At 40.4% G+C, this 143,821-nt stretch overlaps 2 protein-coding genes across 5 annotated transcripts; one reads left to right on the top strand and one right to left on the bottom strand.

The window, feature by feature from the left end:
• Window positions 1-1,207: 1,207 nt before the first annotated feature.
• Window positions 1,208-78,977, top strand: FAM193A (family with sequence similarity 193 member A). Of its 2 annotated transcripts, XM_038134206.1 has the most exons (22): window positions 1,209-1,751; window positions 32,886-32,951; window positions 35,628-35,873; window positions 38,513-38,679; window positions 38,941-39,108; window positions 41,168-41,402; window positions 44,618-44,742; window positions 49,050-49,194; window positions 53,887-53,964; window positions 55,537-55,649; window positions 55,803-56,045; window positions 57,950-58,103; window positions 58,202-58,381; window positions 61,196-61,447; window positions 63,432-63,630; window positions 64,857-65,129; window positions 65,472-65,754; window positions 67,633-67,819; window positions 69,364-69,594; window positions 71,512-72,355; window positions 75,288-75,369; window positions 78,113-78,977. In XM_038134206.1, the coding sequence occupies exons 1-22, from the start codon at window positions 1,518-1,520 to the stop codon at window positions 78,204-78,206; spliced, it is 4,599 nt and encodes a 1,532-aa protein (XP_037990134.1). In that variant the 5' UTR covers window positions 1,209-1,517; the 3' UTR covers window positions 78,207-78,977. The 2 variants fall into 2 exon arrangements, with proteins under 2 accessions (XP_037990135.1, XP_037990134.1); XM_038134207.1 differs by lacking the exon at window positions 53,887-53,964 and having other exon boundaries at window positions 1,208-1,751.
• Window positions 78,978-119,805: 40,828 nt separating this feature from the next.
• TNIP2 (TNFAIP3 interacting protein 2) lies at window positions 119,806-127,324 on the bottom strand. 3 transcript variants are annotated; one of them, XM_038134210.1, is made up of 7 exons: window positions 126,802-127,323; window positions 124,389-124,694; window positions 122,623-122,706; window positions 121,816-122,097; window positions 121,332-121,451; window positions 120,557-120,856; window positions 119,806-120,172 (listed from the first exon to the last, which is right to left on the bottom strand). In XM_038134210.1, the coding sequence occupies exons 1-6, from the start codon at window positions 127,237-127,239 to the stop codon at window positions 120,575-120,577; spliced, it is 1,512 nt and encodes a 503-aa protein (XP_037990138.1). In that variant the 5' UTR covers window positions 127,240-127,323; the 3' UTR covers window positions 119,806-120,172; window positions 120,557-120,574. The 3 variants fall into 3 exon arrangements, with proteins under 3 accessions (XP_037990138.1, XP_037990137.1, XP_037990139.1); XM_038134209.1 differs by having other exon boundaries at window positions 119,806-120,856; XM_038134211.1 differs by lacking the exon at window positions 121,816-122,097 and having other exon boundaries at window positions 119,806-120,856; window positions 126,802-127,324.
• Window positions 127,325-143,821: the final 16,497 nt, after the last annotated feature.

Raw genomic sequence — 143,821 nt, forward strand, 5'->3', positions numbered from 1 at the left:
TCCAGAGAAGGGCGATGGAGCTGTGGAGGGTCTGGAGCACCGCTTGGATGAGGAGCAGCTGAGGGAGCTGGGGATGTTCAGCCTGGAGAAAAGGAGGCTTAGGGGTGACCTTATTGATCCCTGCTACAGGGAAGGAGGCTGTAGTCAGGTGAGGGTTGGTCTCTTCTTCAGAAAATGACAGGATAAGAGGACACAGTCTTAAGCTGTGCCAGGGGAGCTTTAGGTTGGACATTGGGATGAGCTTCTCCACGGAAAGGGTGATTAGACATTGGAATGGGCTGCAAAAGGAGATGGTGGAGTCACATCCCTGGAGATGCTTAAGGAAAGACTGGACATGGCACTCAGTGCCATGGTTTAATTGACATGGTGGTGTTTGGTCATAGGCTGGACTCGATTGCAGAGGTCTTTTCCAACCTAATGGATTCCACGGTCCCATGAAGTTATCACCAGTTTTAATGAGCTCACATCTATGATTTTTGCATCACGCCACTCAGACACGTCAAAGCACAGAGCCACAGCATTTCACCTTTCCTGGGCCTGCGTGTGACTGCGCACTGTGAGGAACAACAGGAATCATGGACTCTTCCAGGTTCTAAAGACCTCTGAGACCAATGAGTCCAACCATTAACCCAGCACTGCCAAGTCCACCACCAGACCATGTGCCAAACTACTAAACTATCACGAAGCACCACAGCTACACGTTTATTGAGCTCTCCCAGGTATGGTGACTCAGGCAGTGGCCTCTCGGCTCTTCAGGGCACATCAGTGCTCTCAGCCCCAGTGCGCGTGGTGTAACCTCCATTTTCAGCCTGCCTTGTGTGGGCTTTGGGAATGGTGGTGCCTGTGTTGTTCTGAGGGATGGTTGCACAGAGACAGTATGACAAGAGCCCTACACTCAAGGGCTGTGTTATGTTGGAGCAGCAGGCGGGCTGCGGCCCCTTACACGGGGCTCTGCCTAAAACATCCCCTCACGCCCCATCCCCGAGCGCTGCGGCCCCTTTAAGGCGTCACATGGCTTTTGGGCGGCGCTGTAGTCCCTTGACCGGGGTGGCAACGCTGGCCGGCGCGGCTAACGGCAACCCGAAGGACTACAACTCCCAGCAGCCATCGCGGGGACGGATGAGCTCATCCGCCGCGCCCAGGCGGGCGTCGCGATGCACGCTGGGAATTGTAGTCCAATGACAGTCCCAACGTTAGGTTACAGCGAGGCGCAGAACTACGCCTCCCAGCGTGCCGAGCGCGGCCGGTTCCCGTCAGCGCCGAGGGGGAGCCCCCCAACGTAAAGGGGGATCACTTTCCCCTTGTGTCCGCCATATTGGACGGTAACTCTGCCCAGCGGCGCCGGGGCCGAGCGAGTCCCCGTGGCCGTGACAGCCCCGCTTCGCCCGCGCCGCCCGGGGAGCTCCGGCCCCGCCCGGCCTCGCCAGCCCCGGGCGCTTGGCGCGACCCCGCGCCCCTTCCCCCCACCTCCTCCTCTTCCCCGGCGCTCCCTCCTCCCGTGCCCGGGTGTCAGCACCATGAGTCCGGCCGACGCCAAGCGCGGAGCGAAGCGCCGGAAGAACAAGCGGGGCGGCGGCCTCGGCAGCACCGGCGGGCCGGGACCCAGCGGCGGCACCGGCGGGCTGGGCAAGGCCGGGGGTGCGGCGGCAGCGGCCCCCGCCCCGCCGGGCGCGGTGGGCGCCCTGCTGACAGCTCCGGGCGGCGGCAGCGGAGCCCCGGGCGGCGCCGGGGCCGCGGCGGGACACGGCGAGGTGAGCGGGGCCGGGGCGGGCGCGGTGACATCGCACACCCGCGCTGGAGCCAGGGGGCCGCGCCGCGCCATCCCCCCCCGTGCCCCCGGCCCGCTCGGGCCCCGGCGGGGGTCTCGGGGCTGGGCCCCGGGGCTGCGGGGAGGGGGCGGCGGGGCTGGGCAGCTCCTCAGCTCCCCACCCTTTGTGGGGGAAGGGCCGCGCCGGCTGCGCGGGGCCGCGTCGTCCTGGGGTTTGTCCTGGAATCAGCTTCGGCGTCCCCATCCGCGGGGTCTCACCTTAATGGAGGAGATGTAAGAAATAGGCGGGCAGGCCTTGAGAATGCAAAAAGACACCTCCATTACGCCCTTTTTGCAGTAGCCAACTTCGTTATTAAGCATAGGAGGTTCATTGTAGCTTGGACTGTGGTTGGCACTCTGGTGCCTTAGAATAATTCAGATCTGTTACATTATTTCATATTATAGTGAAATTTATCGGGAGCAGATTGTGTAGTTTAACTGATTTTTTTTTTTCCAAGAAAAAATACTCAAGGATTAAGCCCTTAAAAAGGTGTCCTATTGGTTCAAGTAGCAAAAGAGCAAATAAGTTCATTTTCCTTTCTTCTGTAAAGGTTACCTCAAGTTTTTTGTTATCAACACAGAGCTTGTGTTCAGCTATCATATTTACAGCAGCATTTCCTGCTGACAGCATCTTCAGACTTCCATGTGTATGTCATACCACCTGCTCCGTTTCCTCTTGCTCTCATAAACTTGTTGAGCACGTGAAGGGGAAATGAAAGAATTGGCTTTTGTGATGTAGCATGTCTGAAATGCCACGCTAGAACAAATGGGTTTATTTTGTTCTCCATGTAGTTTTGTGCCCATCTCTTTTGCTGGGTCAACAATCAATCTGGTGATTGTCGGTTGACTTTTTTCCCCCCTCTCTTTAAAGCTTGGATTCATACGCTTTCATACTTGGCTACTGTACTTTAGATTAACTGTTTCTGTATGTCTGTCCTAATCTGACACTTAACTTCATGCATAATTTCCTTTTGGGACAGTAGCCTATATGTGACTTAGATATCCAGAAGAATGATGTGCCTTATGATAAGAGGTGTGCAGGTTTTTATTTGCAACTTTGCAAGTCATCACTCAACACTGTTCTAACTAAACCTGCACCAAGAAGATGTGTCTTGTTTTATGTCTTAGATCACAAGCCTTTACAGGCACAGGTTCCTAGATACTGTTAGACATCATACCAAGGGAAATAAAAGCAGCAGCGAAATGATGCTCAGAATGGGACATTGATGTGGCTGCGCTACCCCCAATATTTTGATGTTTGTGCCGTGTGGTTATGTATAGTCTAGAACTTTGGTTCTCATCCGACTACGTGGGATCTTTCTGAAACTGATCTTAAAAGCTAAAACCATTGCTAGTCTACCTACTTCGTGTTCCTTATTTCTTTCAGACTAGGTAGCTACAAATAAAATTTCTCAGTCTCTCTGGAAGTATGTCATGTCTTGAAGATTAAGTACTGTGTTTCAGCACTAAATTTTTGGGAGAATACATCTGTCTATTAGACTTGCTTACATGTTATTCATACTTTTGTAAGTGTGCACAACATGTGACTTAATGCATTTGTGACTTTGTCTTAATTGGTCTTTTTTGCCTCTACTCTTAAATGCGTATGCAATTTGTCAAATGTTTCCATTTCCATTTGTAGTGTGATACAAGGGGTTCTGAAGACTGATGGGCGAGTGGGGAGTTAAGTCAGTTAAACAAACAGATGAGTTTGTTAAACTAGAATACACCTGCAGCAGAGATGTTGATCAATCAAACAGTAAGCATGTTAGAATGAGGTTTTGAGGATAGGTAAATCCCTGTGCTCAGTTTCTTGGAAGGTAAATGCTTATACCCCATAATGCTCCTTTAAAGTTTGTGCTGCTTACTCCATAGTGGTTTCAGTGACCTCTTTCATGACACTTTCAATAGCTTTCCAATGGTTGTGCCATGAAAAGTGCCAGTACTTAAAAATTTGCTGATAATCTTGTTGCAAAGGTGAAATCTTAAAGCGTCATTGTATGACTCTTGCTGATGTGAAAATAGGATCACCTTAATAGTGTGTAAAAATTTGATAGTTTAAGGTACGTGGTCAAAACAAGACTTGGTGTTTTGAGTGAAAGACCAGCAGATATTTTTTCTGGGTGAAGTTGAGAAGGAAAACTGTATTTTACAGGACAGATCACTTCAAAATTAGATGCAATGTTGGTTTTGGCTGGATGGAGAGTAAGCAACACACTAATAGCTGTAAAGTAGTAACCAGACTTGCTTTAGTTTCATCTTACCCAGAATAATGTAAAGTTCCCTTTGGTGGGTAAAAGAAATCATCAACCAGTTCTCTGCTGAACAAACTAAAATATTTAATCTTTGAAAACATGTAAAATATAACCACCAGTCCCCCACAAAATTTAGTGTTTGTTGTACAGTGTAGTGTGTTCCTACTTGTTCTCATGCTCTCATTGCTCTCCTGCTTTTGTCACTTACCTGGTTTTATGGCAACCATTCTGGGTGGGATGGACACATCCTTCTATTCGTGTTCTGTTAGTTGATTCTTTCAAAACTTGCCTAAAAGACAGAATGAAGCAGGATGTTAAATGAATAATCCTATGTGTGGTCCACGTTCTTGTGTGTCAATAATTGTTCAGGATAATGTATACTTTGAACCTGCTTTTGAAATAGGTTGACTGTAGTTTAAAAATGAATGTATTTATGGTTCAGACTGAAAGCTCATGTGCCAGTATTGAAATTCTAGCTAACCCTGTTAGAGCTAACAAATAAATTTGAATTGAGGTTTTTATACATCTTATCTGGAGGGTTTTTTTAAGACTGTAGGCTAAATTCTGCATTAGAGTACATGCTAAGTCTTGTTCTGGGATGCAAGTGGGCAACTCCTAACGGAATCTTCCTGGAAGGTATGTTATTCCATGCACATGCTTAATACATCTGAATTCATCCTCTGAAGCACTCTCAGATGGTTTGCAGTGCCAGTGAAGTTAAGGGTGCATTGGCAGTGTATCAGTACAAGGGAGTCTCAGTTTTGAAAACCTGTAACTGTGTCAAATTTAACTGGAACTGGAAACCAAGACATTTAGTTGTCCAGTGCTGCTGCAGGACTTCTCTAGGGCTTTTCTTTTTAATATGTGTATTTATAGAAATAGGTGTTGCTTTCTGTTCTGTTTTGGTTTGGTTTTGTTTTATTTCAGTAATGTGTTGCATCAGGCTTTCTTAATTTGTTCCTATAAATTTTTGACGGACAGTTGGATTATTGATGTTGTGAGAGGCATTTGATTATCTCTAGCAACCCCTGCATAATTCATACATATACTATAACAAAATTGGTTATTCATTAGTATGTTCAGGTACTTTGGAGGGAAGAGTGGCGTGTCAGTAGCTTATCAACACAAGAACAAGAAGAAATACTTTTTGTTACAGGCCTGACCAGTCTTGTGTTATTGTAGGGAATAATTTAGTAGCCATTTTACGATTGTTTTGCTTGCATTTTTCAAAGTATTGTATGTCAAACATAGTAATGTATTGATTGAATCTTCTCACATTGGAGAGCTGTTTTAGAATTTCATAAAATACTTCAGCAGACTATTTTTTTTATTATGGGGTACTGCTTTTTAAATAGAGATTCTATACATAGCAGAATGTACATTGCCAATTGCTTCAGCAGCTTTGTAGCTCATTGTGTTTTAGTGATATCTGTGTTTGATTTGTGATTTCAGATTTTCCCTGTTCTCTCTTCCTCTTCCGTGATTCAAACACTCAATAGAGGAGCTTTGTCAGGAGCTCAGAAATTCAGCAGATAGCTAGCTTTTAAGTAGAGTCTCCTCCTCTCCAAAAGCAAACTTCTTTTGGCCAATTTTTGTCAAGGCTTAGGTGAACTAGATAAACTCCAATTAATAAAACAGTATTATAACCTCTGCTCCTCAGGCTGAGGCAGTCGGTACTTATAAACACTGACTTGAAGAAAAACAAGCCTTTGTGACAGTCAGGTAGTAAATGTCTTCCTCTCATTAAAGGTAGTTCACTTTTTTTTTTTTTTTTTTTTTTGGTTATAGACTTGCAGTGCCTGCCCTGAAGAGCTTATGCTCTGCTTTTTGTAATAAAAGGAGACAGAATGGGATAAAACTATTAGGATTTGCTTTAGATGGTATGGTTGAGTTAACTTGCTAATTTAGAAGCAGTATCTAAACAGAACATTTCAAACTTTAAAACAAGCTTAGTGATTGCATAACATTCACATTATTAGCTCTTTCATAGCTTCTTCCCATGCTCAGTTAAGGCATTTTTCAGCTAATAGACCTGAGACCAGAGGCACACATTCCAGTGATTGGGTCAGATCTCGTAATGCTGCTCCTGGGAAGAGTGTGCCTGTGTGTACTCATGACCTTGATGTATATCCAATCCCTGAGCATTCCACTTCTCCCCCACCTCCTGCACCTGCAAAATCATGGTCACCTGATAATGACAATAGTGGGTTTTGAATTGTTAAATGAAAAAACATGCCTAAAGTTTGTCTGAAAAAAATGGCACCTGGTTCGGCAGTGTCTAATCCGTATCAGCTGAGGATCCTCCTCTGGCTTTGTTAGGAGACGTTTGATTCCAGGTGTGAAGGCAGAGCATTTTTTTTCTCCTTGCTGTATTGGTTGCAAAATGGGAGAGATTGAGAGAGAGAATTTTTTTACTCTAAAAAACATAGTGACTCCCTTCCTCTCCTCCCTTTTGTTTCCTGACTGTGGAAGCAAAACCTTGTTGATTTAATTTGGAACTAGATTAGTTTGAAAAGTTAGTTCTGAAATAAGTGTATATTGATGAGAATATTCAAGGTTCTTGTCCTGCAAGTTTTTTGACCCCAAACAGTATGTGAAGCTTTATGTAAGCATTTAATATTACATTATTTTCTTGGTTATGGCATTTACCCTGTTGCAGTGGTATCTCTTCCTGGGGGGAGTCTTTGGATCCTTTCTCCTTTACAGTGAGAGATCCAGTCAGCCTCTCTTCTGCCTGGCAAGGAGAGCTGAGTGGAAGTGGAAATTCAGTTTGGTGGTGCTTGATGCCTATGAGAGTAATGTTCAGACCTTGATGTGTGTATTTAGCAAGGGTGGTCCTGAGCAAATACAGATCTACTGAAGACATGTTGTGGAGAAGTGATTGGGAGAAATAACTGGGAAATAAACTTGCTTTGCTTAGACGTACAGGACTTCATGGATGTGCTAGGCAGTGTTCTGGGTTTGTATGGATCTGAGTAATCAGAGAAGGTTTAATATTTATTGGGGCTCCTTCACTGATGGGAAAGGAGGTCATATATCCCTTTTATTAAGATAATGGAAACAGTCCCTACATTTTCCTTTCTTGAGGTATTTTTTTTTAATTTAATGGTGACTAAGGTAGCTGTGGACTGCTCTGTTTTGAGAAAGAGTATTCCATATGTGGAATTTTCCTAGGATAATTAAACATGAAATATTTTAGTTAAAAGTCTCAAAGAATACTGCAGTTCAGTTCCTTCTTTGCTGCAAATGAAGAGTTCAACAGGGAAATCACATGTATGATGTTACTCTTAATGGTATTACAGGAACTGCCTGAATTGAGGCTTTTCTGAGAATGCAGTACAATAAGTACGTCTTTTTTTTTGACATAACAATTACTTAATTTTGTGTTGTAAAAATTCAAGGCAGCCTGTGACATTACTGACCTTCACCTCCTCCCCTGTGAGGAAACACACCAGAAATACTATTGAAGATAAATCTAAGCAACATAGCGTTTACCTGAAGTAAATATTTTTTCCTAAATATTCTCTTGTTATTTACTTTTTTTAATAGAGGATGTACAGCTGCTTTAGTGATGCAGAAGTTAGTCCAGGCACTGTTTTGCAAAGTGAATTTTAGGGGGAATATTAATGGGGTTGCCTGTGAGCCTCTTCTAAGCTGTTGAACTGAAGTTGTTCATGTTGGACTGGTGAAAAACTTCCTTGGAGTGGGAACTTTAACCATGTTCTTAAATAATCAACTCCCCTTCTTTTGCAAAAGCCACAAAGGTAGTTCTCTCCATCTCAAAATTCCTAGTAGTGATAGAACCCACTCAGGCATCTGAGAGGCAGGTTCCTGTTGCATCGCTCTCTAGAGGGGCTGTCTCTCCACTCTTTATTGAAGGGAGCCTGGAGACATTTTGGTACAAGCTGAAGTCTGACAAGGTGAAAAGCCTGTGTAGGAGGCCATGCTTAGCTCTACCTGCCTACTCAGTTATGATTTCTTATCTTAAAAAAACGAAAAAAGTGGAAGCTCAAATAGGTTATGATACAAGCCCCGTTGGGTCATATCTGAAAGAGTAACTTGGCTCATTTATAAGGAGGAAATAAAAGATTTACTTCATTGTACATTTTTCAGAAAATCTGTGTGCTTCCATGAAACATTCCTATACATAGTCTCTCCTCAGGCCTAGAGGAACAAGCTACAATAGGTTGTAGGTGCCCCTGTATTGTTACTTACTGTGGAAGGTCACAAAGTCCTCGTGCACAGTAGTCCTTTGCATTAGTCCTCCTTTCACACGCTCATCTGTTGAACTGGCTTGTAGTAGCTTTGACAGGTATTTACTTGCAAAGGATGTTCAAAAACATGAGACAACAATCATCCAGGTAAATAATTAAGTTTCTACAAGGTCACAAGTGTAATTATTTTGAAGTCCAGAACTGTGGACTGCCTGGATCTTGAGCAAACTTGTCACTTATGGCATCTATCTGGACTTCAGGGTTTCTCTTATGGACGCATCTCCTAGCCCTCTTAGAACGTGCCTGTGGGAGGTAAATTGCTTGTGGTCCAGGAGGAGCCACAATAGCTATTGAGGACTAATTTCTGGGAGGGTTCGTGGATGACAGTTGCTTGTAGGAAAAAGCTGCTGGCTTTTTTTTTTTTTTTTCTTCTTTAACTGCTTTGGCAGCAGTTCAGTGGTCTGTGTTGAGCTGCAGACAGATGGAGGATGTGATCAGCTGTTGGGGCAGTGTTTGCTGCTCTAAATAGCTGTTTCTGCTCTTCTCCAGGGAGAGGTAGCAGGCTGGATAGAAGTGTCTGGCTGGCAGCACAGGGGACTTCACTGTTCTAGATGTAAATTTTCAGATGCCCATCTTTATTCTTCTAGATACTAATTATGCCTACAGTATCAGAAGTGGTTGTTTAGTCATGGCTTGCATGGCAATATTAGCTTTGCTCACTTGGATTCCTAAGCCAGTTGCTCTTTTTGGAAATAGTAGCTGCTCTACTTAAAGCAAGACTAAACTGTGTAGAGAACTTGGTGGTGTTTAATTTATGTCACAAACCTGTACATGTGCTGTAGACACGAGCTTTCTAAATATGGGGTATTAACATATGCATGCATCACTAGAATATACAACTCTAATGATTGATATCTTGTATTAAATAGTAAAAGATTGATAAGTTAGCTGTAGTAATTAAATCCAGTAGTTGTCATTTAAAAATGTAAAGGGCTCCATGTACCCATAACTATTTGTCATTTTTTGAATTAAGAATAAAAACACTGGCAACTGAAACCCACTCAAAGGGTTTTCCTACTTAGACTTGTGTGGACAACAGTGAATCAATTGAGGTATGTTTTTGTATCATTATCTTTTTACTTCCTCCTTTAGGTTTCACCTCCTTTAGGAAGTCTGCAGGCATAGCAGAAGTAACCTCTAAAGTTAGTCCTCAGAAAGGGTACTGGAAAGTGAGGAGTGGAGTAGTAGGCATGTTTCTCTGCAGCATTAGAAGCTGAAGGAGGTTTTGGAGTACTGGGAATTTCAGTTATAACACTCATAAAGCTATTGAGAAGGGGGGAAATGCATATGTTTTGTTAGGACCATCTATCTCCTGAGCCAGCTTTTATAAAAAATGGTTATCTAAGCTAATATATGATCTGGATTTAGGGTAGTAAGCTGCCTCTCAGGTGGTTTTGGCACAGCTGTGTGCTGGCAGGGCTGGCTGCTGCCAGAGCTAGTGCAGGATAACTCAGTGTTAATGCTGAGCTCTAACCACCAGCAATGATTCAGGAGCTCTAAACATGGATATTTGCCAACTAGACTGACATCTGAACAAGACCCTGACGCGGCACCTTTTTTGTAGACAAACACTTCTTTCTCCAGGACTGGTCTTTTTTGCTGTGCTTTTGTTCTCCTCATATGTCAGAAGAAACAGGTGGCAGTTACAGGGTTGGTAAGTTAGCAGAAATCTGTGGGTAGTGAATGAGGGTGGGGTCTTTGGAGGGATAGAATAAGACTAAAATGTCAAAATTTTTTCCTCTTGGATGAAGTAGGAGATGAGTTAATGTGAATGAGGGGAGAAAACTGTAAAAGAGCAAGCATTGTTGATGGTTCGTGAAATATGCCTGGCCTTTTGAAATGGACAATTGAGTTCAAGAAAGACAGACAGACTGTTGAATGCACTAGCTAAGCATGGCAGGATGTTGACTTGTGTTTTGAATTTGACTGAGAAGTTTTGGTCATGTGCCTCAGGTTTTGAATGTCTGTCATGATACCAGGATTGTAAAGTGGGGGAAGGAAAAGAAGGCTGTCAATTGAATAATTTTCCTGAAAACAGGCTGTTAATTAATGCAAGCCATGACTCTAAAGTCTGTGTATTAGGGGATATCTCATCATGTGTAGCGTTGAAATATGTTGGAAACAGTATTAAATGTAGTGCACATGTAGTGTTGTAAAGTGCTGTAAGGCTCTACCTTGACTCCTGTTCTGCTTTCAGCTTTGTGCTGTCAAACTGCATCAATGATGGCTCCTTAGAAGCAAAAGATGTGGCTTTAGGCAGGGGTGCCAGACTTGAATACACTCTGCCACCCACTTTTTTGTTTCTTTCTTTCTTTCCCTGTGTGCAGAAATAGAAACTTTAGCTCTCAGAGCAGAAGTCTTCCTAAGCTAGGGAGGTGATGATGCCATTGAATTTTACAGAGAATTGCTGCACTTGGATGGGACCAGTGGTGGGGTCATTTGGTCCAACCTGCCTGCTGGAGTAGGGTCTTCCTAGAGCACCTTGCCCCAGGTGGTTTCCAGACAGTTCTTGACTATCTCTAGTGAGGAAGAACCCACAGTGTCTCTGGGCAGCCTGTTCCAGGGCTCAGTCACCTGCATAGTGAGGCAGTTCTTTTCCTAGGTGGAACTTCCTGTGCATCAGTTTCCAGCTCTTTTCAGGTGGAACTTCCTGTGCATCAGTTTCCAGCTCTTGCCTCTTGTGCTATTTCCTGGCACCACTGAGTAGAACCTGGTTCCATGTGCTTGACACCCTCCTCTCAGATGCTTATAGACATTGATAAGATGTACTCTTTTTCTTCTTTTCTTCTCGAGGCTGAGCAGGTATTTCAGATATTTCTACTATTAGGTGTTTTTTTCCACTAAGAGTGGTAGTTTAATTTTAAATTGCCTTGAGAAAAACATGTTGTAATAGGCAGACTTTTGTTAATTTATAAATATTAAAGGAAGTTAAGGAATCTCTTTCAAGTTCTATAACTATATTAAACTCAACCGTTGACAATTTCAAATGTGTTATAGGGAATATTTCACTGAGATAGATATGACACTCTGAATTTGGGTAATACTGATGATGCAAGCCCAGAGACACTTCAGTGGGGGATGCATGAGTGAGAATGTGTGTGTGCATGAGGCTTTTTGAAACATGGTTTTCAATGTGGTTTTGAATATGGGTTAAAGATGTTGCTGTGTAAGTATGAAGTCAATACTTTGTATGTGTGCATGGAAATTATTTTTGAGTAGGAGAACACACATATATGTGGGCTGCCAATGGACAAAGTACCTGATTAAATATTTAAACATTCTTTGCCACACGGTGTCTCATAGTGAAACCAGTCACTGGGAACAGAAGAGTTCACCTTAAAAAGCAGTTCTGGGCTGCAGTATGGTTCTGTCAGCCTTTAGTGTTTAATTGGTGTGGAGTTAATGACCAAAAGATTTCTTAATTGCCATAATGCTTCCAGGCTGCTTATCTTCAATAAGCTGCTGCCACAACAGATGGTAGTTTAGCTGAGGTTCACTAAGGTTTTCACAATTTTGTTTTAGTGGCCTTAACTTATCTATGTGGCTGTAGCTAATGTGTAATTGAAACCCAGATCTTCACTGGAATAGGCTTCAGATGAATTAACGTTTTAGTTTGTCATCCAGCAAGAGATAGAACTCTCCTTTACTGTCAAAGAAACTTTGCAGTTTTATCTGTGTGATCATCTTTATTTTATCTTCACATTTTTTCCTGGCTACTCCCAAGATTTGTCTCCACTATACTGTCATTCTCCACTTCTTTTCAGGGAGTCTGCAGGGAATTGTACTGGTGTCTGCTGTGATTTGAGACAGCTTGCAGCAGCAGCCTGAAGCTGCCTAGACTGGGGTTTTTTAGCATCATAATAGTCTGAACCACAAGAATGAAAGTGGATAAAGTTAAAGTTCCATAATTTTTAGGTATAAGAAAAGCTTTCAAAAAGATTCTTATGCTTTGAAAGGGAAAAAAAATACAATTACTTTTCTGTCTGGAAAACAGGCTGCCATACTTCTACAGTATACACTAGTTAGAGATTTGAAGCCTTATGTAGGAGGGTATGGAACTTTGTACTGAGAAACATTGCATAGTAACTAAGTTAAAGATTAATTATTATTTAATGTTTTCAGAAGTGCTGTCATTGGTGACCTAGCTTACTGCTTTTCAAAATTATGTGGAAATTATGGCAGTCACACATTGAATATCATTTAGACTGCTTGTTGTACGTTTTTTGTAAACTTGATGGCTGCATCTTAAAAAATGAAGAGGAACATTCCTCTGTTTATAATTTAAAGTAATTCTGAGCCTGTGTTTTCATTTTTATTCAGGTGAAAAAATCTAGTGATTGTGTAAGGTTTAGGGGATTGTTCTGATCCCTAGAAATTTGTTAAAACCTTGCTAGGAATGGCCTGTGGTAATTTATTCTTTAAGTACAAGATTCAAACAGAAGTCTGAATGTGTGGTTGCCTTTGTGGCTTTTAACTAAGGTCACAGAAATGAGGATTTGTCTAAATGTGAAGCTAGTTTTGAAACAAGCTCTGAAGTCAACGGGTTGCACTTGATGGTGTTACATGTTGGTGAGATTGGCTCATCCTCTCAGTCAGTAAGGTGTTACTGATGATTTGACAGCTAAGCTGCAAAAGTCCATGGTGGTCTGTGTCTCCTCTGCTAGAGCCTAGAGGATCCTAACTGGTGTTAGACCTCCTTTGCACTGAAAACACTAAAAAAAAAAATCAAATTTACTCCTAACCCTGTTTATATTTGTGATAATCCTGGGAAAATCAACGTCCTGATCATGAGCTTTTTCCATGAAGGCTTAACTTAGTGAAATAGTATATAAATAGTGTACAATGTTACAAAACGGCGGATACAGAATCACAGTGTCAATTAAATTGGAAAAGACCTGAGATCATGGAGTCCAGCCTTGACTGATCACCACCTTGTCAACTAAACCATAGCAGTAAGTGCCATGTCCAGTCATTTCTTGAGTGCCTTCAGGGATAGTGACTCTACCACTTCCATGGGCAGTCCATTCCAATGTTTAACAACTGTTTTCACAAAGAAATTCCTTCTTATGTCCAACCTAAACCTCCCCTGGCACAGCTTGAGGCCATTTCCTGTTGCTGGTTGCCTGGGAGAAGAGACTGAGCCCCAGCTGGCTACAGCTTCCTGTCAGGGAGTTGTAGAAAGCAGTAATGTCACCCCTGAGCCTGCTTTTCTCCAGGCTAAACACCCCCAGCACCCTCAGCCACTCTTCATGAGAGTTATCCTCCAGACCCCTCACCAGCTTCCTGTCCCTCCTCTGGACCTCAGTGACCTTGTAGTGAACTGCTGAGAACTGAACACCTGGACTGAGTGCTAGGGGTGACAGTCACTGCCCTGGTCCTGCTGGCCACACCACTGCTGATCCAGGCCAGGTGCCATTGGCCTTCTTGGCCACCTGGGCACACCTGGCTCATGTTCAGCCACTCTCAACCAGCACCCCCAGGTTCTTTTCCACGGGGCCCTTTCCAGCCACTCTGCCCCAGCCTGTGGCACTGCAGGGGTTGCTGTGACCCAGGGGCAGGACCCAGCCTTATTGAACCTCAGACCCTTGGGCCCACTGATCCAGCCTGTCCAGATCCCTCTGCTGAGTCTTCCTACCTTCTAGCAGATCAACACTCCCACTCCAACCCTCATTATGTGAGGTATTGTCCTAATAATAAAAATTAATTCCCAAAAAATTGCAGTTTTACATTTTAATTGTTTTCCCAAGTTAGGGATGAATTTGTCTGATGGAAAAAAAAAATTCTGTGGTGTTTTTGTTACTCGTGTATTTTCTTCTTTTTTATAACAGGAAATTAGTCTTCACTGTTTTATTTTGCTTACATTGTCTTGTCTCTGACACTTCTGCCAGAAATATATTCTTTGTATAGTGTGCTTGAGTAGTTTAACTTTTTGAAGTTACAGGCAAAGTTTTTTTAGTGTTGGTATTAACTCATGATCAGCAAAAAATAGTTGATGCAATGGACTGCCTTTATTGAGGCTTTTAAGACTTTATTTATGACTAGAAATTGTCCTTTGTCTTAATTTTTTCACCAAAATGGCTATTGTGTAGGGTGGTGTTTGTGACGTGAGTTTGCATAGCTATAGCAGTAATCTATTAACGACTGTTGCTACGTGATCAGAAAGGTGTTAGGTCCAATGATTATTTCTATGTAGGTGTCTCTGCTTAGTGGACTTTACTGGAGTTTAGTGGAGCACAAATCCCTGTTTAAGCATGAGAAGATACTGGAAGGAAGATATCTTTCTGGCACCTGTTGTGCCTGCCCTTCCAATATGCTATTGGGATTCTTTTCCTCTTAAGCAAAATTTGACTGACACTATTGAACAGGAAGGATCTTGGTAGCTCCTCTTTATGGAAAACCAGTCCTCATGGTCAGACCTCCTGAGCTGGTTGGCCTGGATAGTTGGAAATTATACTGGACAGGCTTACAGCTCCACTATACTGCCATAGATAGAGGTGGGAGAGGCAGAAAGGATGTCTGTGTCCCACTGCTACTTTGGGGATTTATCCTTCTAATTAGACTGTCATTTCTTTTCCCATTTTCCTCATCACTCTTTCATTTGAGCATTTGTGAGAGAGAGCACGTGTGTGGGTAACTGTGAGCAGGCAGGTAGTCTGACCACCGCAGTGTATCAGGAGCTGTGTAGCTTCCAGGCGAGTTGAGCTTTTTGGCCCTGTTTTTCCCTCTGTGAATCGTATCAGGTAGACTCCACTACTTCTTGAGTTTTTAATCTTCTTTTAAAATATTAAAGAACATAAGTATTTGTAATTATATACCTGGATACATATTAAAAGGTAGATGATTTGTCTGAGGAATACAATTGATTTTCTTTAAGATTGTTTTATGGTGTGGGTTTGGGGTTTTTGTTTGTTTGGCTTTTTGTTGGGTTTTTTGTTGTTGGTTTTATTTTGTTGTTGTTTGTTTGGAGTTTTTTTAGTCATTGTTGTTTTGGGGTTTTTGATTGCACTCTAGGAAGTAGACAAAAATCCAAGCAGCCATCTTTGTAAACCAGCTCCTTAAATCTGACACCAGAGTTGATTGTAATATTCGAGAATCTCTTATCAGTGCTCTAAAGTCTTAACTTCAAGGTTTTTCCCATGCTTATTTTTATCTCATTCATTTGTCTTCTGGCCAGTGGAGACAGTACTGATTCTGCTTTTGTTACTTGTTTGTTTAACCTGCTTTTAAAATGACCTATTTGATCGAGACTCCACAACCTCACCAAGCAGCCTATTTTCCCTCTTAACTACTTTGCTTGCTGTCAGTTTTCTATTGCATAGAATTCTGCCTTGCTGCAATTCAAACATTTTGTTGCTTATTCTGTTTGCTGTGGATAGAGTGAACTGACTCTTCTCTCTCCTCAGTATTCTGATGTGTCAGGTTGGTGTCCCCAGTTCTCTCAGCCTTTCCTGGCAGGTAATATTGGCTGTGTCTGGTGGTAGTCTGTTGTTTCTCCAGTTGTTCCTGTCTGGCTCCAAGACCTGTGTTCAGAGTGAGTTGCAGTCGTCCCTCGGAGACTTACTGGAACAGTATTAGGTGAAAGGATTATGTCCTGTGGCACATAAGCTATGCATCCCAAGGTAGCATTCATTCTTTCCGTCAGTCTGACCTTGTTGGCTCCTCTTTTGCATATAGTCACTTAGAACTATTTGGAAATTCATGGTAATTGTCAAGATCCTGCTACTTAATTTAGTCATGAGAAAGTTTCAGTACTTAAGGCTGTCAGAAACATTAATCAAGTAAGTAATGACATTTATTCTTCCTCCCCTGTGTAAATCTTTCATTGAAGAAAATGTTACTGGTTTGACATAACCAAGGTGGCTGTTCTTTCTCTCCATGTCATCTAAGTGCTTAAAAAGATTGTTTGGGTATATTTAACTTTCTGGCAACTGAAGAAAATCTATTCCTCAGGTGTTTCTACCTTCACTATCCTTTTTTTCTCCTTCAGTTTTTGGGGGTTTTTTGTTTGTTTGTTTTGGTGAAGGGTTGGATTTTCTTTGAGGAATGAGGTTGTTTCTTTGTTTAAAAGAAAGGGTATAAATAGTTCACCTTTTTCTAAGCTTCTGATTATCTAAGACATCCTCCATGAGTTTTCAAATATAGGATTATTGATTTTAAGGTGACTCAAAGGATTTCCTGAGAAAGTTTCTTGAATGTTATCAGATCTAACCTACTTGGAAAAAATAGAAATACGGCTCTTTCCAATACTGGGTGGATATTTTTACTCATTTACTTGGGCTAATTGTGCTTGTCACCTGCTTGTAGTTGATCTCTTCAAGGATTGTTCTTCATAATCAGTTTTCACTCTCCATTCAGTAATGGAGAAATTCTAGCAGTAGTAGTATACTGATAGAATGATTTCTTAGTAGCCTCAAGTTGTTTAGTAAGAGTTCTTTTGTTTTGTGTCTTTAGCCTTTCATATTTGTCCCTCTTATTCTCTTGGCATTGTTATGCTTGTTACTCCCTTCATGTGTGCTTTTTCTGAGTCATTATTCTCTTGCTATGTTTTCTATTCTCTTGCTGTGCTTGGTTTTCTTGAATTTGTTTGTTTCTATTGTGTCATTTGAGAATTAACTCTTCCTTCCCATAGACTTGTCATCTGTGAGCTCTTAGTGGTGTGAAATCTGTCTCTTGCTATTCTTCCTTCCTTTCCCTCTTCAGTAACCATTGAATTGATGGTTCACTTCCAGTGAAACTCTTATTGTTTACTGTCAAGTACTTTTTTCTTGCTGCTACAGCTAAAGGAAGTGCTTCCAGTTGCTTTCTGTGTTTTGAAAATGTACATTCCTTGAGTCATTCCCAGTAGATGCCTAGGTTCTTGTTATCTCCTTGTAACAAAAAGTCTTATTGAGTTTTTTTCCCCTTTCATAAAGGATATCTGTCTGTTAGCCTTTTTTGATGGTCTGCAGTAAGCTTGGAGTTTGATCGCACTCATGTGCTTTCCTCTTTTTATTATTTGCAGACTTGCAGGATACCTCTCTCTGCATTTTTGATGCTTGTATCCTTTGGGTGTAGGGCATAACGCTCCTCAGCATTTGTTTGGTTTGGGTTTTTGTTTGCATGTTTAGGTGTTTGTTGTGTTTTTTGGTGAACTGACTGGATCCTTTTTCTGTTAGTATTCCAGTGGGAAAGGGACTCTTATAGAGTAGATCATTGTGTTAGTCCCATTCAGAGAATTCTAGCTCTTTTTCTTATGCTTTATCTATTACTATGCATTTGTCTAAGACTGATGGATTGGTTACTTGGATTTATGAACTTTTGTGAATAATTACTTGTACTTAATTCTAGGCTCTTGCCTTGGTATATCATCTTTGAAGTCTTGATGTTTTGCTCATCATCCTAGTGAAAAATAGTCTTCCCTCAAGCTGACAACCAGGAAAGGCTTTTTTTGTATGTGAATTCCTTGCAATGTACATTATCACCTGCTGGCACGCAGACCCTCATCACATGGTCAGAGAAGCCAAAGCTGTCCTTTGATAGCATTTCCAAATTCATGGGGTTGTCTGCAAGGAGAGTTTGTTCCAGACAGTGTTGGGGTGTGGAGAGCACATTGGGAGCTTCTTATTTGTTCTCAACTGTTGTTAGTAGTATCCATGAAGGGTAGTCAGTGTAGTGAATGACCATTGAACAGGTTTTATTTTCTTGGGTCTGAAAGAGGCAAAGAACATCTGGAGCAGTATGCACCCGAGCAGGGCCAGTATACAGCTTGTTCTTTATGGTGTTTTTCTGATCCAGCTGTTTACTTGGCTTTGTCTTTTGCAGTCTCCCAATGAATTGCCTTAAAGACTTAGCAGTCACAGATGTCTTGGCTCAGCTGCCTTCTGCTTCTCCTTAATGCCTCACCCAAAACAAGCCCCACAATCCAAATCTCAAAACCTCTTTCTAAGAATCTGTAATGTAGAACTATGGGTGCTGTATGTTTTCCTTGTAATCTTCCTGGGTATATGAAATACAGGCAAATCCAGTCCAAGACATAAATTTGGCTCACTGTGTCATTATAACCTTTTCATCCTTGGGTCAGGGAACATTCGGGATGAAAGTTTTGGAGATGCCACTTTCTTTTTTTGTTCCTTGTATGTGTGTTGGAATCATTGTTATCTTCCTGCCATTTACACCCCTGCATTCTAGTGGAGGGTAGCTGAACAGACTCCTTGGACTCTCTGATTCTTGAGTTGCAGCAGTAAATTTGGGTTAAAAGACTTGAAGTTTTACACATTTCCTCATTTGATTCAGTAAATGTCTGCTCCCTCCCATGGTGGTGCTTGAAGCAAACCATGTGTTTCAGCACTGTATTTCACGTGGCCATGAGAAACTACTAAGTGATGTGACATGTTATGTGTGTGTATGGTGAGCATTGAGAGCTTGGCAGTTTGAGGATAATGAAGAACAAGGACTAATCTTGTGTGGATACTAGCTTAACTTGGGGTTTTATTAACTTTTTAATGATTTATTAGAAACACAGCCTTTGAATGCAGTTCTGATGTGAAGGCTAACTTGCTGCATCTTCTGTAATTTTGCTGATTGCTCTTAACTATTTAAACTAGGACTCTGCTTCTTACTGATGCTGTCTTTTGCAGAATTGAAATGGCTTAGAAATAGAGAATTATTTCTCTGGCTTGTACTGTCAGTGTCATATCCTAGTAGAGCATATGTAATTTGCCTGACATTTCTTTTTTTCTGTTGAGGGAAAAACATGGCTAGTTTTAGAAATTGCATTTGGTGGATCATTAGGAAAACGGCCTCTCCCATGTCCAGAATGTGACTTTTCTTAATGCTTTATGAGATTTTTCTGTCAGGAGGATGTGTGTTTAACCCTTTAACAGTTAACAAGTGAGGTCATTTTCTTGTAACATAATTCCTGAAGTAGGGCATCTGCAGTTGTAGCATGGAAATTACATAGTGAGGTAGTTCATTCCTAGATGTTGTCTTACACATCTTAAACTTGCCTTTGGATGAGTGCTTTCTACTGTTCATAAGGCACATCTTGGGGGTGGGTTGGTTTTGTGTAATCCTATTAATTTTATGTGTTTCTGTTCAGTATTGAAGTTGAAACAACCGATTAAAGCTCTAACAACTCTGACTAGGAAAAGAATTTATATGCATGGCTGTTGCCTGTCAGGGCTAGCTGAGAGAATTTTGGGGTGTTTCAGCTACCTGCTCAGAACACTTTGCTCATTGTACTTAGGAAAATGAATGCTTGAATCGTGTTCATTGTTAGCTTTTGGTACCTTTTTTTAGCATGTGGCTGCAAAATCACTGGGAAAATGTTGAACATATTCCTAGAACAGAAAGGCAGAATCCTGGTAGGAGGTGGATTGGCTGTGTTCTGCTGTGTCATGTTTAGCTACAAAGAAGGGAAGTATTGCATGTGGGAAAGGGTATGTGCTTCTAAAGAATTTGTAATGGGTGTAATTAAAACAAAATTTCCTTCCCTCCCTTTTTTTCACTGGAAAGCCTGGATTCTTGGTAGCTGCACATGCAAGTATTACAGATAGGAGTGTGTTTTCACTCAAGTCCAAGCTTGTCTGCACTTAAGTTAATTCTGTTATTTTGTATACTTGGTGCCATTTCACTTTCAGCTAGGGGATAGCATTTAATGCTGTCCTGAAACTCATGAAATACAATGTATTCTGGTGCATCCACCAGTGAAAGACCTCATTTCCTTCCCCTATGATTTTATTTTGGTTTCAGGTTTTCAAGTTTGCTTTACCTTGCAAGTTGTCCATACCTTTACACAAAATACTATTTTTTTATTATTTTATTTTAAATGCAGTTTTAAAAGATATGTGAGAGCTTTGTAAAAACTCTTGTTGACAAATTTTCCTTCCTCTCCCCTGCTGCTGAAAAAACCATTCAGAAGACAAAGGCAGCTCTTATATTACAATTGAGTTGCAGATGTATTTGGGAGGCTGCAAAGCTTTTTCATGTGAATGGTGATAAAAATGTGAAGGGATTGGGGCAGCTGTTTTGATTCTGTCTATCTGTAGAAATATGTAAAATGCCTTTCACTAGCTGATTCAACTTCATTTGAAATAGATCCTCACTGTCCATATCTTCAGTTCTGCTTCATATCCTTCATGCTGTGACTGATGGTCTTGTCCTTCACTCTGAGTGTATTCCAGGACACTTGACTCTGCCTCCCTGTCCTTGGTTTAATTGTTGTTTTCTGCCCATCCCCAGTACCCTTGCAGAGACCTGAATTGCTTTGCTAAGCTAAACAAGGCAGGGCTCTTGCTGACGACCCAGTTTGGCTGTCACCATGTCTGTTCCACTTATGCATTTCTTGAGGGTGGTTCATCAAATGAGGTCTCCTCCAGAGGGCTGTGAAGCAGCACTAATACCTCCTTCCTCTTGAAAACAGTGTGATGCATCCTGGAATCATGTTTCCTTTTCCCAGTTGTAGTGATGAGCATCAGCCGTTGGTATAACAAAATCCCCTTTTACTTCCCAATCCTGAGAGTTAATCTGAGAAAGCCTCTTTGGTTGCAAATACAGAACAAGACACTTGTCAGTGTCAATGCACCTTTAAGACATGCCATTTTTTGATTTGGAGATGGCAATTGAAAAGTTCTGACAGTTGGAAATGTAAACTATGAATAATGAGTTGACTATAATGAAAGACAAGAAATTACAGAATCATCAATACAAACAATTAAATATGCATGTGCACGATTATACTTCTTAAAAAATAACCAATTTCTAGTAATGTATTCTCAATTTACATGCAGTACCTCAGATCAGTGCAAAGCAAAATATAAAGAAGATAAGGATATTAATTCTAGTGGCTTTAATCTGAATAAATGGTCTTATTTAGCCAAGTAATTGGTTGCACAAGTACAGGCATTGTCTTGGTTTCACACAGTTTAAGAGCTGATAGCCTCATGTGTATTGTAGCTGGTTGAATTTTGTTCTGTTTAAAAACATTTTCTTTGAGAAAAATGAAGACATAAGATGAACACAAGCTTATCTTATGGTTTGCAGCTTTCTGACTGGTATTTAAATTTTACTTCAAAATGTGGGGCTTTGTGATTCTTACCATCTTCACCACTTCTTTGCTGAAGTGTCATTATTTATTACCCTAAGTAAGCTATAATATTTCTGTGCTAAGTTATGTTTTAACTTACTCCCTGAAACTTAAATGTAGATTTAAAAAAATTATTTTTAATTACCAAAGTAATTTTAATTATTGTGGAACTGAATTTTTTGTCTATGATGCTGTGAGGAAATGGCTCATCAGTTGCAGCTGCCATTTGTACAAACAGTGGTGCTGCAGACTGCAAAGTAAAGCTTGACAGTTGGGCAAAAGTGTAAGTTCAGGTTTTTCTTACCCCTCCTGCTCCCCAAGGACAAAATCTTTCATTTCATGCAGTACAATATGTATTTCTGTATGGTAGATGTTACATATTTTTCTAGTATATATTTATAAATGTAAGCATGGTAGAAATTGTGATTCTAATACTTCTCAAATTTTTCCAAGATAAGACAGATGGTTTTAGATTCAAAGGAAGACCAAATGACAAGTTGGGATTTGCAAGCATAGGTACTTTTCATGGCATTGGGGATCTGTTGCTTTCTGCTGTAGTGATCTTCTCTGCTGGAAGCAATTAACCATTAAGCACCAGTCTGCAGTCAGATTCCCTCTGGTGTTATTAACCCTTGCTTGGACATGTGCATCTTCCTTGAGAAGGGTCATGGGCAGGGCCATGGAGAGAGCTGGGCACGTCTGTCCTCAGGGTGGGACAGCTCTGCACCAACTCTTCACTGCTTTTGAAAAAGTAAGGGAGATTTCAGCTTTGTAAAAACTCTTGTAGACAAATTTCCCTTCCTCTCCCCTGCAGCTGATCTCAAATGCAATAGGAGTATTTTTGTTCCCAGGTGACATGGATCTTCCAACTTTTTGTCGTGGGATACCTTCAGTAATGGGTTTGCTAGTGGGTTATATGGAATTGTGGTAATTTTGTTTTTCTTTTTATGTTGCGTTGGAAGAAAACATGAAATTATATTGATAAGGTTTGTAGAGGGATAATCAGAACTCTGAGCCTGACAAAACCCAGTATTTTTTATATGCTGCAAACAGTATTCATGGGAACCTTGCCAAATTTCATGTGACTTAGGTAGAGTGACCTCTAGGGTGGCTGTGCTGATGGCTTCTGTCTGGGTGCACAATATTCTGTGAATTAAAAGAAAAAAAATAAGAAAGAATATCCTGGGCCTTTAATCTCTTCACAGTGGTGTCAAGTGGGAGGTTATTGGGTATCTGGCAGGGATTTCTTCCAGAATCACCAGTTCTTGTATTTTGTAGGGAGGATGATGTAATTGTCTGTGTCCCTTGTCTTCCAAGGACCTGTTCTCTAACCCTTTCCAATTTCTTGGAACATAAGGAGAAAATGGCTCATCAGATAAAAGCATCTGAATACATAACAGAAGAAGAGTGATGATGAAGAGTGCTACTTGATGTTTGATTCTGAGCCTAGATGAATTCTGTTAGAGATGACTTGCTACTTGCAGTTTTTAAATAGGGGTTATGCCAGATCAAATCTTATGGAAAAAACACCCAACAGTAATTAGTTCAGGAAGGTCTTTGGCCTTTGTCAAGACAAATTTCATGAGATCGTGTGCCAGGTAACACTTAGATACATTTCTTAATTACAGTTTATGTAGGTTTGGTATTAACAGTGGAATTCTACTCAAGAGTATCTATGGAACACAGCAAGGACTTGTGTTAGGGTCTGTACACTCCATTCTACAAAACAACTGTTTATTTCCTAATTTTGTTTCCTTAGGGTATTATTTGATAGTGATCAGTTGTCACATGAGACTTTTTAAAGTACAGAAGTAGGGGAGGTGAATTCTATGGCAGTGGTTGAGGCAGGGATAAATATACACATCTGTAGGTTTCATGGAATAAGTAGTTAAAGTTGGCATCATTCACATTAATGGCCAAGGAAGTAATTTGACTTTGTTCAATAAAGTGGAATAGATAAGAAAAACTTATTGAGTACAACATTGCTTTAACTTCCCTTTAAAAAATTACATGAATGTAGATTGTTCTGTCTCATAACAGGATACACATCAGAGTTTCATCTTTTTAATTTTGGATTGTGAATTCTTCCCACTTGCTGTAGAGGTCATGGCTTTTTGTGTGTGCTAACATTTTCACGTTGTGGCACTATAACCTGTGAACTCCTTATTTCCTAAGAGGTGCTCATTTTCTGGAGGATGTAGTTTAGGTTGATTCAGCTAAAAGAAAACTAAGTATACTATTGAAGAATGCATGGGAGGAATGGCACAGAATACAGATGTTGCTTCCTTAAACCTCATTACAGAGTAACAGTATCTGTGTTCTTTTCAAAGTACTACTTCAAAGTTGTCTTAAGGTACTACTGAGGAAAAAAACTTTAACTGAGGAGTTTTGTGTAGCTTTCTTTGCAGTGTAGATCATGTAATTTCAGATGGCTATGTTTCTGAGTGTAGATTTTTGTCAGTCCAAGTTTGATGGGTTTGTGAATTTTAAATAGCAGTTTAGACTTCAGTCTGCTCCGATTACTGTGCTACAGTAGAATTGTTTTATTTTGGCACTGAGGATCCAAAGGAAAAATTAATGAAGCAGGTAGATAATCAGTTCTGCGTAAATCTACCTGAGGTGGTGATTTTACTTAATTTTCAGAGGACTTGAGTCTTACAGAATTGAAGTAGAGGGAAAACTGATTTTCTTTCAATTCTCCATTGTCCAGTGCTGTCTGATTTCCTTCCTCCCTGTTCCGTTTTTTGAAAGTTTTGTGTATGTCTGAGAAACAAAAACAAAACAAAAACTTAATTATGTACCTTTTTTGCACAGACTTTTACAAGTCATCCATGTACTTGATCCGCCAGAAGCTGACAGTGCATGATGAACACTTTTGCAAACTGTGGAGGAAAAGATGCCTTTCAGTTTCTTAGACTACTGATATGCCTTATTTTGAAATACAGCTCTGCATACAAGTGATTGATTATCCTTCCTCCCCCACCCCTGTGATAAGCCTGTAAATACTTATATCTTACAAAAATCCTTTGGAAAAAGTTTTGTTCGCCAAGTATCCTAGACTTGAGTTTTAGCAGGAGGTAGTAGGCACTTGTCATTTAGGATATCTCCCCAAATGGGTGAGATGGAGACAGCCTCCCCATGCACCCTGACCTCATTCTTAGCTCATAACTGTTGCTAAACCAGAAAGTATTGGTCCTTTTGAACAAGTCCTGTATATGCCTGCTACTTATACTTCTGTAATTCCCCTCCATAGATTGAACTTCGATGAAAACAAAGACTTCAACAGGAAAAAGTTTAATTTGAAATAATTTCAGTTCCTGTTGAAAACTCTATTAACATTTTGACTTAGTATCAAAGGTCTTAAAGGATATCACTGTTGGAAAAGAAGCAATTCAGATTTGGGGGGTATGGGTAGAGGAATAATTTTGAGGATTTGAGAGGAATAATTTTGGGGATTTGAACTTTAATGGTTCACTTGCTTCATAACCTACTTGCAAGGTAATGGAGCTTTCTAGATTAAGCCTCCCCGCCCTCAGATTGTTGGCTTGCTTGACATCAACAATTTACTTTAGGACTGGTTTTTACTGAACTATGAAAATAGTGTTATGTTTACTTAAAGCCCAGTGATAAATTTTAATAATATGACTTGCTGAGGAAGAAAAGCCTTCAGAGAACCTGTCTTGCAGGTTAGTCAGATTCTGTAACGGTGTGATTTCACTTAATAAGGAAAACACTGGAAGTCAGTGTTATTACATAAAACAGATTAAAATTACAGTAGGAGTGTTACTAAAATTATTGAAATCTCATAATGTTGATTTTGTTTGTATTTTTCCTCATTATTCGTATAAGAAGACTGTTAGTTATATTGGCTAACGAGGATTTAACCTGGGGTCTTACAAAGTTTATTTTGGCAGTAGTGCAGTTCAAAAGAGAGAAAACCAGTTTTTCTCATAAGCACTTTCTGTGAAAATGCTTGGACAGGGAGTACCTAATTTTGGTCTAATATGATGAGTGCCTATTGCCAAATATATCTTTATCCTAATATAATGTCCCTAATATGAAGTAATGTCACACTTCACCTTTTTGAGGGCTAAACTGAGTGACTTCCGCAACAGCCTTGTTAGCTCCTTGCAAGTATTTGGGCTTGCAGTTCAGTGTAACTGCTCTGCATGTGTCTGTCTCTTGCTTGTCTTTACACACAAAGCAAGTGTGAATTCTCAAGTTAGATGAGCAGTCTTTTCTTAGACCCAGCATTGTCTCTCCTCCTCCTTCCATCTCCATAGGTGTTTAGCCCTTGACTGTGTAATTCCCTCTGGCTAAGCATGGTGGAGGTGTGTTCTGCAGTCACAGGATTTCCAAGCTGCCCCATCCAAGTGAGTGTACACAAGATGGTACATGAACCACTCACGTGCTGGTTTGCACAGCTAATTGATGTATCTAATGTGGTGTTCTGCAGCAAATCTGCTTTTTAATGATTTCTGTTAAGTAATGTAGCTATTGAACATAGGTGTGCTGTGCACTAGATACCAATATAAATAAGGGTTGTGTCAGCATGTTGGCTGTATTCATGTGCAGAGCTTTTGCCCTCTGGAGCTCTGACAGTCTTCTCATGAACGCTTTACTCTTGACTGTCGTTCAGCTTCTGCAACTTCTGCTTCTCCAGCTTCTAAATTATTTCATATCTAAAAGCTGGTTTATCTGTATTTGAGAGTAATATCACAATTTAAAAAAAAATCTAAATATCAGGAGAGTCACAATAGTCTTGTAACTCTTCTTGGAATGCTCGTTCTTTCTCAGCTTTCACTTTTTTATATCCTGATAATTGAAATGAAAATTTAAAGATTCTCTGAAATGATGTCTAGTTCAGTAGCTTCTCAGAGGAGTACCAAGGGCTGACTTGTGATATCACTGACTTGTTTATGTGTATTTTTTCCTTCATTAAAACATTTCCAATCTCAAGAGTGTGGAGTGCACTAGAATAATGCAGATGAGACTGGGAAAGGATAATTTAAGTGTTTGTGAATATTAATGCCAAGGACAGAATGCTTGGTAAAATTAATTGATAGTCTGCGAAGTTATTCAATTGGCCAGATCAAGTGTTGGCTGCCTTAATAGGGATATTTGAACTTAAATTATTATCACCTTGTCTTTGCTTGTGCTGGTTTTTATTTGGTACTTTGGCACCCTTAGTAAAATTTGCATAGGAAATCTTCAGAATTTCCCTGTTGGTGACTGTTGCAGATAATCAGTAACCCCTTTATCTGTGTCTCTCGTATAATCCGGAGACTGCCTGGCAGGCAGGTCTGTGTTAGGATGTACAGCTGCATTCTGTTCAGTGTCACTAGAGATGTGTGATTATGGCATGAAAAATTTAGATATTTGTCTATTTCTTAAGCAAAACACTCCCATCTTCTAGATCAGGAAGGGATACTATTCAGTTTGTTTATCCTTTACCTTTATAATTAATAAAACTAACTGGTGGTCTTTATTCATTCCTCCCCCCACTAAGACATGTTTCACTGCTGCTTCATGCTCAACCATAGCTATGTTTGGAGTAGGAACCTCCAAACTTTTCCCTTTCACCCATCAACATTTACCTATTTTCAAGCTATGGATTCAAAAGTCTTTGAAATTAAATTTTATATAACTGATGGCAAAAGACTTTTTTTTCCCCTCAAAACCAATAATAATAGACTGTGATATCTGCTTGAATGTTGCTATGCTAATGAACCTGGAAATGTGTTGTATATTACTGATTATTTTCTGGCCTACTGTTGGGCATGCTAATTTTGCATTTTCCTTGCTCCAGTGCTAGGAAGAAAACTCTTGCCTTTAATCTATTAAAAATACCATTTCAGTATGCTTTTCTTAGAGGTCATACTCTCCTACTACTGTTGTAAGAAAAGCTCTTGTATTTTTGTGGGTTATTTAAAAATGAAAATAAGAACTTCCCTTCTATTAGAAGTTTCTTGTTCACCTCCACTTGGGTGTCAGACTTTGATGACCCGGGACAGGGACCATCAGTGACTTTGGGCCAGCCCAGCTGAGTGCAGCAGGCCCAGGCATGCTGTGATAGAGGACATTTCTGCATTTCTTGGCTGTGTTGTTATTGACTGTAAGTATTTAGATGTGCTCATCCTCTCCAAGAGGATTCTTGAGTGTAGTTCTGGGTAATCATTCATCTGATTCAAGACCTCCCTGGACTATTTCTTTCAATATTAGACCACCCTTAACAACAAGTGCTTTGAAAAAATGATGAATACACTATTTATTTCTAGAGTACGTTCTGCTTTATTGGACATATGCTTTGGTTTGCTTCAGTTTTGCAGTAGTTGATATCTTGCAGGGCTTATGGCATTTTGGTGCATTTTGGGTCTGTACAATCCATTTTACAAAACAACTGTTTATTTCTTAATTTCTGGACACTGGTGTGTCCAAAGGTTGTTGTCACAACCTTTACTGTGAGAAACCAGGCAGTACTTTGCTTAGTCTCTTGGTAGCGTACTTTCTATGCCTTTAAGAATGCTCATGGGTTTCTTAAAGCAGATGAAAAATAATCAGTATGTTGAAATAAATGAAATCTCATTGGCAAGAGTGATGCCACTGCCAAGTAGAACTGTTCCAGTTTGCTGTTCCTCTAAAAAACTGGGTTGTGCCAGATGTTAACTGGGTATAATGTGGACTTAAAAGAGGATTAAGGAAGGGATAAGTGTTGATAGTTCACTTGCTGTGTTTTACATCATAATATCTCTTCAGTGCTGTAATACATGTTTTGCAGAGGCTGCAGTCACTCATGCCTGTGTTCAGAAGTGTTTAAAGCAAACCCCAAAGCCTTGCTGTGCTACAAGTCTGGCCAGCGTGGTGTCCTGTCTGACAGTGCTTGCTGCTAGAGAATGGAATTACAGTGCCTGTGTAGAGGATGAAGAGAATTACAGTGTATGTGCAGGATAATCTTCCTCCTGTAAAACCTTCACAGCTTTTACCAGTCCCGGTGTGTCCTGCATCAGATTTTGTTTGTTATCTGCTGTTGAATGTCTCTGTGATACGTTTGTCATCGTTCTTTCCCCTCATCCGTCAGGCATTTGACTTTTACAATGGCTTATCCTTAAACCACTTTCGGCTAGGGGGTAAGGATCCTAAATTTTCACTAACTGAAATCAGATCGTTTGCTATCTGTTGAACTAAAGGCATAAATAAATCATTCTTCATATCTGCAGTCACTTAGGATTTTGTAAGCGTCACTCAGCTGCCAGCAGCAGTTCTGTCACCAATTCAGCTGTGGCTGGGAGAGGAGAGAAACCGCTCAGGCTGCGACTGGACTGTGCCCAAGCCAGAGCTTCACTGGGGCTGTGGCGTGGCAGGTCTTGAGCAGAGTGGGACTTGAGAGTGCTGCCACCAAAGGGTGGTGGGTGATGGCAGTGGGAGGTGAGCAGAGCTGCTCCAGGTGCCCGAGGCAAGGCTGAGCACGGGAAAACCGTGACAAATGGGATTTGGCTTTAAAATGCAGGCAGGAGAACAAGAGGCATGGACAAGACATCTGGATGGATTTTGGGAGGGGTAGCTGGTTTCTTTAGTGTTAGTCAGATACTGACAGATGTTTGAACAAACTTAGATTTTCACCTCCCTATATAAAAATAAAGTAATTGATTCAAGTGGTATGGAATACAATTATTATATTAGGACCTTGTAGAATTAAATGTAGTTGTAATTGTGTCCTGGTAACATTATTTTTTTCCTGATCTGTCTTTAGTAATGCACCTGAGAAAATCAGTGCAATTTATCCTTGCTGTTTTTCTCTGGGAGAAATTTGATTCAGTCTTGCTTTTTTTTTTTTTTTTTTCCCAGCATCACATTCTTTTTGAACAGTTTAGGGTTCAGTGATGGTGAATTGAATCTAAATTTCCTTCCTGTGCCTTTTCCTGAGCTCTCCTGAGATCTTGCATCACTCTCACTTTCATGATGTTTGTGTGTCTTCACAAGGCTTCAATTGTGAGACAGATGGAGGTGTGTTGTCTAGTAATGTGTCACTCAGCCTCATGGAGGTCTGATTTCAGTAGTGACAGGCAATTAGAGCAAATTGTGGCAGTGTCTCAGTGCTTATTTTCTAATTGCTCAACTGGTTCTTCAAGGTCATTCTGGTGTAATCAGACAGCATTGTTTCAACTGTGATTCCCTCTCTCTTCATGCTTTCTGGTATGAACTATGCTGTGCCAAGATGCTGCATGCCTTATTCTCCAGGAAAATCAACATTTTGGAGAAGGTGGGTTAGTGTGACAGTAACTTCCAAGAAACGCAAGATATATTTCCTTATATATTTTCCATTGTAAATAAAATTCATAGTAAGAACAGAAATACTTCACACACACACACACACACACACACACACACACACTTTTCATTATGGTGAAGAGTGCTTGTGGAGATTCAGATGTTCCTCATCATCCATGTCGGCCTTCCTTATGGCATTTACCTTCACAAAATAGCTTTTTGAAACACAAGACATTAAAATCATTTAAAAGGGTACTCAGGAGTGAAAAAATAAGGCTTCTTAAAATAAATTTTAAAAATTACAGTAATCCAGAAGTGACAGCATCCAGCTTGTCACTTCCTCTTGAATTCTCTGCACACAGAGTTATATCTGTCAACATATGGCACAGTAACTAGATCTTGGATGGTCCTTCTGCCATTCTCCAGTCTCTTTAGTTACATGAAGAATTTAGTGCTATTAGCTGACTTTGTCATCTCAGGCACTTTCTTGTTACATACTTTGGGTAACTGCAATTTGTCTTTTGAAAGCTTAATAAATAAATAATTTTTTAAAATCATTTGTTCCTCTAGTACTAGTGAAGCACAAAGCAAGCATTAACATACTGAAATTATTAGTGCAACTTGGAGGTCCTCGAATTTCCTTAGGACTCTTGGCTGAATGTCATCCACTCTTGGTGGTTTGCTAATTTTTCACTTGTCTATTTTCTCTGTACTGTTTTTGGTGTGTTCGGTTTTTGGTTTTTGGTTTTTTTTTTCTAGCAGTATTTGCCTTGAAACAGATCCTCTAATGCATATTCCATAAAGGGTTTTTACTGGGAGAATATCTTTAAGTTCCTCCCTAATGAACATGCAAAAAATAATTCTGCTGGTTTTGCCCGGACTTCAGGTTATTTGAGCTTTTTTTCTTAATGCTTCTGTTTGTTTACTTGCTGTACCCTTACCAATCCTCACAGACTCCTTATGTGCCTCAGGAAAGGATTTAGTTGGAGTTGTACTTCTTTTTTTAATTCCCTAAATTATTTGTGAGACTGTCTTGTAGGTTTTTTTTCTGTTTTTAGCTTGCTATTGTTTGAGCCTCATTTGGACAATTTTTACAAGATTCTTCTAATATTTCCTCTAATATGTTATTTAGCCATCTCCTTCCTTGCCTGTCATGTCATTATTCATCCCCACTTGAAGTCTTTCTTTTTTTGTGATTTTTGTTTCCTCTAGGCCTCACATACGATGTCATATATCTCATTGTCTACAGACAAGTTTTTGACGATTCTCTTTGTTGCCTCCTATTTGTCTAATTCCTCTCTTTAAATTCCTTGGTGTTTGTTCCTCTTGCAGATATTGAGGTCACTATTAAATTCTGGGGGAGGGTTGCACTAATATTTTTAAGCAAATTCTGCACAGTGCTTAGGATCAAGAGATGTCTTTTCTGACAGCTCTTTCCATGAAACAGTCATTCCTGGTACTCAGTATTTTGTCTTGTCACACTTCCTGTGACATTTAGTGGAAAACAAAAACCTCCCAGTGTTTTGTCTTTACTTTTGTAGCATTTCTGAGTACCTTTAGCTTGGTCACTCAATGCCTGCATGTTTCAATGTGGTGGCTCATGTATTTCTCATTATCACTGTCTTGAATGTAAAGAAGGTAAACATACTCCTTTAATGAATAAGTAATGTCTTGGGATAAATTTCTCTTTTTAATAATTTTCTCCAAAAAAGTGTTTTTAGCTGCAGATAGCTGTTTCATTCTAAACTTTCATACTGGTTTCTTTATTTTTGAATGTATATGCTGCCAATAACCAGTGGACCTCCAGACTGGAGGATATCTTTTCTTGATGAAGAAATCTTCTTTTAATCAAACAACCCTTATTTTTTCCACTTTTTGGAAAGTGTCTGAATAAAAATAAGGAACTTGTACCACATCAGCATTTTTGTTACCATAATTTTAGACCTGAGATGCTTGACTTGCATATAGGGTTTTTTTTCTTAAATTTCTACTCTGGAAAGATGGCATAGGGTATGGAAGTGAAGTTGTGTGATTTCTTATTTGTATTTTCTCTAGCAGTGATTTGACAATCCCCCACTTTGCCTTTGGAAAAATTCAGCTGAAAGCAGTGGCTTTGCACTAATCTCCCTGTCTCTAAACTGAGCAGTTGGGAGTGCTGTGAGATGTGTAAAACTGAAGGATGCTCCTTTGTACTGAGGACAGCTCCGTTAGAGCTTATGGTTTGGGCACAGGGCAGAAATGTGTTCTGAATCCTGTCATGCAACACACAAGATCTGGGGGTTCTTGGTCAGACAGATTGGTTTTATTGTGGTCTTTAGAGCAGTCTTAAAACACTAATATCCAACAGCAATAGGCGGGAAACAGGAGGGCAAAAAAGAGTTGAGAAAAAGCATGTGAAAGGTGGAACAGAGGCATGAGATAACTGATACCTGACATTCTAAAGCTCAACCAGTGCTCAAGAAGGAGAGACTAAAATAAATGACTGACTTTATTTCTCCTTTCCCATTTTTTAAAAATGAAATGCCTTTTCTTCAAGTTGGTATGATCTAGAGCTCTTCACTGTCACTGACTTGAATTCATACATTGTCTTGACTTTACTCTTGGTTTAATGTCCTCAAGTAGTGCTATGGGAGAGCACTTGGGGCTTGTAAAAGGCATTTCATTGCTGTCTGGTGTAGTCTCTGTAGCACTTGTGTAGAAGAGATCTCAGAGGTTTCTGTATGAGTTATAACCTGGGGCAGGAGGGAGGCTCCTGCAGTGGAGTAGCAGAATGCCACTGGGAGCCTTGCTGTGGAATACTCTTCTGGTTAACACTGCCTATTTTTCTAAGCAGTATGGTATTCAACTTTCAAAAGGCAAGAATCTTTGTTAATTGTTTTGATTTACAGTAGAAGTTCAAAAGCTAAATGCAAGCAATCAAATACTGAAGGAAAAATGTAGCTTTCCTTATGACTTTTCTGTTTTCCTGTATCAGTTCTTTCAGCTCAGAGTTGCTACTGAAACAGCTATAGTGGAAAAGTTGAAAATTCAAACTTTTGCATCTGTAGAACTTTTTTACAAGAGAAAAGGAGATTTCTGTCTCTGCAGTTGAACAATGATTCAGATTAAAAAAGCTGTTATATCAGTCTTCAGATACTGAGGAGAATTTGTTTAATTTTTGTAGAGCTCTTTTAGCAATAAACTCAACTATTGTAACCAATCTCTTGTTATTTTTCCAGGTTTCACTAAATGGTACACAGTTTACAGACAGTTCTGTTGGATCAGAATTCACAGGTGTTTCTCAGGTATGTGCAGTCAAATTTTGTGGGCGTATATATAAAAGCAGAATTATTTACTAATGGTAGAAGATATTAAGCAGTATTAACAGTATTAAATCAAACTTTTCAAAAAGAGTGCTGTGTGAGATTGAGATGTTGCTAATTTAAGTCAGTTTGTGATTATCTCCTATATAAGCTTTAAAAAGCAGTGGAATCTTTTTTTTTTTAAGTAAAATTTTATTGTTATAGTATGCTTGAAATTGGACCGAGATGTTAAAAAAATCTATGCAGTTTTATGGTAATAAAGTTATTCTTGGAAATAAATCTAAATACATAGCAGAGATGCAGTTATTTCTGTTCCAACTTGTCCTACTTCCAGCTTTCATTTATGAATGCTATATCTGAACATGTTTCAGAGACAAAGTGAGCCTGGGTGTTTTCTTGCAGAGATGCATCCCACATTTTTTGAAGCTTGACTAGTGGAAAAATATCCTGCTTTTCACAAAATGTGCACTTTGTTCTGATGACACTGAAGAGACATACAAATGTGACCTAATTGCAAGCTCTCCTAATCCAGCAAGAGTTTACTGCTCATGTTGAAATGGTCACATGAACAGTCACTGCATTCATCATGCTTTAAATAAATAAGAAACTGCAATTTATAGCTTCATTTTAGTAGGATGGAGTCATAACAGGTATCAGAGATGCTTATGGTCTAGATTTTGTTCAAGTTTCAGTTTTGATTCTTGATTTGCATTGTGCTCTAGGAACAAAGGGTTTTAATTTGAGATTCACATCTGTCGTAAATATGGGCCTAGTGTGGAGATTGTTAGGGTTTCACTGAGTGTGGTCATAGCAAAGATTATTGTTCCTGCTGTGTCTGCCATGGCTTTTTAGTGATTGTGGTGCAGCTTTAAGGAAGTTGCACTCACACATTCTTAACTTCTAGAAGTCCCTGCAGAGTGGGCAGTGTGGCTGAGGTGTGTTTGCCATGACTTTACCTTTGTAAAAGAGTGTCAGGTTGTCTTAGCTTCTGAACTTTCACATTTTTGTCCTCTTCTTTTCTTACTTGTTGGAAGATGTCCTACATGAGATGTTCATAAGGATTTGCCTGCAAAATAGTTGTGAAGATGTCATCATTCTCACTTAATCTGGCTACCAAAAAAAAAAATTATTTAAGAAGGAAACTTTCAGGGCTAAGGAATAAGCAGCCATGGCCTCCTGTGTGCAGGGGTTTTAGGCATGAATGAGATCTTCAGTTGAGTGCAGGTCAGCCAAGAGCAATGTCTAACTTGGGAAATCTGTTGGTGCTTGTAGAGTCTATAAAGGACTGACTGTTGGTCAGTCCCAGCCTTTCAGATGGCAGAGAGAGTCATCCTGCATGAGAAGGTTTTCTAAAAACCTGCAGTAGACTCCTGGAGAGATTGTGTTCTTTTTCTTGCCTCAGTGCTTAGGGGCAAATCCTAGAAGTGGCAGCAGTGAGCAAAGCTTAGCTGTTCTTAATAAATCTGTTAAATTTCTCATGAACTTTTGAAAGATGGGAAGATATTTGTGGAGATGAAATCAGTCTTTTAGGGTTTTTATGTCTGGAATTCTTAGTTTTCCTTTCCATATTGCTGAGTCTGTCAGTTTTACAAATGTGAAGAACACAAAAAATCAGTGTTTGTAATGCTCTGCTGTTTTTCTTTAGATGTCAGCACTAGAGAATTGATTTGTTGTTGCTGTGAAGACAAGGAGAGAGTGAATTATGGTTTAGCTTGAGCTGGTCCTTAGCCCTAAAGAACTGTTGATCTGTGCCTGTGCAGTTCAGCCTTACAAGATCTTTAAAGCTGTATTTTTTGTTAGTATTGAGGTTGGAGCAGTATCAAGAGCAGTGCTTGAATTACTTAAAGTTTGCTTTTTCTTTTAGAAAGAATTACGCTGTTTTGATGGTTGCATAGAAGGTGTTTTTTAATTAAGGCAGAGTTAGCAGTTGTAATAAAATTGGGCAAATCTGTGATTCTGCCATTACATTACATTTTGTTCCAATTATCTCTTATGTCTCATAAAATTAGGTTCTCTTTGTCTTGTGCTGCCCAAGTTGTTTTTGACCATCAGCCTTGGTGAAGAATCAGCATTGCGTGGCTGAACCGTAGTTTCTTGCGCTGCACTTGCACATCTTGGAAAAGAATTCAGATTTTGATGTACCTCTGTCCTTGTAACTTGCCACGTCTACTTGAATCAATAGCTGATAGTGGTTTTGAGGACTCTACTGACTTGTTTTGTTGAAACTGATTCCAACTTTCATTTTGTAGTAGGCTTAGCTGGAAGTGACTTTGTTTCAGGTAGTTTTATAAAAGGAAGTGTCACAGAGTTTCAAAGATGAGATATTTTTCTTTTTTATCTGTAAATGGTGGCAGTAAAAGTAAATTTCCCTTTTTAATTTTACTTGCTAGATTATTACATCTAGGCCAAAATATTTTAGAGGGAAAAACTGTAGACCGTGCTCCTAAATGGGAGTGTATTAATGGTCAGCATTGTTTGCCTCATGGATATTGAGACTGCTGTGTTTGTTGGGACACTCCAAGTATTCACTTTTATAATGACTAGTAAAATATGTGTGTTGTTCTGTGGGGGTTTTGTTGTTAGTTTCAAATATCAGAAGATCTTTTCTGATATGTGTTCTGTGAATAACCAGTTATCTATCAAAACATTTGTTTGTAGACACCATTTACCTTTGGCTTGGGCCAAAGGGCACCCTATACAACTGGCGAGCATTGTCTTCTTTGTAGAAGTGAACGAAAAGATACTTCGCTTGCAGAGAGCGGAATCAAAAATTCCAGCAAAACAGCACTTTCCACATCTCCAAAATCAAACAACATGCTGCACCTTCCACTGTGGGTGTGCCCAGACTGTCGAAGAACGGTCGAAAAGGAGGAGAGGCACGCTACAATAGAGCAGTCTCTCGTGGTAAGTTCAAGTACATGGGTAGACTGAGAAGGTGCTTCGTTATGGGCTGCGTGTCACTTTGTGCTTTGGAACCACTGGAGCTGTAAATTATCACCGTGATGTTTTTATGAAAATCCTTTGCTAGGATTTTTCTCCTATTCTAGCTGAGAAGCCTCAGAAAGGAAATGTAAACAATAACCATCTGATGGCTGTGGAATGTGGTCTGGAGGTTGTTTACCAACAGGTGCATCTTTGATTGGTCCATATGCGGTGTTTCTACTTAATGACCAATCATTGATCCAGCTACATCGACTCTGAGAGTCACGAGCTTTTGTTATTAATTCCTTTCTATTCCTTTCCAGCTTTCTGATGAATCCTTTCTCTCTATTCTTTTAGTATAGCATTTTTAATATAATATATACCATAATATAATAAATCAGCCTTCTGAAAAATGGAGTCAAGATTCTCATCTCTTCCCTCGTCCTGGGACCCCTCGAACAGTCACAGTAAATGCTTAAAAAGATTTTTAGGTGATTTTGAGTTGGCTTTATATAAAATGAACAAGAAAGTTGTTCCAAGAGTGAGGAGTTCTGGTTCTGAGTTGAGGAGTTTTAAGTAGAGCTAGGTTTGGATCTGGTTTTTATTGAGGTTTTTGCTTTTAATTCATTGGATCTCAAGCTTTGTCCTTATCCCCTGTACTTAAATACAGTTTCTTCTACTTTTACCAACATGACCTTACTCATTACACGTTTTTCTATTCTGTCTGCTCATACTGCGTTTTCCTCTCTTTGTGAAGTAAACTGTCTGAATTCTCCTTGTTCTTTCAGTGGACTTCTTGAGTCACTGCACTTGCACTGACACCTTTCTGTGGATTTCTGAGTTTCACTGTCTTGTCTTTCCTGCATTTTTTAATAAAGAAGCACAGCTTTGCATAGCATGAGTGTAACTGTTCCCTAGTCTTGGTAGCACTGCAAATACCAGTTTAATATGTGGTGATAATATTTCAAGTTGTGAATTCAACCTCATGTAAGAGCTGTGCTTAGTGTTGCAGGAAGATACTAAGAGTTCGTTGACAGGTCCAGCAAAACCTCATTAGAAGTAAACTATGTTACACTGCAGAACCAAGTCTTCATGACTGACCTGGGAAGTAAAATACTTGGGATAATTGGAAGTACTGTAGATTCCAGCTGATGCCTCCTTGCAGAGAGCTAACAGGCTGTGCCCACACCCCTGGGCACATACAGGTTTTTATTTCAGTAAATCACTGTGAAGAAAGATTGTGTAGAGGGTGTCGTTAAGCTTGTGTTAGAAGTATAGATAAGGACGTTTTTTGTGAGGAAAATTTAAGAGTATATCACTTGTATACAACTTGTGATTACAGATAATGTTGCTATTAAAAAGGGTAGTAAACTAATCAAAAGAGGTTACATCTAAGGGAATTGTAGTGGTGCTATGGTGGTAAACGCATCCTGGAGAGTTCAAAGCACAGCAAGACCGAGGCACGTTATCCTTCAGTTGAGTCAAATTTCTTGCTATGTTTAAGCTCTGTTTAGGGAACTAGTAAAGAAAATTAGTGTCCTAGATGTGCAAGGACAGGATTTGCTTCCTACATGTTTTGTTAAGTTACAGATACTCCAGGTGTAAATAAGAATTCGCATTGTTTTTTAATTTGGCAACAGTTTTCTTTTTTAAAGAGGAATTTTTAAAAGCAGACATTAAGTAGATTTTTCAAGGTTGGAAGCTTGACTTAAAAAGGCAACTATATGAATTAGGTGGCTAGTCAAATTAGAGAAGCCAGCTGGGGAAAAAAAAGCCAAAATTAGCTTTAAAAAAAAGAAAGTTGGCAGTGACTGCAAGTCAGAATACAGGTGGTTTGCTGCAGATGTTCTTGTGTTCAGGTTTCTGCTTCTCTCATTAGCTTGCTTGGTAGCAACTGCATGCAGGTTTGTTCTTACCTATGTCTGCATCCTGATCCAGGATTTGGGGCACAAAGAAAACCACTTTCAGTCCACAGTACTGATGCGAGAGAGGTCTCTGCCTGGTGCCCGGGAAATCTGGTGGCAGACTTGGGAAGGGTGCAGGAGAGAAGCATGGCATGTGCTGGGGCTGGAGCACAGAGAAGGGAGAGAAACTGCAGACAAAAATAGCAGCAGTCTTGGGCAAGTGGTCTGTGTCATCTGCTGGAATTGAGCAGCACTGTGCACAGGAGATTGCATCTATCTCCAATGGCAGCAGCTTTCTGACATCCATTGCTATGAAATACTATGTCTGGCTGTTACAAACAAGGAGATTTTATCATTTTTACTAGAAGGGATTGTTAAGCTCCGGAAGCCAAACGTACTGTTACGTGGAGACTGAAGAGATAGTGCTGGTTTATGATTAAGTGTGGATGATGCAAGCCTTCCTTTAACTTAGTTCATTGTTTATGCTGAAGCACATAAAGGTGATAATTATAGCCAGTGTACTTTGGTCATTAGAAATGAAGCTTTGTTTGTATCATTGGTCGTCTCTGTTCATCTCTTGCATTTATTAGGCTTTCGAAAGACTAATTCTTTGTGTCTGAGTGTCCTTCCAAAATACATGCAGCACTAACAATTGCCATGTTAATATTTGTCTACCTAATAACATTTCAGACCTTACAAACTGTTTTTTTTTTTCAGAGCCAAGATTTCCTTTTGCACATGCCTCTTGGAAACAGTGGATCACAGCAGGAATCTGTAGGAGGAGGAAGAATAACTGTTGGTGCACAGACAGTGCCGGCTGCAGATCTTAGCAATTCCTCTCCTTCAGACATAGCATGCAACTGTGAGGCCTGTAATGAGCGCAGGTAAGGGCTCAACTCAACCTCAGCTGCACAGAAGTTGTAGTAAGACTTTGGCAGTGTTGTAGCTTGTTTGTAGGTGTGTACTTAAACTCCTGAAACAGGTTTTCTGACAGTAACAGTAATTTCTGAATGGCAATATTTACCCAGTTTCATACTTTACTCTAGGCGTTTTCAGATGTCCTTTTTTTTTCTGGAATAGTAGGAATCAATACACTTATGTGATGCATACAAACAGAGATTAATTATTTTTGTCTTCAAATGCAGAGAAAATTCAGCAGAGCCTGAACGTGAACCTCAGCAGCTACAGAATTACTGGTCTGAAGTCAGATACATGGTCCGGTGTATTTATCGTCAAGCTGGGACCCCTCTGGCAGATGACCAAGACCAATCGTTGGTACCAGATAAAGAAGGAATGAAGGAGCTGGTGGATAGGTATATTACTTCAAAGAAGATTAATTCAGTTTTATTCAGGATTTTTCAATACTAGTTCCCAGTGCGTGGGAAGCTATTAAATTCATATGCTGTTTGCAACAGGAGTATAAATGCATAATTATGAAAGGGTCCCAGAATGTTATTCTTCAAAAGGCCTTATTCATAAGACAGTGTAAAGTTTGAATTGCCCCATGTGAAAATCTTACCTTGTGGAACTAGCCTGAGGTAGTAGTAGTAGTTAGTGTTTGCACCTTACTGTGATGGTAATACCTGGAAGAAATTTTATAAGAATAAAGAAAAGTTATATTGGACATTGATCTCTAGATGAGGCAGATTCCAATTTCACTCTTATTTTAGAAGTCACGGCTGTAACTTTAGTAAGTGTTGAAGTGCAAATGGGCTTAATGAGATCCTCAGTGGTAGATTTTTTTGCTTTTAAGAATAGTGTGGCAAACCTTAAAGGGCTCCAGTAGGATCATCTCAGTTTCTCTCTAACTCTGTGTGTGGTCAAGGAATTTTTCTTCTCCTTGTTTCTGTATGTGCTTAATATACTGAGATCTGAGCAGTCTGACTTGAGCTATAGTTCTCATGTGCAATTTCTAGTTGAACCTAAATTTTGGTGAGGTAAAGACACATTTGAAAGAGAAATTCATCTAGTCCTGCTCTTAATATGATTGTACACCTGAACTGGCTTTAGTAGATAATTAAATAAGCTTATTGCACTTTGTTTATATAAAATCCATTTGGTTTCATATGTGAGTTGTGTACAAGCAGAGCAATATAATGTCCCTCCCTATTAGTCACACTTCGTTTATTCAAGTGATCAAAGCATGCAATATAGGCTTGGAAATCAAAGATGTTTAAATGTTGCATAGTGTGTTGGTAATTAAAACTGAAGCACAGCTAAAGTGGTTATTGATGTTATCCATCTCCTTAATGGAAAAATTTTGGAAATCAGAACATAATACTGTGTAACTTTCTTACGTACTCTGTAGCTTTCATTACTCAGAACTGTTTTTCAGTTTTGAGAGAGATTATTACAGTACAAAGACAGAAACAGGATTTCAAAGAAGCAAACCTTAAATGCCAGTTGGATGATTTTTCACTTGAGTTTCTTATAGTCTGTAAAGTGAAAAATGAAAAAAGGATATGCTTTGGGCAGGCACCAGTGTGTTCAGTCTGTAGTGCTAATATCATGCAGAATTTTTTAAAAAGTTGGTCAAGGTAGGTGTTTAATGCATTAAAAAAAAAGTCTTCCATTTAGGTAGCATGCAGAAGACCATGCTGTGGCTGAGTAACTCTGTTTAAAAGGCAGAAATTCCCACTTCCTCACTTGGCTCTTGTTAGATGCAGCTGGCAAAAAATGGAGTGTCTGGTTGTCTTTGTTGGAATAAGTAGTGGTGCCAAGTAATGTTCCTATTGTATGTTGGAGTACTTGATGGCAGTATGATAAAACTGTGGTGAGGGAAAAGCATGGATTAGATAGCTGCAGACTTCTATTCATCTAACTCTTTAAGTACTTACCCCATTCATTTCTTCTTCCCTCCTCCCTGTGCTGTGAAAAACCCAAAGCATTCTGTGCATGCTTAAACTCCATGCACAGAAATTTAGAGTGAAATTGAATTATTTAAAGTGGTTCAAAGCAGCCATCGTGTTTAGTTTTCTTCTGTAGGCGCTAATTTTGTCACATGTTAAGAACAACGTGGAGAAATTGTGAAGAAGCTTATCTGAAGAGTCTGGGTGCCTACAGGGTTGGATGCAAATGGAGTTAAGATTCTGAGCTCACAAGTTGAAGTGAAATTTTAAATCCTAAATAAGTTTACTCTTCAGGTGTGCAGGCCTCCTACTCCTGAAGGTACACAGGAGCTCAGTCCCATATGTGTAGAGGTAGGGGACTGGACTGTTCTCTGAGATTTAAAGTAGTTCTCTAAACCTGAGCCACTGAGGTTATTTTTGAAGAGGATAATGGTAACTGGTAAATACTTCTAGGAAAATGAAAACTGTTGATTACATGCTCTCTTTTTCTTTTCTTTCTGTCCCAAATATTGTAAAAATAAAGGCTTTGTGAAAGAGATCCATACCAGCTTTACCAACGGTTGGAGCAGCAAGCTAGGGAGTACGTGCTGGAAATGAAGGTTCGTCTGCTCAGACACCTGTCCCTGGGATCGAAGGTTGCGTCGACGCTGGCGACAGAAGGGCCACCCCAGGCACAGCAGTTCATCTCACTCCTGCTTGAAGAGTACAGTGCACTCTGTCAGGCAGCCTGTACAATCAGCGCCTTCCTAGTTACTCTGGTAAGACTGAAAAACCAGCCTTTGTGCTCCTGCTTGCCAGGACTGATGCTGACAGAGTTATTTCTGGGCTCTTTCAGGTGTCTTCTGTGGTTGTAAGTTGTAAGGTTCTTTTTGTGTTTGTCCCTGGAGACAGGGAGATTCTGAAAATGCAGTAAATATTCAGAAGTGTGGAATAGGCATTTCATACGGTGGCTTGATTAATTTTTTTTTTTTTGTTCACAAAGAAAAACGTGGGATGTTGTTTGTGGCACTTACTCTGAAACAAATCTTTAAGCAGATTTACAAAATAATAGATACCCTAATGTGGAAAACACTTTTCTGGTTATCTTTAATGGTATCTTCACAACCATGATTAAGTGACGCCAACTTCTGTGTGTAGCACTAACTTAAATTGTTTCCACAACTTTTCATTTGCAATCTAGGATGGCTGCTTGAAGAGACTGTGTTGCCTCAGACCTAATCTGCTATGTAATTTATTATTTCTAAGGGTTTACCTTTAATACTTTTTTTTGCCAGCTGATTGTGATGTTAGATTTAGGATTACATTTTTGGGTATAAAATAGGCAGTAGCCTTAAAAATTTCTTCTTGAGTAACTGTCCATCAGGTGAGTAATACCATAAACAAATTCTATAATTCTATTTGTTTAAGGCCTTAGAAGGTTATTAGTCCTGTTTTGTTATTAATCCTTTCTTGTACATCCTTTGGTAATGTTGTCATCCTGCCCATCCCTTTTCTTGTGTAAGCTCTGTGCAAGGAGGAAAAAAAAAAAGTGGCAAAAATGGGGAATTCAGATTTTATTGCCAGTTAGGGTGCAAGTGACTGTCTGGATGGGTAAAGAGAGGAAAAAACAGATGGGACATACACTGTGATGGCCACAGGTGAGGATATAAAGTGGAGAGGAAGCAGAGTTTCATTACTGAGGTAGGGCTGTCAATAAAATTAAACTGGCAAAGCAGGAAAATGTTTCTTCTAAGAAACTTGAGCATATCTGATGGGGTTTTTTTTGTTGTCTATGCTCTGTATTTGCTGTTGTCTCTATTATCTTTCCCAGCTTTATCACTTAGATACAGACATGAGGTCGCTGCTATCTCCTGTTTATTGGCTGCTTTTAACAGTCACTGAGTTTCTAACAAGGTGCTTGAGAGAAGGTTGCTCTTGAGGTTGGTTTGCATTGCAGCTTGTTCAGCTGTAAAGCAAATGGTTTGCAGTGCACCTCAGCTTTCTCAAAGTGGATCTGCCAATAATGAACCCATTAATGCCAGAATTACATAGCTGATCAGAAAATAACCATTGTATACCTTATTTTTCTGGCAATTACTGTGAACTTGAAGTTATGAAAACTGGTAGGTATGGGAGATGGAAATAATAGCCATGAGAAAACAGAAGATAATTGAACTCCCTAGTCAACCCCTTTCCTGACAAAATTGAAATAAAATTCTTCCCCTCTTTTAAAGAATGAAGCATAAGAAAACACAAAATATGCCAGATTTTTCTTGTCTTTTTTCTTTCTGCAGCCCAGTCAGTACTGAAAACATCTTTCTACTAAGCTGTGATCTTAAGAAACTGAAATGTGAGAATGTAGGATACTGTCTCTTGTCATACATTTCTTAGATTTATTAAATCACCTTTTTGTTAAATTGTAGTATGTCACAGCTTGCAGTACAGGTAGTAGGGTCAATAGTCTTTTCAGTGTGCGTGGATGTTGCCTCTCAAGATACCAGTACACTATGGAAGAGGGAGTCTTTTCAGCTGAAATACATGACAGGCAGCCAAGATCTCTAAATTTATTGCTGCCTTCCTTTTAAGGATGAAAGCTTTGCATGTAGTGTACTGTATGAAGGCAAATAATGCCTTGAACCTCCACCTGTGAGAAACTGATTTCTCAATGAAATCCTGAATAGTTGTCCTGCCTTTCAAAGGAATTCATCTGACTTCAGTAGCAGGAACTGAAGCTTTGTGCCCCACCAATGCAGGGAATGACAGATTATACTGACAGCAATCTGGAAAGACTCTGGTCAGTACAGAAGGGCCCTCCAGTGCACAGCATACAGACTAGGGAAGAAAACTTGCCTGATGGTTCTTTGTGAGAAATACCATAATCTGCACAAACTGGTACACAAGAGTTTGTAGATAAGCGTTGATTGTTTTGTTCACAGTGTAATATGGGAATTCCTTAAGAAATCAGCCTTAGTGAACCTCGAGAAATTACTAGCATTTTATAGAAATAGAAAATATTTTGAAGGTATAATACTCAAAAGAAAAAAGTACACATCTTGTGCAACTCAAAAAGCCCGCCACCCACCATTCTTAATAATGATACTTTGAACTTAATAGGTTTTTTTTAATGCTGATAGTCTTGTCTTCAGGTATGATATAAATATGTTTGGTTGGGTTTTTTTTCTAACCCAGTGTTATTAACAAAACTTGAAAATTCCACAATATAATGGTGTTTCTGGGTGCTTGGAGTTAGAGTACTTAAGGCCCATTTGCTGATCTGAGAGCCAGAATGCTTGCATTTAATTCTGCTGTGTGGTTGAGTCCTGGTATAGAAAACCTGCATACTGCTGGCTATATGTAGGAAAACTTGCTGCCTTGAAAAGTATATTATACATGTTTTGAATTCTTGTGTTTTAATGATAATAGTTTTAAGGTTTAGCTCTTGAAATTACATACAATTATGTGTTAAATAACCTCAGATATAAAAATGTTCTGCTGACCAGAGAAGTAAGCTGTTGGTCTTATCTGTTAAGAGAACTTCATTCTTTAAGCTATAGTTGGGGAGAACTGTTTATTTGATTCTATGTCAGTTTTGAATAAAGATTATAGGTTGACATTGTATATGTGTCTTATACTAGATTCAAAAAATTGAAAAATAATCATAAATAGATAATTGTTTGACAAGAAAACTTGAGAATTACAGGTTTAGCTCATAAAATGCATCTTTTGGTGCAGAAATTAAAGGGAACTTCAAATAATGTAGACTGTTTTTTTTTCTTAAATTAATGACAATTTAGAAGGAATGATGCTATGGTTATTTAAGACATTAAAAATTTTTTCAACTCTGAGGGTTTGGGTTTTAAAACTGCATAAGATCTGAGCTGGTTCATACAGCCTGTAGGTTGGAGATTAGACTTTTTAAAAAATTCTTGTCTTATACAGAATTTTGGGTTTTTTCCTTAATCCTGGTTTATTTCTGGTTGTTTTATCATTATAGGAAAATGAACATTTGAAGAAATTTCAGGTGACGTGGGAATTGCACAACAAGCATCTGTTTGAAAATTTGGTATTTTCTGAGCCACTCCTGCAGAACAGCTTGCCGACGCTGGTGTCACAGCTAAGGTAGAGTTTAACTTTTGTTTTGTGGTTTCAAGCAGAAATGAAAACCCATGTTTGCAACCACAGCATTAAAAAAAACAAAAAACAAAAAACATGCTGCTACAATTGAATTGGTAAAAATCTTTGTGGATCTCTTTTGAAAAGAGTGTTGTTGATTAAGCAGGCTGCTATCATAACTTGCTGGTCAGAAGAATTACAACCCTAATTTGTTTAGGTGTAGGTTACTCAGTAAAATGCCAACATCCTCTGTAAATACTGATGGTATGACTGAATAGTACTGTTATCAAGCATTGCTGCTGTTTCTACAGCTCTAGAAGCTTATTAAAGCCTCATTACCTTCTACTTCCCATAGTGCACAGAACTGAATTTGAAGTTTTAAGCCATCTTTTCACTGGAGAAACCCCTTTGCTGTAAGCTTGTAGGTCTCATGGCTTTAAAGCTCCTGAGGCATTAAATTGTATATTTTCTTAGTAGGGTTGCTCTGCTTGTAATTTGTGTACTGCCAAAGTGTTTGGATTTTCCAGGGAAGAGGTATTAATAGAAATTTTCTTTAACCTAAGTCTGAACTACAGTCATGAGTAGTTCATGTTGACCTCTCAGTCTTGTTTGTGATGAAGACACATTTTTGATCTGTGTATATGTGGTTTAAAGGTATTGTCTTGGGTAATTCTCCATGGTGCAAGAGCAGTTTGACTAATTCTGTTACAAGAGATGTTGTGCACAGTGAATCAAAAAATTTCTTTTGAGTCCTCCTTTTGGTAGTAGATACTAGAAGGGAAAAAAGAAGAGACAAAAAAGTTGAATTGTTGCTAGGCTCAGCAAGAAGTCTAAGGTCCCTCATAAGTTACCTGATTTGTTTAGATGAAACTGGGTTGATATAAAAAGCCTTTCTCCCCCTGCCCCAACAGCTGATTTTGTTGCTGTGTTCAACAGCATGTAAATTGTGTATTTTTCCAGTGATCTGCAGCTTCTTTTTCTGTGAGCATCCTTCATCATGTCCATGCTTTTTGACAAGGCCTCTCTATATGACTTTACTCCAGCAATCCTGACTATATGAAAATATTTATATTGCCTTTATTTGCAGAACTGAGAGTGGTCTGAGTGAGCCTTATGGTTATTTCTTAACAAAAGCATTTTTCATTTCCTGTTTTTGTTCTGTGCTACTGCAATTAAAGTCAGAGCAACTGACTTTAAGTCAAGTTGTGTTTCTTCTGTCACTGTAGTGACAGCCATCTTCAAAGCTTACAAATATGATGAAATCAGAATCTCTTCCCACAGGATTTTCTTTTCCAGTGCATTTATGTTTTCTAGGTAGTTTATGTGAAACACCCTTGAACTTACAGTTTTGACTAGTTTGGTTGACATGAATAATTTTCTGACAGGAAAGGTTCAGCACAAGCTTCCCATTTCTAGATTATTTAGTGTAGGTCTTGTTTTTCTTTTATAAACATAGATTTTCTTTGTGTTCGTGGTCTTTGAGGATTTTATTGTTGCGTCCTCTGTGTCTTGAAGTGACAGAATTAGATTTCTCTGGGAAGGATATGTTTCTGCCTTCCATTGGAAATTAGTGGAGAGCTGTTCCATCCCAGAAACCTCACATGGAAAAGCAGGGATCAGCCTAGTCCTCTGGACATTTGGTGAACAGAGCATCACTTACGTGCAGTTGAGAAAGTATTGCCAGAATTACTTTACAAAGAGCATTGGCCTCATTATTTTCTCTTCCTGAAGAGAAATGTGAAATGACATTTTGACATCTCAGCTTTGCTTAGATTTTGTTAGTTCATCCTTTCTTTCATGCTTTGCTTAAATGACTAAATTTTTTGTGTATCTCTGGCTTTTTCAAAAAGGTGTTCTGTGGTTAGTTCCAAGGATGCTTATCAGATGTCAGACCAGAAAAGGTGTTCATAGAGGGAAGGTTAAACAGAAGCCTTGTGGGGATGGAGTTTGCTTAACTGATACAAGATCAGCTGTGTCAGTATTCCACAGCTGACAGGGGACATCTGCTGGGGTAAACTACCAGGGTCTTCATGTGCTGCTGGGGTAAACTACCAGGGTCTTCATGTGTCGTGTCTTGTTTGGCTACATAGTCAGCATCTGTGGCTTGTTTAGGAGGCAGCTCTGCTGCACAGTCTGCAGACCAGCTGTGAGGGCTGTCCATGGCTTAGCAAGAGTTAATTAGTCAGCAGGGCTTCTAGGTCAGCCACAGTATCTTGTAAGGATGTATTTTCATAATGAGTGTTTGAGGAAATCCAGTTCTTTCAAAGGTCAGTGGGTAGTACTTCCTGATGAAGGTGTCAATATGAAGAGTTTCTTAGAGATTAAATGATATTGATTGGGTTAAGATGCTTCTGATGCTTCTGATTACATGCCCTCTGAATTCACCACACTGCTTTATTGGGATGTGGTGACTGATGAAGTGAGCGATATTTGGGGCTTCTCTGTCCCCTTTGGTTTTCCAGCATGGGATGGGACAGTGGTGAGGATATTTGCAGAGCTTCAGTTAAATGCCATTGTCCCAAAAAATTGTGTTCCTGATCAAAATATGTAGGCATACAGTTTGTCAACAGGTATGCTTGGAAATCTCAGTTACTTTAAAGTGAGCAATTCTTGTTAAATTTTACGTATGTGTTATACTTTTTATTACCTTTGTTTTTCCTGCAGTTGAGGAACATATTGCACCTCTGTTTAGAGGACTGAAATGTTAACTAAATTGTTACTTTATACTTGTCTTGGGGAGGGGTGAAAGTGTATTTACTAGGATCACATTACTCAGACTCACAATAAAAAATTGAAGTGTAAATGCTGTTGCATTTCTAGTACAAATTTTTTAAAATTGGGTTCTTTTGCTTCTAACTTGAGCATATTTTAAGAAGTATTTTGTGTTCAACTGCTTTGTGAAAGAATAGTACTAGTCAGAAGCAGTTATGAGAACAAATTACTGATTTTTATGTAGCAGGGATCTAATTTTCACATAATTACATCATACTAGAAACAGGGGCTCCAAAAAAGTAGTAAGTTGTGCTCTAGTAACAGGAGTTGACAGTGTTTGCACTAATAGTAAGAAAGTGTTGTATCATGAAGGCACTGTATCCATCAAAGCTTCTTTTTGTATTCTTCAACCCATGGACTTCCCAGGTTTTAATATGCAGAGTTACTTGTGCACCCTTCTTAAGTGGTTGTGTTGCAGGTTCTGGGCAAAACCAGCAAAACAAATTTGAATTTATTGACAAATTCACTCTATCAGCTGTAACTTTGTGCTTACTGAGTTTTCTCTTTGCTCAGCTCTTCATTATGCTTAATTGCCAAGTTAAGGGGTTAGTTCTTTGCCAGGTGACAGGCAGGACTATGTGCTTCTGAGGTTGGGTTGACATCCTATTGCAATGAAAATCTGTAACCTCCCTGAAATGCTGGAACTGGGTTTAAATATCACATTTTGTGATGTTTCAATTTTGGTTTTTTTTTTTGTACTGGCTTTGATTGCTACACAACCTCTGTGACTAATTAATTATCACACAGTTTCTCCTTAATTAGAGTAGAAAAATGTTGTAAAGCTTCAGTTTATTTGTGTCACTTGACAGGTTATTACAATTCAGTGTGGTTTAAGCACATGCTATTGAGTAGAATCTTTTATTATTTGCCAAGTCACTGTATTGGGAGTTGGCATATTTACTTGAGATGCATTATGCTGTGAAAGATGCAGCAGTAGGAAGGGGGTAAGTCTGTCTCCTATTTCTGGGGCTCCTCACAGACACAGTCAGCAGTTACTGGCATACCCATGTTGTGAATTCCATGCTGCTCCAGTGATAGTAGATAACTGCTTGTATCTCACTTGCCTCATTCTACAGCACATTTCCCACCTGGAGCTCCAGCTCATCTAGTATTCTTTTTAGCACTGGTCATGAGAGTTCTGCCTAACAAGCTTCTGGCTTTTTTTTTTTTTTTTATTATGTAGCTCTGCAGTGGATAGTCAACATGTATATTTAGCCCATAGAATTTGGAAGGATAAATATATCAAGCAACAAAATTTGAACAAATAGGTTTGTCATCTGGTTCTCATGGGAAAGAGGCTCTAGCAATGTGGCACTTCCCACATTATTGCTATTGTTGGTTACAGAAGATTGGAATAAGCAGGGTTTGGATATTTTTTAAAAAACTCCTAAAATACTCAATTTTTGGGATACAAGCAGCTCTGTGGGCCTAAGTGTGTCAACAATCACATTTTCACAGCATTCTTTTTGGCTGGCAGATCTTAAAAGTGTGATTCTTCAGTGAAATGTCTCTTCTGTAACAAGTGCTATTTGAACTTTTAGGCTTGGAACGACACATGATTCCTGTAGTGAAGATATGTACAGTACCTTGCTACAAAGGTATCATCAGCTGGAACAGGAAATGGGCCAAGTTGCTGAAGCATGGCTTGAATGCCAGAAAAGAATAGATGATTATGTTGATGAACAGGTAAGAGTCATGCAAACAGTCTCAAGACTGATTATATAGGGAGCAGCCCATGCAGGACTGTGCCTTCAGTGAAGAGTAATTTCTTGGGTATTTTTATCCAGGACTTTGAAGCAACAAAATGTAACTTTTTTTCATTCATGTTAGTCATCCGCAGTAGAAAAGAAACTTAAAATACTTGAACTTAAAATACTTAGTGGTGATTGTACAATGACATATTCAAATTGTTGAAGCAGATTGTTGTGTTCTTGTTTAGAGATGGTCTTTGAACATTTTATAAATATGTTAGCCAGTAAATGAGCCAAAGGAAATAAAAATAACCCGTTCCACAAAACCCCTTAAGCTTTCAAAATAATAAGTGCACTAAATGAAATCCAGAGGAAGAGGTAGATTTTGAAAATTACTGCATGTTTCATAGTGTCATGGTGATCATTGTACAGTAGTCTAAATGGAAACTGCAATTTGTCTCAGTGCATAAATATTTGAGACCTCTGAAGCAGTCCTTTAATCAAGTATATGATCTGATAGTTTATTCTTCTGGATTTGTGATACATTTCAGAGAATAATCATGTTATTGTGCTGAATCCTACATTGCTGAGAGCTTAATTTTCAGAAAAATAGCTGTTTATTTTGCAAGTGGCTGTTTATACTCTTCAAAAATTTCTCCCGTGGCTTTTGCCTCATGCTCAAAAAAAAAATTTTTTTTAAAACACCTCAGGAAAAGAGTGAGTATCTGCTTAGTTCAATCCTAAGTGTTCAAGAAGAAAAAATGTCTTGGAAATACAACTTGAAGATAGAGAATTCTATAGAAATTGCCTTCTATTTTGAAGTTTTATGAGCAGTAGGAACATGGAGAGCTAATTTGAGTTTCAGTAATACTGTGTTGTTTCTATAGATGACAAACGTACTTTAGTCTTATGATACACTGTAAATGTCCTTCAGAAGTCATTCCCTGTGTTGAAGATTTAAGTGAACTTTTACCATGTATTCCAGTGCCTTAACGATTGAGACAGGATATAACGAATTTTATTTTTAGAGTTCACTCTGTATTTGGGGACTGCATCTGTGAGTTTTGAGTTTAAAAGTTTTCTCTTGGTCTGGCTGCTTTTGCACACCTAAACTTTTGATTGCAGCTCAGTTAAATGTCATCACCTCACATTTTATGTTATTAGAGGTCACAGTGTCAGGGTGTCAAGGCTGTCTGATATTGCCTCTCTAATAAGAAAGGAGCCCACTTCACTGCCATCATTCTGCTATTTTTTTTAAATGGCATTGCTGTAGAGTCACATGCATATTTGGTTTCTGACTGGTTGTTCTGCACCACTTGATAATCAGCTCTTAACTGACCTGTCTTTTTATCAAGTGACCATGCAGCTGCCACACGTCCTGTCTTTGTAGCATTTTTTAAATTTGCTCAGTGAAGCCTGTATCCTATGCAGACAGGCACTCTTCTCCCAGTTGGGGAATTTAATGTGATGACTTATTTCCTAATGACCAAAAGTACCTGCAATGATGAGGGACTGTGTAGGGGAAAGAATTGTAAAACTTAAACCCTCAAATTTTAAAGCAGATAGTCATATTTACATTGGTATTTATTTGTAGGAAAAAGCATTTTCACAGTCATGCCTTAAACCCTGTGTTGGTGATAACCTGTGCTTATACTCTCTTGATCAAAAATGCATTATTCATTATAACCATCATACCTGAATTTGCAGTGATATTTTTGTCAACAAGGTAGAAATCAGAAAGCCCAGCTGCTATGGAAACTGTGGATCATTCACTTCACAGTGAATGCATGTTCATTAGTTGCTTGCTTCTTGGCTCAACAAAATTGTGAGGTTTTCTTGGTAGTGTTTGAAAAGTTAAAAAGGAAAGGAGATTTAAGAATGGTTCTCACTTATGTATTGTGGAACTACACCCAAAGCAGCCCATCAGCAAAGAAATTGATGGACCCTCCACTATAGTATGTTATGTTACTTATTGGTAAAAAAAGAGATTAGCTCTTGCAAGCAATACAAATATTAATTGTTTAGGACTGTGTAAGATAGCTGTGTCATGCACAGACATAACTTAATACACTAGTGGGTCATGTGTGTATGCTGTGATAAAGTTTAGAATGATCTGTATCAGTGTCTGTATTAATCATATGTTAAATCTGAGGAAAATCTTTGGAGTATCTTGAGTACAGAGGAGTTTTAAGTGTATGCAGCCTGTACATCCAGATTCTAATTTCCTTACCATACTTACACTACATTTACCTAGGTGGTCCTGGGTTATTTCAACAAGTAATGACTAGACAGTCACGTGTGCTTCGTGGCAAAGGATTTCCTTTTTTTGCTTCCTTTTTTATTATAGTTTTATTCTTTTAACTGAAATGCTTTTGCCTAGGCAGAGCTTCTTGTTTGTGTCTCCATATTAATGTGCGATTTTTATTTTTTTTAAAGTCCTGGTCAACTTAATAGACAAAATAATATGGGCATAAATTGGTTTTTGTCTTTACGGTGGCTGTGTAGATAACTGAAGCAATTGTTATTTTTGTATGCTGAGAGTTTGTGATTGGAGGAGGTTTTTTTGTTATTTCTAGTGAAATAGTCTAGGAAAAGAGATTCACACATGAAATTTGGGAAGATCAAGTGTGCGATTTACATTTGGTGCAGACTTTAAAATTTGGAAGAAACAAGCATCCTGTGATGTATGTATGGACATCAGAGTTTTCACAGATGATTTAATGTTATGTTTCTATTCTGACCAGGCTGCTGGCTTCGTTCTTGATTAAATCCGTTTCAGAATGGAAGAATACTTATTCACCTGTCTGTCTTGCTTGTCTGATGGAGCTCAAATACTTTTTAGCCTCAAATAAATAGGGAGGAAGGAAGAGGGTGGTAGTGACCCCCTCTTCTCTACTGGGCAGTGTTAATAACATTTTCAGTCCAGATGTACAAGACTGAAGTGTAAATTTTTTCTTCTGATGGCATTTGAATTTATCTCGCACTCCCTAGCAGAGTTCTTGGGCATGATTCATGTGGTTTGCATTGCAGCTGCTTTGCTCTGGTGAAATAAATATTCACTGGGGAAAAGAAAGGAGGGAGAGAAGTGGGTTTCTATTATTTATGGAATCAATAACTTAAGATACTTGTAGACATAGACTATTGGCAAGGCTGCAAAGGTGGAAGTAGGAAAACTTGAGTGTCAGCTCCTGTTCCCATTAATGCTCAGGTACCAGGCCTTGCCCTGTGCTGTTTGCTGTGACGGTTTCTTGGCAGGCTTGAGCAGGCAGCTCCCAGTTAATGCACTGGCTGTTTTAAATGTCCTTCTCTGGCATTAAAAGTCTTCCCTTACAAAGTGTAGTGAATGGAGATGGCTGACTTTGATGGTGAGGATTCAGGTGTCAGGGCACCCAAACCAGTGAGAGTTGCTGGACTTAAATATAGCTCAAGGGTTCTCAGGGGCTGATAGTTCATCCAGGATGGAATTTCTGATGTTGCTTGCCACAGGATCTGCAGTACCTTTTGTTGTGTCTAGGAAATGGTTTGAGTGATTACAGAATATTTTGTGGGTGTCTTTTTTTTTCTTATTTTTTATAAACACATGGACGTGGTAAACTCATTTTTTGGTGTTAGTGTTATCTCACTGGAGCAAAGGAAATCCAAATCCACAGTAGTAATTAAAATATGATGCTGATAGTTTCAAAAATTAATTAGGCAGATTTTTTCCACTTAATACTGCTTCAGATCCCTAGCTTAAAATTTCGTCTTCCTAAGTAAATAATGATAATAGCTTAGTAGTGGGACTTTAAATTTTATCAAGTATGAATTTCTGGAGGCATGCTTTTGAAGATAAAAAGTGTTGCTAATGGTATAAGCTAGTGGTCTTTGGCTCACTAACCTATTTTATGAAGCAATCTCCCATATTATATGAAGTGATAGATTATGATTATTATTATTTAGGTAAATTTTAATAAATACCTGTAAAAGATAACCCAGGTAGTTGTTTTTCCTCACTGATGAAGTAATGCTGTTAGAATGTTGTACGGTACGATAGGAGGAGTTTTGTTCTTGCATTTTGTTGTGTTAGAGTTCATGAAAGCTTTTGTGTTCCCTCTATTTATTTAATAAATCAGAAAAATATCATTTATGTACAAAAAGCTATGGACTTCTATGTTCATTTATGTTAATATGATTTGAGAGACAAGCAATTATAAAGTATTTTTCCAGCCTTAGATAAATCAAGGGGCATGAAAAACTTGATGAATAAATAGTGTTAGTCCAGGTCACTACTTTTGATTCTTTTGACTCTTTGGCTGATTAGTTCCACGTGTGGGGCTTCAGGGTTTACACCTGAGCCTGCACTGGGGCCTTGCTGGAAGTCCAGTATCTCTAGATTTTAATGGATTGCAGTGAATCTGAGATAATTTTTTATCAAAAATATTATCAAACTATTTAATGAAAAGAAATATTAACATAAGGCGTAACAGTGGAAAAATCCAAGTGAAAAATCATGTAAATAAATATAAAATCTTTTGTTTAAGTGACTCAAATTATTAGCAAATAAAACACATTTCATATTGACTAAGTGTGTAAGTACTTGCAGAGTAGTATAGATAAGCTAGGTTAAATGAAACAGGCCAATAGACAACAAAGTAGGTTTTCTATTGTGAAATCAATCAATTTGAGTTTTCCTCAAATTCTGTTTTAGATGGCCATGAAAACAAAACAACGCATGCTAAAGGAAGACTGGGAATTTTTTAAACAGAGGCGTTTTATTGAAGAGCAGGTAGGATTTTTTTTTCATACCCTTCTAAGTTATACTAATGCTGCACATATATTTGTAAAATGCAAACATGAGTGTAGTATGTTGTACTAGTTTTGTGCAATCTAATTCTGCAACTATGCCAGGCATGAAATTTGCTCAGTTAACATACAGAGAAGTGAGATTCAAGAAGAGCAGGTAAAAGTATGTAATCTCAGTTGCTACAAGGTAAAACATAAATGCAATAGTCTTAGGACTGAATGCCAGGTGTTTAAAATCTTTGAAAAAAAGTGGAATTTTTGTTGCCTTAGAGTGGGATCCAAAACAGCCAATACATTGAGTGTGGAGCTGTCTTGACATACATGGTAGGCAATACTGTGCTTAAGAGTTGAACAAATGCCTCTGTGTGTGGAGGAGTATGAGTCTCAGTGTCAGGGCAGGTGATTCCACCTGTTGGAACTCTGGAGATAGCTCCTGCAGTTATTTTTTGGGGAAAGGGCTGAGCAGAACTGTGTTCCTTTTTTTAAGCTGTAACCAGAGAGGGGCCAGTAAAAATTTCTACTTTAGTCTAAAACTGCTGTTTAAGACTCAGTACTCTCTTCTGCAGCCTAGAAGTGTTCAAGTGTGCATCATGCTTTCCATAAGAGTACAGTGGGCTTCGGATAGAGCCAACTCTGGATGGAGAACCTCTCCGTTCCTGTACCAGTATGCAGAAAGAAACGCTAGTCATGAGCCAGAGAGAGTATGATAGTACATTTTAATAAACTTAAGTTTAAGCTTAAATTGGCAATGTCTCAAAGCAGTCAGCAGTAAGTACTTTTTCCTATAAGGAACATAAGCCTGTGTTAACCATGTATTCAGAACATCTGGTGTACAGGTCTCCTCAGAGGTCTTGAGGAAGAATCCTCTTTTTCCTTGATCCTAATTGGCCTTAAGTGAGCTGTAAGACCATGGCTGCTTAGGTAAGGATCAGGTCTGGACATCTATAGAAGTGGGAGCTTAGGCACATCCTTGTTTAACCTAAGGCTTGTAGGTATCTAATGAAATTAGGTGCTTTCAGGATTAGGCCTCTGCCAGGTGGAGATTATTTGAATTGTATTTTTTCACTAATGCAGTCAAGTCCTGTTTTGGGCTGCTACTCTTGACTCCGTACCATTGTAGCTACCAAATTAGTCCTGAATTTTTTTTCATTCACAAGTTAAGAGTCAGTTTGCTTTCCCCATTTGTCAGCAGTGTCCTTTTGTACATATCATGAAACAAGACACAAACTGCTAAAGTTCAGGATGCATCAGCAGAAATACAGTGCAAGATGTACACATGAATGAGTCAAGGAGACGGACTTGTCCACTTTCCTATTTCATAGTAGAGACAGACTTTATTTGAAGAGTATTGATGCCAAATGTTTGTCATTTGTAACTTGGAACTTCCTTTTTGTGATCAAAACACCATCTTCGTGGGATTATTCTGAATTATTCTGCTTTTAAATTATTTTGCCCAAAGAACCTTTTTTGATTATGTAACTTGTCATTATGTGCCATTGAATTTTTAACGGGAAAACTTGCGCTACTAAAACACTGCTTTTACCATTTACTTCAGCTTAATAACAAGAAAGCACTATCTGGGGAGAACAACTTCACAGACACAATGAGACACATGCTGTCATCACGTTTGAGCATGCCTGACTGTCCCAACTGTAATTATAGAAGAAGGTGAGCTGATGTTTTTAGTATGAAATCATAATAAATCATTACTTTCCTGTTCAAGGAAAAAAGAAATACATTATTGGAACAAAGAGTGTGGTTACTTTAAATAAATGCTAGTTAAACAAGATCATAAAAATCTGTAATTTAATTCTTGAACAGATGTACTTGTGATGACTGCAGCCTTTCACACATTTTAACGTGTGGCATCATGGATTCTCCCATAACGGATGATATCCACATTAACCAGTTACCACTACAAATTGATTCTGCTCCGGATTATTTATCTGAGATCCGCCCACCCAGTATGTCTTCAGCGAGTTCAGGATCTGGTTCCAGCTCACCTATCACAATTCAGCAGCATCCCAGACTCATCCTCGCAGATAATGGTTCTGCACCAACTTTGTAAGTTCCTTTTTCTGTTTTAAATTTTTATAGTGAATTGAGCTTCATCAGGCAAATGACATTGGCAGGCTATCATTATGTAATGCTACTTTTGCCTCAGAAAATTATTTAGTAAGGTACTGTATTCAGCTGGCCACTACTCCAGCTGTATGTTGGGCAAACATAGATATATATATATATATATATATATATATATATATAAAAAGATGCTGTGAGATTTCTGAAACTTCTGCTTGAAGTTTTTGTAGTGTGTGCTTTCTTTGCAATTACAGGGACATCAGATATTGATCTACTTTGGAGCATTGTCTTAAAATGTCTGATTTTCCTAAACTGAGCAAGGGAATTGGCATTCCTTTCTTTGAAGGATCGTCATTTCACATGAATTGCTTTAGTTCCAAAAAAAGCCTTTATTAGATGGCATTTTGGATTGTTGAACCTGTGTTAATATGGCTTGCACCATAAATTTTTGTCCCTATCAGAAGTATCTGCCAGCCAATTTCTTACACTCCAGTCAAAGTCTTTACACATTAGTCTAATGGAGGACTTCCACCCCTTTGTGATTCCAGAGAATTAAAGCTCTTGGTGGGCTGGCTTTTGTACTCAGTATGGATACAGCTAACCAGGAGTCTCCTCTGTTATGTGCTATTCTAAAGCAATACTTCAAAACCCCAATTTGAGTTACTTGCATGGTGGGAGCACTGAAATAATGAAGTACCTGCTGTAGGTGCAGGCAGGGGAATTTGCCACAGTGTTCCGTGCTCATACGCTGTGATGAGCGAGGACAGTGCAGACCTGTGGGATGTTTCTGGTGACCGTCAGTTGCTAAGTTCCATTTCCCCTAAGCATTTATCTACTAACACCAATGGTTTAGTATTTCATTACAGAGCTGTAGTTTCTGAACCCATTCGGGGAGCACTTGAAAACAGCTATGTGTTCTTAAATGTGTACTTTGCAGTTTCTGTAAGCTCTCACTAATTTTGGTGCTGCAATGCCAAAAATTGCTCTGTCTCTTCAGAAGCTAGTTCAGTTGAATCCAAATATTATTTACTGTAAGAAGCCTATTTTTAGGGTAATACCACTGCTCCTTGGGGAAGTGCCATTTTATGTCTCATATTGTCTGCTGTGTTTTGTTTCTTTGTTGCACATTTGAAATATGCCTAATGGTGCCATCATGTAATTAAATTTTGGCTCAGTATTTTATGGAATGCAACAAGATAAAAGTGCACAGTTTAAGAGCTCTTTTATGAGCTCTGGATTATTGTAGCAACATGAACTAACTGATCTCTGCAACACTTCCCTGGAGTGAGTAATTAAATGTGCATGTCCTTTTACTATCTAACTGTTAGGCAAAAAAAAAATCCACTAAGTATTTTAGAGCAGATTCTGAAAAGAATGCAGATGTGGGGTTGTCTATGAACTAATGGCTGTTGAGAAATTTAAAAGCTACTGTGTTGTGTTCAGTGTTCCCTTTTTACTGGTGTGACATTTAACGTGTGAAAAAACTCAAATTTTATGTTGTGGGTTTTTCCACTTAGCAATTTCTATGAAGGTAGCCATTGGCTTTAGGCTTTTTCATCAATATCCTGGAATTATTAATTCCACAGATTTTTGGTCAGAAAACAGTGTTTGAAAAATATTTTACCCAAAATCAGTAGAGAATCTTATTTTCAATTGAGTCTGTCGTTCAGGCATGTGACTGCTACACTGAGTAGGATTATGTGGCACGTTGTTTGATTTTACTTGCTTGAAAAAGTAAATTCAGTTGAACAACTTGGAAGACCATCCATTGACTCCTAATTGGAAGTTTTTACAAGGGATGCCCTCAACTTTATTTCATCTTGGTATTCTAGCTGCTTTCACTATAACTGAGCACTGGGATTTATCTAAGCCTCTTTTCCCCTCAGTGGTAGTGATGATGATGATGTTGCACCATTATCAGCAAAATTTGCTGATATCTACCCACTGAATAATTACGACGATGCAGAGGTTGTAGCCAACATGAATGGAATCCACAGCGAGCTAAACGGCGGCGGCGAAAACATGGCTTTGAAAGATGAGGTACAGCATTTGCAGTGTTGTAGTTTGTTCTGGTTTTTGGATGTGCTCACTGGAGAAATGCTTGTCCTTATTCATGTCCCCATGTTAATGTTGTCCAGTCTCCTCAGGTGAGCAGTACTAGCAGCAGTTCCTCAGAAGCAGATGATGAAGAAGCAGATGGGGAGAGTAGTGGTGAACCACCAGGGACTCAAAAGGAGGAAATGTCTCTGGGAAAAAGGGCATTAAGGAAAGATGAAACAAAAATGGATAGTCCACCACCTTCTTACCCCAGTCAGCAGGTACAGTCGTCTAAAAGCATCTTGTAGTCTTAGATTAATTTCTGAAATGTGGCTGTTGAATGAGATGACATTTACATCATCAATTAATTTTTTAACTTAATATTTTAAGTTGTCAGTAGGTAAGTACAACACCTAAAATAACTAATTGTTACATTGTCGTGTCAAATAATCTTTTAGTCAAAACCTCAAATATGTTAGTTATATTAGAAGTTGCTTCAGGAAAAGAAAAATTATTCCTACCTGCATTAATGAGAAACATAAACTAACAAGCGTTTCTGTTTGGAAGATCAACCTGTCTTTGCTAAATATTAGTGTTACATTATTTGAAATTAATTAGGGTGGGGGGTGGATGTTATGGGTACTTAGTTAACACATATTTCTTTCTTATTGTATTTGAGGATTGCCTTTCCCTGTGTAAACCCCATGTATTTAAATCAGTTGCATGACTTAACAGCATGGGTCTTGGGATGTTTGGTTTGTTTGTTTGTTTTTAATGGTTTGAGATTATGAAGCTCTTGACTGTAAGGTCATCAGACCATCAAGAGAGCCGTACCTGGACTATCTGCTCTGCAAGTAGCAGTGTTTGGTTTAACAGCTGAGCACCAAAGCAAAGGATCCAATGGATTTGTCTCTGTAACCATGAGGATTTCAATCTAAGTTACCCTGCAGCTACAACACAGGCTCACTGCTTTGAGAGAGACTGTCACTTTTATTTCTTCTTATTGCATGAGAGAGTCCATATTGGTGCACCTTTGAGAGCTTAGACAATAATCATCTCCCAGCAGATGTTCTCCTCTGGTTAGGATGTTTTAAGACCTTCCACTGGAAGTATTAAGAGTATTAAACTCATTTTCGTTCAGCAAGTACATAGAGGGTTTCTTCTATGTATTGCTAACCTATGCCATAAAAATTACATGGGGTGAGACCTCTGTCAGACTAGTTTGAAACTGGTGAAGAGATTCAGTATTTGTTGTGGAAAATCAAATTAGATTATGTAAGTCTGCTTGCCTTAGGGAAGCAAACTAAAATGTAAGATAAAAAGATGGATTTGTCCTTTTTATTTTCTTGGAGGAATAAGTATTTTCAGAATGATTCTGAGGAACTCTTAATGACTTTCTTCTTTCAGTCCAGTTCTGATCAGAGCTGAATAGGGTAGTGTGGTATTGAAGTGATCAGTTTCACTTGTACATGTCATGTGAATTTGAGATTTTTTGGCATTATCTCTTGGTTTTGCAAATTTACTCAGTACCTCTATTTCTCTTGGATTTCTTTTCAGTACTCAGTTTGTCAGAATTGGGTTTTGAGTCTCTTCAGTTTGTTTGAAATATTTTTTCCATTTTCATTTGTTAGTAGATTAGTGCTAATTTCTGGATAGTACTGATTTTTTTATTATAAAGGTGAAGGGGTTTTTTTGTTTTCTTTATACATGAAATTAATACAGTTGTATTTGGTTTATGAAATCTGTTATTTGTTAAAATATATCTTGTGTCAAAGGCTATAATGCCTTTAAGTGATAATGATGAGTTACTTTTTTTCTGAGAAGAAGGGATATTTAAGAAGAGCATCCCCTGTCAGTTCTTCTCTAGAAAGCTAATCTTAATGTTACATTTTTGGAAAAATGTGAACTGCCACATTGGTGGAAAAAGGAGAAATTGGGAAGTATTCTTGGTATTGCTTCTGGTAAAATTATGTACCAGTGAAATGTCAGGTGACAGTGGCTGCAAAAAGTAATGAGCTGAAAGGGAAATGGAGCTGCTCTTTCCTGGTCTGCTTTTCTTCTAAAGTCTTGTGACTTGAGAACTTGTGACGTTGTTGTGAGACAGCAGAGGCTGTTGATACCTTGAGATCAGTACAAGATAATCCAGACCAGCCTTCCTGGTCAAAGCAAGATCATCTAAAGAGAGTTGGTCAGCACGGTGTCCAGTTGGGTTTTGAGTACCACTATGAGTGGAGGCTCTAGAACTGCTGTAGGTGTTATGCTCCAGTGTTCAGCCACTGTCACAAATGAGTGGTTTGAGTGCAATTTCCTGTATTTCAGTCTGTGTCCATTGCCTCTGATCCTTTTGTGGGATGCCACTGAGAGGAGTCTGGTGCTGTCCTCTCTGTTCTTCCCTTCCCCACCCAGTCAGGGAACAGACACTGGTAAGATCCCACTGAGCCTCCTCTCTTGAGGCTGAACGTTCCATTCATGAGTGCTCTCGTTCACTCCTTGACAGATGCTCCCATCTTTGTGGTCCTTCCCTGGTCTGACAGCAGTGTGTCCGTGTCTCTCATACTGGGGAGCCTCGAACGGAGCGCTGGTGTCACCAGTGCTGAGCAGAGTGGAGAGATTGCCTCCCTTGACATGCTGTTTGTGCTCTGCCGAATGCAGCTGAGGACTGCTTCCAATTTTATCAGCTAATCAACTCTTACCACTACTTCTTACACCCATTTTTTACATATGCTTGGAAAATTGTGAAAAATATTAATCCCATTAGGTTGTTTCTGTTTATACTGGGGTTTTTGCCTAGTAATGATCGAATACGGTCAAGGTTTGTATCAGTATTTTGCTTGTTGTCACTCATAGTGGACATTAAATCTCTATATGGTATGAAATCTCGGTTTTTAGGGTATTCCTTTAAGTAAGAAAAAGGTTCTTCACTAGTGCTTTTGCTTCACTATGGGACTTTTCTATTGGTACTAGAAAAAAATTGTATGGATGCTCTGAAAATATTAATTGATGTATGCAAAATTAAATAGTACTACTGGTTACTAAGATTTTATGTCCGTTGAATAGATTGAAATTTTAATGGGTTTTGTTGGGGTTTTTTATAGGCTGACCAAGGTCCAAATGCTTGTGAATGTCACGTTTGCAAACAAGAAGCCTCAGGACTAACAGTCTCTGCACTTGCAACTGGACGCCTGCCTGCTGGGCACCAGTTTATGAATCCTGAAAAACCTGCACATCCTGCACTTCATCTTTATCCTCACATCCATGGACATATACCATTGCATACAATTCCTCATCTGCCTCGTCCACTTATCCATCCCACCTTGTACACTGCTTCTCCCTTCACACACAATAAGGTAAGCCTGACCAAGGAGATGGATGCATCCCCATCCCAGGAAAAATAAAACAACACTATAAACCAGCATGACTGAGTATCAGTGAAACAATGAAAAGTTGCTCCAAATTGTGGTTTGCTTGTAATATTTCTTTTGCAAGGAGTCCTGAGGGGCAGGGACTGAGATTCAGAACTGCTAGAAGGTTGTACAGAATGGCTGAGGGTAGTTTTTCATCAGGAAGGCTGATAATGTCTTCACTGGGATTAGAAAGCATGTTGAGTCAAATCAGTCTTGCACGGTGGAAGCAGCGATGGGTCTTCAGTCAGTGTAAGAGAACTAATTAAGTTTTCATTTCAAATGTATCAGAAAAATTTAGAATTCTGCTTTGGCAATAATATTCTGACATTTGTAGTTACATTTTTTGTGAATTCTTTTTTTTTGGTTGGGATTTGTTGGGTTTTTTTGAGCGAACAGAGACATAGGAGTCTTGCTTTATATTTGTAAGGGGTTTTTTGTCCTTCAAGAGAACTTGTGTTTCTGCAGGTTCTGCAAAATTCTTTTGACCTTAAACTCGTAAATAATAAACAAGAGAAAGATGTGGAACAAGAATTGGGACCAAGTGACAGCTTTTCAGAAATATGAGTCAAACCCAAGCATTCCTATTAATGGGGATGTTGTTTCCCATAAGTTTAAAGCAGCTGAACTGTGAGTGCTGCTGAGAGGGGCAAAAAAGCCTCTGTCATTAGGTGCATCTTTGTCCTCTCCTGGTCTGATCCAGTGGTCAAGGTTGCAAGGAGAGTAGAATAATTCACCAAGATTACTCTTACTTGCTCTTTTTGTCCTTGTTAGCATCCACTTTGGGTTTCCCTGTCTCGGGTGTCCCTTCCTTACCTCTGTTCCGTAGCTGCAATGTGCCAGCAACAACCCATGGCTGTTCTTTTGAAACCATGTTAAGTATTTCTTTGCACCCATGTATTTGAATTTTCTTCAGTGCAGGTTATTCCAGCCTCTCCCATGTTCACCATTAGGCAGATAATGAAAATACTTCTTTATAAAAAAGGGACTCTAGGTATTTAAGTAGTTTGTTTGGCCATGAGTTTCATGTCTGAAATGTCTTTGGACTCAACTGATATTTTTTAATATCTTTATCTATAATATCTATATCTAGTTCTGCATAGCTTTTAATTTGCATCAAATCTAGTATAAAAAGAGAAAAAACCTGCTTTTCCTTGGCATTTTTAAAGGTGGCAGTATTTGAATATAATGTTTATGTTGCATGAGGTCTCTGGAAGAAAGGTCATTTTAGAATGTTTGTAAACAATTTCAGCCAGAAGAAATGGGGTGAACCCAACCAACTTGTCTCTATAGAATGAGAAAATATGTGGGGTTTTTTCCTTTTTTCTTTGTTTTTCCTCCCCCCCCCCCCCCCCCCCCCCGCCTTGGTTCTTAAAAGGAAAGAGTGTATTCCTTGCTTGCTAATTTTAAGTTAGGAACCACTTAATACTTGAAAATAAAGGAAGAAAACAATTAACTTTCATTTTATGTGTTTTATTTCTTTTTCTCTTGCCTTTATTTTCAATGCAGAAGTGTTTGTAATCCCTTTTCCCCAGTTGTCTTCTGTGGTAATCATTGTCAGGGAAGATTTGTTTAGGCAGCTTGTGCCTTGAAAGTTCTAAGCAAGTTCTAAATTCATATAAATACTGGTTTTAATTATATATTTACACGACTATTTTTTGAGATTTGGGTATTTTGTGTTCATCAGTTAGTTGATTCTAAAAGCAGTGCTTTGTGAGTGTAAAATATATACGTGTACATACAATCTGTGTAATCTATGCATTATAATTATCAGCAAATCAGCCTTTTTATCTTTCTGGGAAACTGTGTCCGTTGTGGTTTTGATAATGCTTTTCCCAATTAAAACACTATGATTTGAATATTGCTGTTGGAGTGACTGTGCAAGCAAACAGAATATTAATGGGGAAAATACTCTTTGGTTTTTTTGTAGGCATTACCACCAGCTCCAGTTCAGAATCACACAAACAAGCATCAAGTATTCAATGCATCTCTCCAAGATCATATTTATCCAAGCTGTTTTGGGAGCACTCCAGATTGGAATAGCTCTAAATTTATAAGTCTTTGGGGTTCAGAGGTGATGAATGACAAGAACTGGAATCCTGCTACATTTTTGCCTGACACAATTCCTGGTGAGGGTTTGTTACTACTTCACACTGACTAGCTAAAAGCCTTATGTTTTATGTTTCTTCTCAGGAATAGTGGGTTTTATCACCATGGTTTTATAAGATGGGATTCTGGCAGATTTGCTGCCACTTCTACTCCAGTTGGGCAGAAAATTGAAAAATAAATTCTTATCTACTGGGGAGAAGATGCTAAAGGCAAGGCAAGGAATGTGCTGGTTTTCACCTATGGTCATTTTAGAGTTATGTTTTTCTTCACAAGTTTAGTATTGTAAAGGAAAAATGAATAACTTCTAGACTTCTCCACAAAAGCCTGCCTTATTTCTACAGGGTAGTAAGAGCACTGGTAAAAGGCACTGTGTCCTACTCTTATAATGCACACAGATAACCACATTGAGAAAGAGGCATAAATCAAGAAAAAGATTAATTTAAGCCAGGAAGCATTTGGAATTTCTAATGGTTAAAGTGAAAGAGAGTAAAGGCAAAATCTTTTCATTCACATCCTAGCAAATACTAAAAAGCTTTTTTTATTTTATTTGCCATGTATAAAAAAGGAGGCTTGGGGGTTTTGTGCGTTGGCTTTCTTTTTCAGACTCATCTGCTGTGAAGTTGTTCAAGCTACTGTAGTGATATTTAAAAAGAAAGGCATTAAAAATATCCAGAAAACTTCCCCAGTAGGACAGGCTCATTCATTTACAAATGTAGTTGTGGGTAGCTGTTCCAGCAGATGGTTGGTGGCAGACTCATCTGGGAGGTCTATCACAAAGGTGTTTCTGTTAACTGGAATTTCAAATAAATAAATAAATGGTTTATCATTTTGTATTGATAAATAGATATGTTGTTTCATCTTACAATTTTGTTGTGGCTACCTGGATTTCAGAGAGTGGATATTATGTATTTAGCATGTTAAAATGTTGTCCATTTAACATTTCAATTATAAATGGATGAAGATATCTGTAGCACATTTGCTACTTGTTAACACATTTAGTAACATTCTTGGAATTCTGTCTTCAGGGTCTGTGATTCTGCTCTGATACTTCGCAGCACATTTTGTTACAGCTACATTATCTGGGAGGATGGAGGGGGAAAGGAGGATTCCCTTCACTAATCCTACTAAGCCAACATTAACAATATATCCTGTGTCTGCATCTGAATTATTGCATGTGTAATTCTAAATCCTGTAGACACTTCAGTAATTATGTGATTCTTAATTACTCTGTGTGTTTCACTTGAAGGGAGTGATATATTAGCACCAGCACTCTCAGAAATAAGACCCGAAGCACTTCCTACTACATCTAGCAATGAAACAACAGCAGTTACTGACAGCAAAGAGAAAAAAAATGCTGCAAAGAAGAAATGTCTGTACAATTTCCAGGATGCCTTTATGGAAGCTAATAAAGTTGTCATGGCAACCTCTTCTGCCACTTCTTCTGTCTCCTGCACAGCAACTACAGTGCAGTCAAGCAGCAACCAGTTCAAAGTGTCATCCAAGAGACCTTCATCGATAGGTAAGGATTTGAAACTCACATACAGCTTCAGTAGCTGACTCAAGTACATGTAGCTAACTGTAAGGATTTATCTAAGTGTTTAATTTAGTAATATCACACATCTTGATGATTTTTGTTAATTGCTGTTATTTTTCTTGAGTTAGTCTCTGTACTTCTGCATTGAAGAACTTTGAGAAAGACCTTGATGTTAGGGTTTGAAACTGGGAATAGAAATGAGTTGAAATACTGCTGATTTTATAGAAGCTGAGAATATACAGTACTTCATATTATTTTATGGATAGTTTATGGGGACTTACTAATTATTTTAACTGTATGTGGTTTCTTTTTTTTCCACCAATTTAGGTGAAGTGTTCCACAATATTAATAAAGAGGACCATAGACATTCTGCGCCAGTTGCACCACGAAATAGTCCTACCAGTTTAGCATCCCTTCCTTCACTGTCTCCTGCTGCACTGTCTCCAGCCTCCACACCACATCTTCCAAACCTTGCTGCTCCTTCTTTCCCCAAAACTGCTGCAACAGCCCCTGGATTTGTGGATCCTCATTCAGGTCTTTGTCCTACCACAGTTGCACCTCCTACTTCAACCACAGACAGCTCTGTAAGTGCCCCACCAAGTGTCTGCAGGTAAGTTTGTTTTTATTCTTGCCATTCTTTCTTTGCAATAGAAGGGAAATGAGAATACTGATACCTTTTCTCCTTTGCCACTTGTTGTAGTGTGCAAGCTGTGTTTGTGTTCAGCAAATGAAACCAAGTGCAGACATTTAGTATGTTACTTGGTGTGAGACTTCACAAATATGATTTCCATTGTAAAGTCCCATTACTGAATTTAGAGGCTTGAAAACAAAACAAATATTTGCTCACTTCCAGAAATACTGCCTGGGATATACAAGTCAAACTATTCTTTCTTACTCTAATTACTGGTTAATGATTGCTGCTGCTGAGACACAAACCTCTTGTATAACATACCTGTTTTCTTTCATTTTGGCATTACATGGCAAGCAGGAATGGAAAGCTGTAAAAACTTACTCTGTAATTTAGCTCAAAATAAAGAGGTCACACATGGTCTTGAAACCTGCCATGTAGTGACACATTTTCCTGGCTACACTTAGGACTTCTTAGATATCTTTCCTACCATTTATACAGTGGTTTTAGCGTGGAAGGATGTTGTGATTTCTGAAGGTTTTCAAAGGTCTTGGAGGTGGGAAGGACTTTGGTGGAGCTGTCTTCTGGTAATGTTGTATACCACAGTACATAACAGGCTGACAATGGTGGCAGCCCTTTGATGTGTCTGAAGGGTGGAGGCATAACAGAAAAGCAGTTGAGTCATTGCTCTGAGCTCTCTGACCTGTCGGGCTGTGATCATGGACGGTATCAATGTAGTCTCCTGGCTGCTGTAAGTTTTTGGAAGATGGTGTGAGATTTAGGTAGAGTTTGGTAAATACTTCTAAAAATGTCTTTATTTCTGTTATCAGCTGCTTTTACTGATGATATATCAAGATCAGTAACTGTTCTTTCATACTTGAGAAATTATTGTGTTTTTGTAAGAATTTTTCTTACCCAGTGCAGGGAGATAATTGAATATGGACACAGTAGAAATCCAACTTTTTATCATTGTTTCCAGGTGCTAACATGATATTTTTTGTTTGGAAAAAAAAAAAAAAGGAACTGAGAGAGACCCAGAGGCAGTGATTGCATTCTGGGGAGGGGGTGTGAGGTTAAAAAGAAGATCTGTACATATTCTGTAGATAAGGCAGACTATGGCCTGTTTTCACCTTTCTAACATAAGAACAAAGAAATACTAATGATAGACAAGAGAGGGGATTTTTTTTAATGCTACTTTCTTTTGAAGCTAAATCACCTTGATTTTAGAAGACCTGGGCAGTAGAAATGTTGTGTGCACAGTTACACAGAGCTCTGGGGGAATCAACTGCCATGTACCTGCTCATTGAAGCAATGTGCTAGTATTTCCTCTTCAAAATCAAGTTGCAGACAGGATAATGGAAACTTTTAGGTTTTAGCTGACCTTGGATTTTTTTATTTAAGTCAAGAGCTTGAAAATATATCTAAAACCAGGGGATTTGCAACTGCATTTGAAACCTTCTTGATGTCACAAGTGGTGAGAGAGCCAGCAGTTTGAAAACTACTCCATTTAAAAAAGCTAGAGTCACTACTTCTGAAATGCTTTACCTGTTTAAAGCCAGGGAGAGCTGTTCCAAAACTCACTCTCTAGGCTGCTTGTTCAGGGCATCACTACATTTGTTTTTTGTAGATCACTTTCCTGTGTATCATTTTATCCTATTGCTTGGTTTTGAAAGTCTCCATTTGCAAGTTAGTGGATGAAAGCTTTAGGATGGCTGATATCCCAGTCTGAGAACCATTGTTTCTGTTAGAGACAGGAAAGTATATATTTTTTAAAATAATAATAATAATTATTGTTGTTGTTTTATGTACCTTATTTATTATCATTAGGGTTTTATAAACTTGTTTTTTAATTTCACATAGTGATCCTGATTGTGAGGGCCATCGCTGTGAGAACAGTAACACGTACGATCATCAGCAGTATGATGGAGAGGAGAGCCAGGATGAAGATAGCTGTTCAGAGCATAGCTCCAGTACCTCAACTTCCACAAATCAGAAGGAAGGAAAATACTGTGACTGCTGTTACTGTGAGTTCTTCGGCCATGGAGGAGTAAGTTTTTGTATTTTAAATTGCTTTTGTTTGCTTTTTTGTCACTAGCTCGTCATAAGGCTGCATGTGATTTATCAGACTGCATCTTAGGGGATAGCATTGGAACTCAGGAAGTTGTAAAAGGAGTTAAAAAGTAATTTTCCTCTTTGAAATGAAGGATTGAAATAAACCTTTCCAGCTCAAAGCTTTTAAGAGCAATAAAAATGACTAAAATATTTAGGAAGCAACTGACTTGAATAATAGATGCCATGTTTGACTGAAACTGCGAACAGGGGCATTGAGCCCTTTAAATAACTTTACAAAATTAATTTGCTCCTCTGTAGTACTGTAGTTACAATGAATGTGATGAGGTTGGGTACAAGTACCCTTTATATATGATATTAGTTTAAATCTTTATGGCAATTTATGAGCTAGTCTGCTAGCTGTAAAAATAGCAGTCCTCAAAGTATTCATTTTAATATGATTTTTTTTAAAAAGAGGGAAAAAAGAGAAAAAACTCTAGATTCTTAGCTAAAATATAACACATTAATTTTTTCTTAACTTGTAAATCTATGTATGGCCAGTTTTAATAATCAGTTTACTGGTACAATTTGAGTCACTGGCATTTTTCCTATTTGAAGTAAAAGCTCAGTTTATTTGCCATGTATTTGATCAGATTGGTTTCATCTTAGTTCTTCAAGTAAATTAAAAGCCTCTGACCTGCTAGCTTAAAGGGGCCAGGGAGGGCATCCCATTTCTCCTAGCATGTTCCCAGCATGTCCATGCTTGATTTGTATTTGATAGTTACCTGACTGCGCAGTAAGTTATTCATTTTGCTGAAGTGGCAGAATGTTGACAGGATTTTTAAGTTAATAGGCTTTGTTTTGCTGGTTTAGTGAGTTGAACCAGTGCAGCTCCAAACAGATGGGCTCCAGGTCTGGTACAGGAGCAGAGAGGATAAGGCATCAGGAGGGGAGGGCCGTGAGGAGTTGAGAGGCAGGAACAGTGGTTGGAAACACAGATATGGAACATGATGCGAGGATTCCACTTGCAGTAGTGTTAAGTTATTGATGGGATTCTGCTGGAGGGTGAGCTGGCAGGCTTCAGTGCAGGATAACCAGCCCTTCACAGGCACAGCCCAGAGGCCTGTGTAACCCAACCTCTGAAACAGATTTCATAGGAAATAAAAACAGAGTAAACGTCTGCTGCTTTGAAATTTTCAAATTCAATATACCAATCACAAGAGAATATGGAAATAAAAGTCACAGTATTTTTTCCTGCTTTTAAAGGTTATTTCTTTGTCTTCTTACTCATGCCATCCTCTTCAAGACCAGCTGTTCTTTCAGTTGGAAAACATAGTTCAGAAGCCAGCACCAAGTCTGGCAGGTCTGGTGCCTGTTAAATACACTTTAGGTTCACTTAGAAGCAATGGCCTTGATAGTCAGGTTTGGACCTCCCCTGTTATTTGAAGGGAGAATATTTTGGTATTTCAAATCTCCAAAGCATTAAATAAGTCAGTGAAATGTTTCCATTTACCCACTAAATTTTTGTTGTGTGTCCTTCAGCCTCCAGCTGCACCAACCAGTAGAAATTATGCAGAGATGCGAGAGAAGCTTCGTTTACGTTTGACTAAAAGGAAAGAGGAGCAGCCGAAGAAACCAGATCAGATCTCTGAAAGGGAAAGTGTTGTTGACCATCGAAAGGTGGAGGACTTGCTACAGTTTATAAACAGCTCTGAAACCAAACCTGTAAGCAGTTCTCGTGCAGCCAAGAGAGCCAGGCATAAGCAAAGAAAGGTAAGACATGAAAGTATGTTTATCCTAGACCTCAGACTTTGGAATCTGTGCATTCCCCTCAAATATGCCACTGTATACTGATTTATCCTAATGCTGGAATTGTGGTTTGTGGTACACTGCCAGTTTGTTTTTACACAACTGGGTTACCTTTAGGGTCTACCTGAGGAGTTATGTACTAGACTGGGAGGATTCCTGAAAATGCCATTGTCATGTGTTTTGGTGCAAGTCAGCTTTATATTGGAATTTCCCACACTTCAGAAGGTTCTTTCTGAGTATCAGAAATGTTATCAGCTTTGTTGTTTTGTAGCATTGACATTTAAAAGGGAGGGAAATTAGAAAGTCAGTATTTCTGTACTGGGATAATGGTTTTGATAAAGTATCTCTGTAGGAAGCCAGGAAACATAGATCAGTGCTTTTATGAGAGAGGAAGAGCTGCGTTTGGTGTTTTTAGAATAATTGCACTGAGCACCTTGCTGTCCTGATTGACAAAGGTTAAGTGCTGTGCCATGTGATGACACAAAGGGTTATCCTGAGCTGGAGTGGCAAGCTGCAGAGAAGGGGGCAGGGAAGAAAAAATTACAGGTTGCTTTCAAATGAAAATTGGCAAAAAAGCTTTCTAAAAAACTCCAATGTGGAATAGTGAAATTATTTTTTGGAAACAGTATTTGCTGAGGATAATATAGAGGAATTATTAAAAAAGGAATAACAGAGGAAATACCCTTTTTTTAAAGTTGGAACAGGCAGGAAACCTTTTCTTAGAGCAATTCAAGTATCAGCCATAAGTATAAAGTTCAAGGCACAATGTAATTGGTTGCTGAATATTTTTGATTTTTGGTAAGCGTGTTATGTGACCACACTGTAAATATTTTCTTGTTTGTAAATTTTCTTCTGGCACTACTTCTGCATTCTTTAAATGCTTCCATGGGTTTGGAAGACCTAATGCTCACAAGTTAAATTCTTTATGTTCATGTTGTAGCACTATTCAGCATCTTGAGGGTTTAGTGGATTATTTATAAATAAAAAAAAATTACAAAGAATAAAAAAAAAATTACAAAGCAAAATTCACTTTGCTCATACAGTGCAGTTTGAGTGGAAGAAGTGGAAAATTGCCATAGGATCATTCTCATGAGTAATTCCCATTTTTTGAATGACTGCTGTAACTGTGAAAAAATAATGCCATAGAGGCGCCTCTAAATGTGCAGGAAAATAAATGGTCATGGTTGTTCTCATTGAATGACTTTGTTTTGTTTTGCTAATGATGCAAGATTAGCAAGATTAAAGATGTTGTGATGCTGCACAACAAAGTTTTAGGCATTGCCAGTAACGGCTGGTAAAATCCCTTATGTCTTTGTTTTGGCTAATGAACTAATGGCTGACAGTGGAAAACTGCCATCCTTAGTATTTTTGACATCTTCTGATGTAACTATTATTTGCTTCATGTTTTGGTGCAGAATGTTTTTAATTATTGTTCTTCCTAACATGCCTGATCTCTGAAACAGAGCAACTCTGCTACCATAGCAAGAGAACAGATAAATGATACAACCTGATGCAAGCTTGAGTTACCTTAGAAACACACACAGTCTTTGAGAAGGAAGCTGAATGTTTTGTGGGTATAGAAGACTTTGATATGAAGTTAGACGTAGCAGCAGGGAAAAAAAGATCAGCTGCTGGTCTTGACCATTAACAATGGTCAAATGAGTTACAGAAACAGAAAATGTGAATAGAGAAAGGACTGTAATATATTTAAAGGGCAGCCTTTGTATACTTATTTGCTTGCTCTGCAGAGTTACAGATTTAAGTATGTTCATATGTTCACATCCAAGGATTTATAATGTTCATAAAGAAAAGTAGTAATCCCTAAAACTCCTAATTTCCAAAATATTTGTCACTTTCAATAAACCTATTGTTACTTTGCAGCTTGAAGAAAAAGCTCGACTTGAAGCTGAAGCCAGGGAGAGGGAGCATCACCAGCTGCTTGAGGAGCAGAGGCGGCGTGAGGAAGAGGAAGAAGAGAGGCTGAAACAGGAATTACAGCGGCTCCAAGAGCTTCAGCAGTTGCGGGCTGTAAAGAAAAAGAAGAAAGAGAGAACAAGTAAGGACTGTCCCAAGGCAGAGCTGCTCACTAGGAACTGCCAGGCGGTGAAGGAGCCTGTCCCAAACACTCCAGAAGACATTCAGAATGGTACCCTTGAGCAATCAGAAAAGATAGAAACCTCAGCTGGTTCACTGTCACGGCATGTGAATCACACAGAGCAGAGGCCAGTTCTAGAGACGGGCTGTGAACTGTCCAATCCTGTCAGCACTAGAGACTCGAAGCTGCTTTATCAGAAAGAGGGCAGTGTAAAGCAGCACGAGCCCCTTTCTTTTCTGCTTGATATTATGCATCAACATAAAGAAGGAAACAGCAAACAGAAACTAAAACAGATGAACAAACAGTGTGTTGAACAAGTGAAGAAGCCTGTTGAACCCCCCAAAGCAGCTGAGATTCAGACTAAAACCAGAAACCAAATAGAATCCAAAGCAAAAGCAGCAGAGCTCCCAACACTTGCAGAACCTAAAAAGGATGAGAAGAAATTAAACAATAACAACAAAAAACAGTTGAACCATGTAAAGGAAGAGAAAGCACCCGTAACAAGTGAATCCCCATCTCCAAGTGAACAGCAGCAAAATAATAAGCTAATACTTGCAGATTCTCCTCAACCAAAAGGCAAGAACAAGAAAAACAAGAAGAAAAAAGGGGACAAAGTCAACAATTCCATTGGTAAGTGTATGAGAAAGTTGAAGAACTTGGGTTACATTCTGTTCTTACCATTTAATTCCAGAAGTCTGACATATTTATCTTCAGGCATTCCTGCCAATGTCAATCAGAGAAACTGAAAAACTGGTGTCAGGAAAAGTCAAGTCATCAGAATTGCAACAATTAAGAGATGGATAGCATTTTAGCAAGGAAGTGTAGGATGCTTTTAAAAACAAATGAATAGGAATATGCTCTAGGTTTTGTACGGCCTTTTGTCAGGCTTTCCAGGAGACTGGCTTTCTTTTTTTTGCTTAAAATTAATGTATTGTTTAATTCAATAGTATGTTGAAATCCATTTTGAATTCTCTTAAAAACAAGATTGTTTCTCATACAGCACTAAGAGTACAGTATGATGTCGGTCTTACTCTTTAGGCAAGGGAAATAAGGGGATTCTTCAGTCAAAGAATGGTCATTCAAGTATGCATTTTTTCATAGGAAAGGAAATAATTCCTGTCTTATATTAATTACATCAACAGGTAAACAGTTCATCAACAGTACAGAAACTAATTTACTATTTATTTGCCAAAGTGAAAAGTTGTAGTGGGATGTTAATTAGGTGATAAAGTCAAGTGTGTTCTCCATTTAACTCATTCCAGTCAACAGAATTATTTTTATTTCTTAGAAATAATAAAATTGTAGAAGATTGAGTTAAGTCAAGCAAGTTGCACTTGAATAATTTTATTTACAACTTATTTTTTGTTTACCTGAACACATCCAACAGCTAATACCAGAGCTGAGAAGCACACATAGTTCTGGCCCATTGGCTTTGTCAGCACTGTAGTCAAACTGCTGTTCTCTGGCACCTCTTTATTCCTGCACATCCTGGGTCCCTACTGGGACTACCAGTTGGGATGGCAGCTTTCTGGTGTGGATATCTGTCTGCTTGGAGCACCTGGTCATTCCCCTGGGATCACCTGGTAGCTGAGTGGTAACATTGCATGAATTCAATGTACACCAGTTCTTGCTACCATTCTCACTGGTAAGCACAGCAAGACAGGAGATCTTCATGCCTTGTTTCTGCTGGTGTTTCAGAATACTTACTTTTGTTAAGCTTTGTGACAAAAATCTAAAGCTAGTTCCTGGTTGCAGGAAATGATAGTGGGTTTTTTTTAGTGATTTCATGTTTGGATTGGGTCAGCCCACTATATTCATTTTTTATCTGGTGCCTAATGTTTCCATTTGATGTCAGCCAAGCAGCAATATAGTAGGGAACCATTTTCTCTGACACCATAGTTCTTGTGCATACTCTGTTGTGGTGTGTTTGGGTTTTGGCTCTTTTAATTTACAAAGAAGAATTTACTCCAGTGATTGGAGCAAGACAGAGCTCCAGAATTGGGATCAGAAAGAGAAGACTGGAGACATTTGAAAGAGAAAGTATGGAAGAGAGTGTTTACTGTAGGAGAATGCAGGTACCTTCCTGCATCTTATCCTCCTCCCTGCCCCTACCATTTTTTCCCTCCTAGTCAAGTATACTTACAGTTTCCAAAAGTTAGTGTTTACATCTGATAAAATACAGGGACGTGTTTCTGAATTTGTCAAGTAAAAATTGTGCTGTTCTCTGTAGACTTGGGACTGGATTTTTACTTTAAGTAGTTCTGACTTGAGAGCTACAAGAAAGATACTGTAATACATGATTTTTCATGTAGTTATAGTTTTTTAAGATATAGAGTTGATGTACCAATTAGCAAAGACACAAAAACTGAACGGAGAAAAAAACCAGTAAAATTAGGGTAATTGAGAGAACATGAAAAGATGGAAACAAAGCTAGGGGGTTTTAACTGAGTTTTCAAATGAAATGTTAAAGCAGTAAATATTACTGCTTTTGGTGAGATCTCTGTTTCTTAAAGAAATTTCTTCTGGCAGAGTATTTCTATTCCTTGTTACAAAAAAGCTGAAGAAAGCTAGGAGTGTTAGGGAAGCCCTGTGTTTGTAGGGCTTTCTGCTTCCTCAGAAGTAAGTTGAATAGCAAACACATGAAACTTTTAAAAACTACCCTGAGTGTCTTTACTATGAATTGTCTATTCTCATAATCTCAAGGATTCTGTAGTCAGGTGTGTACTTGGAGGGTTTGGTTACTTTCTTTGTCTCACCTGGTTTATGAAATGTATTGTAAAGCTGCTTCAGAAATGAGACTGGAGTGTATATGCAGTGAGAAAAAAACTTGAAGAGGAAAATGTTCAAATTGGTTTCTACAAAAATGTGCGGTTTCTGATGTATTTCTTTTTAAAGTCTAAAAGAGAACCATATGCTGAGATAGTACAATATACCAACAGGCTCTATGGTGACTTCTTTGCTCTAGTTGAGGCCATACAATTCAAGTCATACATTATTGCATTAAATATTTGGGTTTGTTTTTTTTAAAAAATAAATTATAATGGTTGCTAGCATGACTTAAACTCTTGCAGACACAGCCTGATAATCATGTCCCAGAGGGAGTACAGCAACTCTACAACCCAGAAGTTTCCAAGTATTTTTCTTTATAAATACTGCTTTAAAAATGTTTCTAGAGCTACATTTTTAGTAGTAAGACTAAAAATTTCAGGCCTTAAACAGCTATCTGATTCATCAAGCCCTCTGTATGATTTGGTTACTCTTATGTGCATTCCAGGGTTATGGTACCTTTTGCTGCCCTTGCAATCAGTGAATTTACTGTTAAATCATCTTTTTTACCAGTGTAACTCCTTCAAGTCTGGGCAGAGATACTAGTATAGGGGTTTTAAGAAGTGTCTTTTTAATTATAAGTGTATATTAATTCAGTGTGAATATGAGTAATGAATAGTCTGTGAGGTTCAGTCAGTTCTCCAAAGACATCTTTAATGCAGCTTCCTCCTCTCTCCTTCCCCCTTCCCCCTTCCCCATGGAATCTAACATAGTGCCATCATTTTTTTCTTTGTAGATGATGTGTTTCTACCTAAAGACATTGATCTAGACAGTGTGGAAATGGATGAAACAGAACGAGAAGTGGAGTATTTTAAAAGGTAAAGTGCTGTAATCCCTGTTCATAATGCTGATGTTGCTTCTTTCCATGTGTCATGGTTGTAAAGCAGGCAAAAACAACACCACACCGGCCCCAAGTTAATAACTAACACCTGGCAGAAAAGCCTGTGTTGTAACACATCAAATCCTGTTAGAGCTGACATTCTGAACACTGTAACAATCACCAAAGCTGTGATCTGTGGGCACAGCTCACAGCTGAATAGCACAAATTCAGAAGCAAGTGCCAGAACTGTCTATGTGACTCCCATGTTCTCATGAAGGCCTTCAGAATATTCTCAATTACCGTTATTTATAAGCAAAGTTTGTGTGAATATTTCTTTTATTAGCCACACAGGCCAAATACTGATTAGTCTTTTTATTTTTAAAAAAGTGATTCTGTTTAAGTTTCCAAACAATACTTCAGAAAGGTTTGATTGTTTTGTTTTCTTCCTTGTTTACAAAAGCTGTACTGTCCATTAAGCAGAGATGTATAACTGTGGGGAAGTGTCTTACACCAGACTTTAAGGGGAGATGCTTATCCTAGAATCACAGAATGGTTTGCATTGGCAGGAGCATTAAAGACCATCTTGTCCCAACACCCTGGCATGGGCAAGGACCCCTTCCACTAGAACAAGTTGCTCAAAGCCTCGTTCATCTCATCAGTGTAGTGACAGTAAAAGAATAATATAAACCTATGCTCATCAAAGTTTTTTCTTCTGTACTTTTTGGTTGATTTTGGGATTTGTGCATCATCTTGAGAATTGGACTCAAATGATCCTCGCCCTTCCAACTCAGAATATTCTGTGATACTAGTTACCTCTAAATTCCTCAAATATGAGGAGACAGCTCATGTTTAAGCAGTGTAGCACATGTTCTTCCATAATACTGAAATCTGTTTGAATTTGTTCTCTAGTAGTGTCTGGTTGTGCTGGCTCCCCATGAATACATCTAGTGAGCCTTTCATTATGGTAGCCAAAAATGTAATTGCACACATAATTTGGTTTCCTGCAATTGAATAATTTAGGACTCAACAGTAGTATTTCCCAAAGCAACACAAGCCATTTGTTACAAGAAGGGACTTTCAGTATGGATTTCTTTTCTAAATTCATATCGTTTTCATAGCCTACATGCCTGGGATGTTATGTGTGTCTGGGTCTTGGAAAGAACTGAGTACAACTCCTGCTTATTATTGCTACATAATGCATATATCTAATTACTTATGGAGTTACAATGTGCAAGACAATGAAATTGTCACAGGTACATGGTCTCTAGTCTTAAAAGTTATTTTTCTGAGTCATGCCAATTAAAGGATTTTTTTAAAATCAAAATTCAGGTTTTACAGGTGAAATATGGCATGTGTTAGGTACTGCTAGTGTTGATACAGTGTAACCCTTTGTTATGGAATATTCTTACCTTCCTTTCAGTTTGCAGTATCTGCAGTAAATAGAGAAGTTCTGTTCATCAGTTATTTACTCTCAATAGAATGAACGAAGCAGTGTCTTACATTTGTAGAGATGCAGTTGAATTTTTGGGATAAATTTGTCAAATGTTACCCAACTGAGGAGTTAGCACTTTAAAACATGCTGTTTGCAATCCGTTCACTAATTGGTGGACTCTACTCCTTTACTGTCACCTGTTAGGAAGTGTGTGTGACTGTCTAGTTTTTTATGGATACCTGTTTAGAAAAGGTGTCTGAAAAGCCCTGATAGGTGCTGTTTTAGGGGAGAAAACCAGCTACTTAATGCCATTAAGGCATCTTTAATACCTAGATTCTCTACCATTTGGTAATGCCCAGCATAATACTTGGAAGGCTAGTAACATAGCTTGTTCTGGTAACCCTACCTGGCCGTGAGCTGCACAGGCTGACTGAATTCATATTTTTCACTTACAGTACATTAATCATCTTCTCTTCATGTTTTGTAGTGGTATAATAGATGAATACTTTAATTACACCCTGACATCGTGATTAATATTGCATGCTGCTTCTAACCAGCACAGAAAGAAAAAAATAAGTCTGATTGTAGTCTTCCACTGTACCTGTTTATTTGTGCTCCTTCGGACTGCCCCCCTTGTTTGGTTCTCAGTTGTTACAGAAGCAGTGTAACCTTCCAGAGAGAGGTTTGCACTGCTTTGATGCAGTCATGCAGCCTCACCAAGCTGCACCTTGCCTCAATAAAGTTCTTCAGATTAACAGTCCCTGAAAGGCCTGCATGTGGCAGTATTTTTCCAGAGTTATTCAATAAACTGTGGTCAGTACAAGCAAATAAGAGGATTTTTGTTCTAGGGGTGTTTTTTCCAGCCACATGGGCTACTTATCTGCTGTATTATAGAGACCTCCTTTCTGTAGGTTTTTTGTCTCCAGTGTAGCTTTGCTGTATTAAGAAGTGGCAGTGTCCCATGCCATTGGTGATGCTGCTTTACACACAATCTACCACTCATTCTTACCCTTTCAAAATTTTTGATGAGTACAGCAATGCCATTTCTGTTTCTAGCTGACCTTTAACTTGCTCCTGTGCTGCTGAATGTGCAGCATTCTTTGCTACCTCCTTCACTTAATTCTGATAATGCAGTGGTGTTAAAAGTAACTGCTTTATTATGTATCTGAGTGATGGAGAAGTGATTTTTTTTTTTATGTATGGTTTTGTTAAGAGGTTTTGTCTTTCTGAATGAGAGCTTCTCTGGTATAACACATGTGGATTGATTTTAATTATACTGGTTTCACTTTATTGCTTTTTTTCTTTTCAGATTCTGCTTGGATTCTGCCAGACAGACAAGGCAGAGACTTTCCATCAACTGGTCCAATTTTAGCTTAAAAAAAACCACCTTTGCTGCACATTGAAATGACACAAAATACAGGGAGGGAACCCTGCAGGAATCAATGAACGACAACTCCACTTACCTGTCCTGCTGTGCTGAGAGCTTATCTGGTCTTGAGCCAGTGCTGCCTTGCCTTGTCCCCAGTGCTGTGTGGATCTGCACTGAACCCTTTGGCCTGATAATTCTTGCGGACTGAAAAATTGCCACTTTCTACCTGAATTTGTTAGCTTGTGTGCTTGTAGTCTGTGAGTGAGACTTACTTGATTGTAGCTGTATGCTGTTGGAGTTGGAACAATAGCTCTTTTCCAGCTCCTTCTGAATGCCTTGGCCTCAGAGACATTAAATTGCTTAGGCTTGGGTGGAGGCCAAAATACTAGGTTGCATCATCTGCAGTGGCTCCTGTCACTTCTGCATCTAGCTATGTTTTGTCATTCTGACTCCTGACAAAGGAATGGACCTAGTCAGTTGTGCTTTCATCTGCTCCAGAATTCTCCTGACATGACTTCATGAAAAAGAGGCTCTTATGGGACAAGTATTCCCTCAGTTCTTTCACAATCTACTGTTTAAGAGTGTACAAGTTACGCTATTTGTGTTTTGATTTTTTTCTTCCTGACTTGTAGCCAGCTTGTGTAAGAATACTTGCAGAATGAGAAAATTTAAAAAAGAACAGTACTCACACTATCAAATCTGTTATAGAGTGTATAATTGTATTAACACTGAAGCCTAACTGGCTACTTTTTTAACATATTGTTAAGTAATATTAAAATCATGTCTTTCTTTTTGAAAGATGGAATACATTAGTATGGCAGATGACTTGTGTCTTGTTTTTTTCTGCGTGGATGGGGAAAAAAAGAAACATACAAAAAAATTTTGTAAACTGAATTTCAGCTTGTGTCAAAATTGGTCAGTGAAGGCTTATCAACTTTGATATATTCTCTGTTTGCCAACTCACGTGATAGGAGAAACTATCTGCTAGAGCAAGAAAGATGCCTCCTGATTGCTGGAACTAAGCTTTTGTGAATTACTGTAATGTTTCTATTTCAGTGGATCATTTGTGAGCAACAAGGTAATACAGAAATTTCCAGTGTAATAGCAGTGCAGTAGTGAAGTAGGTAGGTTCAATGCTGTTGTCAGGTAAATGGTTAACAATACAGTAATGATTTGCAGTTCCATAGTACTGCCCAGTGAGAAAGAAGATGGGTGATTTAGGAGTTTGAACTGTGTAAAGATAGCACACTTGTAGAAGTTCTCTGATACTCTGTTCAGACTAGAGACAGCAGAAGCTTTTTTTACTTCTAGATGACCATACCCAAATTGTAAGGCAGTCTTCCTTTTTTTTTTGTTGTTGTTGTTGGGAAAATGGATCTTCCACTCAGCATATATTTAATGTCCTTTCCCAGAGCTGTTGCACAGTTTTATTTCTTCTACTTGTTAACACATATTTTTCTGTGATCCAACCCCCTGGGCTTGGGACTGAATTGCAAGACACGATGTCATTACACTCAGCATGGGACTTGGGAAGGTTTGACAGATGACTGCTTTCATGTCTCCTGTGAGGCATGGATGTAGCAGGATTGGGTTGGCTGCAGACCACTGAAATATCTACAACTTCACATCCCTCTTTTTTGTTCTGGAGCTCCTATCCCAGTGTGTGCTCCTAGTACAGAATATAGTTGCTCAGCTCATACCCAGCCATGCTAGGTTCCTTAGTTTCCTCTTGCAGAAGAGATTCTGAGAACAATACCTGTCTTCAAAATATAGTTCAAGGAAGTGAAAGGGACATCTTCTATTTTTCTTCTTCAGAAAAAAGTTGAGGAAGGGATTAATATCTTAAACTCACATTTTTTGTCAATGCGGTGTTTGTCAATGGATGTTTTTGCTTGTGCTGGAGGAATAGCAGCTCAAACCTAAAAGGTAATATCCACGCCAGTCAGCACCAGTTGTCTCAGCAAAACTAAAAAAGTTAGTGGAAAATAATGAACTTTGTTTCTTGGGAGTGTGGAGGCTTGCATCTGCTGCAGCCTGAGTTAGGTCTTTCTTTTATATCTATACATAAAACGTTACTGGAGAGACTTCTCATGTGGAGCAGTGGCTGGGGAAGAAATTGCTGTTAAAACAGCAGTAGCTGGACGCATATGTGAAACCCAGCTTCTCAGACTTTTTCAGTTCCAAACCATAACACAAGGTGGCAGTGCATGTCATCACTTTGGCAAGGATCTCAACAAATTGAGACCTAGTTTGGGAAATCTGTCTGTCACATGGGTGAATATTGTTGCAGATCATACCTTCTCTAGAGTTGGAATGCTTTGAAAGTACTGAGATTTTTAATGGAGCTAGAAAACTCAGAGCATTTGTTTTCACTAGGAATCAGATAAGAAAGTCAGCTTTATTCTCTACTAACAAAGCAGTTTAAAGAGTGACACATGAATATGACTGCTTTTCCTTTTTTTGAGATCCTGGGTGAAGACAGCAGAAGTTGTACTTTTTGCATTTGAGGAATGTATGTATGTATTTTGTAATATCCTTCAAAGATATTTGCCATGATCTCCATCGTGGTGTATTGGTCCATGTGATGTGCTCACACTCTAAACAGAAAGCACCAAGAATGAGTCTCCTTGGATCTTATGTTGTGCACCTTGAGGAGAAGTTAAAGGCAAATCATACTTTTTTGTAATAATTTCATTATTAAGTGAAGATAAGCAAGGTTTAGTCTGGGAGATTTGAGGGGAGGTTGTAACCAGGTGAGGGTTGGTGTCTTCTCCCAGATAACCAATGACGTGGGAAGAGGTGATGGCCTCGAGTTGTGCCAGGGGAGGTTTAGGTTCAATGCTAGGAAATACTGAAAGGGGGGTCAGGCGTTGGAACAGGCTATGAAGGAGATGGTAGAATTACCATCCCTGGAAGTATTCAAAAAATGTGTGGATGTGGCACCTGGGGACATGGTTTAGTGGTAATGTGGCAGTGAATGGGTCAAGGTTAGATTTGATGATTTCTGAGGTCTTTTCCAACCAAAATGATTCCATGACTCTATGAAAAGTACTGGCTTCAATTCCACCACTTTGTGGCCTTGGGCAAATGCATTAGTTACTGTTACTCCATTCATTAAATGGTTTTATTAAGGATTTGCTGAATTATAAGCTTTTTTCTTAATGCCTAAATTAAGTAGCTATGTGAAACCTGTTGAGGTACAACTTATTGGAAGCATAAGTCATGCTCATTGGTATTTGTGTAGTTCAGATAAAATACATTTCAAGCTAACTTTGAGTAGAGGAGACCTCTGTAAATGATACATCATGACTGAGTAAGTTAAGAGTTGTCATTAGAGTTGAAAGGGGAAATAATTCCAAGTTTGAGAGTGGCCTGCTTTGATAGCTGTAGTGTAGCTGATGCCCCTATTCCTTACTCACTTTAACCTGTATGAAAGATGGACTCTAAGTTCTGGAGCTGGCTGGTGACATATCTATTTTGTGCTTGTCTGTTGATACCAGTGCTGCTGCTGAATCTGAGGGTGTGGTGCTGTCAGGCATTTCCTTAATGGAAGGGGACATAACTGCACAAAATGTGTCTATCTTGAGCTGTGTTGATTTTGGAGGCTCTAAGGCAGCTCTTAAACTCTTATTTCTGCTTGGCATTCACTACTGCTACTTCCTGAGATAATGTAACTGAGAGTTCAGAAATCTTCTGCATATCGTTTTGGTGTGGCATCAGTGGTACCTAAAACTGTGTAGCTGACGTTCAGCTTGCTGGCAGCACAGGTCTCACCATGGGCTGAAAAGAAGATTCATGTGTTAAAAATTAATTCATGTAAGTGACTGTTGAGTGTGTAGGCGTTTGTTGTGCTCAGTGCAGTTCAAAAAGGCTTTGCAAGTTGCCTTCAGTTTCAGAGAAAGATGAGCTTACCTTCACTTTAGTATGTTGTATTGTAATGGAGGAATGTAATGGTTACTGGAGTAAATGTTTACCTTAATATTCACATTTTCACACATCTCCAGTACAAATGAAGGTGTTTGACCTGCAATTGCAGAGGCTATTCTAAAAAAAAAAAATCTCTGCTTGCTCTGTTGTAGCATACATCTGAGCAAGATTAGCTGTGTGGTATCTTTGTTGTCTTTGGCTCTTTCTATTTAAATCTCCAGGAAATCTGAAGACTCAAACCTTTGATAGGGGAATTCTCTGAAGTGAAGTCACAGAAGTGTTGATTTGAGATTCTCCTTTCTTCTTCTTGCCAGAAAAGACTTCTAAGAAGAATTCCAGTTTTCCAGATTGTGAATACCTTCCTGATGGCCACAACATGTCAGTCAGCTGTTACCCTGTTTGTCATTTTGTTAATCATAAAAATACTGTATTTTGTACTGTTGCTACAAGTACCTGATGTAAGTGAACTGTCATTGGAAGGAAGATGTTTTTCTCTTCTGTTTTCTCCACTGAACAAACAAGTAACAATGTCAAACCTTTTTGCGGGGGGGGGTAGGGGTCTCATTTCTGTTTTTCACAGGTCTCTGTCTTTAGTTTCAGCTTTGCTGCTGCCTTTGGGAGAGTTGAGCCCCTCCTAGCTCAGTGCTTAGAGATCTGAAAGAAACTCATTGATGTACTCTGGATCTACAAATACCCATGTTGAAAAACATGCCAGGTAAACCTGTGTTTTCCTGTAATTGCTTTTGAGTTTTTTTACTGGTTTGTTTGTAGAGATATTAAGTATAAATGGGATTTTAAAATGGATGGTGTCAATTTCTATCTCTCTAAAAAACCAAGAGTGTTATATTGATTGTGTCCTCTTGGATAGGTTCTTCTCAAGGATGTTTTAAAACCTTCTGGAATATCTCATTTTAGAATGGAAGTGAGTTTTTACACTTGAATCAAGGTCCATAGCCTGTAACATTGCTCTTTTATGAGAAATATGCAGTCTTTTTTTGTGTTGTTAATGGCTCCTTGGGCAGAGTTTCCAGGAGAGCAGAGGGTGTGTAGTTTGGGTGTTTCTTTAACCTACCTTTTCCTTCCAGTATGTCTGTGTTGCAGAAGTACAGCAGTCCACAAATCTGCATAGAGATATCTCCTGGACATGTCTTTTCTAGAAATTGCCTAAAGACAAACCCTCTGCCAGTGGGGAGAGTTTGGGAGTCTCATATCAACTCTTAACCTCCCTTTCCTTGACCATTTTCTTCTGGAAGCTGAACAGAAAAGTAAAATGAAGAACTTGGACACCCATAGGCTGACAATTCCAGATTCATTAACTGGCAAGGAACATGTGACAATGTAATGTAAGTAAATATTACTTACATCCAGTTTGCTGTCAATGAAGAGAGGAGGCACTGGGCAGGTGCAATATCTGTGAAGAAAGAGACCTGTAGTATTAAATGGAAGAATAAATAAAAATCTATTCTGATGTACTCACAAATAATTATCACTGGTACTGCATAAACTAGCATGCATTCCACACAAAGTATGTCACTCAACTAGCTTAAACAAGTTTGATTTTTCTGAGGGAAAGATGTCTGGGCTCATTTTCCCATTCTGGTTTCCCGTACACAGCCTGTTCACTCAAATCAAGTAGCTACAATGGCTTGTGCTGGTTTAGGGAGAGCAGAGGAGTTGTATGCAGGCAACATGATGTTGTCCAAGGTTGTTTTGCTTGAGGCTTATATTTAAGATTTGATTCTAGGGGTTTGGAGTAAAAAAGCTGCAATGCTAAACTCATTAGACCAGATGAGTGTATTGCTGCCTGCTGTTGCTTCAACAGACTTCATGCTTCAATCCACTCATCTGTGTCAGCTCTTGGAAACTGGTTCAGCTGGAAACCTATAAACAGCAAAGTCCTTTTCTTCCAAAAGGAAAAAAACATAAGAATCAAGTCACTTGAAGTCAAGTACTTGACCATAAGTACCTTGTCTCATACTGTCTGTCTTCAAGATCTGATACAAATTTTTGTCCAGTTTTTGCTTGACCACTGAATAAATTCTACAGTATTGCTACAGGCAGTTAAATTGAGGTTTTCATGGTTTTTTGGATGGTTTGTTTTGTATTAAGTTGAGGACAAATCAGATATAACCAACTTGCAAGAGAGATCCTCTCAGGACAGTCTCAAACAGAATAACAGGGAGAGCCAAGTTGTAACCTTACATCAGCCTCTTCACTTTATCAGGTTATGAGCTCATTGCTCTTGTAAATGAAATTTCAAGGCTGGAAGCAGGGCCAGAGTTGTGTAGACTTGCTGACTGAAAGATGTGATGGGTAGAAGGATTGAAAATGGGAGGGGAAGTGTGCCCTGGTAGCCTAGGTACCTAACATAGCAACAATACTGTCACCTGTATCCTTTAATGCAGGGTCACCTCTGAGGTTTCTTAATTGTGTGTGCTCTTATTTCTGTAATGGTTGCAGATAAAGTCCTTGTGTTCTAGTTAGTAAGTAAAAGAGAGCAATGAAAATGCAGTTTGCTGACATTTTTCTTATATGAGCCTCTACCTTTTCCTTTTTCTGCCATCAATCTGTCTTTAAAGCCTTAAAAGGTGATATCTCTTTCCTTCTTAGACTGAGTTCTTGTTTGAAAAGTCCATTTGAAGAACTAATGAACCTTTTCAGTAGTGTAATTGTGGTGCATGTCACTTGCCCAAGCCATTTTGTGGTCTAAAGTGAAATTCTTTCATTTATTCATTCTCCCTAGCTGCTTGTGACCCTTTCTGTCATTTACGTTGGTCATACGTGCCTATTTCCCCAGGTGAGGAAGCTTTCTGAAGGCAGTCTTGCAGAAAATCTTACCCTTTCTGAATCATGAGTTATGCTCCTTGAGTCAAAAGTCATGAAATTGTGTATTGGCTGGGGGAGGGGGTGGGTTATTAAAATAATAATAGTAATAAAAGATTTGGGACTGCCTGCAGTATTGTAGTTCTGGGAGGAGATAGCTTAATAAACTGAACAGGTAAGAGTAGAATTGTGAAGTAAAGGGCTTAAGTCTGTTACCTAATGCTCCTTATTCTAATTGAGAGCTTCTGTTTAACATGAAGCAAAGTAATTCATTGAATAGCCTGTCAGAGAAAGCTCTGAGTACCTCACTCAGCTTCTCCATACTGTCTTTTGGTGCTTTTTAAGTGGTACAAAAGCATAACAGGTAGTTGAGAACTGGTGGAAGAGTTATATAAATGCATGTATAAAGTCATAAGATGTTTCAGATGTGTATTAAATTTGCTGCAGAGCTACAGCTGGGGGTGTAATGCTAGATAAGGAGGTAAGTGGAAATGCAAGAGTTAAGCAGGTCAGTGTACTGATGGTGCCGTGTGAGAGTCAGTCATCTTGCCACATCAGGACTGTTAATCTCTTCCAAGATATTTCTTCATTTCAATTCACACAGAGACCACCAACTGTGGTCATTACTGTAATCACTCTTCTGAAATCCATTTTTAGCCCGTCTTACCAATTGGTCAATCCACACTGGTCGCAGCTGAGTTACTGGCGAGAGTTGGTGTGCTCTCATATGGTCTGAACTTTGTCTTTTTTTTTTTTTTTTGTTAGTGTTAACCAGTATAGCCTGATTTTTTTTTCTCTTTCCTCATGCAGATGCCTTTTTGGGCACTAATCTACACTTGTGCAACAGGAGTGTCATCGCTGCATGCCTTGGAACATTTTAGGCGTAGGAGTCAAGGGCTTGAAAGGATTAGGCACTGGCAATAAATTTTGGCACTGCCTTGGACTAGGTCATGCTAATCTGTATGATGCATGCAGAGAGAATAAACATGGAAGAGAAGTCTTAAAAAGTTGGAAATCATTTCCATACAAAGGTATGTTTGTCCTTGGGTCGGAATCCTTTGAATGATGTGGTATGGGGAGAGAGGAGGTCTGGCATGACCTGCTGCCAGTTCCCTTTTCTCATACCAGCAATATATGAGCATAGCATGGTCTGATGATGTGTGTGAAGCATTTACTAAAACCAGTTGGAACTCAAATACAGTTGCAGATTGCATTCTCCAGGCTGGCTGGCTGACTTTGTTTATTGCGCAGTTTCTTTTTTAAAAAAATAACCCAGCACACTGTATGTATTTAGATGGGGAGATTATCATCTCTACTTTGGATTTGGTTTTGATGTCAATTGACACTTCATAATGTTTGGCTGTTGGTGACTTAAGCAATCTTGAATGTTGCTGTAATACAGAATCACCCAAACAAAAGTCGCCCAGTAAGGAAACAGTGCAGCTGGTTGAGAAATTGTGGAAGTGATAGTGTTTTGAAATGACTGTGAGGGGAAAAAAAAACACCACCACAAAACCTAATTTTTTGGGGGTATAGCCTGGAATGCATTCTGTGTGTTAGATTGCAGGAGATAATGCAGCATAAGTATGAAAAACAAGCATGTTACTTCAGTTACGTGTGTAAATATTGATGCCCTGTTTTAATGTGATGATCTCAAATGATTTTGGTCTTAAAGGTACCCTTGTTCTAACTGCGTAAGGCTTAAACATTGCACAGAGATGACCTACTTCCTCTTCAGTGTTTTTTTTCTGTTGTGGTAGTGTTTTATAGGCTAAACTTCATGAGATGTGCCGTTTCATGGCTATGCTCAGCATATGTGCTCTGCGCAACTTCAGATGCTGTATCTTGGATGATAACTGAAACTAGGTAGCTGAGGGTAAATGAAGAAGGAAAAAAATTGCTATTTTGAAGTAGTTTTAAAAAAAAGATTTTGTTTTCTTCATTACAAGGTTTTTAGCAAGTCCTTTTTTCATTTTCACTTGATTAGTAAAGCATGTGGAAAAGTTTGTTGTAAATTTTTATACCAGGTTTTGTGTCTTTGACTCTTTGGGAATGTGTTACTTACTTTTGGTCAAGGACTCTAATTTAATGACTTTCTTAAATGTTTTTTGCCCTAACCAGCTGACAGTATTTCTGGTTTATTGTGGTCTGTGCAATCCAGTAGCTCCATCACTGCACTGAGAATTGGTTTTTCCTAGGAGGATTATTGATGAGGGTCTGAACTGTGGTAAAGATGTCTCCAGGCTGACACTGGTGTCCCACATTGATGTACAGCTGGAACAGGTGAGGCAGGAAAGACATTGCAACTGCAACTTGACTCTATTTTACGGAAGAAGCATCAGCACAGAGATGAAACAGCTTTGCCTCAGGGCTGCCTCAGCTCAATGCATCTCTGAAATGGCATTGGAAACTGAACACTGACATTCAGAGACCTAAGTCTGTGGCTGAATTACTAGCCTGTCTTATGTCATGAGGATTTAGACAAGAATTGTCACTGGATAAAGGAGAGGAGAAGCACTGTGAAGCATTAGATTCTTGCTTTGTGCTGATTTTTGCCCTATGTGTTCTCATCCATTTACTCTCACCACCTCCCAGATCATCACATTGATCCTTCTTGCTCCTACAGACCTTGTGGCTGAGGTTCCCTGGAAATATCTGAAGAGCGATTGGGTTCTGTAAACAGTTATGTTCTCAGGATTTTTGTCAGCAGAACTTGAGAATTAATCCTATGGAGCTTCCTTTATTCAGTTAAAATGTTATTTCACACATGCTTTGAGTGCCAGCATCGTGCTGTAGTGTTTCTTCCCATGTGTGAGCAGTGGCATCACTGAAAAGGGATGGAGTGCCCTGTGTTGTAGTCAGACCATGTTGTCAGTAACCTTGATGGGGTCAGAACAAAGTAAAACTCCTCATTGTTCTCTAAACAGCTTTTGGTGAGAGGAGAGAGGAGGGATCTGGTGTTTCTCTCTTATCTCATTCATTCTTGCCACAATAACAGTATGTCCTCTGCTGGAGGAGGCAGTCACTGGGATGGATAGGAGCTGTGGATTTCCTGCTCTGTACTAATCTCTTGGTAGATTCTCATAAATCAAGAAGCATGTATCTCACAGCTGCGGTCAGATTGCAGTCCAAACCCTTAGTGCTCAGTTTTCTATGGATTGGTCTCACCTCTTGCTCCTGGCTTAAGTAAATCAGTCTTTTGTTTCACCATATCAGGGTATGGGGTTGATCTGGTTGCTGTTTTCCATCACACAGGACCACATTTCTTTCTGGGAATAGGAGCTGTGAAGTGACCCTGAAACTGAGTATGACTTTTGTACTTCTGAAATAATGACAGTTGTTATTATATACGTCTTTTGATCTGAAGACCAAACACCCTAAAAGGTATTTGGTCTTTAGATCATGGAACAGGCCAATGGGGGGAATTTTCATCTGAAAGGTGTCGTGTAGAAGTTTAGCAGAAACATTTAGTAAGTAAAGTGATGAAAACATTAAATGCTAATTAATGGTGTAGGTGCATTTTGAGATCACTATTGCATGGATTGGCTAACTGGTGCAGTATCCCCATCTGATGGATGAGGAAGTGAATCATCTGGCTTACATGTTTTATGCCTAAAAAACTCTAAATGTGAAAGACCTCAGGCATTCAGCTATGGTATCAATGATCTGCAGCAGTGATTGTGTACTGTGTAGAATTGAAATGGTTTCTACCTGCTAGAAATGAATTTCCAGGAAAGCACATGACTTACTTGATTCACTTTACTTTTGCTAATAGAAAGAAACTGAGAACTTTCATTAGCAACAGCAAGTTTTGCATTGAATGAGGATCCTTGTCTCATAGCAGATGTACTTATTTGCATGGGAGTGAGCTAACTTCCTATTATCAGCTCAGAATGGCTCAGCTAATTTCCTGCTGAGAAGTGTAGAGGGAGCTGAAATAATCTTTGCAAACACAGAGAAAGGATAACAGGTATATGTGAAGAGCTTGGCCAAGTCTGTTTAAGCATCTTGGTCTGGTGGGATAAATTCTGATGCAATGAGAAGTTGCCTCTTAAAGCTGTTTAATGAGAATTCACTCTGAAATTTGACATTGTCTGGAAACAGAAATGACCAATTTTCTCATGTCTTGGTCTTCAGGTGAGACAATAATTCTCCTTATAGCCAACAAGAAAGAATATTGGCTGCTGGATTTTTGTAAGGAGTGTGTGGTACTTTTGGATCACTGAAGAGTTGCCATTATCTGTGCAGAAGATTATCAGTCTTATCACTTGCTGTGTTTCAGCTAAAAGTGGGCTTTGCCAGGATTGTAAAAGATGTAACTATTTTCAGTAGTGATGAGACCCAAAGTATAACTTGAAAGGTTAAGTTGCCTTTTCAAGGTAATGTTCACCTAAGTGCAATTTGGTTTGCCCTTCTGTGTAACCAAGGCAGAAGCTTGGTTACATTGGATACTGAGCTTTCGAAACATACTGTATCTGTATTTCACTGCTTGGAAACAAAAAGAATTTGTGTGGTTCTTGTTCTTTTGGAGTGTGGAAGTTATGGCCTGCTTTTCCTCTAGAATGAGTCACTGAAACACCTCTGCTCCCTTTCATGGTGGCATTTTGGTAGTCCCTTGTTGGAAAAGCCACCCAGGAAAGGAAATACTCTACTTGTGAGAGTGATGTGGCCAGTACAGTAGCTTGTGCTTTGTGGCCAAGTGGGCTTCCTGTTTTATGTTCACTGGAGTCTTCCACTATTGTTTTCCATTGACAACACTAGATGTTTAGGGATCAGCATCAGGAATATCTTAAATATTGTGCAAATTTTAAATCATTCCCAGTTTTTTTGTCCCTGGCATGTGATGAGTGGTGTTTCAGTGGACATACCTCAAAGCACAGATGAGGTTTTTGAGCAAAATTTAGCTGCATTCTCCAGGGAGGAAAAAAAAAAAGGTGAATTTTCATGTACCAATAAAAGTGCAAATGTATTTTGATACTATTCTTGTCAAAATAAATGTGACACCCAATGGATTCTCACAGAGTTCTGACTCTTTAAGGCAATTAGCCTGGGGTGCTGCTAGCCAGGAACTGATTAAAAAAAAAAAAAAAATAGATGACAGAGATTCGTTTTGCAAGTCTGGCTTAAATTTTGATTGCACTGCTCCCTGTGTTGGTTAAGAAAATGAATGTGTAGCAGAGTGAAGACTGATAGCTCTAGAGAAAGGTCCTGGAGCAGCATCCTGCCCCTGCTGGCAGTGCTTTCAGAAGACACGAGGTGGCAGTCGGGGAAGGTCTGCAGCCAGTGGAGGGCTGGCCACCAGTAATTAGAAAACAGGCATTTTGCAGAGTTTTTTGGCTTCCCTTTCAGATTTTGATTCTGTATGACTCTGTCTACTTTGACACTCCAGGAGACAGACTGAGGCCACACCAGTTGCAAGATGCCACCCACTGCCACCTTGCTTGCTGTGCTGGTACATCAGCCTGACAGATGTGAAGTGTGGGCTGCAAACTTCACAGGGATTGTGGTTTCTAGTGAGCCCTGAATATCTGGCAGGGTAGTGGAGTTTAGAACTCGTTTTACAGCCTGGCCATCCTGCTAGATACTCTCTAGCACCTTTGCAATGCTGTTTGGAATCGGTGATCATGGTTCAGTAGATGGTTCAGTTTTACTGGACTAGAGGGTTAATGACTTTCTCACTCGAATTCTTAAAGGCTGGAGAAGTCTGCAAGGGGAGTTTTGGTTCTGAAGACTGCTTGTGAGCATGTCTGTCTTGCCAGACGTGACGAGATTCAGTCTCTCTAGTCAGAAGCTGAACCCAGGAAAGCTGTGTAGCAGGAGTACAAAACAATAATTCAGGGCAAAAGGTCCTTGGGAAGTTCACCAGTTCAGCCTCCTGCTCTAAGCAGGATCAGCTTTGAGATGGGATTGGGTTACTCTGGTCTTTATCTGGTTTGACTTTGAAAACCTTTTAGTACAAGGAGTGAAACATCTCTGTGCAATCTGTTCATTGATTTATTTGTTTTAGTAAATTGACATTCTAGTTATTGTTTATTTACTTTCTAGCCTTTAGACTCATCTTTCATGTCTCTGTTCTACCAATGGAGACACAAAGCTTATTTATGGCTTCTAAGCAAGTTCTGGGGAGAGAGTGGGAATCAACCCATGCATTTCAAGAGCTTCAAAGTGAAACAAAACAGCATTGCCATTGTGAAGCACATGGTTTACATCAGCCTAGATGTAAATGTCCCTGTGGCAGATTTTTCTACTATGTGACAATAATGGTGTAGGCATTGTAACTAAAGTGTTTGTTTATGGTGGAATATTGTATTAACCTGGCATGTGATGTGATCTTTGTTAATACTATTTCGGGCTGGTTTGTTGATGGGGGAGCCTTGTTTCATTTTGGCTGCATCATACTTGTGTCAGGTCTTTCCCTTTATAACCTACTCACTCTGTGTAAGTTACATTAAGGAAATAATCAATAAATGGCAGTGGGCTTTCCCTAGCTGAAATTAGCTGTTGACCTTAGAGTACCATAAACTACATCTGCAAAAAGCCCCTGCTGGTTTTCCAGGTGGGCTTGAGGAAGCCTCTGAGTGGCTTTTTGTGAGTTCATGTCCGGAGGAGGAATGGTGGAGATGGTGTGAATGTTGTGTGTTTTGCTGCGGGAGCCGGTGATTGCTTGAATGAGTGGACTTCCTGATTCAGAGGTAAAAAATGAATAGTCTCTTCTCACAGTTTCAAATTTATTGTAAAAGGTACTTTAGCAGCTCGTTGGTGTGTCTGCAGCCCCACACAAGGGCTGCCTAGACAATTGTTTCCACTGCTTGAGAAAAAGTCCATGTGACGCACCAATGGGAAGTTGACACTTTCAGTTCATTAGCGTGAGCATCTCTGAGTGCATGCTCTCAGCTGAGAATCTTTCAGCTTCTAAGAAGGGTCTGAAAAAGGCTTGAACTCCAGAAAGCTTTATTGTCCAAAGGCACAGACTTACTGCTCAGCTCCCTCCTGCTGTAGCACTGGGACTAATTGTGTAGTTGGTATTTGATTGTTGCAGCAGTCTTGCCTTAGTGCTTGATCTTGCTTTATTTAAAAATCGCAATTAAAACGGTGGCTTTCTGTGTTTGTAAGGTAACAATGAATTTGGAACATGTAAGAGAACATGCCTGGCTGATAGGTGAGTGAAGGGACCTTTACAGAGACCTGATAGTATACTGATGTTTTACTTAAATTCATAATAGTTTCCTGGTTTGTTCTCTTCACAGAGCTAATATACCTGTCTGTATTCTTCCTTCAAATTGGCTATTACTGTAGGGGCTTTTCCCCTTCTATTTTGTTCTAATGGTTGCTCTGACATACTCTAAGCGCCTGGGGACCTTTTAATAGTAGAGTATAATGGGATTAAATTTCAGCCACCAAGTCTCTGATGTCAACCCTTTGGTAATTGGGGAAGCAATGATGTTATCAGCTTTTCTGATACGGTTTAGAGGGCAGCACTATGTTTGGCCCCATCTTGTTCTCTCACCTGAGATATTGCTGTCTGAAAACATAATTCTAGAGTTGTCAGCCTCTGACAGAGTAGTGTATAAGAACTGTTAGTGAAATTAAAATCATCATTTTGGGTATGCATTGTTACATCTTCTGTCTTGAAATACAGCAGCTTTTTAGCTTTGGCATAGTTGTGGTTAAGATGATAGACTGAAATGACACGTCTAACTTGTTTCTTCTTTGGATAGCAAAAGAATTAATGGTGATCCCTCGGAATTTTAATCACAGCCGATTCAGGTTAGAAGGGACATCCCCAGGTCATCTGGTCCAGTCTCCTGCTACCTTTTATGATGCTTCGTTTGCTGAAGTGACCCCAATGCACTTGCATAGACTCTGCCCCTACCCTCATGGAGATATGAGAGCAGACTTTCCCAGCCAAGTAGATGTTTTATACCTTGGTGGGGGTTTTGTGTTCTTTTCCCTTGGGTCTGTGTTTTCCTTACTGCTGAAATACTTCTTGTTGCATTCTGCACACCTTCCATTTTTCAACTCCAGATAAGCTTTTATTTTCCTGCCTTCCTATGTGCTCAGGCATTGTCTCAATGCTCCAATGCCTGTCCCCAGTTCCACCTCCTGTACACTTCCTATTAGAGTTTGAGCTCAGTCAGGAATTCCCCCTTGGGCGGAGCTGGCTGCCTGCCACGTTTGCTTGACTTCCTGCACATCAGAACGGTCTGTTCTGCTTTATGTGCTTGTTCTTGGAGATCAGCTGGCCTCCTGAGTCTCTTTGCCTTAGCTCCAGTGGGATCCTGCCTGCCACTTCCCTGCACAAGCATAGATCTACTGGTCTGAAGTGCAAGATCTCTACTCTGCTACCCACCTACCTTGCTTCTTTCAGGGTCTTTAAATCACCCTCAGGACTGCTGCAGCCAAGGCTGTAATCAACTTTCACAGCTTCAACTAGTTTATCTGCATTAATGAGTAGCAGATTGAGCAGGGAGTGCCTCTCCTAATTGACTTCTCTATAACATTTATTAAGAAGATGCCCTTCTGGATAGCTCTCTGGGATTACTTACACCCTTCCTTGTTACCCTCCCAGGCATATACTAGCATGGTGAAACCCCCCAGAGAGAATAATAAAATCATTAAAGTAGCAAAAGACCGCCAAGATCACGGAGTCCAGCCTCTGACTGAGCACCACCATCAGCTAAACCCCAGCACTGAGTGCCACATCCAGTCATTTCTTGAACCCCTTCACAAATGGTGACTCCACCACTTCCCTGGGCAGCCTGTTCCAATCCTGAACCACCCTTCCAGTGAAGAAATTCTTCCTGATGCCCAGCCTGAGCCTCCCTGGCACCCCTTGAGGTTCTGTCCACTTACTCTGTCTCTGAGAGAAACAGGGCCTGCAGTCAAAAGGCTTTTCCTCCCAGCTGATGACAGCTGATGTCATCAACTTTCTCCTGCTTTTGGTGGTCTGTAGCACACTGATTGTGCTGTTCTGCTTGTTGGTCTCCTCTCTCATTCTGACCCTTAAGCTTTTGATCAGACTCTTGCTTTGACAATTGATCAGACCTACTGCTTTGCAGAGCTCTGCACATTAACGTCACTTCTTTGCAAAGAACATGACCCTAGGGTCTCTCTTCTCTTTTTACCTTCCTGGAGATCCATCCATCCATCCATCCATGCAATGCAATCATGCAAACTATCCCACCATATCTCAGCTCCTAAAAATATCACTGCTTTGTGCCTGCACACAGACTTCCCATTTCTTCTGTGTCACAGAATTTTTTGTGTACAGGCCCTTCAAAGATAGCCCACACCTGGAGGGTGGGGAGTCTTGGGAAGAGGGTAGACTCCTGGCTACTATTTGTTCCTTAATTTTTCTGTGGAACTGGTTCTGGTGTCACAATGTTAATTTTTTTGTGAAGCAAAGAAGCTGCTCCACTTGTGTAGGAAATGTCAGTAATGTAATTCCTGGGTACTGCAAATCCTGAGAAAAAAACCTTTCATAACCTCTTTCTGGGACCTAGTGAGTGAGGCACACAGTAGGGAGATATAGGCATTTCTAATCTGCCTCTTTCATACTCAACTTCTGTGACATAGGTTTGTGTACCTAGAGAATGATACTGGTCTACCTCTTAGAGGTTGGTCACTCTTTGTGATTGTTTTCAAATATTCTGAATTCCAGATGATTTATGTTTTTTCACCTACTTAATGCACTTGCACAAACACATGTTCTGTCCCTGTAATAACTTCTATTCAGCCTTCTTCCAGCAGAGTTTGCTTTTCTTCATCATTTTTCCATACAGTGGAGTATGAATGTCCCACAGTGGATTTGAGACTTAGTCCCCAATGAAGAAAAATGGAAGGAAGCTCTTTCTTCCTCTCTCCAATGTAAGGGAGCAGAATCAGCTGGCATTGGCCCTGTACTTCCTTCTTCTCTTCTCAGAAGCTGGAAGATTGCAGTTCCCTCCTCCCACATCCTCATCTCTACTGAGATGTGTGCAGCTATTGATGATTGGAAGTAATTTTTTTTCATGTCCAGGGTTCTTCAGGTGAATTCCACCCAGGCTGTGATAGCTCCAAAACTGACTATCTGAAGAGGAACTATCCTAGAGCAATTGCTTGGAGCTCAGTGCACACTTCCCCTGAGCACTTCTCCATAGCTGTGGAAGTTACAATGTGCTCATTGGCTGATGTGTCTCAGTAACTTCTCTTTGAGGGGATTTTACTGTACATAGTTTGAGAGACTCTTTCTTAGAGCTGTGCTGTGTCCCTGGGCTATCCAGCTGCTGTGAGCAGACTGCTCAGCATTATTCTCTCCTTTACTGTACCTGCCTATATCCAACAAACTGTGTCTTGCAAGGCTTGATGCTGGTGAAAACATTGCAATAAAAGGGATCAGGGTCTGGTGGCAGCTATAAAAGCTTGGGAAGGAGTTCTTTGCTGTGTCATGTTATTGCATGCAGCCTGTTACTGGGCACACATGAAGATGGAAACAGCCTGTTATTAGCAGAATCCTTTTCAAAAAGGACTAGAGCTTTTCACATGCTTTGACAGAAAAAGAGCATCTTACTGTAATTTCCTCAGTTTACCACTTATCTAAGAGCATGTGTGTTCTGATGAAATCATAATTATGGTTTTTTTTTTCCCTTGTTTCTGTTGTTAAAGATTTCCAGAGTAGTGTTTTTGGGTCATTTTCTGATCTCTGGTGTAAAGAATGCTCTGTCTTTATTTGTTTGTCCCATGTTCTTTACGGGCACTGAGGCTTTACATGCAAACCATTGTTTCCTTTCCTCTTCTTTGAGTAATGTTTTTCATCTATATTATTAAACTTCTGACTCGTTAAAACATGACCTGAAAAGCCACAGTGTACATTAATGGTGACAATATTGTGGTAACAGGGTATTCAGTCCAAAGTAACTTTAAAATACCCAGGTCTAATAAAGCAAGCTTTGGCTCCATTCATTCTCGTGCACACATACCTTCCACACCCACTGCTAAGTTATGTTTTATCCCCTCCAGTGCCAAGCCAGCTTCACCCACTGAGCTACACTGCATTCCCTGATCCCCTGGAGCATTAGCTGTGTATCTCATAGCTTGTACTTCACTCCTGCCTGGCACCTGGGGTGCATTTGTTGTGTATCTCTGATCCCACCTGGCACATCAATCCCTGCAGAGGAGTGCAGAGGTAGAGCCTTGCTCCTCAGTGTGCTGCTGCTTTGTTCTGTCTCTTATGACCCCTCCTCAGGGGCCAAGGAAGCACAGCTGCCAGAGAACATACCAGTGCCATGGCAAGGAGACCTGAGCCACAGTGAGAGGCCAAAGGAATAAAGAGGCAGCCCAAACCCAGATGGCTTCTCTGCTGCAGGCACAATATATCTGTGCTTCAGCCTTGGTTCAGCTCTTCCTCAGCTGAGGCAAGTACAGAGCTTCTGTATTTCAGATGAAAGATAGGCTGTACCAGCAAAGAGGGATTTCTTATTTCTCTGGGGCATGCCTCCATGTGGAGAATGTCTGGTGTACCAATGTCACCTTCACTGCAGCAGTCTTGCTCCCAGCTAAGTCCACTTACACTTCCAGTGAAGCAAGAATCTCCTGGTTTGGATATGGTTATAAAAATGCAGCCATAGCATGGGTGCGAAAGAGCTGAACTGATGCTTTGCTGAAGAGTCATTTCTTAACTTGGAAAGTGCTTGTACTTGGAACCCTAATAACCTTTCAGTGTAGTTTATGCTAGTAAACAAGCACCAAAAAAGAAGTGGTCCGATAAGATTGTTTTGTTCTTAGATTGCACTTTTCATATACACATAAATGCTGAGGGCATTCATGACATTGATTTGTAGGATCAACAGGAGAGTAAATAGAGTTAAATGACTGGCTGAAGGCAGTAGTCAGTCAGTATCAGAGCATGGAGCATCTCTATCTTATCAATGGATTCCTCTTTGTGTCCCAATCAGAGACCCATTTGAACACAGACTAAATAATTTTGTAGCGATAGTGAAACACAGAGTTGCTCATGTATCAAGATAGTGGTGTCTGTGTTAATATGGGCTAATCATTATTCCTAAGGAGGATTTTCCTGTTATGAGAAGAGAAGGTGCTTTTCCTTCTCTCCCCCTACAGCTTTATTTTTTCATTTGGAACAAAAGATTTTTTCAAAAGCAGAGGTTACCTTGGTACCATTAACACAGTTGTGAATATAAGTTTAAAACAAAACTTCATGTGATTCAAATGCAAAACATGAATCTATTTGGAACTGCAATCACTCAACTGTAAGACTATAATGTTCAAAACAGATGTTTTAGAAACGTGTTGGTTATGCTGAAAAATGCTCTATGCTTAATTTCTTACAGCATACATCTGTCACCTGCTACAGAGGACTTTCTGACTTAATAATTTGACTTCAATATGTAGGTGAGCTTTTCTTGTTTTATATTTTCAAAATTATGGGGGAAAAGCTTTCTCATCATTTCCAGCAAGGCACTGTTTTGCCTCGGTCAGGTGGCCTTTAAACCAATATTTCTCAATTTTTACGGTTGGATTCTGTCATGATGCTTAGTAGAACAAACATAATTTGAAGATCGTTAGGTGCCTGTGATTTCCAGAAACTCAGGTACCATTTAAAGCTGGAGTTCAGCCTAATGAATGTAGTATCCTGTGTTTTTACACGGCTAGATAATGAATTTGATTTATGAGGCCCGGCAGAGGCAAAGGTCAGGTCATTGTCATCTAAGAGCCATTAGTCTCATATAAATGCTTTCCTTCTTCTAGCTGATCTTTTTTTGAAATGTTGCCTGATTTTAAGTGTTAAAACCAAATGAAGTAGATGAGCCATGCTCCCTTGTTACATTTTCAAGGTATGTGTGTCTCAGTTTTTGAGCTGGAGCAGATACAGAACATCTCTGCTACATCCAGGGCTGAGGCCGATTTCTGCTCTTGACCATTTGGTTTCCAAACCCTTGTGGTGATGGCTGGTATAGCTAGTGCATAAATGGTATCCCAGTGATAATTTCTACACTCACTTTGTCTTCCCTGCTGTGCAGAAGACCTGCTTAAAATAACAGCATCCCTCAACCACAGTCTGGTTGTGGTGGCCTAACCCTGCAGTCACTCAAACCACCTTGGTAATTCCAGCACACCGTTCATGCACTGCTTGCTCATCTCAACAGGGGCATTCCCATGCATGGCTCTGAGGCTGACAGCCAGTGTCTGTCTTTGTTCCTGTCTAGAAGGATTTTCATCCTTGTATGTGGCCCCAGCTCCATGAAGCTGCTGCTGAAGTTCCCGTTGGCTTCAGTAGGGTTTGGCATTCCCCGGTCGTTCTTTCCTTTGTGCCTGTGTTCACTCAGCATGTGTTCACCTCTGGTTTCATGCTCAGCTCTCCTCTCTAGCTGTTCCTCCTCCATTCTTCTCTCCTTAAAAGATGATAAAGGCACAGAAATAGCACTTCATGCAGTCTTCAGAGGGGTTATTTTGTGGTTTCCTGGAGAGTCCAGGCTTGCGTCTTGCTTGCTCGTCAGTTTTTTGGGTTTTTTTGGTTTTCTTTTTCTTCTCCTCTCTTTTGAAACTTGTATGCTGAAGGCTCAGCCTCACAGGAAACCATCTTTAACCAAACCACAGCAGCAAAATTATCACACACCCCCTCCCCAAAACCATCTCAAATATCACATAGGTGGCACAGTTTGACAGCCCTAAGAATTTCAGTGCTTTGCAGTGGGAATGCACACACTGGGTAGGAAATCCCAAAATGTTCCACTGTCGCTGCCTCAAAAAGGGCCACTGCTCTTTAGGCTTATATCAATTCCTCTTAGCGTGTAGGGGTAGGTGTTTTTTCTGGAGTGAGGAGAGAAGAGGTATTGCTTCTACCTTCATCTGAGTGAACTCCAAAAGGGCAGAGTTCTTGTTCAGGTTGTGTGTGTGCTGAAGAGGTCATGTGTTGATCATGCTGGGATTTAATTAGAGTGAAAAAAAAATTAATCTGCCATCTGGAACCTTTTTGAAGTTGCCATTTGTTGTTTACTGTCATCATCATTTTCTTTCCCTTGCCTGGTGGCTCTTTATTTTTATTAGGATGTCAGCTCATCTAACATCAGTGCAGAACTGGGGATTCCTTCCACTTGGACTTTGGGAGTGTGCCTGATATCCATAGTTATGTTCTCTATTCATCTTTGTCCTCTACAAGCCTTTATGGTTGGATGGGGTTTTTTCTGCTGAAGGTAGTGCAACCTGTCAGGCATCCCTTTAACATCCTGCTTCTGATTTTAGGTAATGCTGCTATATTGCCTAGTAATGTACTGAGCACAAACAAAAGATCACTGAAAATATCCTTTTCAGTAATGGTGATTTCCATATTTGATCAAACTATTTCATTTTAAATACTATTTTTTAACAAGAAGACATGCATCATTGATGTTAATTGTAACTCTCCATAGGACCAGGATTAACAAAATTTTACCTTTTCCCTGTCCCACAAGTTGTAGAAAACACAAGTTGTGTTGCATTCACTCTTCAGGCAACTGAAGGATGATAACCACTCATGAATTCCCTTTCATGGCATAAGGAACCATTTGAACAAAACCCAAAAGAGGTACCACGGTAAGTTAGCACATGTCTGAACTGGAACTAGGAGTTATGTAAAACAAGTCTACCCTGGCTTGTCCAGAAGTTAACGAGCATCTTTGTTTTTTTTTCCCCATCTCTTGCATTCAGGAATATTTACCACAGAAATGACAACATCCTCATGAAACAGTAAGATCATTTTTTTATTATAAAACAAGGAGGTTTTAAGAAACTGGCTTTGCATGGCACTCCAGCTTATCCATTGAAAGTCTTTCTTCCTGTGCTGTCACAATTGATTAATTTGGTTTTCTCAGAATTTTCAACTTTATCTTAATTTTCCAACTTTTCTCTGATTTATGCAACATTCACAGTTCATTTTCTGAACTGCTGACGCTCTCTCCTTATTCTCAAGATCTGTAGAGAGTTAGTGGAAGGCCAAATTCTGCTTCTGATGTTGCCCTCATAACAAATCACTTTTTCTACCCGTTTTTAATTAGTATTTATTTCCTATCATAAATAATACCTTTTCTGTAACCTCTTAAGGCCTGATCACTATGACACTGCATTTTTTCTTGTATGCTGAATAAATTGTGTTTCCATGAGGGGGTTTATTTCCTCTTCTCTAGTGTCTATTCTGTTGTTTCTCTATGCCTTCTTGGAAGCATAACTTTTCTCCTCTCATTCCAGGAGACAGGAAAGAAGCTGTGTGGGTGTTGCAGAGCTGCCTTTCCTGCTGATGCTTGTCACAGGCAGAATCTCAGGTGGAGAGGTGGTTTGGTTTGCCTTCCCAGGGCAGTAATGAGCAGTGATAAGCTATAAGCACATGGACAAACCTTGGTGACCTGGAGGACACCTTTCAGCCCTCGCTGTTTCAGGGCTGGAGCACGTTTGGAGATCAGTGTTCTCTACCCACAGTGACTGCAGCCTCCCCTCTCTCTTGTGTCACCATGGCAGCAGGTGGGAGCTCATGTCTGTGTCTTGTTTGCTCTGGGGTCTCCACCAGAGTTACCAGTGTCTTCCACAAGCTCCAAAGTCTCATTTTCTCTTCTGCTGGTAAGAAAAAAGACCAAAACAATTGGATATAACACTCATGGAGCAAAGAAACTTAAGAGCTGGGATGCATGTAAAGAGAGAAAGCACTTTCTATTTTTCTCATTCATATATTCATTCATTCATTCATTCTATTTTTTTTGTCATTCACTCATTCATTCTATTTTTTTCTCCCTAATCCTTCCCCTTGACTTTTTGCAGAGTTAAAGGTTGTTACCCTGTACATTTCTGTCTTGGACTAGCGGCTCATGGCAGAGTGAAAAAGGAAACCATGTGAAAGTATGAGAATCCCAAGGCAGGAGAAAGAAGAGATTGGTGTGGGAGAAGTGTGATTTGATGTAGTGAATGTAGCAGCCATGGTCTGTCATTTGTTCATGCTTCAGCATTGTCCTACATCTCTAAAGCCTCTGTCTCTGGGGCTCAGAAAGATGGTCTGAATATGATCTCAGAGAGATGATCTGAAGCCCATTCATGGTTTGTGCTCCTGCTGTATGTTGTCCTGCATTTTTCAACAAGCAGTACCTGGTCACAGAGAGTGGACAAGCAGCACCAGAAATCTGTTCAGGAGAGGTGACAAAACCCACATGGCCATGTGATGGGGGCAGACTGGCCACATGACTGCAAGACACTGTCTGGCACATGGCAGCTCTGACTGCAGGTACATAATTCAGTTTCTGGATGGGGAGACTGGGGGAAAAACCCAGAAGAATTTTATGATCTGCTTAAAAGGAAAAAAAACCTCTTGGCCCTCTGGCTGCACACTGAACCAGAAAAAAACCTGTACGTGTAAGAGTTCAAGTAACAAGCCATAAAAGAGGCCACTCTGACATGAAAGATTTTTCTTTTTCTGACGTGAGGTACCAGTGATGAAAACTGCCAGAGGATGTCGCAGTCACTGACCTAAGGATGGAATTTCCACATTACTTGTGAGTCCCCTTGGTTATACAGAGTGACGCCAGCCCGTTGGGGTTACATGAATGGTGATGGTTTTGTAACAGCCTTTAACATGCAGGGATCTGATTTTGGACACCAGGACTCCTACCTTGGGAACAGATTCGAGTGACGTTCCTTTGCAGGAAATGGGAAATCCTGTCCTGTTCCTGTATAACCAGAGGAGGCTGGTGAGAGGAGGAGGCTTGGTTAATTCTCTGGATGAATGAAACTGCCCCTGCAATGTTATGTTGCCTCGGTGTATTTAGAGATGCTCTTTGGAACACTTCCAGAGGTGCACTTTATCTTCCAGGAATGAAGAGCTGTATATGGCCCTCTGTGTTCCCAGTAATGCTGCTGAGATTTTGTTCCTGGTTTCTCTGAGCAGACATGAGCAGAGCTGCTCAACAGTAGATAGCAGAGTAATAACACAAGCAGATGGTATTTCTGCATGAGGTTCCTGTGCTGCTAGTTTGCTTTTTAAAAGTGAACACCTCAAGACTCCCTCCTGCTCTTCTGACTTGCTGTGCAGATGTGTTAAAAGTTGTTTAGATGGGACCCCCCACGAACAACAAAATAAAAAAAGAACCCCACCCCAACCCTTAGTTTTCCTCAGCCCCAGTTTCAGTATTTCAGTTCCTGGGGTTATTGGTGGTTGCTCCAGGTCAGTACTGAAATACATCACTTGAGGTGTTTGTTCTAATATGTAGAAGGATTTTTTAACCTATTTATTAGAGATGTAATATATGTCAATTTAAGTAACATTAGGAGGCATTATGGTATCGAAGAGACTACTGGGGTTCTAGTGCTGAACTTTCATTCCTGGGATGGTTTGAAAACTCATGGTCAAATAAAAGTTAAGCTGGATGGGGTGAAAGCTCCCCATTTCAGCAAGTTTTTGTGAGATGGAAAACGTAAAAACACAGTGTTCTAGGACAAGCTTGTAGCTGTGGCAGTATCTGTCCCCCAGGTTTCACGATAAATATGTGTGTTCTATGCACACGCACGTGCATGGCTGTTTGCAAATCTTGTTTGAATAAATTAGGGTGTTTGTTGTGATTTCCCAGGCAGCTGGTTGTCCTCAGGCTGTCGTTAACAAGGGAGCTTCTTGGCTTCCTGTGCTGTGTCCTGGCTGTCACAGCGGGCTGTGATGAAATCAGGGAATTTCAGCGAGCCAGAGAAGGAAGTGAACGTTCTGTGCGCCTGCGTGTCACGGTCAAAAGTACCAGGGTAAAACTGCTGGGGTGAAGTGAGGGCATGTTTAGAGAACTGCAGGAGGCAGTTCCTTTTCTCAAGCAAATAGATGCAAAATCCCTGGATTTTCAGCAGTAAAAATCTCCAGTGGTGGAGTTTTGTGAACCCAACACAGCTGTGGTGTCTGTGTGCCTTTTGGTTAAGGTTCACTGTGAAGCAAATGCTATGTTATACAGCCTAGCAGGTGGTTAACCAGAGGGAATTTCACTTTGCTGCAGAGATGGGAAACCACAATATGTGTGTCTTCCTCCAGGTTATTCAGTGGGCATTCACAGAAAAAATCCTGGGGGTGGAGGATGTGAGGAGCATACTAAACATTTCAGGTTTAGGTTCCTCTAATCCATTCAGAGACTCTGTACAGCTCTGTAAAATGGGTGGAGAGGGTTGTGTTGTGCTACAGATATCTTTGAACTCTTCTGTCTTTTTTTAGAGCTATCAAGATATGTAATTGGCCAGAGAAGTTATGAGTGGCCCTTCCCTGAAAGTGTTCAAGGCTGGATGGGGCTTTGAGCAGCCTGATGTAGTAGAAGGTGTGCCAGCCTGTGGCAGGGGATTGGAACGGTATGGTCCCTAAGATCTCTTTCAATGCAAACCATTCCATGATAATCAGACTGTTGTCAAAGTATACTTGTTGTAAAGGGCACTACGTCCAAGCACCTTCACTAAAGGATGTGTTTATAGTGAAGCTATTACAATTAATTCCTTAAAAAAGTCCCTTTTAAAAGCAGTGGTACAAAACAGGAGGTTTTTGGACTCCTTGCTTTGTGCTAATAGTGCCAGGACCCACTCTGCTGAATGGCAAACACTAACCAAAATGTTTCTTCTGCTGGACAAACTATCTGAAGGTGGCTTGCAATAAAGAAAATCTAACTGGTAATTTTTCAGGTCTTGGGTTGTTTCTGATAAATGTTAGAATTTTTTGATGGATTTTAAAGGAAGGAGGAAAGGTAGATAAATGGCCTGAAACCAACTGCTTGCCTCATGCCATAGGGATGTCTACCCTTTCAGTTGGATTGGACCTTTTGGTGTGTTTTACAGAAATAAGTTGGGTAGAATGACCTCTGGATCCAAAAGAGCATTACACAATGTTGGACACCTTGTAATTTCAGTGTCCTTCAGATAGTTGGGCTGTAGTGGTGTTACATGAGTACCAGCAGATGATTTACAGTCACCAAAATGAATTGCATTATCCATGAATCTGGTTTCTTATCTCTCATGTCTCAGTTTCCCAGATACAGCTGGAGTGGACAGGGCTAAAATAAATTATACAAACCCCCAGGCCAAGATGGAATTTCTGTAGGAATCTCCTAGAACAAGAAAAGGTACAGAGCTTTGTTCCCTTTCTTTGTACACCAGAATACGAAAATTGATAAAGAGCTTAGGAGCATCCTCTGACAGAGGGCAGTAATGAATAGTATACTGATGAGCATGTATTTGTTCTTTTTCTAATCTTATTTCCCTGAGGATTCCCTGTTGGCTTTTGTCAGTTAGTGATTTAAGGACTTCCTGAGCCAGATCCTGTCATCCACAGTTGTGCTTAAAAGCAAATAGACCCTTCTTCCTTCAATTAATCATTTTTTAATCCATTTATCCTTTTGCCATCCAAAACATCCCATGGCAGTGAGTTCCCAAGTCTGATTATACCTTTTGTTATGAAATGACCTTTTGGGTTGGGTTTGTTTGGGGATTTATTTTCACTTGATACTGAATCCCTGCATTATGGAAAGCAGTATGTACTAATCTTCTATTCACCACATTGCTCACTCCTGATTTGATAAACTTCACCCATCAGTCATTTTTCTTCCTACTTAAGAAGTTTGAGCTTATTTAATCTTTCCTTAGGTTAAAGCATTTCTGTATCTATTTAGTTCCTTTCTGATGTATTTTGTATGTTGTATTTATGTAACTTATCAGAAGACAACCCAAGCTGTTCAGTGGTGATGAGGTATGGATTTATAAGTTAGCACAATGTCTCTGGTTTCACTCTCCAATTCCCAGCTGCTTTTTGTCTTTGTCGTGGCACCTGATCCCTGCCCTGATTTGTTCAGGGAGCTTAAAACTAATCTGGATACAGCCAAGGACTTCATGTTTTCTGAGTGACTCACAAGAGATACTCTGCCTATAAGCACCAGCTCTGACTGTGTTTGGGTGGTGTGCCAATCCATATCAGTTAAGGTAGGACCTGTGATTTTTACAGAAGCTGACTTGCCAGAGAGGGAGAGGATGGGTTTTATTGCTATTATACTGGTCCTCTCCAAGTTCATGCCTGTTTTCCCTCTTTCCCCTCCCAAATGACACAACTCTTAAGAAATGGAAAGGAAAATCTTCCCTAAAATTGTTCTTGTTTCTTTTCTGATTCCGAAGGAAAACACCTGAACTCTGCTTCAGAATATCAATAATTCCCAGTCTGTCTAATTCCCAATAATTTCACTTTCTTCTTCTGATTATAAGAGGAGGAGCTGAAACAAAACAGGAAACTGATCCTGACAGTCCAATCTGTTTTGCATGCATGGAATTAGATTTCAAAAGCTTTTCCAAAATAACACTTAAGGGATGGAAAGTGCTGTGACTTGTGCAGCAACTCAGGAGTTTCATCAATGGCTTTACTGCTTTGAACTACTTTTGGTTTTGGGGGAATGTAGAAAGAAAAAGAAGCTTTAAAGGTCAATGATATGTGCTAGTATCATTGGTCCCATGAAACCTTTGGGCACCAGGACACTTTACAAGTGTACTGGAAAGTCCACATATATGCTAAGAAATGTAGCTGGTTAGGAAAACTCTGGAAGGTGATATGAGAAAATTACTGCAGTACTATTGTTGAAGCTTTTAATGAATTTTTAAAATAAACTTAAGATGTTCTAAAGCACTAATATTACTCTGAAATATTTATTCTTTTTCTTTTTGGAGAAATTGGAAGGAAAATTTAAGTAATTTTTCAGCCTTACCACAAGTAAAGCCAATTCTGCTGTCTCAGAGGGATGGCACAGGCTGCAGTTATTATGTGGAAAAGAATAAAATACTATTTCAGACCAAACTGAAGTGGAGGGATAATTGTTTTCACAGAATCACAGAGGTGGAAAAAACCTTGAAGATCAAGTGCAACCTGTGACTCAACACCACCTAGTCAACCAGACTATGGCACTGAGTGCCATGTCCATTCTTTACTTAAACTCCTCCAGGGATGTGACTCCATCACCTCCCTGTGCAGCCCATTCCAATGTCTAATCACCTTTTCTATGAAGAAATTCCTCCTAATGTCCAACCTAAAGCTCCCCTGGTGCAGCTTTAAGGCTGTGTCCTCATGTCCTGTTGTTGTTTACTGGGGAGAAGAGGCCAACACCCTGCCACCCCCACCTAGCTATAAGCTCCTTTCAGGCAGTTGTAACAGAGCTAAGGCCCACCTGAGCCTCCTTTTCTCCAGGCTGAAAGCCCCCAGCTCCCTCAGCTGCTCCTCATCAGACTTATGCTCCAGCATAAGACCCTTCACCAGCTCCATTGCCCATTTCTGGACTCAAGTCTGGACTTCTATCCAAGGTATTTGCTGGTCTAGTGAAAGATACCATCTTTCTGTAACTCTTCTCCTGAAATAATACCAAAGACGACATCAGACTTTAGTTGGGTGTTTAACTTCATTTCTACTGGATTTCCTTACCTTCCAGCCCATCTGCTGTGTCTCTGTGTGAAGTCATACTGTATTTGGGTTGCAATACAAAGCCAGCATTATGTATTCATTGTGTTTTCTTCTGATTTTATTCTTTTCCTTGAAGATTTTGCCTAGCATTCATCTCATTGCTATCAGACAAAATCTCCTTGGTTTTCTGCCTTTTGTTTTGACCCCCAGCCCTTTTTATTTACTTTTCTCAGCCCTGAAAGTATTCATCTTTCTATCAGGAGAGACAGCCCTGTGGCAGATGTCTTCTGGTTTTGGGTATGAGATACCTCTGCTTTTGAAGCTAGAGCACCTGGCTGCAGGCAGAGGCACCTTCCCTTAGCTGGCAGGTGGTTGTAGCAGTGTATCTGCAGCACCTGGCTGTTCCCTGCACCCACAGCCTCCTGCACTTGCAGGGAAGCAGGAGGTAAAGCCAGACCTGCTGTTCTCACCAGCCCTGCCAAAGGCAGGATTGCTTTCTGAGCCTTTCTTCCTCATCAGCCCTTCCACTCATCCTTTTGCCCATGAATTCACTGTCTTTCTCTGCTGTCTTTTGTTTGCAGCAATGCTGGGCACTCCTTTAGCAGCACCAAACTGGACAGGCTGGGGTTACTGGGAAGCTCCAAAGCTGGCCCATAATCTGCTGCTGCAGACCTGCCTGCATCCCGCTGCATGCTGAGCCATTTCACCCACGCTGTGGGCAGTGAAACCCCATTGCTGCTCTGCTGGAGCTGCTCAGCAGTCCCTGGCAGTGGAGGATCTTGGAGGTTGACTCCAGTCTCAGCTGTGTTTCAATGCAGCAGTAGGAGCTTTAACCATTATGAGACTACTTTTAAAGCCTGCTGCTGTGAGGCCAACATTTAGAAAGTGGAGCCTGAGATTGGATCCAGTCATTAAAAATCCAGGAAATTTGTTCACTGGGATCAGGGATTTTAGTTTGTTACAAATAGAGGGGTGGCACAGGGAGTGTACTTCTTTTTTCTTTTCTCTTTCTGGTTTCCAATTGTAGTACATTAGTCACTGGTGCTGATTAAAGCCCAGCCCAGATTAAATATATTGAGGTGACTTCATTACCACTGTGTCAAGGAGCAAGAAGGTATAAACTGATCAAATGACACAATTACTGAGTCCAACAATGGGAGCCCATATTTCAGTCATCCCTAAGGTGGTGGTGCTTAGTGGAAAGACTTGTGCAGGAGCCAAGAAAAAAGGAACAAATGGTTAAGCCTGGAAGGGTGGAGAAGGGAGGAGGTGGGCACAAAGAGGAACTGAGGAGCTGGCAAAGGCATTGCAGCTTCTTCTAAACCTGCAGTTTCATGAGACCACAACTTGGATATGTGTAGCTGAAGGCTTTAGGAAGCTGAAAGAATCATGGCTTTTATAATATCTCTGGTCCTGACTAGTGTAATGGGGATGCAAAATTTTTGTCTCTCTTTTATGTCCTTGGATTAGAGGATGCATGCAAGTGATGCAGCTCCAGACATGCACTTCACAGGACATGGAACCAAGTGATTTCCAAATAAAAATATTTGAGGAATCAATGAAATCAAGATGTTTGAAAGAAGTGAAAGTACCTGGCCTGGAGATAGCTGGGAGTTTTGAAAAGCTGGTGGGTTTGGAGCAAACTAACTTAGCAGAACCAAAAAGCTTTTATTGAAACTGAACCTCACTTGAACTGTTGATTCTACCAGGGAAGATAAGAGAGAGAAAGAAGGAGGCTGTGTGAACCAGAAGGTCAAAGTTAAGAGTGGGCCCATCTGTGGTCAGGTGAGTCAGTTTCAGGTCTCCTTCCAGACAGTCTGTCTGAGCCCCTGCCAGGATTTCTGCATGTAGTGGAAAATCTTCATCAGGACAGAATGGAAGAGGCATCCCTGAGCAGCCTGTCTCTTAGAGCATTCCCATTGCAGTGGGAAGGGTTTCCTGCTCTGCCACCAGATGTAGATGCACACATGCTTATGATTTAATCAAATGTACACTCTCCTGCTGCATATATGTATATGGATTTTGGAGATTCTTTGCAGGCAGTGTAGTGAGCAGCCATGGCAGGGGGTGCACGGTGCCGTTTCTCTTTGGTTTGTTGCAAAAGTTGTGATGCACATTGTGTCTGAGGAGGGGAGGATGGCAGGAGGCAGCTGCTTGTGTGTGTGTTCCTCAGTTCCTCATGTTGTCCTCCCAATGGAGGGAGGGATTGCTCCATCGCTGGGAATGCCTGTGCTTGGCCTGGAGATGCTCCTACAGAGCAGGGCAGGGCTGCCAGCTGACACGGAGCTGCAGCAGGCTCCACAGGCTGCAAAGGCTCTGTGTAGAAGGGAAGTAACACTGCACAGTGGCAGGAAAATGGGGTAGAGTATTTTTCAGGGACCAACTGGACACTGCATGGAGTTTTCTAATCAGGGTAGTCAGGGAAACAAATGACATTTACTGTGCTGAAAAGACTAGAGGTGGTGATTTCCTTGCCTCCTACAATGATGTAGCCAGACTTCCCTCAGTCTTCTGCTCTGCTGTCATATTTTATACTATTATGTTGAAGTCCTGTGGCTCTTAGTCCAGTATTATTATTACTATTATTATTGTATTTTTGTCCCCAGATTTTTCTTGATGTACAATTTTCAAAGCACAGAGTGGTACTTCAGCTGTGCTTTGTTAACCCCAAGCAGAACAGAGGGATTTCTTCACATCCAGTTGACAGCTGTTCTCTTGATCCCTTGCATTTTCATGTCTGGTTTATTCACAGCAGCCTGTGGCTCAATCCAGCCTCTGATCCTTTTTGAGGAATTAGCCCATTAGTGATTCCTTGTTACATATTTGTGCACTTCGTTGTCCTCAAACAATGTAAATTTGTGTCTGTACTTGCTGAATTGCCAGCTTTTTCCAAACCATCTATTTGCCAAAGTCATTCTTATTCCTTTCACCTATGCACTGGCACCTTATTTGCATTTGGGATTCTGTGTGTTTAATATATCAAACACACATTCATGTGTGTTTAATATATCTTCTCTGTCCCATCCCCAAGCAGTAATGAAAGTAGCTCATTGTTATGTTCAGGATCAATGTTTAAGGAGCCTTGCTGGTATATTCTCCCACATCAGTTTTTGCACCCTTGAAGACAATGTTTTTCAAAGTTTACTTACTGAAATGTCATGTGAAAAAGGCATTGAAACTCTCATTATATTTCACGATATCTGCTGTTTCTCTTCTGCTCACCAGGGCTGTTGTTACACTGAAAAAGGAGGAAACAAACAGTCAGCAGTTCAGCCATGAGTAGCACCAACATGAATTTGTCAAGAATAAATCACCTCCTCATTGTCAGGCACCTAAAAATCATCTGCTTCTTCCTTTGAGAGGAGATTGAAGTTAGTTTGTTGTCATTTTCAATATGTTTGTCCTTTCTGGGCTTGTGGAGTTTCATCCATTACTTCCCAAAAAAGACTGAGTCTCTCTGGGAATTTAAAAAATTCAACCAGCTTTTTTTTATTATAAACTTTTTGATGATTAGCAGCAGCCTAGTTACTTTAAAAAACCTGATGTATCCCATGAATCCCTAGTTTAAATTCATGGTCCCTTGTTATCACTTGTGCTTGTTGTGTTTTCTGCTCCGTTACAGCTGATAAGAACAGCAGGAACTCTGCACTTCTGTCAGGTTTCTGTCCTTGTCTCTCAGTCAGAGTCCAAGTCCTTACTTTTGCTTTCATCTTTCAGTTTAATATCAGGGTCCTAAATGTGGTGTGGACACATGTGAGTTTCAGACATACAGTCTAATGTAGTGAAACTGTTCTATCACATTTTAACTTGCTGTGCTTTAGGGGACCTTAGCTATAAAATGGGGCCCTGCATTAGACCTCCCCGGTTTTCAAGGCTCTCTCATTTTCTATCAGTCTGTTAGCTGAGTTTTCAAAATAAGCCTGTGCATTTGGATTGAGGAATTTCTGTAGTCTGCCAAAATTAAGTGGAAGATTTCTTTCCTTCCCCTTCACCATCCATCCCTGCCAACAATGGACTGTGTCATCTTTCTTGTAAACACTTACAGAAGTGCTTGCTTTAAAAGCCGTGCTAAGTGTGCTGTTTTTCTGGTTGTTCAGCACTGATTCCTGAGATAAGGGTCTTTGTCTAATGTTTTAGCTGAGGTTTTAGTGTCTCCTCTGTACCTGCAAGGGTTATTTATTTATGTAGATCTTGAATACTTTGAATGGGATAGTTAATAAATAAGTACATCAAATCTGTTTCAAGATTTGGGTCAGAGAAGAGGGGCAGGATAAAAGACACTGATGTCTCCCTTTCTTGACCAGTGCCAAAGAGCTCAAGCTCAGGTTAACCCAGGAGTCTTGGCAGGCAAGTTGAACGTGAGCTAGTGATGTGTCCCTTGTACTGAAGGTGGCAGCTGTTGGGCAGAGCACTGCCACCATGTCGAGGGACATGATCCTTCCCCTCTGCTCAGGCCCATCTGGAGTCTGGTTCTGGACTCCCCAGTGTGAGACAGACATGGAGAGAGTCCAGCAAAGGACCACCAGGGTAGCTGAGGCCTTGGAGCATCCATCAAACTAGGAGAGGCAAGAGCTGGCACTGCCCAACCTGTAGAAGAGGAGACTCAGAGGGATCTTCCAAATGCATGTAAATACCTGATGTGGGGGCAGTATGGAGGATGGATCCAGACTTTTCTCAGTGGTATCCAGTGACAAAACAAGAGAGCAAGGGGGCACAAGTTGAAATGCGAAACTCCACTTAAACTTTTTTTCTGTGAGGGTGATTGAACCAGGAGTTGGTTGCATAGAGACTGTGGATTCTTCATTCTTGAGATGGTCAAAACCTGAACTGGCCACAGCCCCAGGCAACCTGCTCTAGCTGACCCTGCTTTGAGTAGGGGATGTAGAACTACATGATCTTCAGACCTTTCTCTTCCCAAGCTCAGCTATTCTGTAGATTTTGAAAACTTTCCATTCACTGTGGCAGTCATAAATTTGGCTTAGGCAAATAATTCATGCCTAGACCTGTTGTCTTTGTTCAGAAGTTCCAGTAAGTTTCTTTCTGTGTTTCCTTTAGGTGCTGGCTTCATGCCCTTATGCCCTTGTCCTCTTCTGTGAAGTACTCTTGAATGCATGCAGAATTTTCCATTCTTGATTTAATGGATGCTTAAAAGATATTCTGCTGTTTATTTCCTAAAAGTCCCTTCCTTTATGGTTAGTCTTAGCTTCCAAATCCATAAGCTTTTATAGCCTTTTGTTGTGTTTATATTATCCTTTTCCCTCTTTGACCTCTCACTTGCAGAGCTGGAGTGGAAATCCCAAACTCCAGGACACACAAAGTGGTGTTTTCCAAACCTGTAGTCCACAGATGTTACTTGGAAGAGATTCTGGCTTTCATATGGGAAGGACTGCTTACCCTGGAGCCTGAACTTGTTGCTTACTTTGACTGTCAGCCTCTTGTGTAGATCAGACTCATCTTGACTCATGAGCCATTGCATCAGGAACTGGAGTAATTGCACCAGCATAACCAGCTGTGTAACTACAGGTTGTACTGGTTGGGTGCATTGAAGCCCTCAGCAGCTTGTTGGTGACTTGCGGGTGGTGTTGCCACTACAGGTGCTCCCTAAACTCCTTTGTGGCTGAACTTTCACTATTCAAACCATGCCTGCTTGGAAATAGGTGTTAATGATGTGTTCATATATATTGAGTAAGGCATGTTTTGAACCACATCCTGTTAGTGGATGGACAGCAAGGATGGGGCTGGGTGTGCTGGAGACTTGCTATCTGTTCTGTACCTGGGATTCTTAGTCAATATAGCTTTCAAAAGTGGTGGGGGGTTGTGTTTTGTTATTATGTAGTGCACTTAAAAAGTTGCAGGATCACTGTAATTATTTAAGTATGCTATCTCTGAATGTGGGCACAGCCTTAAACTGCAGCAGTGCATCAAGCCCCAGAGTGGCCTCTTCAGCTTGGCTACATCAAATCTGTGGCTGCCAAAAAATGCAAGTAGAGGGAACTTGCTGGCCCTGGCAAAAGCTGGCTAAGAGAACTTGGGTATAGAACCAGGGGAGGATAAACAGTTCAGTGATGTGGAAAACTATGGAAAAAGAGCCTCGGTGGAGTTTGTACCTTGTGACAATATGAAGTGTTTGTACAGATGACCTGAGGCTGAGATTTTTAGTGTATCCAGCTCAGGGCTTTTTCCATTAAATTACAGGGTTGTCTCATTGGAACAGTTGCACTCTTTGCACAAAGCTTGTTCTGGTTTGTGTTAGCACCATCTCTAGAAACACTTCAGGGTTGCCCCTGTGTTGTCACTTAAGAAGTGACAAGGAGAACTTAAACAAGTGACAGCCCTCTGCCTTCCTTAGGCAGAAAATTACATAGAGGCTGGAACTTTGAAAATCAGTCAAACATGAGCCGTTTTAATATTAACACTTTTAAGAACTTGCTTTAAGCCCCATCTTGTAGAGGGCTGCTCAAAGATTCTGAAGAACTGCTGAAGTGTTACACAAGCCCAACTTCTCATCATAGACATTGGGGCTCTTTTCTGTGCGTGCTGGGAACAGTATGTGCCCTGTGGTTACAGAAACAACCTAAGAGATCAGTTTTGTGAATGCTTGTTACAAGTTATTGTCTGTTCTTCCTACTTGATTTTGCATTATTGCAGCAAAACAGAAATATTTACAAGTACCTATAGTGCAGGCATTCTTTTGGGGCTTGGCTCAAAGTCATTCCGTTGCCCAGGCTATGAAAGAGGTTCAGGTATAGATTATGGTGACTGCCTGATCAAGGTTGTTGGCAGCTGCTGGGGATGGCAAAGCACAAGCTGACTCCAGGGAAGAGTAAAAGGTAGCACTGGCCTGCCTTTCCAGGCTGTCAGAGTGGCTTTTACTGCTCAGGTGTTTCCCAACCGTGTTACTGCCCAGTGTGTGTAACAAGTGACATTGGCGTACGCGGGAGAATACGGCTGAGGCAGGAGGGACAGTGTCTTCACACCCTTTTGCAACAACTGCACGTTTCAAGTTCCTCAGCTGTGCTGAGAGGAAGTGGTTATTCAGTCTTGCTGCCATTTCAGGAAGATTAAAGCTCCAGTAAACTTTCCCTGAGAGAGTCACCTGGAAACCACAGAGGTAAAATTTAATATTTGCCCACTGTCTATCGAAGGAGATACCACCAGGAGGAAAGTTAGAACAAGGTGGGTGCAACCTGAGTTGAGGAGAAAGGCCAGACCAGTGCCCCAGTGCTCAGGAGTTAGCCTGGCCAGCACACACTTTTCTCCCTCAGTGGTTATTGTTAGGAGTTGAAGAGTGACATTTTGAAGGAGGGGGTGTGGTGCCGTGCAACCGGTGTGTGTAGGTGCAACAAAACAAAGCCTAAAAACAGTTCACAAAATAAGCTGTCGCTCATTCTTTGGGTGATGAGGTAGTTGTGCTCATCAGTTTTTTCCACTGTCCCCAGGAGCTGTCACCATGCTGAGAGTTTAGGGGATTCCGTACCTGGTTATCAAAGGATAGATCTTGTGTGGGAGGGGAAAGCCTGCCTGCACCCCACGTTGGTTCCTGGTCTCAGCCACAGACTTAATTCTCTTGAACACCCTGGTCTAGTCCATATCTTCGCCTTGGTGTTTCTTTAAAACAAATTATACCTTATTCCCCTTTCCAGACCCTCTCTGCTCAGTGGCAAGTGCTCCAGAGCCATCCTCTCCATCCCTGGGTTGCGCATGGCAGAAACCTCCTGGGCCATCAGAGACCACACCCCTTGGGCCAAGCAGACCACCAGGCCCCACCTGTGCCTTTATTTTTTAGGGTCTCTCTTTCAAGAAGACTGGCCCTGAGAAAGTGCCACAGGGGAAAGTGATAATGTTACTGCTGGAGCTGAAATGCCTTTCAATGACCACTCATCCCTTTAATAGAACAGGTACTTGAAGAAGCAAGAAGGGCAATTGCATGGTGCTTTTGGGACCAGGCCTGGTGCTTAGAGGCACTCAGCTGGGCTGGCCAGTGTCACAGGCTCTGGGTGACATTGAACTGATGGTGAATACCCCAAGAGCCATTTTTGTGTTTGACTGGGATTGGAATAGGGCAAAAGTGGGTTCTGATAATGGGCAAGTGGACTGCTCAGAAAGGAGCGACTGGAGGATAGAGACACCTCTTCTGAGAGCAGCCAGGATCAAAGGAAGGGCCTTTTTCCTCCAGAGGTGTCTGCTTCCCATCTGCCTGCTGTCCCTGGGAGTGACACACGCTCTGTCCTTCCACCTGGGGAGGTAAGAACAGGCCTTGCAGAAGGTGGAGCAGGTGCTCAGTGCTGAGGTCAGAAGAGGAGCTGAGAATCACTAAATTAGATCTGCATCACTGAGGGCAAGCTCAGGTGGTGGGAAAGAGGAGTACAATGCTCTGTTAGACTGTGTTCAGCTGTGTGTGTGAGTCGCTTCACATCCCACCTGGTCCCACTTTCTCTTGGTAGGTGATGTTTTTCCTTGAGTGTATGTGGACCTTTACATGCCTTCCTGGAAGTCTCAATTTCCCTGAGATGTGGTAGTGATAGAATAAGGGCTGATTCTGCTGTGGGTGTCTGAGCTCCCTTCTTTGCTCATTTTCCCTGTTGTTGAGCTGGGCTCAATTAGTCCAAGATCTGAGCATCCCTCACCTCCTCACCTGTGAGTCCTACAAGAGATGGAGCCCCTGCTCTGTTGTAGCATGGTCTGAGACCTCCTTCTTGCTTTGCACTGGGCAGGAAACAAACAGGGTTTTATGAGCAGGACCAGCCACAGTGGGGCTGCTCCCAGAGCTGGTCTTGTGTGCCTGTGGCTCTCCTCCCAGCCTGGGCCCAGCTGGTGGGTGCAGGTGGCTGGCTTGTTGAAATTGCAGCTGGCACAGCCCAGGGAGGGCTGTCGGGGCACAGCTGCAGGGAGGTGACAGCTCACCTTGCCCTTGGTGCCATCAAGGCCCTGTTCCCATCGTGTAGGATCTTGTCTCAGCAGAAAATGGCTATCACCCAAGTCCAGACTGCTGTGAAAATGAGAAACTCACTGTTCCGTTCAGATGTGCCCTTTTGGGCTGTGCAGGGGAATTTTGGGACGTGGCTGAAGGAAGCCTGGCCTGCAGCAGGAACCAAGAAGCTAAGCAAGGCATGGGGTGTTTCAGTGCTGGCCAAAGAGCTGGTGGGGCACACACCAGGCTGCCTGTTGCCCCTCCTATATAAAGGGCCTGTGATATTTGTGTGTAACCAAGGTATCTGCCTATGAGTTAAAAAAAAAAGAAAAAAGAATTTAAATCCTTTTTGTGTGAAGATAGCTTTGACGAGTGCAAGATGGGGGAGGAGGGTCCCACTGCTCTTTCTTCCCTCCCACTCCTTCAGAAATGAGAGGGTGAAAGCCTCAGGCAAGGTGAGTTCCTGTGAGCCTGAGGAGGGGAGGGTCAGCACGAGCAGCCAGCCCTGCTCAGCCCAGCCATCAGCCGGGTCTCCAGAAGATGTTCTGGAGGGTTGGTCTGGGGAAGGGTGGTGAGGCAATGAGTATGGTGATGTACACACTTCTACAAGGCACCAAAACACCCATTCAAAATCAGCTGTCCCTTAATCCCCCATCTAATTCGGTGTTCTCCATACCAGAGCCCCATGTGCCATGGAAAGATCTCAAGCTCCTGAGGAAGACTGTTGGCCCCTGTTGACACCATGCACCCTTCACATGTTGTGGGGTGTTCATGCACCAGCAGCTTCTTACCAGCAAGGGTAAAAGGAGGGGCAACAAGTGGACTAATGAGAAAGGGGGATAATGCACTGAACAGCAGTGGGAGTGGAGACACAAGTGCTGTGCCACTTGGGATGGTTGGTGCCTCCAGGAGCTCCTGTCTAAGCAGTTCCTGCAGCACCCTGTAAATCTCCAGCTGACCTTGCTGGAGCCCTGACCCCCAGGACAGGCGGCTTCAGGGAATGCTTCAGTGAGGGTGCTGGGCTGTGTTCTGCCCTCAGAGAAGAATTTGAGGCATCAGGTAAGAAGGCAGGAGTGCTTAGCCTTATATCCCGTTGCTCTGCTGAGGTCCTGCTGGGCTGACCTAGTGCTTCATAAGCCTTTCTTACACTTTAGGTTTTTAGCTGAAACACCCTCTGTGTCCCAGCTGACAGCTACTTGGGCATGGTACTATGAAATATTACTACAGCATACTTTGAATTCACATAGATTTTGTAGAAAAAGCATTTGAGACTTCCCTTTTTTAGAATGAGAAGCACTGCTGTTCTGAGTATAATGGTGTGGCATCTTGTTTGGAATTTCCCTTGCTTTCTATATATACACATGCAGCAAAGCCACAGGAAATGGAAGTTTAAAAAAAAAAACATACAGCATAGGTATCTGCTTCTTGAACAAATTTTATTCTTGTAGTTGGTTTTACTATTAGTGAGCACTTATCTTGAGGCATCATTTAAGGTTTATTTTAAAAGATGTGACATCCTAAATCATCGAAGCCCAAAACAGACATGGACTTAGAAGTTGCACATTGCTTGAGAAACCTTTTAGGCTCTGTACTTCCCATACAACAAGAAAGAGCATTATTGTTGATCTTTTTTTCCCTTGGGGCTTTTGGGGTAGGGACCGACTTCTGAGGCTTGTTGCATTTGTATTTTCTAAGATGCAGTGAGTCAGTGTTGCCTACAGCTGCTGTCATGATTGTGTGCTAAGGGCCAACCCTGCATGGCAACCAGCAGGGTTATTAGTAAACAGCCTTTACTCCAAAATCCCGAGCAAAGTGCATTGTAATTAGGTCCAGGAGAAATGACAACAAGCTTCCAGCAGCTGGAGATTGTACAGTCTGAAAATCTCATTGCTGGTGAGGTGAGACAGATCCTCAGGAGCTGAGTTGCCCTAGGTCTGGATGCAGGTTGGTTTGGAGAGCAAAACTGAGGAACGGTCATTTGGTGGAGGAGAAATTTTAGGAGAAGGGACTAATCATGAAGGTAGTTGGACAAATCCATCTTGATAGCTTTTAATATGGTAAGACACATTCCTACAAGTCCCAGAAGAGGCAGTTATCCTGCCTGCTCTCATCCTCTGTGGAACTGCAGTATTTCTGTCTGCCTTCTGTCTGATGTTGGCATGCCACTGCAGTACAGACAGGGCTCGCCTGAATGAGAGATCTACAGAAGCCTAAACAGGCATTAATTATGCCTGAAAACAGGGTTCACTTCTCTTGGGTGCCTTTGTTACCAATACAGCAAATGAGGAACTGAGCCCCATCCATACAGGCAGACAGTTTTTCTGTATGATTTCAAGAGTCTCTTGTGTGAGGATGTCTTTCTGCAGTTTTACAGATTATGTGTTTCAGTGAACAAGTGTAGTACAAATGGATAATGAAAGTTCACAAAGTTTATGCTACTGAAGCTCCTTTCACTGCATGCAGTTACTTTCTTACTCATTATGCCTTTATTGATTTCTTTTAGGAAAGGAACTGGGTTCCTGTTGCTATTCAACCGAGCAAGACACTCTGTTTGGACAACCATCCAACAAGAAGAGAGCACCAGTGTGGTGTGAGGCCAGAAGGAGCTTTTGTTAATTTAATGGGTTCAGAATTGCTGGAAACTCACAGCCACTTTCACTTCAGTGTTGGGATAGTGGAGCTGACAGGTTTTATGCATTCTGGTCTGCAAGTTGAGAAATGTGACTGGTGAAGTAGGGGGTGGTGGCAGTTGCTGGGGATGCCTTGGTGTGTATGCTTTGCCTGGTGAGGAGGGGCAGGTAAAGACTTTGTAGTGTTTTATTAAGAGACCTACCAGTGAGTTTGGTGTAAAAGTCAAAGCACTGCATAACAGACAACTTTTCTTAGGAGCAATAGTTTATGGCCCATCATCTGAAACAAACATTTGCATGTAAGACAGTGGCAGTTCTTCATAGTGTAACAATTCTTGGTTAAGCCAGGATAAGAAACAGTCACGCTTTTTACCAGCTGGGGGGAAAAAACCCAAAAACCTCAGTGGAGTTAAACAGGTCTGAAGAGAGGTATTTTTGTTCAGAAAACTGGCAGACCTGTCCTAGATTTATGCCACAGTCCTCATTTATTGCTCTTATTGTTTTATGTGGTGGCTGTAATCTGTGCTTGATCTGTTTTTGTTTGTTGGTCCAGTGTTGTCCTTGCTGGAGTTTTCCAGCACTGAAGTGCTCTCCTTTCCCAGGATTAGTGTGAAACTAACCTCTGCTTTGACTAGGGACTAATTCACAGAATTTAAATCCACAAGAGTAGGCACTATTAATTTTTTGTGTACTGCACATTCTCCTATCTAAGTCCTGCATCTATTTCTTATTAGAAATTATTATTTCTTATTGTAGGTCAGTCTATCCAACTATACCCACAGAGATTAATATAAATACCTATAGCAGATTTCAGCTCCTGATACATTTTAAAGCAGTCATCATCTCAATGCAAGTCAAAAAAGGTACCGCCAAGACCTAATTTACTTTACTGTTCTATTTGTTTTCTTGTCTTCTAGTGTGAATCAGTACAAAACTCAAGTCCCTGTTTTGCTGTATCAATCACTGGCATTATCATACTGATAAACACTGAAGCTGTAAACCAGGCTTGTCTAGTGAGAACAGTCAAAAAAGTAAGATTAGCTTATGCCACAGGAAGTTTAATCATGTTTCCCAGCTTATATTCTCTGGGCTGCATCTGATCTCTAAGACCTTAAAAGGCAATGTAAAAAATGGTCACTAAAAAAAAAAAAAAACCCAAAACTTTCTGCATGTTTGTGCATGTTGTGTTGGGAAGAACAAGCTGGTAGTGAATGACACGATTGCAGTCAGTTGTAGATTAGATTAAAAGTAACCATTGCTGCATGCAAGGGCCCAGGCATTGCTTTTGGTAATATCCCACCTAAGATAAGAGTGGCATAAACCATCATCTTCCTTTGGGGCTGCAAGAGAATCCCAGAAAAGAAATATCCAGAAAAAAATCCACATTCCTTTTGAAGTGTGGAAAGTGGAATGAAGCAAAGCTGCAGATAAAAGTCTTGTTACACAAAGTAAGTTTTCTTTAATTAGGAAGTGCCATGGTTGCATTAGGCCTTTTCTTTCCATCTCATCCTTAACTCTTGCTCTGACACAGTGAGAAAACAATTTCATCTACACCTGGAGCTAAGGCTGCAAAAACCTGTGGCACTCTTATATTTGTACACTTTAATTATTGCTGATACTCCTTCTCAAAACAGTTCCCTGCTATTTGTTGAAGCTCTCTCAAGTGCAGACGGCATAAGAAGAAATTTAAGTTAGCATTGACATAGTCACGTGTGTGGCAGGGTAGGGGGTTCAGTGTGTTCCTGTGCCTCTGAAATGTCAATCTTCTGCTCAGAGATGAGGAGTGATTTTTTTCAACATATTTGAAAATAGTCTGAGAAGCTGGTTATCACTAAAGTAATGAAATAACTCATATCTGAAACCATGACATTTAATTAGCCCTTAGTATAGTTCACTATTTCACATTTAAATACTTACACCAAAAGAGATTTTTTTGGACACCTTTTGTAGTAAAGCGAATGCACAATCACTTTTATTATAAAAATAATCCTTAGGTCAAATAGGAATACAAACAATAATTACACAAATATCCATTTACAAATCTGTAAGATATATACTTATGGCACAGACAATATAAATATCCCTGTACCTTGTTTCTGTGCAAAAAAAGGCAGGCTAGTTTTAGTCAATAACCAGCCCTTTTATGTTTTCTTTACTTCTTCTGATTTCAGTTAAACAGATGGATTTTCAGATGAGATGTCTGAAAGTTCAGCCTCAAGAGTCAAGAAAATACTTTCGCTTTTAATCCAGATAAAGCACAATAAGATTTTTCCCATCTTCTGCCAAAATATTCCTTCCTGTTCTTCAGCCTACATTTTTCGGAAGAGGAGGAAAATTTCAAGTTCAGTAATTCTTTTCACAAGCCATCAGACTGTGGTAGAAGATTAGACCCAAATAAAGTCAAGCTGCACTCTGAAGCTAAACTACCACCGTAGGTTTCAGTTTAGTTTGTAGTAGAATCTCCATTACACTTGCTTTCCTTGTAGCTGTCAAAAATAGTTCTTCAGAAAAACACTTTGCTTTCTCTTGAAGCCTTTCACACAGTCCAAGAGAAGGCAAAATCAAGTAAGAGGTAGATATTGTTCATCCTCCTCATTCCCCAGAGCTCTCCATTTGAATTACTCTGTTTTAGGACTGTAGGAGATACATGTATAGAGCAAGTTTTATGTCTATAAAAGTAGTGATTGACTTACACCCCTCACATCCTGTGGTCACTGACAACATTCAGCAACGTGCTTGAGGAATTCATCACTGAGTTCATCACTGAAAAACCTCATGCAATGAGGACATCTGAGTTCACCCTGTGCCCTGCCTTCAGATCCTAAGTTTCCATTGTCCCCAGGAGGAGAAGCTTGTTCAGACTGTGATTTTGTTCTTCTCGTGCCTGTCTGGCCTGGGCTGTTGCCTCGTAGGTGTTCGACATTGGTCTGAACGTACAAATGGTTTTGGTTACCAGCGTGAACTCTGAAATGACTACTTGTGTCTCTTGAGTCCTAGAAAGACAAAGAAGAGCTCTTGAAAAAGATGCAACAAAAATACATTTTTAACAGGTGATATTTTATCACCTTGATCTGAAACACCACTCAAATATTTATCTGAGGCCTTGTAAATAAATTATTAATCCATTTTTGCAGTGTTATTAATATTGTTGTAAAGAAGGTTTGTAGAAAACACAGAATACAGCCAGTGTGCTAATTTAAAGATGGCAAGAGTCATGGCTTTCCTGCACCTTCTAAGAATTCACCTTTCCAATGTTGATCCAAAAACAGAACAAAAAAGGACTGGAAAGGGGTATTACATCCGAACTGGGAAGCATCTCTACCTGAACTGACTATGAAATAATCACAGTTTTTGATAGCTGCTGAAACTGTTTTAGAAATACTAAAATATTTTTAAATATATTTAAAAGTACACTTTAGTCCCAAATCCTGTTGGCATGCTTAAAGAAGGAGGACACTGCTTTCTTACCTGTTTTCTTGCTAGCTGGTGTTGCAGACATGCAACTTCTGCCTGAAGTTCTTGTATTCTACTCTGTGCTCGTTCTCTGTCTGATCTCTCAGATGTGAAATCGTCCTTATAAACCAGGACCTGAAATAGAATTATTATGTTAATATTTTATACATTAGAGCATTGGCAGGTTAGATTGAAAAGCTGAGACTATAATTCCTTTGTTACTTATTCCCAGAATCTCAGTATTATCTTCTCTATAGTATGTGTATTTAAAAGGTGTTTGTATTTCTTTTACAGATCATTCATATTCTGTATTAAGGCCAGCAGAACTGCTTGGAGTTCTTTAACTAGTGAGTTTCCTTTAAATCTCTGTTGTATCTGTATAGCCAAACATGCACAGACAGGCAAATGTCCAAAAAGGAATCCCTTTTTCCCCCTTGGACTTTAGTGGTCTGGGAAGAAACTAAGAATTCCCATCTCTAGGAAAAAGAAACGTAATGACCTGTTGCTCCAGCATTTGTATGCGCTCATTATCTCCTTCACGAGCTTTCTTCATGTCTTCCAGTTCTCTCTTGGTTTTTATGCACTCATTCATTTTCTCTTCCAGTAGTTTGTTTAAGCGGAATATCTCCTTGTGCATCAGGTCAGAATTCCTTTGTGCTAGAGTTCCTCCGTGGTGCTGCTCCAGCTGTGACTTCATCTCCTTCAGCTGCAGGTGGAGTCGCTTCACGTACTCGTCCCTGCTGGCGTCGTACTTCTGCCACTTTGCATTCAAATCTTCCACCTGAAAGTTCATCCAGGACAGGCATGAGGAACAGGGAGACACAAACTTCCAACTTTCATAGGCCGTCTGTATGTGCAGGACCAAAATCCTCTGGGGGATAATGGAACATGCTGACTCCACCCCTGAGGTGAGTAAGTCACTGTACAGGAGAGCAGGAGATGATTGTGCAGACTCTTCGCGGGCAGCCTTCCCATCTCCCAGTCCAAAGGGACAATATTAAATAATGTGCAAAGGGAGGGGTCTAGTGGGCCTAGTTCTTCTGGGGTGCAATACTGATCCACGGAAGGAACATGAAAATTTTCTTATGCACTGTATTTTTAACAAAAATCCAGCGTGTTACAAATTATGTAATAAGTTGTTCTTAGCTAAGGAAACCAAAATTATGTGCCGTGTTGAAAGGACTAAGAAAAACTGTCTTGCTTTAAACTGCCATGTCATTAGATTAACCAGACTTATCTATTCCCAATTTACTCTAATACAAAACACTTAACAAATATTAATCTGTAACAAAATGAAAGTACTTACGTGAGCTACTTTTTGTTTTAACATCCTGTTTTCCTCTTGTAAGTTGCAGATAAGAGCTTGAAGTGAAGTTTCATTGTCTAAAAGCTGTAATTTTCAGATAAAGTCAGGTGTTACTTTAACATAAAAATCTCAGATGCTGTTTGGCTGTGCTGTTAACTGGAAGTAATCTTTTTTTTTTTTTATGTGATGTGTAATGACATACATCTAGGTTTTTATGACCTTGGTACTGCTATTAAATAGACCTCATGACAACAGCATTTAAGAGTTTACACAAAACTACTTGTCTGGATTGGGAGAACACATGACAAAGGCACAGATATGCCTTCATCTTGCTTTGTTATTACTGTCAATTTTGGCCAGTACTAGGAAGAAATTACTGAGGGGAAAAAACCCTGCTTGCTAAATAATTGACTAAAATGATACCTCTTTTTTACAGTTGTGACATCTGCTTAAAAAAACCCCGATGTACGTGAGTAATACAGAACACTTTTTTGCAAAATTCCCTAGAATCAGCTAGTAATGGCATCTGAAATTTCTCCTCTTCAACAGGGAAGTCCCCACTGTACAAGGTTAGCTTCTTATTGCATATATCAAAGTCAATCAAGTTTCCTGTCTATCAATTACACGTTAAATATGATAATGCCAAATGCTTCAAGTCCCTTAAAAAGTCCTTTTTTCTTCTATCTACTCAACCCCTATTTCTTACAAGTAACTTTAATGTAAGTTTTCTTTGGAAACACTTCTGGGATGTTTGACAAAGCAGACATGAGTATGTATAGAGTTCATCACAACAGCACAGATGAGTGGTCATGCAGAAAACAGCATTACCACGGTGTAGCAGTAAGAGCAAAAATCAGAATTATTCATTTCTGTGAGAACTGTCTGGAGCACCCTACTGACTGCTCTGATCTGTTACTAGAGGCCACACTGCTAATGTTATTTCCTTATGGTGTTTCAATGAATTACCTAATTTTAATGAATGACTCTCAGCCATCAGGACTTCTGGAACAACAGAACAATGATCTACCTTTACCCCATGCTGAGAACTTTACCTGAAGCCTCAACAGCCATTAGCAAAGTACACCAAAATCCAGGGGTTTCTTTGTGCCCTGCAGTAGCACTTCTCACACTGTCCTATTATGAAGCTTTTTTTTTAAACATTCCTCCTGAAGAGAAGCATTGCCCTGCACTCAGAGGCCAGGGGGAATCCCAGAGCAAAAAAAAAAAAGGTTAAACACCTTGACTCATATTCCACTAACCAACTTTCTGTAGGTCTGTGCTACGTGTGCAATGCCAAATCCTGATCCAAGAAGACCACATGTTAAGAGTTCTTCATGTAAATACTACTTTGAAATATCTCTATTTTGTTCTGTGATTTCAATACTTAAACAAGTAATCAGGAGAGACTGGCTTCAAAATCACAGCACCACCTAGTGCTGCACAGAAGCAGGGGTGGTATAAGGTAGGTACTGTCTCCTGTATATTGAGGGAAGAACTGGGATCATGGAATTGCTGAGGTTGGACAAAACCTCTCAAGTTCTTCTCCTCTCCAAAAAAAGCCTCTGATGATGAGATAGCCAAAGACGTGGTCCATCCTAAATTTCAGATGCACAGAATTATTTACCATTGCCATGGCAGTCTAAACACCCTACATGAAATCATTTCAAGGGCTGTTCTCACCATTCCCCAGTTACATATATCATCTGTAACTAACATCTCAGAAGTTAATAAGACTTTAAAGATACACACAGTAGCTGTAAGAATACCTGATTAGATCTTTCTGTAGGTGTCTGGTCATCTGAATTCCCCTTCTCTTTTCTTTGCTTCTCTTCTAGACATTTTGCCAGATGTTGACACATCTCTGCTGTGGATGCTAATTTGCGTTGAAGCTGGTGAGTTTCATCAGTGAGGGAACGGCACAAAACATCACTGGTGGCCTGAGCCTTCTCCCTCTCTGCCAAAGTCTTCTGCAATCGTAAGATTTCTCTCTCCTTTTCATATGGAGGCTGATTTATCATCTGCTGTATCTCTCCATTTTTGTCCTCTAGCTGCTGATTCAACTTCTGCACTTCCTAAACAGAGGGGGGAGGGGAAGTTATTTAAAAGCAAAATAAAGTCAAAAGCCAAAATATATTGACTGACTTCAATATTGCAGCAATTCCTTATTGCTCCTGCACTCCTTGCAAAGTACTTAAAAAGTAGACTAAATCAATTTCATTTCTGTATGATCACAAGACCTTGGAACTGTTGGGTCAATCAATCAAGAACTGCTCAGGCAGCCATGGAAACACTTTCTAATGAGTAGAATGGATGAACAAGCAGCAAAAATTCAGGAGGATTTTATGACTGTACAGCAGCAACAAAAAAAACAAGAAACAAAGTAATTTAAGATGAATAACTGTGGAGACTGAAAAATACTTACAGGTCCTGTACACTAAACTACCAGATAATAGAGATTTTCCTCAAAAGGAAAAAAGGAACTGTTAAGTCATCAAATCCAGTGAAGTGTATTCACTGCCTGGCACTGTCACAAGGACAAAACAGAGCAACTTTCCCACCTAGGAAAGGATGGGAATGGTAAGGTAAGGACAAACAAGCAGAAAATAAAATCCATGTGGCAGCAGTGGCTCTAGTTTGGCCACAGCTGACCCCCAGGTACACAAGGGGGTCTGACACACCCTGGAAACAACTGTGTACCTTGTTTCTGCATCTCCTTGTCCTATTGGGAGCTCTGTGGGATCATCCACACTGCATTAAGCATCTTTGCAGGTGTTTTGAGAAGGAAGAGGTTTACTTGGTGACTGGTACAAACCACCTGGAGTTCCATGCACCTGAAAGGCACTGGTTCTGGCTTTGTAAACACACAAGCTGGTTTTTACACACCCTCAAGAAGCAGCAGATGCTGGTACCAGAAAACTCTGCAGCACTGCTCTTCCAGAATTGAGGATCTCTGGATGCCAGTGCAGACCATGAGACAGCTGCACCAGCTCTACCACTCCAGTTCCCAGGAGTGCTAATAGAGAGAGCAGTAAATCACCAGGAACACTCTTTGCCAGCACACTGGCCTCTGGCTTCACAAAAATGTCTTTTTTTTTTGGTTATTATTTAGTGCCAATTATATCAGTGTTCTGATGGGGCATAGCATTTTATTCTTTCAAGAAATAAACATTAACATTTGACATGGATAAATAGCACTTGTTCTTATTACTGACATTTCCATTCTTTAGCTTCATGCTGAATGCTAAACTTCCCCTTTAAAGATATTCAGCATCAGACTTTCAAATATGTTCAGATACCATAGGTTTGTCATATGTCTGCAAAGTGTCAGTGAGATCATCTCTTATAACAAATTTCCAAACATGAACTTTGAAATATGTATTTTAGGTGAGTGTCATATATGGAAAATGTTTTGTATAAGCATTAGGTCAAGAGATTACTTATGACAAAAACACTTGTTTCACTTTTAAGTACTGCTGCTCAGTTTGGAAATTACTTCATGCAGCTTCATCTAGAAATAAATGCTTTACAAATCTTTGAGAATTTCAGACTGAACCTGGGAAACTCTTAATGACAGTAACCAAAACAGCACTGGTGCTGGATGGGGAGGGATGCAGTTTTCAGGTTTTTTCCTTTCAAGAAAGATACTGATTTCCTTAATCTGTCTCTCCAGACTTCTCAGTTACTTCTTCAAATATGAACGTGCTACCTCACTATCAATACAAAAATCCATTTTTAAGAGCACTTCAAACAAAACACTGCAATAGAAAAACTGGTGGCATCAGCTGATTATCTATGAGAACAAAATTGTTGCATCTAATAAATTCAGGGAGTGTTCTACTGTTTTTCTTTCTTTCTCCTTATGAAAATAGTTGAATGAGGAGCTATAGTGCCCCGCTACATTTTTGGTTTAGATTTCATGGTTTGCCTTTTTGAAGTGAACGCAAGGGGCGCCCCCTTTGCACACAAACGGCCGAGTTGCTTCGGGCAGCGCTCGGAGGGGCTCAAGCCCTGGCTCAGCCGCCCCGCTGTCAGCGCTGGTTCCTGCGCCCCCCCAGCTGCAGCAGCGCCAGCGAGGGCTCCGGGGCAGAGCGCCCGCAGCCTCCGCCCGCAGCGCCGCCGCCCCGCCGCGCTCCCGAGGCGGCCGATGCTGCACCGCTCCCTGCGCGCCCGCGCCTTTACCTGGCCCAGCGCCTCCGCTCTCCGCGCCGAGAGCCGCTCGCTGTCGCGGGCCTGCTCCAGCTGCTCCAGCAGGCTCTCCACCAGCGAGCGGGCCGGCTCCGCGCCCGCCGCCGCATCCCCGCCCGCCGCCGGGGGCTGCCGCTGCCGGGCCAGGCTGCCCCGCAGCTCTCGGATCGTCGCCTCCTTGGCCGCCAGCTGCAGCTGGACGTGCTTCAGCTGCTGCACGGACTCGTGGTACAAGGTGCAGAGAGCGTTGTACCGAGGCACTTTATTCTTCAAGCTCCTGTTTTCCCGGCGCAGCTTCTCCAGCGTCTCCTCCACCTGCCTGAAGCGGGTCACCAAGGGGTCTGTGCTGCCGGCCTCGCTTACCGAGCACATGGCCGGGGCAGCTCCCTTCTGTTCCTTCTCCAGGGCGAGCAGGAGCCCGGACAGGTGCATAAAACCCCGGAGCGCAGCGGAACGGAGGCAGCGGCTTCGCTCTTCCGCCTTTCCCGCCGGGGGAGGAGGCAGCGGCTCCCTTTAAGGGCTCGCAGGGCCCGCCTGTGCCGCGGCTTTATTCTGCGGCTGGGGCGGGGCCGGGCCGCGCTCCGCCCTCGGGGGAGAGCCCCGGCCGTGCGGAGAGCCCTTTCCCCCGCGGCCCGCGCGGGATGCGGCCCCGGGGGCAGCGCTGCCCGGGGAATCCCGGCAGGGGCGAGCGGGAGAACCGGCACCGGGGGCGGGGGCAGAAACCTGGGGGCGAGGGAGCGGGGCGAGCGGGAGGCTCCGAGGGCACGGGGGAAGTCCCGGCTGGGCGAGGGGAATGCGGGCCGGCGGCTGCAGGAGGGGGCTGAGGGGGAGGAGGGCTCCCGGCGCTCCGGGGGTCCCTCGGGGCCGGCGGGCGGCGCTGGCTCCGCGTTGCGAAAGCCCCGCAGCGCCGCGTCCTCCCGGCGCCGCTGCGGGAATTCCCGGCTCGCAGCGGGACTTTCCCCGCTGGCGGCGACCCCCGGGCTCTCCGCTCTCCCCGCTCCGCCTGCCCGAACGGCCCCGGCCCCGGGGCAGCAGCCGGAGAAGAAACGGCCCGGGAATCCTCTGATGGTTGTGGGGATGGCTCCGGATCCAGACAGAGCAGCGCGTACCCCTCACAAGCCGCGTTCCTGTGCAGGTGTGGAAGAGGAACTTCCTTAGCAAAGACCAAAATCTTCGATCATCTAAATCTGTATCACCAGCCAGTGTTTATACTCTCGGGACGAGTTAATGAGAGCAAAAGCAGCTGCTTCACACTGAATAGACTGCTGCCCATCGGCTGCCCCTATGGTGGAGAACTTTCCTTGGCAGCATAGAGACAGAACTTGTTAATCAAGAATATCACTGGCGGGGAGTAACGCTGGTGTACGTACTCATATGTAAGCCGGACTGAGAGAAAGCATGTTTTGGATTGGTTTAGTTATGTCCATGTTACCGTTCTGATGGAAACAAGAGCCTTAAACCAGTACAAAAATGAGTCCCAGGTTACATTTGGTTATTATTTGCTATAGTATTTATTGTGTGTATGTGTATGCATATGCATCATAACGTGTACAACACGGAGCTCCGTGTGTGCCCACAGCCTGAGTGCGCAAGGTTCAGCACAATCACAGGAAATACATCTGGCCTAAGTGCCTAAAATACACCAAGTGAACCACATGCTGCTGGAGGGAGGCAGCAAAAAGAGAAGACTTAAGACAATGTGATAGAGAGCAGCCCCCTGTGTTAGCAGGTCTCAGGATAAACAGACAGCAATTAATAATTTGTGGGGAATAATTTACAGGAATGGGAACATCTTCAAAGTTGAGACTGTCAGTCACCCTGGTGATGGCTAGAGACCTCCTGAGGTTCCTCTTAACGTGAATTATCCTGTGATTCAATCAAGTTTTTTGAAGTGGAAAGTCATTACTTTGTCACCTTAATTATTCGAGTAAGAATTAGGAGTAATAAATTCAAATCAGTCTGTTAGCTGTTTCTAAAAATATAACTGAATTTTATAGAGTTTATTTCACAGAAGACCCTGTGTGACAGAAAAGGGTAAAGCACTTGTTTGTGGTACAGGTCCCTGGCATATTTACTATTTCATCTAATACTGTAAATATCAAAAGATTTAGGACAATGAAAAAAGTGTGGAACTTGAGAGAATATAATTTTTTAATTTTTTATTTTTTACTTGTACAAAATTATATTCTATGCCCTTAAGATGCTGATTTTGTGTGAAGAAAGTTAAGTTCCTGCTTTAAAATACCTGTACTTTGTCATTTTCATATACATTAGAAAGAAAAGAGAAAAAAACACATAGACTTCATGTTACATTTTCATTATTGTGTTACAGTCAGAGCTAACTGAAGAATTTGGAGCAAGATTGCTTTTGCTGACTGTCAAAATATTTTGTAGAAACGTATGATGAAGCCCTGGTACTGGAGAAATGTTTGGTTTCCTGCCAATTAATTAGCAAGCTACAAGGAAACTCAGCCATCCCACGTTTGCAGATGGGGCAGTGATATCCTCACACCAAGCATCAGGGAATTTAGTTAGCTGCCAAATAGAATCCTTTATAAGACAGTTACACTTGCAGTATGGTGTTAGTATATTAAAGTGGAGCATTACTGAAAATTTGCTATTACTGGTGCCTTGGATGAAGGCAGCATTCCCCCAGGAAAACACCACTGACTTCAGGGAAATTTGACCTGCGTAAGTGCTGAGTAAGAAACTGATCCCACATGTACTTGGGAATGCCCTGAGATGACTCTTTCCTTTTGTCAATTCTGAAATGCAGAGGAATTCCTGGGAATTCAGTCAAAGAAGCTGGTGCCAAGGAATGAGTCACGTCTTGCCGTGTTTCTAGCACCTGGCTTTTCCTGGATTGCCTCTCCTGCACTCTTACCCAGTTTGTTGATAAAGCAGCTGCTTTGTGCTGTGGCACACTTGTTCTTTTTGGGGTTGCACAATCACGAGGGCTTATTAAGTACTGTATGAACAACAGGTATGCTCTGCACGACTTAATATAAAGAAAAGAAACTTTATTTTCCATACTGTACTGGTTTCAACATGAAATATAAGGTGAAGTTCACTTTAACTCTTTCTCAGTGGGGTATTACAGGATAGATGTGATTAAACCCATGTGGGAAAAATTTAACCTCAGATTTTGTTAAAGAACTCTTGACAAAGCTGTTTTGAATAAGTAATTCTGTGCACATCACAACTTACCATCATGTGTGAGATGCATCATAGAGTGCATGAAAAAAAGGGATCAGATACTGCCTAGAAACAAAAAGAAAGTGAAATTACTCCTAGGAAAGCAGAAAGAAAGAAAGGTGAACAGTATGGTTAGATTAATGAAGGGTTCATAAATGTCCATATTAAAATTTCATTTTTAAGTGTGAATTATTTGTTGAGGGGGTAAGAACAATTTCTCTAAATGTAATAGTTCTATTTCTGTAACATTAGTGAAAATCTTATGAGTTTTTGTATTTAAAAGAGTAATTCTCTGTGGACAAGACTATACAACATATTGGGGGGTTCTGTCATTTTCTAAATAGTGACCTCTGCTCAATTTGTAAGAAATTGTATTTTTCACTTGTGAACTCCAGATGTCATTCAGCCAATCAAGCTGTGGTTTACCCCACGGTCTTAAGCCTCCACTAATTGTTCTGGAGGGTAAGTTGTGACATAATGATACTTGGAAAATGTTGGAATTGCCTTGAGGTGATTTACCTAAACAGACCTAATTAGAAATTAGTAAGTGATCCTCTGGCTGCTGTAGGCTGGAAAAAAAAAGCAGTAAGTTCACATTTTCTTTGCTGTAGATCATGCAGAGCAAAAGGGGGGAAAATAACCTGTAAAATAATCTGACATGCTCCCTGCTACATAAGATGCCGCCAGAAATCTATGTGTGTGTCCAAAAATCTGATTTTTATGCTGAACAACTGAAGTGTTGATGCTTTTGTGACTCATGGATCAACAGTAATTATGAGCTCCAGGCATGTTTACACTGCTTCCATGGGCAGGACTAAACATCCTTTCTATACATCACTGTGTTGGATGTTCTGATGAGATAATGTTCCTCGTGTTTTACTGCTGCAATGACAAACTCACTGAGAGGTTGGCCCGAGGGCTGCCAGGATTCCCAAAACTGGATGAACTCATGTCTATGACGTACATATGTGGCCATCTGTCTGCACTGAGGCTCTGACTTGAAACACAGCATTCCTTTTTCAGTCTTGTTTTCTGTTTACACACATGAAAATAGTTAGTTTAGCTAGGGGAAATAGAATGGGGTCCATTTATTTCTAGTGTAAGGTTTTTCCCTGCTTTGTTGGTGGTGGTGGTGGTTTTGTTTGTTTTTTGTTGTTGGTTTTGGGTTTTTTTGTTTGGGGTTTTTGTGCATTTTTGTTTGTTTGTTTTTGTTGGGGTTTTGTTGTTGTTGTTGTTTTGATTTTGCATGGTTTGCCCTTTGGACAATATAAAAACCAAAAGTGTTTTGATGCAGGGAGCAGAGTCCCAGGGCTCATGTTCTCAATCACAGGAGGGCTGAAATAACCAGGATGAGCTGTACAAAGCCATGACATTGGTCAGATCCATAGCAGTCCCAACACTTTTCCCTAAGAGCTATGTCCTTCACATTTATATGGACCTGGGTGGTTCAGCCTCATCCTTATGGGTGTTAGCAGATAAGCGGGGTACACTCTTGTACACTCTTGTACATTCTTGTACACTCTTGTAGGAGTGTCTCACAAGGCCCTTGATCTGTGTCCATGTCGAGGCAAGATCTTTCTGCTGTGCTTTGTTATTCCTCAATGCTTTGGGTCTTTGCTGCAGTTCACCCTCCTGTGCTTGCTGTCTGTATGTTCAGCTGTTTCAGGCCCTGCTTTAGTTTCCCCTGCACAGTCTCACTTTGCAGTTTCTCTTTTGTCTGCCCATGGCACAATAGCAGCAGTTGCCTCTGTCTGCCCTTGCAGACTGGAATTTATTGCAGTGCTGCTGCTGCCTCTGGATCTGAGAAGTTCAAGCAGTTTTCTTGGCTCTTTAGAAAACCTTATCATGTTGTCACTGATTTTTGAGCTGTGATTCTGTTTACAAGAATGTAAAAAGCTCTCTGGTGCGTGTAAGTGCGCAACGAGTGGAGGCTGTTTCCTTACTCACAGGCTTAGATCACTCCTACTCAGAAGCAAGTTACTTCTTTGAGCTTGCTCTGGATAAAACCTTGGGGTTTGCCCACATCTATTTATTCCTGTTGAGCAGCGCAGGATATGTTGGCTTGTAGTTGTCATAGGAAACCTTTTCCTAAATCTGATGATTTGAAATACTGCAGACAATTTTTTGTGTGTGTGTGCTGCAGGAAACACTTTCCTAACTCTTAAATATATGATCCATGTTACAGACTTTTTATGGATTCTATATCTATTAAATGGATTTTCTGCTTTGGTTAATATAGAGTGATGTGAGTTTTCTGGTTTCTGTTATTCACCTTTCCTCAAAGGCCAGCCAATTTTAAGGGGGAAAAATAAAATTATTAATTCTTAATAACTTGGCATTCACTTGCAAGACTGGAAACAAAAGGTTTGCAGGTAAAAACTTAGATATTTGCAGATTTGTTTGATATGTTAATGTTGTGTAATGAAACTTCCTGAAGTGGTGTCCATGATGTTTCTGATCAAGACCACTCCTTCTAACTAGAACAAAACCAGTTTCAACGTTTTTGATCTTTAGCTTTTTCTTTTTAGCAACCAGACCACAGAGTTTGGCTAGATCAAATTCTGATTTAAATGTCTTATTTTAAACATTTGTTTTAAAGGATGATGGGGAAAGGGGATTTCCTAAGACTGTTGGGAACCTCAAAAGAAATCATAGTTACGTAGGAATTCAATTCTACTGGAATTCTAAATCAGGAAAAAGAAACATTGGATGCTTCTTAGAACGTCCTTGGTTCAAGGTGGTGAAATAGTTTCAGAACTATAATATAGAAAAAGTGTTGGGAAGAATTAAGCAACCAGAACTAGAAAGTGGAAGTGTCCTTACCACACCATTCATTCTTCTTCCACAGAAATAGCAACATTTCCTAAAATTCTGATTCATGTGCAGTTCAGAGGCAAGAAACAGCACAGTTATGTTCCTCTGGAGCTCTGTCTGTAAAGCAGAAAATCCATCAATCATCCTGGCAGGAAAGGGAAAAGCAATTTTCAGCAGAGTTTTAAATGCAAGTCATCAAGGTAGTGTTTTTCAGACTGAAGAACTAATGCCATGTGAAAGATACCAGCTACTGAAAACTTCAGCTCTTTTCCAAGCCTGTTTTTTGTTATAAGCCAGAGTAAGCATATTCTCAGTCATTGCTCATGCTTGAAGCAGACAAGCATTTTGACACTTTCTGCTCTCAAACAGAATTAATGGAATAGGGAAAAATAGTATTTTTGAGGAGCCTGCATGCCAGTACCTTTTCAGCCTTAGCAAAATAAATTAATGTGGACACACAAGTGGGTATGGATTGTAGAAGATAAAATCAGGAAACCATAAGAAAAACTAATTTCTTCAAAGTGATAATTCCTCAAAAAAAGCCACTGTAGCTGTTTTCATGGCTGAAGGTGTCAGAGCTGCACAGTGGCATAGGAACTTACACTCATGGTACAGTGAAATATGCCTGTGTCTACAGGAATAAATCCTTCCAGTTCTAAATTAAATGTTTTTTTTTCCAATTAATTATATTAAATTTATGCAATATGTTATTATTATTATTGGTTTAATGTAAATTTTGGGCTAGGTGGCTGTTTGGCAAAGTCTTTACTCTCTTCTTGCCCTAAGCTATGGAGGAAATACTATGGGGGATTCTAGATGTATGGTTTTCATTAAAGTTTCTTATGAGAGCTACTAATATATTTAACCGAAAAAATAGAGGCCACCATTTAACTGAGAGAGTTTAAGAATTGATTTACACTGATTTCTGCTGTCTCTTTCCTTGAGTTTGTTGCTTGACTTGAGTAAGTTTTGTAAGAGCTTAATTTGCTTTGCCATGTGAACCTTGCAGTACTGACAATAGTGACATTGCTGTAGATGGCTTAAAGGCAAAAAGGCTGCAGAATATTGAGTATTTGGTCTATGGAATGAAGATCACATCAGTCTGTGCTTATCCTTACTTAATTTTTAGAGAAAACCTCAAAGTTTTGACTTCAAACTGGTTCAACACAATGACCCATTATGAACACTTAATTGACACACTTATCTGTTTATGACTGAAATGCTTGGAAGTCAGCTGTGACAAAGTTAATTCTGTTAGGCCTCACATAAACAAAATAAGAAATGTTCTCTACACTGGAATACTCTACATACTGGCTCATTTGGGGGTTAATAAGTCAGATTTAGTGTAATTGTGACGTTCCAGTTTCAGGGTGTGCAGACACATAGGCACCCTTAAAAGGACTGGTTTCAGAAACAGTGGGTTTGAATTTCAAGGATTTCCACCTAAGTAACAATTTTCATGTAACCAATTTTGGAAACATTCCCTTTTCTATGAGAGCAGATTATAATATTGTCATAATCTTGTATTTACTGAAATGACACCTTTTAAAAAGTTTAGAGGTGTTGTTACAAGAGAAGATTTGGAGGATGGGTGGTTTTGTTGGATCCTCTGCTGTATCTGGAAAAAGAACAAAGGCCTCTTGAGATCATCTCTACTTCGTCAGATTAGCTGATCTGTCTCTCCCTACAAACTTTGCTTCTGCTATATCTGTATATGACATTTGCCCCATCACTACTGGGACTTAGAGATAAAACAACTCCTTGTAGTTTTTTATTTTTAAATCGGATTTCTGACATGATGGTGTGGCCATTAGCTGACCCAACAGCTTTAAAAAAAATGAAACACAATCGTCCCTATCTCTTATTTCCTGTGAGCTAGGCAGGAAGTGTCTCAGAATGAAAGAAAAGCTATGAATTTGCCAGATAATGAGTCCAAATCTTGGTTCATGGTTCTTTCCTGTAGGCAAAATCATGGGTTTCTTGTAAACTTAAAGGAAGTGGAGTAAAGGAGTTCACTTGTGTGATAGTGAGAGTAGCCAAATGATTGATTAGCTGTTGAGAAGAAAGCTGTGCTTTGGGCATTATTTCTTTCCAGAAGTACTAGAGGAGTGTGATGGGTAAATCCCAGCTGGCAGGTGAGAACCCCCCAGCAGGGTGGGGGAGGGAATCAGAGGGGCCAATGCAAGCAAAACGTGTGTGCTGAGGTGAGGAGAGTTTAGTAACAGAGAAAAGAAAAAGAAACCAAACAACTGATGTGAAGGCACCGCTCATCACCTCCCACCCTCAGCCAATGGCCAGACAACCTCTGAGTAATGGCTTGTTTTGACACACCACCACCACCCCCAGCTTTACAGCTGAGCATGATGCTCAATAACATGGAAAATCTCTTGGGTCATTGGGGGACAGCTCTCCTGGCCTTGGCCTCTCCCTCCTGCCCACCCCAGCCTTCTCCTGGGGGCAGAGAGAGAAGCAGGGAAGGCCTTGAGGCTGTGCAAGCATTGTTCAGCAACAGCTAAAGCACAGCTCTGTTATCAGCACTGCTTTGGACTCAGATCTAAAACAAGCTTTGGTCAGGCTGCTGTCACTAAAATTAGCTCCATCCCAACCACACCCAGTACAGCAAATGTTACCCCAAACAGAGGTGGGGAAGACAGCAATATTTTATAGCATTTACATGGCTCTTGTAATTTTCATTTAATAGAATAAAATCAGGCAAGAAATTTTTTTCTCTGTTTTGGAATGAGGACACATGAAGTGATGCCTTAAATTTTAGCTTTCATATTTTCCAGATTCTGTACTGTATTAGTGTGTGACTCTGAACTTCATACGAAGTGTTAGCAAGTTCTCCTCACAGTTTAGTCAGACAAAGCAATCATTTTCCAGCCTGAGAAAAAAGGACACCATTGCAGCTTCAGGCCAAAGGGTATAAACAACAGTGAATTGAGGAGAGCAATCTGGGGGGATGGCACTTCATAACCTGAAGCTGAAATTGGACAATTAACCCCAAAATGTAAAAGGACCAAACCTTATAAAAGTGTGAAAACTCGGGGTCTATCTTGGGTGTAGCTTTGGCCAGGCTCTTGTACTGCCCAAGGTGTATCCTTTGAATGCCTTTTAATAAATACCTACTTTATTCCTTTAACACCATCTAGCCTCTGTTCTAGGTAGCCTCTGAAGGCTTCAGAAGCAATGAGATCCCAAGGGGTTTACTCAAAGTTGCATATAATATCAAAAGATTATGAACTGAAGAAGCACATAATCCTTGAGCTAAAAACACAAAACACTCTGGAAGAGAATAGGCAGTTTTCAAGATGTAATGTCTGATGAGTATCAGAATTTGTTAATGACTCCTGCTAATAGAGAAAATGATGGTTAGAATACTCAGAAAAAAAAATTTTGTCTCTTTCCCAGGTTTACCCATGGATTAATGTCAATCTATACTAGATTACATGTGAAAGATATTTTCAGCCTCTCCTTTTCTCATCTTTATTAATAACATCTCCAACTTCAGCATTATTCTCAGATCTACATCTCCTGCAGGGCAATATAAGCCAAATGGAACAAGTCTCTGCCAGAGCAACACCTTGAAAATTTCCCAGCATATCTGCATAACAGCTACAGGATGGCTTTGCCACGAGGGAGCTGTGACACCTGTCATGTCAGGTTTTCTGCAGCTCTGACAGAGCACGTGACATTCAAAGTGCTGTTATCCCCTGGGTGTTCCCTGTGTATTTATTCCTGCAGCAGCCTACACAGGGGATTGCTACCCAAGAGGGCTCTAATTCCCTGGGGCAGAGGCAAATGGAATGGAGAAGCTGACCTTCCTGTGCCTTGTGAGAGAACCGTGGTGATGAAAGGGCTTTCCTGCTGCTCTGTGGAGGAAGCAGTCTGAGTCTTGTGCCCTGTTGGAAAGAGGAGATGCTTCTGCATGGAGCAGAGGAGTGCTGTCCCTGCTTGTCATGCTGCTGTTTCAGCCTGGAGCTGGTCAGTGCTCCAAGGAATTTCGTGAGCTGTTCCTCACTAATGCACAGATGCTGGAAGCATTGTCAGAGGAGTCAGCCTGGCGCTGATTTGGTCCATACCTGTCATGCTGTGGCTTCAGTCTTACCAAGAAACTGGAGTCTTTGGGATCCATGAGGGCAGATAATGGAGAAGGGCCCTCCTCTCTGCTCCTACCCTTGTGTACACAGGCTTTTCCATGTACAGAAGTGGCTGATGCCCTCAGTTCTGCTCAGCCCTCTGACAGTGCCAGCCTTGCAGTGACTATGCCCCTATGGCTTGCCCACAGACCGGGTAGGTTCAGCTAAACACAACATGAGATGTGATAGAATGGGGAAGTGATACCTTTTTTCAAAGTGTAGCATGCTCAATATGATAGTGAGTGGCAAAAGTGTATTATTACTGTCGCTTCTGCAGGGCGATGCTGAGTAATTTGAATGTCTGCCATTTATGGTTCTTGATTTCAAGTTTGTGTGAGACGTGTCCTTCATTTTCCCGGCATGTGCCTCATTGCTTTTAAAGCAGTATGATGTTATTTGATTTTGGCAGAAGATGGGAAGATGTGTGTGTGTGTAGCATGGTATGGAGGCAAACAGGGAAATACCTGCACCATGTCTATTTGTTGCAAGTTGTGCCAGGGAAATCTTAGGCTGGCTACTAGGAAATAATTCTTGACCAGAAGGTTTATCAAGCACTGGAACAGGCTGCTCAGGGCAGTGGTGAAATCAGCATCTCTGGAGGTGTTTCAAAGATGTGTGGCTGTGGCACTTGGGGATGGGATTTAGTGATGGACTTGGCAATGCTGGGTTAACAGTTGAACTCAATGATCTTAAAGGTCTCTTCCAACCTAAACAATTCCATGGTTCTATGAAATACATACTCTTGGCTGGTGGTGATCCAAAGTATGATGTAGTTGGTTAACATGCAGAAATCATCCTGCTGCTTACATGAAGCAAGCTGTTCAAAAAACTGTTTTTCTGTATTTTTGCTTCTTTACTGAAGCAGAGAAAACTACCCAGCAACACTGCAGCTTGTAGTGATGGGGGTCATAACAAACATGGTTGAGAACGGGCTCCCTTCACTCATCTTTTGCCTGCGGAATCAGGTGGCAGATTATCCTGCTTCCCAGACCGTGTGATGCAGCATCCAGCTTAAAAACTGTACTTGTGCACCTCCCAGTTTCTATGCAAGGAGCTTTTAACTTTCTGTATCTCTAGCAGCATTGCATATGTACCCTGTGATGGGTAGACCAAGCAGCTCTGCAGCTGCTTTAGCTCAGGCCAGCAGCCTTGCTCTGTGCCTGAGCACCACTGGGATCCTGGGACAGTGGCCAGGGACCTTGTTGACCCTGACCCTGCCTCACTGCTCCTCACCTCCCTCCCTAGGAAATAGCCAGCTGTTGGGTGTCCCTGGTTCCTGCCCAGGGAGCTGCTCTGTGCTTCTGGAATGGCTCTTGCAGGACTGTGGCTTTCATGGGTAAGGATGCTGCCCCTGCCTGCCCTGCTGTCCCCCTTGTTTTGTTAAGGTATCCAAAATAACAGAAGTACTGCTTTGCATCCTCCAGATTTTTGTGTTAATAGCCTGAAGCACAGAACACATGCCCTGGGACATGGGTTTGGGCACACATCTCCTCTTTTCACTCTCCTACTTCATAGGAGGCTGCTAGTGAGGCTAGCTAGAAGAGCAAAAACCTTAACTAAAAGTCCCGTGTGTATTGTCTGACCCTTGAGCAAGGGGTCTCCTCGGTGTGCTCTTGAAGATGTAGCTGTTTTACCCTGGAAAGACACCCAGGAGACCATTACCACACTGGACAGCAGAGATCAGAGTGCAGGAGGATACAAGCTTCATAATGAAATAAATCCTCAAATCTCCATAAGCAGCCTGCTTATCACAGTGTCTGAGCTGCTAAAAGCACAGAATAACAAAAAGGACATTAACTCTATTAGGGCATTAGCTCTATTTTATTTTCCCCAAGAAAAGCTAGGGTTATATTACTTGACATGTGCCTGATGTTGTTTTTTGTTTGAAGGCTGCCTGCTGCACCGTACTTGGAAGAAGTGAAAATTTAAATTTTGCCATAGGCTTGAAAATGGTTATCCTGTACATAGTGAAAGGTTCAGCAACATTAATCACTGTCACTCTTAAGGTGTTTCCATTTAAAATTCTAAAAGGTGGTGTCAAACATCAACAAGCTTATGTCAGGAGGTCAGAGTATTTGCAGTGACATCCTGCCATGTGCAGATCCTGGCATAAATGATGCCAGGTCCCCTTAGCAGACCTCTGTGAAGAACATCACTGTACACACTTGACTTAAATATTCATCTCTGGGCCATGGTAATGTTTAGCTGAGTAGCTCTTCTTGTTTGATGTTGATTTACACACAACAGTCAGACCATTTAATGGCACAACACTTCCTAGGCACCTCCTGGGAAAATGAGGCATGTTAGGGCTGTAGAATGTGGCATTGATGTTAGGGCTGTAGAATGTGGCATTGATTTCTTTCAGTTTGCATGATTCTGAACTTTATTTTTGGTTGGATGTATTTAACAAAGCACAGCAAGTACTCGAGTCTATGTGCCAAACAAGCAAAAGCAGAAGTTGTAGCACTGCAGTTTTCACTATCAGGTTTCAGTGCTCAGGACTGTCACGTTTCTTGTTCTGGAGGTCCCCAGTGCATTCCTCCATGTGTCAGCCAGGAAAGTTGTTGTCATGGCTGTATTTGGGACTTCCTGAAATTTTCTTGCCACCAAAAGAAATCTGACTGAATCTGGACTTAACCGTGTTAGATTTCTGAGAACATTTTGTTTTGGGTAAGGGCAAAGTCTGAAACCGAGACTTCGTCAGGAACTCGTGAAAATCGATAGGATGCAGTTTGTGTGTCCTTCCCCTGCGTGACTCTGCAAACCAAGAGGAGTGGTTCCCCTGGGTGCTGTGCATGACTCTGCACTTCTGTGATTGCTTTACTGGGTGAGATGGTTGTGCATGTAAAAATAGCTCTGCTTACTCAGATGCACCTGATGCCTGTAGAAAAATACCACTGGATGGTAAAGCTGGAACACCTTGTGCTTCTTTCCCATAACCAGCAGCAAACAGAAAGCAAGATTTAAAAGAAAGGGGAGATAATTTACAGCTCATTTTCAGCATTCTTGAGGTTTTTTTCAGCTTTTTTTTCAGTATTTTCTTTTTTCTTGTTCGTTTTCATGGGTTCAGTTATTTTTTAGGGCATGGAGAAACCATCAATTTCTTATTCCTTTGCCAGGGGGATGCCAGTCCTATATTTCCACAACTTGGGATCTTTGTGAAAACAAGTTCTTAATTTGTATTCCCCTTTATCTGCCCATCTGAGACATCTTCTATAGGCACTAACATGCCTGCTGGGGTCTTTGCAAGGAACAGAAGATCCTGCTGCTCCAGTGTGTTATTTTCATGTAAATACAGATTTTCCTTGAAGGTTAATTACAAGGCTTTTAAACGACAAAAAAAACTTTCATGTAAGAATCCTGGAGTAAAAACTTTTCTTGCCTTGTATTATAAAACGTTATATAGAAATAGAAATGACATTGCATACCATAGGAGCTGTTTATATGTTGTTTGGTCACATTTGTGTGCATGTGTAGACACACACACACACAGAGCCAATGCTGTACAGTCTTGGCAAGTAGAGTACATATCTGATGCAACATACTGGAGAAACCTAGATTGTAAAGTGACAAACTATATTCAGTTGAGTCCCTCACTCTGTTTAGAGCAGGAATTAGGTTTTTTGGTTACTCTGGATCCTTGATTATTGAGCTGGGGCTGTGAGGTTTATTTTGTGTGTCTCACAATTCCACCGAAGGCAGTGATAATTATTTAATCTTTTTTCATGCAGTCTTCTTACCAGAAGATTATGGATTGCACCCATTTACTTCAGAAATCCTGTGAGTCACAGCATCAGAGAGAAACTGAAACTGAAATCAATCCTCTAGCTAATATTTTTTTGTAATCAGTTTTCATTCTAGCAGTACCCAGATGTTGGCTCACAGGTCAGAGCTCCAGATGCTGTTGGCATGTTACTCAGGCACCATAGCTCAAAGTTCAAACACCACATGGCCAAGATAAAAAGGTAACTCTATGATCAGTTTCATTTTCTGGTTATGTTTCTTCATTGAAAAAACCCAAATAAAAACCTTACCCGAGAAAAACAAACCAAGAAGCACAGGAAGGTTACTACAGGGATCAGGAGAAAAATGACTAGTGAAAAAATCTTCAAAGTAAATTAGTCACAAGTAAGGAACCCTCTGGGGTCTACTTAGTTTCTGTCAACAGGATTTTAATATTTACAGGAGCATTTCTCTAGTGGTTCTTAGTGGAGAAAAGTTCTCAGTGTGCTTCAAGAAATGAAACCATCAGATTCTGGTAATGTATAGAATGGTGTTGAACCAATATCCTTCTCAAAACATAAGTTATTTCCATCTTTATTGCATCATAATACAGCTGTATGAAAGCTGTAATACAAAGAGGTCCAAATCATACTTTACAGTAAGATTTGTTAACATTTTCCCCTTACCAATTGTTCCTTTTCTCTGTTCTATTGTGATCTAAATGGGGGACTGTGACATGTTTGGTTTTCAGTAAAGTAAAAGGAAGTGCACACAGTGAGTTTACCAAATTCATCAGCCCAGGCTAATACATTGATTTGCTTCATCTACATAGAAGCCACAATCTCACAAGAATTTTCTAATTCAGTACAAAAAGAGAAGAAAAATCCCTCCAGCCAAATTAACAAATGTATTCAGTAAAGCCCTTTCTAAAATGTTGAATAAAGTGAAAAAATCATTAGAAAGGGTCCAATTACCAGGAAGCTGTTGCAGATTTCATTTAACATTTATTAAAGATTAATAATTTTTCAAATTATTGATTTATATCTAATGAAAATATAGAATGTTTATCTGGCTGAGATTAAGTACATTGTAATTTGCTATTCCTTAGCAGCAATGCTACCTAGAGTCTTCATCTGCTTTTTCAACAGCTTACAGAGATAAGTCAGTATTCTTATTCCTCTTTTAGTGATAGGAAACTTTGGATGAACAGGAACTAAGAGACAATTAAAAAATAGAAGCAGAGAAAAAACAGATGTATTTATTATTAAATAAAAGAGTGCAAATAGAGAAAACTAATGGTGAGGGGAATATCAGAAAGAACATGAGAAAAAAATGAAATCTCTTCTAATACCTGTGCACTGTAAAGACACACAGCTGTTTCATAAGCCAGTTATGACATCATCACTCATTTTTCCTCACTACTGCCATGTGTTTTTCTCTAGAAAGAAGATAAAAGTGAATCAAAAATGCAAAGCCAAAAAGCTCTTTCAGGCCAACAAGAGAATGTACTCTTTCATAAGTTTCATCTGTGTCATCGTTTTCCCATAATGTGCGGTGCAGTTTGCACGCTGCCTCTCAGTTTCCTTCTGTGCTACCAGTAAAGCTGCTGTGGTTTTAGTAATGCTGTTTACTGTGGCCAGTGGAGGGAAAAAACTGCAGCTTTTGTTCTAGAGAAGGAGGCAAATTCAATACCAGAGATTCAGTTCTTCCTCTCACAGATTTTTTCTCATGTCACTTCAAATAAGCCTGACCCCTGCTTCAGAGTCAGCTAACTTAAACTTACCATGGCAAGGCAATCAAGTTTATCATTCATCTGATTTTACACTGACAGCATGAATGTGATGTCCTTTCCCACAAATGTTCATATTTTCTGCTTCTGTCCTGAAGCCTTCCATTTTTATCTCTCAGCCACTTCTCTTCTATTGCTATGGTAGTACCAAATGTGTTGGCGTGTGTTCAGACTTGGAATTGATTTATTTTTTAAAAGAATGGAAAAAAAATATCCATCTGACTGCTGTGGACAGATTATGAAAGAAGCTGAGAATTGATGCTGTTAAAAAAACTCAGCTGCTGTTCCTCACTTCCAGCACAATACTGGACACCTCGGTGGAGCAGCACCTTGAAGTTGGCAGACACTGGAAAATCTTCAGACACAGAAATCTTCATTTCTGAACAGCATCTATGATGTCTTTGATAAAATGTCCTGTACAATAGATTGACATTGAAGAGATATATCAGAAATAGATTGACATTGAAGAGATATGTCAGAACTTTTTCATATTTTTAGTCGGTTTGTTGCTTTTCTTGTTTTGTGTAATGGAAATGGATGGTAGCAGAGGGAAACAGTGGAAAATTTGACTGTTCTACTCCCTTTTCACAGCATTTTCCCATTCTTCAGTGTTGGAAACCCGGATATATTATATCACTCATTTCCTTCCAGATCTTAGAGACATTTTAGTCTTTGTCCAGGTAGTCAGGTATCTATATTCAGTTTTTTGACTCTTGTTTTTGGACAGAACTGCCTCCCCCAACAAGAGCACAGCTATTTTGGATCTTCTGCTCAACAATAACTTGATCTCATCACCTTTACATGTGCAGTGGCTCCTCTATGGTTCAGAGTGGTCCTGGGCATCATCCTCATGTACAAATACCACCTCATCAATGTAACTCAGGAAGTGAAAGGCAGAAATTCCTCCCAAAATAAATTGACAAAATGTGGAGATAAAATCAGTATCACCCCTTCTTTTAGATCAGTCCTTTGCTTGCACATGGCTGAATGCTGCTCAGGCTTTCCATGCATTACACTCTCACCATTTAATCCTACCAGGAGAACCACATCACTGAGCCAACACTCTTGGCTGGTGTTGATGATCTACCCAGTCCAGAGCTACGAAGGGCTGTGTTTTGCTCTGCTGAAGGACATGTGCATCCCTCACCCCTGCAAACAGACCCCTGCCCCTGTATAATTCTGCTTCTTCCCACACGCTGGGAGTGCTGGTGGTGCCTGCTGGCTCCTCTGGCACGCTCAGCCGTTCCTCAGCGCTCCGTGCCCCAGGGGACACCCAGGACAGCCTGGGGCCTGGCACAGGCAGGGCTCCTGCGTGTATCCACACCAGCCTGTGCTGTTCACAACATCAAACTAA

The sequence above is a fragment of the Motacilla alba genome, chromosome 4, assembly GCF_015832195.1.
Source record: "Motacilla alba alba isolate MOTALB_02 chromosome 4, Motacilla_alba_V1.0_pri, whole genome shotgun sequence".
Taxonomy (NCBI): Eukaryota; Metazoa; Chordata; class Aves; order Passeriformes; family Motacillidae; genus Motacilla; species Motacilla alba.

Bases quoted from the DNA above. Each gene is read 5' to 3' on its own strand.
- FAM193A (XM_038134206.1), top strand. From the start codon at position 1,518: ATGAGTCCGGCCGACGCCAAGCGCGGAGCGAAGCGCCGGAAGAACAAG. The intron at 56,046-57,949 runs GTAAGTTCCTTT...TTTTCCCCTCAG, and splicing joins AATGGTTCTGCACCAACTTT to TGGTAGTGATGATGATGATG. The intron at 67,820-69,363 runs GTAAGTTTTTGT...TGTGTCCTTCAG, and splicing joins AGTTCTTCGGCCATGGAGGA to CCTCCAGCTGCACCAACCAG.
- TNIP2 (XM_038134210.1), bottom strand. From the start codon at position 127,239: ATGCACCTGTCCGGGCTCCTGCTCGCCCTGGAGAAGGAACAGAAGGGA. The intron at 122,098-122,622 runs GTAAGTACTTTC...ATGAACTTTCAG, and splicing joins TAAAACAAAAAGTAGCTCAC to GTGGAAGATTTGAATGCAAA. The intron at 120,857-121,331 runs GTAAGAAAGCAG...TTGTCTTTCTAG, and splicing joins ACCAGCTAGCAAGAAAACAG to GACTCAAGAGACACAAGTAG.